The 144,179-nt window shown below is 37.8% G+C and overlaps 4 protein-coding genes across 13 annotated transcripts; 2 read left to right on the top strand and 2 right to left on the bottom strand.

The window, feature by feature from the left end:
- Positions 1-56,455: 56,455 nt before the first annotated feature.
- LOC114309574 (uncharacterized) lies at positions 56,456-63,188 on the bottom strand. Of its 5 annotated transcripts, XR_014333708.1 has the most exons (6): positions 63,076-63,145; positions 62,873-62,954; positions 59,703-59,887; positions 59,525-59,593; positions 59,357-59,424; positions 56,456-56,846 (listed from the first exon to the last, which is right to left on the bottom strand). XR_014333708.1 is itself a non-coding variant. In XM_082875720.1 (5 exons), the coding sequence occupies exons 2-5, from the start codon at positions 59,730-59,732 to the stop codon at positions 56,715-56,717; spliced, it is 300 nt and encodes a 99-aa protein (XP_082731846.1). In that variant the 5' UTR covers positions 59,733-59,887; positions 63,076-63,179; the 3' UTR covers positions 56,626-56,714. The 5 variants fall into 5 exon arrangements, 4 of the variants coding, with proteins under 4 accessions (XP_082731846.1, XP_082731848.1, XP_082731847.1 ...); XM_082875720.1 differs by lacking the exon at positions 62,873-62,954 and having other exon boundaries at positions 56,626-56,846; positions 59,357-59,425; positions 63,076-63,179; XM_082875722.1 differs by lacking the exon at positions 62,873-62,954 and having other exon boundaries at positions 56,626-56,846; positions 59,357-59,425; positions 59,828-59,887; positions 63,076-63,167.
- Positions 63,189-64,818: 1,630 nt separating this feature from the next.
- Positions 64,819-75,637, top strand: LOC114306077 (sodium/hydrogen exchanger 1). Of its 3 annotated transcripts, none has more exons than XM_028251241.2 (15): positions 64,819-64,934; positions 69,190-69,505; positions 69,610-69,728; positions 70,442-70,539; positions 71,340-71,399; positions 71,503-71,549; positions 71,645-71,839; positions 71,946-71,992; positions 72,861-72,927; positions 73,078-73,178; positions 73,309-73,410; positions 73,558-73,696; positions 73,783-73,845; positions 74,214-74,297; positions 74,966-75,637. In XM_028251241.2, exons 2-15 carry the CDS (start codon positions 69,332-69,334, stop codon positions 75,293-75,295), a joined length of 1,626 nt encoding a protein of 541 aa, XP_028107042.1. In that variant the 5' UTR covers positions 64,819-64,934; positions 69,190-69,331; the 3' UTR covers positions 75,296-75,637. The 3 variants fall into 3 exon arrangements, with proteins under 3 accessions (XP_028107042.1, XP_028107041.1, XP_028107044.1); XM_028251240.2 differs by lacking the exon at positions 64,819-64,934 and adding an exon at positions 68,493-68,828; XM_028251243.2 differs by lacking the exons at positions 64,819-64,934; positions 74,214-74,297 and adding an exon at positions 68,504-68,828.
- A 2,208-nt stretch (positions 75,638-77,845) lies between these two features.
- Positions 77,846-81,573, top strand: LOC114306078 (acyl carrier protein 1, chloroplastic). The gene is made up of 4 exons (XM_082875733.1): positions 77,846-78,598; positions 79,689-79,799; positions 80,577-80,699; positions 81,196-81,573. Exons 1-4 carry the CDS (start codon positions 78,533-78,535, stop codon positions 81,319-81,321), a joined length of 426 nt encoding a protein of 141 aa, XP_082731859.1. The 5' UTR covers positions 77,846-78,532; the 3' UTR covers positions 81,322-81,573.
- Positions 81,574-85,084: 3,511 nt separating this feature from the next.
- LOC114306075 (serine/threonine-protein kinase RUNKEL) lies at positions 85,085-97,196 on the bottom strand. Of its 4 annotated transcripts, XR_014333712.1 has the most exons (13): positions 96,817-97,195; positions 96,558-96,647; positions 95,478-95,530; positions 95,269-95,344; positions 94,211-94,272; positions 94,037-94,115; positions 93,894-93,953; positions 92,079-93,728; positions 91,078-91,944; positions 89,509-90,634; positions 89,343-89,430; positions 85,320-85,687; positions 85,085-85,157 (listed from the first exon to the last, which is right to left on the bottom strand). XR_014333712.1 is itself a non-coding variant. In XM_028251237.2 (11 exons), exons 1-10 carry the CDS (start codon positions 96,862-96,864, stop codon positions 89,519-89,521), a joined length of 4,101 nt encoding a protein of 1,366 aa, XP_028107038.2. In that variant the 5' UTR covers positions 96,865-97,195; the 3' UTR covers positions 89,214-89,430; positions 89,509-89,518. The 4 variants fall into 4 exon arrangements, 2 of the variants coding, with proteins under 2 accessions (XP_028107038.2, XP_028107039.2); XR_003644552.2 differs by having other exon boundaries at positions 85,085-85,687; positions 96,817-97,196; XM_028251237.2 differs by lacking the exons at positions 85,085-85,157; positions 85,320-85,687 and having other exon boundaries at positions 89,214-89,430.
- Between the last annotated feature and the right edge of the window lie 46,983 nt (positions 97,197-144,179).

Genomic DNA, 144,179 nt, shown 5'->3' with positions numbered 1-144,179 from the left:
TATAGAATAGCAATCAACGCAAGGGCAAAAATGTAAGAAACTAGACTTGTAACCAGTTCTAATGACGCTGATTTCATATTTTTCGGATTTATACCCAAAGAGAACAACACTTCCGAAATTACTATGTAACATAAGTTTTCTGGACAGATTTGAATGCACCAGTTTTCCGGACAAATTTGAATGCACCATGATATTCACAAACATTGGTGGCCAAGTACTCCTACCTAACCCACGTTTCACTCACAAGATCCACCGTTATTTTAAAGTTTATTTCAAAAGTTGATATTGTAAATGTTTCTCAAAATATTACAAATTGAATATTCAAAAGTTATTTTAAAATAATTCCAAATGACAACAAAAATTCAAATAGTCATATTTTTCAATGAAATACAAATAGTTGGTCGTCACAACGATGATGCATAGCTAAGTGAAACACATCATTGCCTAGATAAGCTTCATTTTTTATTACAGTGACAATTCAGATAGTCACATGGCAACAGTGAATTCACTGATTTACCTTACAGTGAGCATGCCCTTATTTTGTCCGTATATGCAGATGGATTGTCAAGTCATGTGACTTGGTGCACAGGCTTTGGTTTTCTCGATTTTTTGCTCGATTTTTTGATTACAGTGACAACTCATCTCTTAATGATATATGTGAGATTCTCAATTCAGAAAGTCACATGGCAACAGTGAATTCACTGATTTACCTTACAGTAAGCATGTCCTTATTTTGTCCGTATATGCAGATGGATTGTCAAGTCATGTGACTTGGTGCACAGGTTTGCTCGATTTTTTGATTACAGTGACAACTCATCTCTTATTGATATATGTGAGATTCTCAATTCATAAAGTCACATGGCAACAGTGAATTCACTGATTTACCTTACAGTGAACGTGCCCTTATTTTGTCCGTATATGCAGATGGATTGTCAAGTCACGTGACTTGGTGCACAGGCTTTGGTTTTCTCGATTTTTTGATCAATTTTTTTATTACAGTGACAACTCATCTCTTATTGATATATGTGGGATTCTCAATTCAAAAAGTCGCATGGCAACAGTGAATTCACTTATTTACCTTACAGTGAGCATGCCCTTATTTTGTCGGTATATGCAAATGGATTGTCAAGTCACGTGACTTGGTACATAGTATTTGCTTTACTCTGTCTTTTTATTCTAGTGACAACTCAAACCTTGCTCGTATATGTGGGATTGTCATGCAGAGGCATCTTTCTAAAGCCGTTCATAACCAACTATATAAACGACTAAAGGTGAAGACTACAACTCATTTTGCCCTACGAAATTATCATTCATTTGTTTTAAAAAATTAGCATGGCTACATGGTTCATGGGAGGAAGTGGGAATCGCAGAGGTGGTAGGAACTTGCAAATGGGTGACAGTTCACGACGAGGAGGGGGAAGGGGAAGTGGTGATACTGAAGATAAAACACCATTTACTTTGTTAGATGCCTCTTGTGCTTATCATGATAGGTTTGGGAAGCGACATTTTGTCAGGCCCAAGTACTATCGAGATCCATGTGGTTTGGTGGAGGATTTATCAAATAATCAAACAGGATATGGTTTAGCAAACGCTAGGCTTCTGAAGTGGCCCGCACGATTTATAGAGCGAGTGCAAATGGAAAAATTATGTCGGAAAAATCGACTGAAGGTGCCAAAAGCACATTCTGTTGAGATCCAAAAGGAAGATCCTGATAATGTTGACCGAATATGTGAAAGACTACAACGTGAGATTTCTCAAATGCGCCGTAGGTTAGCCCACGATATGCAGCTACACATAGTTAAAAAGGATGCCCAGAAGAACAGAACAGAGCCAAATGTTGCAGCTATCAAGGGTATCATGGAGGATCCTGAACTTATCTCTGACGCTGAGCTTTCGGATTATTCAAACTTTGAGCCACCTGCCGATTTAACGCGAATTAGGTGTTAATGTCTACACTTCGGCAATATAACAACTTGCATTAATATGTAATGTTTGTGTTAGACTGAGTGTTTCCATAATGAGTTTGTCAAATTGTCTGCCTAATATTTGTCTGTCTAACTGTTATGTTTATGTATTGTGTGTTCAGTTCAGGGTGTCTAGGATGTATGTATTGTGTGTTCAGTTCATGGTGTCCAGAATGTATTTTTGTGGGAGACTTATGTCTGTACTACCTATGTAACTGAAAACTGTTACATTTGCAACTTCAGTTATGTTGTTTTCATGCCTGTATGAGTATTTAGTAAATTAGTGACTTCTTATATTATGTATTAAGTTTTATTACAAAAATGTTGACAAAATTTATTTTAGGAGAAATACACATTCTCTTAACTTGTTCATCTTCTCAATCGTGAGAAACCAATAATGTAACCATTATTCATTGAATAAAACAAATAACGTTCTCATCCTTACAAAAAACTACACTACCAATAGCACTTTCTTGATTTTAAAAAAAAAAAAATTATGTTAAAAGCGTGGTTTTCTTAATTAAAAGCGTGATTTCTAATAGCGCTTTCAATGTTCATCAAATTTTCGGCCCCAAACAGTGAAAACATGTTTTGTAATAGCGTTTTAGCCTAATTTGAGATTTTCGTCCAAACTAAGCTTAGTTTGGGAATTAAGATGATAAATTGGCTTAATATGGGAAAAGTCCCGAAATATAGTGCACATTAAAAAAATAAATAAATATTTAAAACATAAAATATTTATTCCCACTCTAGGGTGGGTTTCGTAAACACTTTGAAATTTTGGAAATTTTTGAAAAGTGATTTTGGAATTTTTTTTTTCAAAAAATTTGAACTACAAAAAATTTTAAAAAAAATTTCTTAAAAATTATATCTTGAGATACAAACCAAACAAGCCCTAGGTTTCAGTTTTCTGAATTAAATTTTTTGAAAACTGAGTTTTTTGTTTTTAGTGAATATTTTTAAAATTTTAAGCATTTTTTTTTTTACTTTTTTAGATGCATTTTACTTAGATGTGTTTAAAAAGTAAAATATTTGTAAAAAAATATTTTCAAAAATTAATATATACACAAAAATATGAAAAATGTACTAAATTGTCATTTTTTTTTGTTTGTTTGTATTTTTGGTATTTAGTGTATTTATGCTAGGTATGTTTAAAAACTTAAAATTCAACAAAAACAAAAAAATATGAAAAATAAGAAAATAGAATTTTCTAAAAAATGTTTTAGAAAACTCAAAGCAAGCATTACGTTTTAATTTTTATTTTTATTTGCGCTGTAATTTTCTAAAGAAACCCATCTTTGAATGCATTGAAATTGTTGCTCTCTTACTCATCTTTTAATTCCCAAGTCCAACCTTCCCACATGAGAAAAAATAATTAAAAAAAAAAATTTCTAAAACCATTTTTTATTAAAAATATTTTTGGTCAAAAAATATTTATGTTGAAAATATAAATTAAAAAAAATTATTGTAAAAACAACTTTTCTAAAACCGTTTTTTATTAAAAATATTTTTGGTAAAAAAGTATTTAAGTTGAAAATATAAATTAAAAAAAATTAAAAATTAATGTAAAACCGGTTTTACCAAAACCGTTTTCTAAAACGACTTTTCTAACACCGTTTTTTATTAAAAATATTTTTGGTCAAAAAATATTTAAGTTGAAAATATAAATTAAAAAAAACTTAAAAATTAATGTAAAACCGGTTTTACCAAAACCGTTTTTAATTAATTTGGAATTAATTAAAAAATTAATTAAAACCGACTTTTCTAAAGTCATTTTTTACGTTCAAATTTTATTATTATTTTAATCACAAAACACGACTTTTTGAAAGTCATTTTTTAAAAAACGGCATTTCTAAAATCGTTTTACCCTATTATGAGAATAAAAATAAAAACATACCTTAAAGTGAGACTAAAATTTTGAAAACGGTATAGGCAGGAAAGTCAGCCATGTTTTTGTGCGTGCAGCTACTTCGAGCCGTCTCACATGCTGTGCTACAAATTGAAATGAAATAATAATAATAAAGTTTATAATTATTCTTTATCAAAATTAAATGGTTCTAATTACACCTTATAGATCAGGGCTGCCTTGAGTTTTCGGGGGCTTAAAGTGAAATAATTTTTCAGGGGCTATTTAGATATTTATAAAAGATAAAAATAAAAATCACTCTGTTTCGTTTAGAATTTTCAAAAATAATTATTTGAGTTTGCAATTCGTATTTTTTTATATATTTTTTGTATTTGGCAACTTTTTTTTTAGGTTTTTTTATAAAAAAAAAATACAAATATTATAGTTTGTAAGTGTATCTAAATTAGATATATCTACAAAATAAATAAATAAAATTGCGTAGAATATTTTAAAAAACCACTAAAAAACACATAATTAGACCATAAAAAAAGAAGAAGAAAAAAATAGGCCTCATGGACATATTCATATATTTTATATTTTATTTTTTTAATTGGGCTAACAACTAACACTTATAAATATTTTTTAATTGGGCATTTTATCAATTGGGCCAAATACGCATTTTAAAATGGCCTAAATTAATTAAACAAAATTTGGCCATTTTGAATTTTTGATATAGTACAAGATAATGAATTTGGGAGCTTTTTTTTTAACATATTTTTTGGAGCCCTAGACACAAGCCTCAATATCCTTAGTCCAGAGCCCGCCCTGTTATAGATTTTTTTATTATATTATATTTTATTTTATAATGCCTAGTATAAATGTAATGACAATGTAAATACAAAAATTTGGCCATCTCCATTCTCAAATAGCCACTTTTATAAATTTAGACGTGAAATCTTATATTTATCTAATTCTTTTGTTTAAAAATCTAATTTATTCTACTGATATTAGTCAAAATATAAATTTTGTGATGGGATCATGAGCCGTCAACTCATCAAATTTTAAATGAGTTAAGTAAAGATGTGAACGTGTTAGGATGGATAAGGCTTCGCTTGGGAACTTTTTTTTTTTTTTTTTTTTAAGTTAAAAAGTTATTAAATTAGTTAAAAAATTAATAATTCATATTAAAAAGTCAAAGATTCTGACCCTGTTTAGTATAGTTGTTAAAATAACTTATAGATTATAGCATAACAGATTATAAATTATGACTTTAATCAAAAGTTGTTAATCTGTTTGGTGTAACTGTTGGATTATAGATTTAAGTTGCTGAGTAGTGTTTGTTAAATAAGCTGTGAAATAGCTTTTTTAGTTATTTTTTATTTTTTGTTTGTTTACATTTCTCATAAAAAATAATAATAATAATCTATAGTCCATTTGAGTCTTTTTCTATTTTTAAAAAAATAAAAAATAAAAAAATTTAAGAGTATAACCATAAATTAACATGTCCACAGCAGAAGCTGATAATCAGAAGTAAGGGTGTTGACTACACATTTTGTGCTAGCCAGTGACAATTCGACGCGTGGCAAAGTGAGGGTAATATGGGGAGACCAGGTAGGTCTTCAATACTGATCATACACGTGGCAATTAATATTGGTTGTTATAAGATCTGAGTAATAGCGGATCAACAAAGAGACGTACAGTGACGTGGCTTCAACGGTTGCTCACATTCAAATTCGAATATAAGGAGGAAGCCTAACTGCAAGTGAAGGCGTAGTGGAGCTACTTATAAGGTGGCATGATCAGCGATTACGGAGGAGCAGTTCGACGGTTTGAAGTACAATTCGATGGTTATCTTCGGAAAGTATAAATAGCAGGAAGGACTTCAGAGAAGAGGACGAAGAAAAGATCTAAAGAATTACTTTACATATTCCAATGTTATTTCCTATCCTTTCTATTTCTGTACTTTAAGTTCCTGCGCTGCACTTCATTTGTAGGAGTAATTTTCGAGTATATTGCCGCTGTAATTCTCTACGGAATTAAGATCATTGTAAGTTTTTCATACTAATGAAATGCTTCAGTTTATTTAACTGTTCTTATGCTCAAATTCTCTAAAGTCAAATTACTAGTAAGCCACCAGTAAAAGTCCTCTTTATTGAGGACGAAAGAACCATAACACAATCGTCTGAATAATTGTTTGGCAATTACAATTTTGTAATGACTGATTGATCCCTGCTGGCACGCTCATAATTACAAAAGTAACCTTCGAAAGCCAAAAAGCCAACATATATTTTTGGCACGCCCAGTGGGACCCTTTAAAAAATGGCTAGACGTAGGAGACAAGGAGAAAATGAACGTTTGGAAGAAGGCGTGGAAGGAGAGGTGGAGACATCCAATCCAGAGGATAATGTGATAACACATCCTGTGGAGACTCCTATCCTATCGGAACCCATGGTCGAACAGACCAATACTTCAGAGCAAATACCATTTGTTCGTAATAGTGGACGAGACCAAGGAATTGGACCATCCAGTGTCCCATCTACTCAGCCAGTCAATCCGTGGGGCGGCTTGGTAGATGCCATGGGACAGCAATTAATAAACACAATGGAAAGATGGGCAGTATCCTTTTTGGAGCGAATGAATAACCACCAACCAACGAATGTAAGACACATAGAGGAGGTGAATGTCCCTCAGCAAATATTGGCTAGAGACAAACAGCCTATGCAAGCTAATGGACATTCTAATGGTCAAACCAGTAATCAGATTCATGAAAGATTACCACCTCAGTCTTGGTACGAACCCATTTCGAGGCTTGTAGCAGGCCAGAATGTCTCAATGTTCAACAGTGAAGCCATGCAAATTGGTGGATCTGGCCCGGTACAAGAGAATGGCATAAGAATGATTCCAAATCCCACATTCGAAGCCATACCTGGCACCAGGGGGTACAATAATCCCTTATTCGAATTTATACCCGGGGGGTTGGAAGGTTTTCTTACAAGTGGAAGGGATACAATACCTGTTCCAGCACCTTTTGTGGGTCCTTTCGCAGGACAGGCTCAAAGGGATTATCTACACCCCCAACAGTACCCTCTACCACAGGGACAGCCAGTCCCAAATGTACCACCTTATGGACCAAGAGGACCACAAGCACAAGTTTGTCCACCAAATCCTGTGTTTGTTCCCCCAGTGGTGGTTCAGCAGGCGCAAAATATGGTCCCTAGGGACCAGATCACTGAGATAGTTAGGGAGTTGTGTGGACCAATGGCTCGGGGGGTCCAGACCCCTGTGTATAGAAAACCATACCCAGAATGGGTCGATAGGGTACATGAATATCCAAGAGGTTTCAGGATACCAGATTTTGTCCTCTTTCATGGGAATGGAAACCAATCAACAGTAGAACATATTGCTAGGTTTGCCGCTCAATGTAGTGAATTTACCAATCATGACTATATAAAGTTAAGACTATTCTCAAATTCTCTACCTTGAAGAGCATTTGTATGGTATATTAACCTTCCACCTGGCTCCATCCAGACTTGACAGCAAATGGAAGAGGCATTTCATGCCCTATTCTTCCAATCAGAGCCAGAAGTTTCCATGGCAGACTTGGTCAGATTGAGTCAAAGGCCTGAAGAGAAGGCTACTCAGTTTATTTCCAGATTTAAGAGGGCTCGAAATAAATATAGAGTAATCTTGCCAGAAACTGAATTTATAAGATTGGCCCAAAATGGCCTAGAGTTCAGGCTTCGAAAGAAGTTTGATTCAACAGAATTTAGAGATTTAGTGGAACTGACTTATAAAGTATCTAAATATGAAGCATTACTAGAAGAGGAACAGGATCGAAATAATACATCATATAGGACATACTACAAAGATCCTAATTATGAGATTGATGCAGCAGAGATTGTGGGAAAATAGCCTATGATCTGTGAAGCGTTAATTCATAAAGATACGACAATTGACCAGCAGTTTAAAAAGAAAGATCTCCACAGGAAATATTCTTTCGATTTAACTAAGGCAGATGACATTTTTGATCATTTGTTTGCGGCCAACTTCCTTAAATTACCAAAAGGTGTTAAAATTCCATCTCTTGATGAACTTAAAGGAAAAATATATTGTAAATGGCATAATTCTTGGTCTCACTTGACTAAAAACTGTGTTGTTTTTCGAGACAGGATCCAAGAACAAATTCGGAAAGGGAGTTTGAAGTTCCCAGCCAAAGCTGAAAAAACCATGGGGATCGATAGCAATCCATTTCCAGAAATTGGAGAGGTGGCAGCCAATGTCATTATGTCAGACTTTCAGAACCTATCTTTGAAAGAATTTGAGGAAGTCAATGTACAGATGCATGTGGCCAACCAGACAGCAACCAAAAAAGACCTTAGAAGTCCACCAGCTATGGGACGAGATTTCTCACATCAGAGGGAAGACTCTGATGAAGAAGCACTGGATGATGACTCCCTAGAGGCATCCGTAATACAACGAATGTGTCCCAGGTGCAGACTGAGTTATAAGTGGTTGAAAGGCCTTCCGGTCGATGGGAAGCAGTATTACAGGGATGTGCAGAGGCATCCCAAACCAACCAATGCTTATAATAAAAGGCCGTATCCGGCTAATGTTAGGCGACAACCATTAGTGGTTGAACCTGCAGTTGAGAGAATGCATGCTTAAGGCAAGAGGCCCTTATATGAGTCCAGATCACCTAACTATTACAGGTTGGAGAGTAGTCAATCTGAAAGAAGGCTGGAGAAGAGTTCAGGTTTTGGGATCAAAACCAGGAATTGGCCCCTTGGCCCAGCTTCACGAAGGACAGAAAATGATCACCATCATCGAGAACCTGAATTAGGCTCAAAGCTTGGAGACAGGGCCAAACAGTTGTCTTCACAGCCAGCCTCGAAGGTGACCTCGAAAGAAGAAAGAGGTAGTTCAACGTCTGGGTCAGTAAGTTCGTGGGTACCTGGAGTCCTAGATTGGTTTGTGATGCAAAACAAACATAAGGAAATGCCTACCCAAAGGAATTTTGGAAATCAAAGTAGGATAGTTAAGCCTCCTTTGGTGGCCCCCAACAACTGGGTATTGCTGAAACACTCAAGAACGAGGGAACCAGATATGGTCCCCGTTATTTCCAGATCACAAAGAAGGAAAATTCAGCGTAGGTACACCCAATACCAGAGAGACCTGAAAGAAAGTGGAGAGAGTTCTTCAATGATCCAGACTGGAGAAAAGAAGAATCGAAAGTCAGACCATAATTCAAAGCCAGTTTCACAAAACGAGGTGGATCGCAGCAGAGAACAGTTGGCCAAGGTTCATTCTGAACTGATGATCAGAGAGAAGGAAAGTCTAGCAGGGTTGGAGAAAGCTCTGATGGAGAGTGGTAGCGAAACGGAAGAAGATATTGGCGTAAGTCAGAAGAAAGAAATGGTGGAAGAAGAAATGTTCGAAGCTTTCATGGCTGAGCAAACATTTCTGATTGGAAAACCAGCTGAGGAAAATCATTCGAAGGGACCTGTTACCAATGAAATACCAGAATGCATCATGCAGGATGTTTCTGAGGTAATTGACCAAGGTGACCAAGAGGCGAAACAGGTACAGCCAGCCATCCAGTTTGGCTCGTTTCCCCCAGTATCAGTGAACATGGTACCCATACTACCACAGGAATTCCAAGCTGGAGATGAGAATCAAGAGGGGCAGGAAGCTGATCCAATTCCGATCCCTAGTGAAGATTCACAAGCGAGTATGGTACAAGATAATTTCGAAATGGTCACCCCAATGGAAGCTGAATATGAAAGCGAGGAAGTGGTAAGCATTAATCTCTCGTATCCATTCGAGTATCCCTCGAATTCCATGACGCAGCATGTTAAGCCTTTGTACATTAAGGCCTTCTTCGATGGGGTTCAGTTAAACCGAGTCTTGGTGGATAATGGAGCGGCTGTGAACTTATTACCGAAATCCTCCTTGAAGAAATTAGGGAAGAGGAATCCTAGGTTGATCCCAACCAATATAACCATCGCTGGTTTTGCTGGAGACAAGCAGATGGCGCAGGGAATTCTACCCATCAACCTAAGTGTGGGAACCAAGGACTGCATGACGGCGTTTTTCGTCATCGACAGCAATGCGAAGTACAATGCTTCACTTGGTAGAGATTGGATCCACACTAATAAATGTGTGCCTTCCTCTTTGCATCAGAAAATGATAATAGCTCTAGGCAATGGGAAGACGGAGGAAATTAATGCAGATCCTCAACCTTTCATAGCCTGTGCAAATTTCGCAGAAGCCAAGTTGTATATTGATGGCGTGGCACCGCTCAGTATACTGATGGAATTCGATGGCTCAGCCGAAGTAACGGCTGATAAGGAAGTAGCACACCTGAAGCAATTAGTCCAGGAGAGTACTGGTGAAGAACTAGTGGTTAAAGATGACAATGATGCCTGCTTATAGGCAGCAAGATGAAGCACCAGAAGCCAGGTCTTTGGCTTTAATCAAGTTTTCAATATTGGATATAAAGTCAATAGTCCAGAAAGTTCGAGAGTAGGAGAAAGAAGTCATGACGATTGGCTGCAAGCAGGAGCAGCAACAAGCCAGAGTTTTGACCCTTGATAAATACTGTGCATTGGACATAGAAACAAAAGTCCAAGAAATACAGGAAGAAGAAACCTTGTGGACAGATTTTGTCTATGAGGAGGAGAATAAAGAGGGGGAATCAAAGAGCCTGGAAGCAGAACACAGTAAGAAGATTTCTGCGAAGTCAGAGAAGATCAAAGAAGGAGTTCCAGTAAGTACTCAGATACAAGACCCCTTAGAAGAAATAAATTTAGGGGAAGATTCTGTACAACAACCCATTTATATAAGTGCTTGGTTGAGTTCTCTTGATAGGGACCAGTTATTGGTTATTCTGAGAAGATATAAAGATTGTTTTGCATGGTCATACAATGAACTACCAGGATTGGATAGGTCATTAGTGGAACATAGGCTTCCCATGAAGCCTAACTTCAAGCCATACAAACAAAAACCAAGAAGAATGGGTTCATAAGTGATCCAGAAAGTCAAGGAAGAAATTCTTAGACTACTCAAGGCAGGCTTTATCAGAACAGCCAGGTATGTTGAGTGGCTATCTAATATTGTACCTGTAGTCAAGAAAAATGGCAAAATGATAGTATGCATTGATTTTAGAAACTTAAATCTGGCAACTCCAAAAGATGAATATCCTATGCCTATAGTAGATCTGTTGGTGGATAGCTCAGCAGGACATCACATTTTATCAATGATGGATGGACACTCAGGCTATAACCAAATCTGCATTGCGGAGGAAGATGTTCACAAGACAGCATTTAGATGCCCTGGGAATATTGGGACCTTCGAATGGGTTAAAATGCCGTTTGGCCTGAAGAATACTGGGGCCACATATCAGAGGGCTATGAACACTATCTTTCATGACCTCATTGGTGGGTATTTAGAATGTTATATTGACGACATTGTGGTTAAATCCCAATCCATGGAGGAACATTTGTTTCGCCTAGAGACAGCCTTTGAAAGAATGAGAAGGTTCAAATTGAAGCTTAATCCTCTTAAGTGTGCTTTTGGCGTATCATCTGGAAACTTCTTGGGCTATGTAGTACACAAGAAAGGAATACAAATCGACCAAAATAAAGCCAAAGCCATCATTGAAGCCAGACCTCCATCGAGTAAGAAAGAATTACAAAAGTTCCCTGGTCAGGTTAATTTTCTTCGAAGATTCATTTCTAACACTGCAGGGAAAACTAAAATTTTTTCTTCTTTATTAAGGCTGAAGGATGAAGAAGAATTTGTGTGGACAACGAAGCATCAAAGTGCTTTCGATGGAATCAAAGCCTACTTGGCCAACCCTCCAGTACTGATGCCACCAAATGGCGTTAAGCCTTTGAAGTTGTACATAGCCACAGCAGAAGATTCATTGGGAGCTTTCTTGGCCCAAGACAATGAGGAAGGCAAGGAGCAAGCTGTTTATTACCTTAGTAGGTTTTTAAATTCTTGCGAATGTAAATATTCAGCTGTAGAAAAGTTTTGTCTTGCATTGTATTTTGCTGTAATAAAATTAAGATATTACCTTTTGCCTACAACTGTCTTGGTAATTGCAACCACAGATTTGGTTAAATACATGTTATCTAGACCTATGTTGAGGGGAAGAATTGGCAAATGGGTATTAGCCCTGTCAGAATTTCACTTAGAATATGTGCCCCAAAGAGCAGTGAAAGGACAAGTTTTAGCCAATTTTTTGGCAGACCATCCATCTCAAACAGAGAGTCAAGAAATAATGGAACTCAGTATGGCTAGTGTCGAGCCATGGCAAATGTGGTTCGATGGATCGAAAGCCAATGGCCTAATTGGAATTGGTATAGTAATCAAGTCACCACAAGGAATTGAAACCACGCATGGTTTCAGAATAGATGAAACTGCTTGTTCTAATAATCAAGCTGAATATGAAGCTTTGATAGTAGGATTGGAAATTCTTATTGGATTACAAGTACATGCAGTCGACATATTTGGAGATTCCCAATTGGTCGTTAACCAAGTAAAAGGGATTTTCAAGTGTCAAAGTATAAGTATGCTACCATATTATGTCGTCGCATTACATTTGCTCTCTCAATCTGAAATAGTAAATGTAACTTATGTCCCGAGATTCTTGAATAATAGAGCTAACGATGTGGCGCAGAAAGCTTCGAATTTCAAGAGTAAAGATGGTACCCATTGGGATGTAAGCCAAACGACATACCAAAAACCTATACCTCCTTTAAGTAAGAGGAACATGGTCTTGGAAATCAATTATAATGATCTGCAGGAACAGGATTGGAGACATCCAATAATGCAATACTTGGCTGGCCCATCCTCGAAAGCCAGCAGAAGAGTTAAATTGCAATCTGTGCAATATATCATATACAACAATGATCTCTACAAAAGAGGGAGAGATGGTCTATTGTTAGAATGTTTAGGGCCAAAAGAAGCATTAATAGCTATGGCTGAAGTTCACGAAGGTATCTGTGGTGCACATCAGCCTGGTGTAAAAATGAGATGGCTGCTTCGAAAACATTCCTATTATTGGCCGACTATCCTTAAAGATTACTGAGAGGGAGATTTATGATCTGGATTGGGCCGTGGAATTGGGCCGGACAGATTTGGGCCGGACAGAGTTGTGCCGGACAGATTTAGGCCGGACAGCGTTGTGTCGGACAGATTTGGGCCGGACAGAGTTGTGCCGGACAGATTTGGGCCGGACAGAGTTGTGCCAGACAGATTTGGGCTGAACAGGTGTTGGGCCAAGTTGTGTGGCCCAGCCTTGAAGGAAGCTGCTCGGTTAAGGCAGCGCGAGGATTGACCGAGCTGCAAGGATCCGCGGTTACCTTGCCGGTCAGGTGAAAGGTCCAGCGCTAGGAAAGGCAAGGTTGGACCGAGGTACCTTTTTGCTCGGCAGGAAGGTCGACCGCAGACAAGCGTGAGTTGTCCCGAGCTCGGCTTTGCCGAGATGCCGCCGAGTCCGGTCCTCATCTGAGCTTAGCTGTTGGAGTACTTGGGCTTGAAGCGCAGCATGGCAGACGATGGCCGAGATGGTACTGCCCGGCTGCCGAGCTCCTAGGAGAATGGGCAGGCAGTTGGGTTAGGTGGTGCTCAGCAAGGTTTATGCTGACAGATGGGATAGTAGTGCCACGTGTTGAGAGGATACTGGGAGTAGATTTGGGGCACAGAAGGTATATAAACACGTCTGCGCCCCCCATACGCAGACAGATGAACATTTGGTGAGACATACACTAAACACTAAACACTCTCCCTTCTCTCTATCTATCCCCTGTGTGTGTTCTAACTTGATCGTCGGAGGGGTTTTCCGGCCACACACCGCCGGGTAGCTCACCGCTATTGTGCTTGCAGGTGATCGGACAGAAACGGAGCTTGGAAGAAAGGAGTACGGGCTTGCCGGAATATTTGCTCCCCGTACAATTGGCGCCGTCTGTGGGAAGCTTGACAGATAAAACCTTGTCTTCCAGGCTCATCTGATCGCCGTCCATGGTGAACAAAGACGAGATTCCATTGTCCGCCATCGATGGAGCTACCCCGGAGTTCACCCGACGGAGAGAAGGACATCCTGTCATCCTTCCAATGGCGAACTTGGATACGTTCACTGGAGGACACTCAGGAGACGCGCGGGATAAGCGCAGAAGAAGTTATGGTCATTCACGAAGTCCAGACGGTCATCGGCAGCGGAGAGAATCACATGCCCGACGTCTGGAACACAAGTTGAGGGACCAAGACGCTGTCATCCGACGAATGGCAGCGGAGATGGAGGAGTTGAAGCGGCATGTCAAGGGGAAGGGTGTAGATGGAGTGGTAGACCACAGAGAGTGCATCCCATCCCGCCGTTCAGAGAAGTCCAGCGCGCAAGATAGCACTTACCAGCCCTCACGTCCGGTGACGACGTCGAGATATTCCTATTCCGCTCGTTCAGAGGACTTGCGGGCAGTCTTTAAGGAACAGGCTCGCCGGCGGGAGGCTCAAAGGGTGCCGGCGTTCCAGCGGCTATCCTACAGGGTTCATGCCAGCGAGGAGGCCGGAATGCCCCCATCCCGCCTAGCGAAGCCACTCCTTGTAGATACAAACTTGACGAGGCTGAGCGCCACCCCTTTCTCCCTGGAGATAGAAACAACACCGCTTCCCGCGGGCTTCCACCAGCCAAAGTTCACGCTTTATGACGGAAAGACCGATCCGTATATGCATGTAAGCCACTTCCGACAGGTCATGGCCGGACGTAGGCGAAATGACGCTCTTATGTGCCTGATCTTCCCGTCGAGTTTAGGCGAGCTGGGCTTGAAGTGGTTCGAGAGGTTGCCAGAAGGGAGTATACAACAGTGGAATCAGTTGGCCGAAGCCTTTGTGACGCGTTTCAAAACCAACACCAAAATGCCAAAGGAAGTTGACCACCTTCTCAGTGTCAGGATGGAACCGAGCGACACTCTCAAGGCGTACAACTCCAGGTACTGGGATACCTACAATGAGATCCTAGATTGCCCAGTCAACCTGGCAATCACCCAATATAAGCGCGGTCTCCCGCTCGGACATAGGCTGAGGGATTCGCTTACAATGAGCCAGCAGACATCCATGTGGCACCTAATGCAGCGCATCAATGAGCACATTCGAGTAGAGGATGATGCAGCGACGTCCACCGCGGAGACAACCTCGATGGCAACGGGCAAGTGGGCGACTGGGTTTTAAGGAAGGTCATGGGCAACGCACTAGTACCGGGTGAAGGCAAGCTAGGGGCAAACTAGGAAGAGCCTTACAAGATAACCGGGCAAGGGGCATACCATTTAGAGGATTTGGATGGCAAAGGCGTACCCCGGCCATGGAATGCGGCCTTGTGTAATTTTTTGAGGGACTTGTTTCCCCTACACTTCTGAATGCAAATACTCTTTTTGTCAATGTAATAGAAGTCAATTACTTTTGCTGAAGAGCTTTGTTGTGTCCGAAATAATAGTGGATGAGGGGCCTACTCTTCTGTCCCAACCGAGATGGTTTACTCCGGTTGGAAGACTTGGTGTTTTGTCCAACTTCAAATTCCCAACCGAGATGGTTTACTCCGGTTGGAAGAGTTGGCGTTTTGTCCAACTTCGAATTCCCAACCGAGATGGATTACTCCGGTTGGAAGAGTTGGCGTTTTGTCCAACTTCGAATTCCCAACCGAGATGGTTTACTCCGGTTGGAAGAGTTGGCGTTTTGTCCAACTTCGGATTCCCAACCGAGATGGTTTACTCCGGTGGGAAGAGTTGGCGTTTTGTCTAACTCCGAATTCCCAACCGAGATGGTTTACTCCGGTCGGAAGAGTTGGCGTTTTGTCCAACTTCGAATTCCCAACCGAGATGGTTTACTCCGGTTGGAAGAGTTGGCGTTTTGTCCAACTTCGAATTCCCAACCGAGATGGTTTACTCCGGTTGGAAGAGTTGGTGTTTTGTCCAACTTCGGATTCCCAACCGAGATGCTTTACTCCGGTTGGAAGAGTTGGCGTTTTGTCCAACTTCGGATTCCCAACCGAGATGCTTTACTCCGGTTGGAAGAGTTGGCGTTTTGTCCAACTTCGGATTCCCAACCGAGATGGTTTACTCCGGTTGGAAGAGTTGGCGTTTTGTCCAACTTCGGATTCCCAACCGAGATGGTTTACTCCGGTTGGAAGAGTTGGCGTTTTGTCCAACTTCGGATTCCCAACCGAGATGGTTTACTCCGGTTGGAAGAGTTGGCGTTTTGTCCAACTTCGGATTCCCAACCGAGATGGTTTACTCCGATTGGAAGAGTTGGCGTTTTGTCCAACTTCGGATTCCCAACCGAGATGGTTTACTCCGGTTGGAAGAGTTGGCGTTTTGTCCAACTTCGGATTCCCAACCGAGATGGTTTACTCCGGTTGGAAGAGTTGGCGTTTTGTCCAACTTCGGATTCCCAACCGAGATGGTTTACTCCGGTTGGAAGAGTTGGCGTTTTGTCCAACTTCGGATTCCCAACCGAGATGGTTTACTCCGGTTGGAAGAGTTGGCGTTTTGTCCAACTTCAGATTCCCAACCGAGATGGTTTACTCCGGTTGGAAGAGTTGGCGTTTTGTCCAACTTCGGATTCCCAACCGAGATGGTTTACTCCGGTTGGAAGAGTTGGCGTTTTGTCCAACTTCGGATTCCCAACCGAGATGGTTTACTCCGGTTGGAAGAGTTGGCGTTTTGTCCAACTTCGAATTCCCAACCGAGATGGTTTACTCCGGTTGGAAGAGTTGGCGTTTTGTCCAACTTCGGATTCCCAACCGAGATGGTTTACTCCGGTTGGAAGAGTTGGCGTTTTGTCCAACTTCGGATTCCCAACCGAGATGGTTTACTCCGGTTGGAAGAGTTGGTGTTTTGTCCAACTTCGGATTCCCAACCGAGATGGTTTACTCCGGTTGGAAGAGTTGGTGTTTTGTCCAACTTCGCATTCCCAACCGAGATGGTTTACTCCGGTTGGAAGAGTTGGTGTTTTGTCCAACTTCGCATTCCCAACCGAGATGGTTTACTCCGGTTGGAAGAGTTGGTGTTTTGTCCAACTTCGAATTCCCAACCGAGATGGTTTACTCCGGTTGGAAGAGTTGGTGTTTTGTCCAACTTCGGATTCCCAACCGAGATGATTTACTCTGGTTGGAAGAGTTGGCGTTTTGTCCAACTTCGGATTCCCATCCGAGATGGTTTACTCCGGTTGGAAGAGTTGATGATTTGCTCAACTGCGAGGTTCCAGCCGAGATGTTTTACTCCGGCTGAAGAGTTGATGATTTGCTCAACTGCGAGGTTCCAGCCGAGATGTCTTACTCCGGCTGAAGAGTTGATGATTTGCTCAACTGCGAGGTTCCAGCCGAGATGTTTTACTCCGGCTGAAGAGTTGATGATTTGCTCAACTGCGAGGTTCCAGCCGAGATGTTTTACTCCGGCTGAAGAGTTGATGATTTGCTCAACTGCGAGGTTCCAACCGAGATGTCTTACTCTGGCTGAAGAGTTGATGATTTATTTAACTCCGAAGTTTCAGCCGAGCTAATGTTGCTCGCCAAGAAGGAAGTCACGGAGCGGATGTTGCTCGCCTTCTTTGGAGTTCCTTGGCCGAGCTGCTCTTGTCTGCCAAGAAAGAAGTAGCGGAGCGGACCTTGCTCGCCTTCTTTGGAGTTCCTTGGCCGAGCTGTTCTTGTCTGCCAAGAAAGAAGTGGCGGAGCGGACCTTGCTCGCCTTCTTTGGAGTCCCTTGGCCGAGCTGTTCTTGTCTGCCAAGAAAGAAGTGGCGGAGCGGACCTTGCTCGCCTTCCTTGGAGTTCCTTGCCGAGCTGATGTTGCTCGCCGAGAAGGAGGTCGCGGAGCGGACCTTGCTCGCCTTCTTTAGAGTTCCTTGCCGAGCTAATGTTGCTCGCCAAGAAGGAAGTCGCGGAGCGGACCTTGCTCGCCTTCCTTGGAGTTCCTTGCCGAGCAGATGTAGCTCGCCGAGAAGGAAGTCGCGGAGCGGACCTTGCTCACCTTCCTTGGAGTTCCTTGCCGAGCTGATGTTGCTCGCCAAGAAGGAAGTCGCGGAGTGGACCTTGCTCGCCTTCCTTGGAGTTCCTTGCCGAGCTGATGTTGCTCGCCAAGAAGGAAGTCGTGGAGCGAACCTTGCTCGCCTTCTTAGTGCGGTCACCGTCTTGCAGACTAAGAACCGAGGAAGAGTTACCCCGGTCAGATAGGTAATCCCAGTCACGCTTGAGCGGACGGAATTAAGGGGCAATTGAGAGGGAGATTTATGATCTGGATTGGGCCGTGGAATTGGGCCGGACAGATTTGGGCCAGACAGAGTTGTGCCGGACAGATTTGGGCCGGACAGCGTTGTGTCGGACAGATTTGGGCCGGACAGAGTTGTGCCGGACAGATTTGGGCCGGACAGAGTTGTGCCAGACAGATTTGGGCCGAACAGGTGTTGGGCCAAGTTGTGTGGCCCAGCCTTGAAGGAAGCTGCTCGGTTAAGGCAGCGCGAGGATTGACCGAGCTGCAAGGATCCGCGGTTACGAAGCCGGTCAGGTGAAAGGTCCAGCGCTAGGAAAGGCAAGGTTGGACCGAGGTACCTTTTTGCTCGGCAGGAAGGTCGACCGCAGACAAGCGTGAGTTGTCCCGAGCTCGGCTTTGCCGAGATGCCGCCGAGTCCGGTCCTCATCTGAGCTTAGCTGTTGGAGTACTTGGGCTTGAAGCGCAGCATGGCAGACGATGGCCGAGATGGTACTGCCCGGCTGCCGAGCTCCTAGGAGAATGGGCAGGCAGTTGGGTTAGGTGGTGCTCAGCAAGGTTTATGCTGACAGATGGGATAGTAGTGCCACGTGTTGAGAGGATACTGGGAGTAGATTTGGGGCGCAGAAGGTATATAAACACGTTTGCGCCCCCCATACGCAGACAGATGAACATTTGGTGAGACATACACTAAACACTAAACACTCTCCCTTCTCTCTATCTATCCCCTGTGTGTGTTCTAACTTGATCGTCGGAGGGGTTTTCCGGCCACACACCGCCGGGTAGCTCACCGCTATTGTGCTTGCAGGTGATCGGACAGAAACGGAGCTTGGAAGAAAGGAGTACGGGCTTGCCGGAATATTTGCTCCCCGTACAATTACATAGAATATGCAAAGGGCTGCCAGGCATGTCAAAAGCATGGTACAATAAGGCATGTGCCCATAACTGATCTACATGCAGTAGTAAAGCCTTGGCCATTTAGAGGATGGGCCATGGATATGATGGGGAAAATACACCCTCCCTCTTCGAAGCATCATTGTTTTATTTTGGTGGCTACTGATTATTTCACCAAATGGGTCGAAGTCAAACCATATAAAGCTGTAGATCAGACGGAGGTTATTGGGTTCATTAAAGATTTGATCCATAGATTTGGCATCCCACAAACGATAACGGTCGATAATGGGACTGTTTTTGATGGGAAAATGGTAAAGTCTTTTGTGGCTGAGTTCGAGATTAGCCTTGTGAATTCCACTCCATATTACGCACAAGCCAATGGTCAAGCTGAGTCATCTAACAAGTCCTTAAAAAGGGAATACAAAAGGTTGTGGAAGATAATCCGAGAGATTGGCACAACTTATTGTTAGATGTATTGTGGGCTTATAGAACTTCCCCAAGGTCAATCACAAGAGTCACTCCTTATGCCTTAGTTTATGGGCATGATGCAGTGTTACCAGTGGAGATCAATGTTAAATCCTTAAGGGTAAGATGCCAAGACCAGTTGGATCCTGAGCAGTACTATCAAAGTATGTGCTTGGAATTAGAAGATATAGATGAAGCTAGAATTTTGGCATTAAATAGCATTTTCTTTCAGAAGAAGAAAACAGCCAAAAATTATAACAAGAAAGTCAAACACATTGGCTTCGATAAATGTGATTTGGTGTGGAAGACAATACTCCCAATAGGGATTAGAAGCCATAGATTTGGCAAATGGTCACCTAACTGGGAAGGACCATATCAAATTCATAGAGTTTTGCCTTTTGGGGCATACTATTTGAAAGATTTGAGTGGTTATGTGCATCACAAAAAGATTAATGACAGATATTTAAAACCTTATTTTCCAACTATTTGGGAAACACAGGGAGTAAAATAAACACTGAGTACAAGAACATAAAATAGTAAACAAGGAAATGTTTTATAAAGAGTCAAGTATATTGTGCCACAAGTTGGCCCAAAAATCATTACAATGTTTTAGCTGTTTTTGTACAACATATTTCCTATTGGTAAACGACGAAAACAGTTGAATAGCTGCAGCCATGTTTTTCTTTTGATCAGCCAATCCTTGATTGGTGATTTGCAGTTTGAGGTCAGTTCGGAGTAAGGCTTGATTCACTGCAGAAAGCTCCTCTTCGAGTTGAGCTTTCCTCTCCAGCAGTTGAGTTCGGAAGTGAGAGGCAGAGGAGTGTTGTTCCTTAAGCGTCGATACTTCAGTATGCACTTGAGAAACAAAACTTTGATCTCTGACCAATTTCTCATCTGCGGCCTTGGCAGCATGACAGATGCTGATGTAAAAATCGATGGTAGCTGCCGCCTGGGATAGGTGGTTAGAGACATCCATACTAGACTGCTCAGCAAATTTGCAGCATTGAAGAAACCCGTTTTTAATTATAGGCCTTTGTAGAGCCTTGAAGGGAATCCTCGAGAAAGAAATTAGCAGGTCTAGACAGGTGTCCAAGTCTATCGAAGGCACAGAAGGTTGGCTGCTGGAGGAAGGAGAGCTCTCAAAAATTTCCAGCAAAGAATCAGCTAAAACTAATGGCTCAGCCTCCTCATCGAATGTCGGAGAAGTAGAAGTGATGTCAAAAAGACTAGCTAATCTTGCTTCAAAAATATCAATCTCATCAGTAGACATGAGGGGAGCAGAGAGAGTTGCCATGGGAGACACAGAAGATTGCATAGCAATAGGAGAAATGGGTGGAGTATCTTTGATGGTCTCCATGGTCCTAGTCACCAATGAATCAAGAGAATGAGGGCTGGAGCTAGGTAAAGGTGGTAAGTCACAAATTGGAGAGCTGTCAGCACCCATCAAAGACAAGGTAGCACTTGGAGTCTCCTTGGAAGGAGAGAGAGGAGCAAGACTCGGTAAAGAAGTAAATTGAGGAAAGTCAAGAGTCAAGTAAGAAAGATAGGGAGCCAAACCAAGAGGAAAAGGTACAGGAATGCTTGGCCTCAGGAAAAGTGTAGAAAATGTAGACCCTAAAAATGGAAGTATGGTCTGAGTAGTCCCTACATCCTGCATCTGATCTACCTCGAATGAAACTAAGAGAGGTCTCATCGGAAAGATGAACTCAGAAGTTGCCGCTGCAAGAGGAAGAAATGTAAGGCAATGTTAAACCTCAATACCAAAGGCTAACAGAGGAAAAAATCACAGAAGCATAAAATTACCTGCTCCAGAAGTATCGACGATAATGGGGGAACTGTGAAGGGTGTAATCTCTGGCAGTCTATTGCCTTCTTACAGTTTCCCTTTGTAGTATGTCAGCAGCAGCAGGTTCATCTCTCAGAAACTGTTGCTGCCGTCTCTTCTCAGCTCTCTCAAAGACAATCATGGCTTTAGGATGTTCTTGCTCTATTGTCTTGACGGCTGCTTCATGGATGGTATCTTCGACTGAGATAGGAGCGGAAGCAGACATCTTTTTTCTCTTCTCTATGGCTTTGGCGATTGTCTCAAAATCAGAGTCTTCGACCATATCGGAAGGAGAGACAGTCACATTTCTTTTCCTTTTCCTCTGTATTGGCAGGGTCTGCTCTTTCTCAATTTCTTTCTCAACTTTTCCCTCAAGTTCTTCAAGCTACGATCTAGATTCCAAAGAGATGAATTCATCTTCTGACTCTCTGGCAGTTACCGAGTCGGATGAAAAGACGATCGCCTTCTTCTTTCTTTTCAAAAATAACTCTTCCTCTTCATCTAATTCTTCATTTTCTTTCCCTTGAATATTGGATGTTCCCTTCTCGAGTTCAAAGAGGCTCATTTTCTTTTGTGATTGACCACCTCCACAAAAGAAGAATTAAAGATAAGGCAAAATGCATTATGAAAGACAAAAGGAGAAGAGACAAGGGTATACCTTTCTTCGAGGCAGCCCGAGTGACTCTGGGAGGAATTGAAGCAGCAGGAGCAGCATGTGCTAATTCTGAAACAGTGGAAGAAGTGACCTCCCCAGTTTCTTTGGGCTTGATCACATCTAACACTGTTAGTAGGCTTAAAGGTGGAATGGCCAAATAAATCTCCATGTTAGTCACCCACCAGTTTTGGTACCTCTTCAACACGGTACCTTGAGGAATGAAAGGGGTGTATTCAAAGGTGGCTAAGTCATCTACAAATTTCAAAGTTGCCTCTTCTAGCCTGGATTTCCTAACTTTCAAATCCCTTCTGGTAAGGCTGAGATTTGTATTGCTACAGAGAGGTATTGGGACTCCTTGTGTGAGGCCAAATTGTCTAGCAAACTGAGCTGGACAGTAAGGTTCGGCAATGCATTTGTAGGCCTTCGGGTTCAAAGTCCCGATGAATAACTCTCTGGGAATCAGAATGGAAGCCCATATATCCTTGTGAATAAGTGAAGTACAGGACTGGTCACTTAGAAAATTCCTCAACCAAGATGGACCAATGGAAGGTTCGAAGGGACGAAAGCGGTAAGTAGGAAGGGAGGCTAGAAGCTGGTGAAAGAAAGAGAAGTAAAAAGCAAAGGTAGAAGGGTAAAGTGAAGCATTGGCTATCCTTATGCCATGAGTAAGAGGGTTTGGCTCGAAAAATTTAAGGCATTTGGATTGTAATTCAGTAAAATAGGCAAAAAGCCAAAACTGAAGGATCCAGAATGGCCCCCCTTGATTAGCATCTAAGGGTTTCTCACAAAAAAGGGAGCAGACTCTATATACGTGCCCTAGAACATGTGGGGCCAAGGCCACCTTTTTCTGTAAAACAAAGGCTTTGGCAAGAGGGGCAAATTCAGGCATAATTCTCTGAGAGGAAGTGCAAAAAAGGAATTTACAAAGCCAATACAATAAGAAAGAAAAAAATTCCCTATCAGTCACAGGGCCCTGTCTTTTATTCTCAGCCCTAGCGAAATCACTATAAGATGAGTTAAGGGAGGGGAGAGAGAAAGGGACTGCTAAATCAGGATAATCTGGTCCAAAAGGAGTGCCAATATGAGATAGTCCCAGTAAATGGCAAATATCAAGAACAGTAGGGGCCATCATCCCACATCTAAATTGGAAAAAGTTAAAGACAAGATTCCAAAAACATAGGGCAGCGGGAACAAGGAAAGGGTCCTCTGAAATAGTTACCCTAGACAGTCTGAGAGCATCGAGAAGGCAGAGTTCTTGAAGGTCCAGGGTCCTAGCAGGAATAACCTGATCATACCATTCTTGCCACTCTGGTCTCACCGTGGGCCAGCATCGGTGGGGGCGATTTATCCTCCAGTTCCTCCAGTCAAGACCACCTTCATAGAGAAGACATTGGTTTTCTAGTCGGGGATACAGGGCTGGGAGTTCAGTGAGGACCTCTTTGAAAATGGGCCCAAGCACATAGTCTGATTGCACATGGCGACGAGGGACAAAGATGCGTCCATCAATAGCGCTCTTCTCCCCAGCTTTGTACTTTTCGCATTCTGCATCAATAATCCTCTTCAGGGCCACAGATGGGCTCATACGCTCTACGACTGATACTGAAGGAGAATCCATTGACGGTATGCTTTTCTTCGGGAAAGGAAGTAGAGAGAAGTCGGCGATCGGTAATAAGAGAGGTTTGTGCGATTAGAAGAGCAGGTGATTTCAGAACACAAAACAAAAGGATTTTTAAAGCCCTCGTATTTGAAAATATATTACATGAGTTGTTAAGTATTAAAAGTACGAATACAAAAACTTCCTTCAACATTGATGCTTTTGGAGGGAAAACAAAGCCTAGTTGTTAAGGCTAGCTTCGAAGTAAGATATTTTGCTTCGAAGCCGAGTCAAACGGCTTCGAAACAGAGAAGCCAGCTTCGAAGTGGGTTGCCCTACCCAAAATATAAAAATACTCGAGTATTTATTTCACTAAAAAGAGGTTAAAGACCTGTTTTTAGGTTTTTAAACAAAGGTAATGTCCTTCGAAGCAAAACTTGAGATTCTTCAAGGATGGGATTTGGTGTTCGAAACATTAAAAGCAATAATGACAATGACTAGATGTTGACTATGGTCAAAACAGGCTTTAAGTGTAAGATTGCTAGATTCGAAGCACTGTTTCCAATTGAAAATCAGCCAAAACTTTATTCCACAAATTGGAAAGGTTTACAATTGGCTCATTTAGTGTTTCATTTAAAACAATTAAGTCCAGATTCAAAGGATGAAATTGTTCGAGGTTCGAAGCTCTGAGTTGACTTTTAAAACACAAGTAAAAATACAAGTAAAGACAGGGTCAAACAAAGACAAATGAAGAGGAATTTTTGTTTATATTAAGATCAGAGCGATTACATCAGCTGACCCTATCTCGGTATGAACTCGAGCTCATAAAAATAAGGAATGGAATAAATAACAAGATCATGAAATTTAGTCCAACAATGATCAATGAACTTTTGTTCTTTCCTTATTCTATCTTCTAAATTTTCTAGCATTGGCTGCATAAGTTGATGTGCTCTCACTTCATAGTAGAGCTCTTCAGCCTTTATTTCGAAGGCCACCTCTCTTAATCCTTGTTCCAATTCATCAATGTCTAAGTCATCCCAATACGCAGAATCTTTATTCTTGAAATCATTGAATTCTTCAATAAAGTTCTCTGCTTCGTACTGAGTATGAATTCGAAGGGACGAAAGTTGGTCTAAAGATTGTGTAGTAGCCACAGAATTGCGATGCCAGTGAAGAAGCAATGGAAGTTGGTCCAGAAACATATGAAGTTCTGCCTGAGCAAGGGGATTAAGGACATGGCCCCTAGTCATGATGTCACAAGCCCATCGAAGGTTCTTGAGAGGAACTTCGTCCTCGAGAACATTAAAGGGCAAGTGAGAGAAGGCTGCAAGCAGAAGTTGAGCCTGTTTCCGCTCAGCTGCGGTAGGAGAAGGCAGAGGTTTATAAGGTGGAAAGACATTCTCCGTGGATAGGGCAATCTTCAGTTTCTCTGTCCAGGAAAGAATTGGTAGGGGAGAATCAATTTCGGGAGACGAAGAAGAAGGTGTGGACGCTTCTGTTTTCGAGGATGATACGGGAGCAGAAGGAACAAAGGCATTAATATAATCAAGCCAGTCAGAAGAACAGATCTTCGCCTTCTGGGCTAAGAATGATGGGTTATACCCTTGTGCTTCTTCTGGGCGAGGAGCAGAGTGCACTATCTTTGTAGGCATGGAAGATGTATACCATGCTACAAGAAGATTCTCCTCCAGACTATGCCGATGGTCAATGGGCATATAAGGATAAACAACTGAACTTCGAGCATAGGAAGGAAACTCTAAAGGGTCAGTGAACTCAACAAAATGGTGGTTGATTCGCTTCTTTAAATCATAAGTCTCAGGTACTGACCAGCTTGTCCAGTCAGAATCTCCAAAAGAGGAAGAAGTTGCAGCTTTATCCCATACAGAAATTTGCGAAGAAGAGTTGCTCAAATCCATATTTGCAATTTTACGAATCAGAGGTTTGAGAGCAGATTGTTCGAACTGTAAAGGTAGGTCAGAGGGGAAAATTCTTATGTCTTTGTTTGTAGCCTTCTGAATCGAAGGATTAAGAGCAATGTGTTCGTAATCCAAAGGTCGGTAATTTGCAAAGGGGTCCATGACCTGAATATAGAAAGGTGGGTAAAGGTGGCTAATAAATGCATGCTTTCGATGAGGGATAGCATCGACATATGACTCTTCGTATGCTTCATCATTAGAGGAAAGAATTAATTTGGCCATGAAATGTATCAGTCTGTTCGAATAATAAGACAGTGAAAGTACTTAAAGGATCAAGACGAGAGTATTAATACAGATGGTGTGTGACAGTTGCATTTCTGGGAATATGCAAAACTCATGCACATTCTAAGACGTGGGAAAAGGGACTCTGATCCACTAATATCACCAAGTCTTGGGTATATTAGTGCGGGGGGTAATGTTGGCTACACATTTTGTGCTAGCCAGTGACAATTCGACGCGTGGCAAAGTGAGGGTAATATGGGGAGACCAGGTAGGTCTTCGATCCTGATCATACACGTGGCAATTAATATTGGTTGTTATAAGATCTGAGTAGTAGCGAATCAACAAAGAGACATACAATGACGTGGCTTCAACGGTTGCTCACATTCAAATTCGAATATAAGGGGGAAGCCTAACTACAAGTGAAGGCGTAGTGAAGCTACTTATAAGGTGGCATGATCAGCGATTACGGAGGAGCAGTTCGACGGTTTGAAGTACAATTCGATAGTTATCTTCGGAAAGTATAAATAGCATGAAGGACTTCAGAGAAGAGGACGAAAAAAATATCTAAAGAATTACTTTACATATTCCAGTGTTATTTCCTGTCCTTTCTATTTCTGTACTTTAAGTTCCTGCGCTGCACTTCATTTGTAGGAGTAGTTTTCGAGTATATTGCCGCTGTAATTCTCTACGGAACTAAGATCATTGTAGGTTTTTCATACTAATGAAATGCTTCAGTTTATTTAACTGTTCTTATGCTCAAATTCTCTGAAGTCAAATTACTAGTAAGCCACCAGTAAAAGTCCTCTTTATTGAGGCCGAAAGAACCATAACACAATCCTCTGAATAATTGTTTGGCAATTACAATTTTGTAAGGACTAATTGATCCTTGCTGGCACGCTCATAATTACAAAAGTAACCTTCGAAAGTCAAAAAACCAACAAAGGGGTGAGCAGCTTTTCAGAATCAGTGTTTTTTGAGTTAAAATAAACTGTTAGAATCAGAAGCTGTTTGAAATAAGTTTAACCAAACAGTCCAAAATAACTTTTTCAAAGCTAAAACCCATAAATTGACTCTGAAATACTGAAACAAACACCCCCTCTATTTTCTCTCTACTTTTTTGCATTTCTTTTCGTAAAAAGTTAAAAAGTCATCCCAAACATACTAGCTTTTTTTAGTTCATATTTTAGTCAAATAGCCAAAAAATTACTAAATTAGTATGTTCCAAAAAAAAGCCTAAGAGTCATTTTCAATTATGCGTACAAATGAAATAAAAAAATTATAAATAACTCTTTTCTATTTTGATCTTAATATTAATAGTTGTCTTACCCTACTTTATCTATAATTTGAGATAAGAGAAACATATAAAAGGAAACAAATTATGATTGAATTTCTTTGAGAAATTTAGTCAAACAATTGGCAAGCAATAATAAAAAATTTAGTCAAACAATTGACAAGCAATAATAAATTTAGAGAGAATATAATATAAAAAATAATGAAAGTACAAATATTTATTGCATAGATTTATGCATCGATCACTTGAACTTTTTATCATTTTAAAATTATTCTGTCTACTCTCAACTTTTTTTTTAAAATTCTCCATAAATTCATAAGCGACTACAAAATTATAAAAAAAATATTGATTCAAACAATATTTGTAAATTATTTCAATCCATCTTTTTTTTTTAAAAATTCTCCATAAATTCATAAGCAACTACAAAATTATAAAAAAATATTGATTCAAACAATATTTGTAAATTATTTCAATCCATCTGTACATTTCTATGTCTTAACCTTCATCCCCTTCGACACCCTCTAAACCCAGCAATCCTATTTCTTCCAACCCAACTTCGACTTTAGGCTTAACATTGATATTGGAACATTTAAGGCACCGTTTGGAAAGAAGGTTTCTAAATTTTTTTAGCTATTTTAGTAAAAAAAAACAAAATAGGTCATTTTAGTCACAACAAACAAAACATCACATCCAACGCATAATCATTACACTCTTCTCTCATAAAAAAAATCAAAAAAGTCAAAAAGTCAAAAAACCTTTCCCAAACCAAGTTTTTTAGCCCAGGCTAAAGTAGTCAAAAAAGCCAAAAAGTCAACCCACTTCTCAAACGGAGGCTAAGATGTTTTTGATATTGTTTAAATTTTTATTTCGTTTTTTGAAAATATAAAACTAAAAATTATTACATAAAATTTGTTTGACAAATTATTTTTAAAAAACTATTTACAGGATGTTTTATCGAATTTTCCAACTATTTCATAATTGTTTTCGCATTAAAGTGCCCTTAACCTCGTGGACACCACCCTTCAATGTGAGGCTATATGGTATGGGCAATTTGCCAAAGAAGGGGTAGGCATGAAACGATGGCCCAAAATTAATGACAAATACACTACAAGTGGCCCAACATTACATTCAAAATTTTCAAGCTTGGCCTAGGTGACCAATATCCACAAATTGAAGCCTACTTCGGCCTGTCATCCTCTATTATGAATAGTGTTATAAAACAAAGGACAATTACGTGTCAATCATATGTGGTGAATTTAAATATCTATAAATTATTTTAATGTAACAATAAGTCTTAAAATGTTTGTGTTGCCTCCAACACTTTTTGAGAATATTAATAAGGTGGTGTTTGGCAAGAAGGTTTGGGTGGGTTAGGGACTAAAATAACCACAAAAAATAAAATAGGTTATTTTAGTCACAAAAAACAAAATATCAAATCCAACCCATAATCATTACAATCTTCTCTAAAAAAAAATTCAAAAAAGCCAAAAAAATCAAAAAACCCTCCCAAACCAGACTAAAATAGCCAAAAAACTAAAAAGCCAAAAAGCCAAAAAGCCAACCCACTTCCCAAACGGAGGCTAAGTGAAAAAAAAAAGATTTGTAGAAAAATAAGTTTGATTAATAAAATTAGTTCATGAGTCTCCTTCAAATAAAAAGACAATTACTGTCCAGCTCTATAAAATATAGGGAAGTTATTAGGATTTTAAATATCGATTATTTTGTACTATCAACTGTTATGAAAAGAGATTTTGACTTTTTGTTAATATTATTTTTTAAAATATATTTTTTTAAGGTTTCTAATATTAATATTTTATAAAATATATAAAGGATATACAATATTTTCACATAGAAAATTTGGCATTGAGAGTTTTGCTTTGACACAGAGAAATTTCTCTGATTTCACATAAAAATTTCGAAATTTCTCTAATATAATCACTGAAAAATTTCATCGCGAGATCTTAACTAATAATAGAAAATAAAAACATATTGAAGCTCTCCTGCTGCCCAAAGTTTGAGAGGGGTGTTTCAATAAGTTTTTCTAACCGATATTAGTTGATATTCTCTAATATTGACTGATATATTATCTTATTAACATATAGTTTAATATCATTATTTAAAATAAGAAAGTGTTGCTAATACCCTAAATAGTGGTTGGAACAGCGTAGAACAATTTATATATTGTTTTTTAATCATAAATTTGAGTAGATATTTTAAAATAAAAATATATTTTATTTATATATATATTTTTTCTCTTTCTTTTTAAAATTTCAAGCTAAAATTATGCTGTAAACACAATCTTAAAGTGAATGGCAAATTATCTACACCTCCTTTGAGATTTAACAAAATTACAGATTTTCCTATGAGGTTTCAAAAATTACATCCTGCTCCATCACAATTAACTCTGTTAACGGATATCATAAATTGACTAAAATGCCCTTTTGACAAATAAGGGCAAATTACCCACACCCCTTGCGGTTTAACTAGATTACAGATTTCCCTTCGAGGTTTAGCTAAATTATCATTTTTAAATAAATTATGAAATGCAAAATTAAAATGGAAAAACACTTATCACACTACAAAAAATTAAGGTTTTAGGGACCAAAATTTAGAGACAAAATTACTTTTAGGGGATCAAATATTTGTGTTGCGAAAAGTGTCGTTATTATATTTTAGCAACGAAAATTGAACATTAGTGATTAATTATTATCTTTTTGGTATCAAATTTTTTGTCTCAAAAAATAAACCATTTTGAGACTAAATTATTTTGTCCCTAGAAATCTATATATTATAGACATTTTCAAAATTTTATTGTTAAAAGCCTTATTTTGACTTTTCAGGATGACCTTTTACCAACTATTCTTACGACGATAGAAATTAGTCTCTAAATGTCTTTTACAACAAAATTTTTAATTTTAAAGATAAAAAAAATTAGTTTATAAAACTCTTATATGTTGTAGTGTCATATGGTGAAAATATCATAAAATTAACAAATAATTAAAATATGTTTGATTTGATTTTTAGAAATTTATTTTTAACTTAAAAAAAATTTAAAATTAAGTTGGTTAAGAAATAAGAAATAAAAAATTATTATTAGTTTTATATAATTTCATATTTTGAGTGGTTATAAATAACTTTTACAAATTAAATACATATTTTCATATTTATTTTTATTTAATTAGTTTTTTTTATTTTGATTTTTTTTCTAAATAACAAATCAAACATGGTTCAAAATTTTATTTTATTTTTTTTCAATCTAACATAATTCTTTTGTAAATTTTGTTAATTTATCAATGAAATTTCAACAAAAATAATATCATGTATCAATTTATGACGTTAACTAACTATTCTTAAAGTTTAGATAACGGTCAGAGTTAAATTATTATGTAAATATAAATATTAGAGAGTAAAATGTAATTTTAGAATCTTAAACAAAAAATTATAATTTAATTAAATCTCTGTCGGTGATCCATATCTATACTATATATTAAGTAAAATGAGGTTTTTAACCCCAACCCTTGTGGGAGCTCCAATCTTCTAATTTAAATTTTTTGATTTTTTTATTTTAAAAAAAAAATCTTAACATTTATTAACTTCTCCCATCTCTCAAATCTTATCCTCATAATAACACTTTAATGCATTAAAAATAAGTATAAAAAAAATTCTTTGAAATCCAACACATGAATTCGTTGAAAAGTCCCAACAAATATTATTATTAGCCTTATTTGGTAGAGCTGTGGGAAAGTGCTTATACCTTATAACTATGAACATAAGCTGATTTTTGACTTATAAATTAAGTCTCTCATACCCCACTCAAAGAATAAGTTGATTTATGATTTACAAAAAGCTATAAGTTGTATTGTTAAGCTAAACCAAACATATCAAAATAGTTTAAATTAAGCTGAAAACTGAAATAAGCTGAAATTAAGCTGTACCAAACATGGCCATTATCCCTCATAATAACACTTTAATGCATTAACCACAAGCATAAAAAAAAATTATTGAAAAGTTCAACACATATGATTATTATCAAAATATTAAACTTTAATATATATAATAAATAAAAAAAGACATTTAATTCCTTGAAAAGTCCAACAAATATGATTATTATCAAAATATTAAACTTTAATATAATATAAAAAAAGAAGACATTTAAAAAAAAAAAAAAAAGAGATTTAAAAATCGCAATCTATACTATATATTAAGTAAAATAGAGTTTTTAATCCCAAGTCTTGTCAATCTCCCAATCTAAATTTCTTGATTTTTTTTATTTAAAAAAAAAACTTAACATTTATTAATTAACTTCTCTCAACCCCCAAGTCTTACCCTCATAATAATATTTTAATGCATTAAGAACAAGCATAAATTTTTTTTTTGAAATTCAACACATATGAATTCCTTGAAAAGTCCCAACACATATGATTATTATCCCTCATAATAATACTTTAATGCATCCTAAGAACAAGTATAAAAAAAATTTCTTGAAAAGTCCAACACATATGATTATTATCAAAATATTAAACTTTAATATAATATAATAAAAAAAACATTTAATTCTTTGAAAAGTCCAACACATATGATTATTATCAAAATATTAAACTTTAATATAATATAAAAAAGGAAAAAGAGAAGATATTAAAAAAAAAAGACATTTAAAAATCACAATTTACATATATAAATAATTGTAAATATATTAAGAAAAAGGGGATTTCTAAACCCCAAACCTTGTGGGAGCTCCAATCTCTCAATCTTAATTTTATTAATTTTTAATTTAAAAAAAAAATCTTAGCATTTATTGATTTTAGTCAAAATCTCCTGATCAACATTTATTACCTTTTTCAATCCACATACCTACATTTATTGATTTGGTCAAAATCCCTGATTAGCATTTAAAGTCCTCTCATACAAATAATTATAGATACAGTCCGTGCATAGTTACTGCAGTAGTTTTTTTAATTTTTCCCATACACTATGATTAGTGATAACATTATTAAATTATTTTTATAAAAATCTTTAAAAATATAATTTATATATTAAAAAAATTAAAATAAATATAAATATTTATAATTATTCTGTGCACAGCACGAATGATAGAATAGTTTATCCTAAAGTGAAAGGCTTGATGAGTGGTGTATACAGTTCGTGCAAGCCAAACGTAGTGCGGTGAGACAAAAGTGAAATCCAACTCGGAATTTTCAGATGTGCTTGTCTTGAGTCATGGAATCAAAAGCCCAGCACAGAATTCAATTCCATACAAGAACTTCAATTTGAGTTGGGTTTGCTTGAGAAATTTATGAACGAATTTAAAAGATATAAAATTTATGTCAATTTTATTAATATTTTATTTACTTTTTACTTACTATTTTTAAATATTTTTTAAATCTCTTAACAAAAAGGAGAGAAAAAGTAAATCCCTCCTCGTTTTAAAAAAAAAAAAAAAAAATGGTCCCTCCAACGAGAACAAGCAAACAATCAATTGAAAAGGGGACCATCAGAAGCACACGCGTCATTGCGTGGCCTCGTACACCATCATAAGCTCCTCCACTCTCCACTCTGCACTCTCCACTCCGCTGTTTTATTAGCACCTACTTTTGTGTTTGGTTAAAGTTAAACCAGCGCTAATCATGTACCCCTCTCCGCAAATAATAGGCAGGAATTGTTTGGAATGCCATAAATTAATGTATTTTTTATTTTTTTAGATTAAAAAATAGGAAAAAAAATATAAATGTTTGGATTAATTTTTTGATTTTGTACAAAAAAATGTGTATTAAAATATTGTATACAATTATAAAATTACGAAATTGCCCTTGCTTTGTTGACACTGCGTAGCAGTATTGCGTAGTGCACTGGTGCTATTTGGTGTAGCTGTTAAAACAGTTTATATATTATAATTTAACAAATTATAGATTATGACTTTAATCAGGAGCTGTTAATCAGTTTGGTATAGCTGTTGGATTATAAATTTAAGTTGTTGGGTAATGTTTGTTAAATAAGTTGTGAAATAGTTCTTTCAATTAACTTTTATTTTTTATTATTCACTATTTGTTTACATTTCTTATAAAAAATAATAATAATATTTTATAATCTATTTGGGTTTTTTTTTCTATTTTTAAAAAAATAAAAAATAAAAAAAATTAAGAATATAATCGTAAATTAATATGTCCACAGCAGAAACTGATAATCAGAAGTAAAGGGTGAGCAATTTCTTAGAATCAACTTTTTTGACTTAAAATAAATTGTTAGAATAAAAAACTGTTTGAAATAAGTTTAATCAAACAGTCCAAAGTAACTTTTTAAAAGTCAGAAGTCATAAGTTGACTCAAAAAAATCCCACCAAGCACCCCCCGCTTTCTGTCACTTTTCAAAATTTTTTTTTTATTTTTTTTATATCACATCAATGGCTACAAGTGTGCCACATTGAAAATTTTGTTAGAATGTGTGATTGCACAGTTTGTGCAACGCTGTTTTGTTTTGTTTTTTTTTTTTTTTTTAATTGATAGATTTCCCGTCAAAAAGAGGTAAATAGTATGAATTTTTTTACTTTTTTAACGACTTTTTGACTTTTTTAATTTTTTTTAAGGATACCAAACTTTGCTTAATTCTTGCCAATAAACATTCCTAAAACATATTCAACCTTGATTATTAAACAATATTACAAAACACTCCTCGCCATCCTATACTTTTTAGGGTAATAATTCGGTATTTATAGGGTATACACACGTGATATTATATAAGGTTTTAATTGATAGAAAGGGATATGAATCTACAATTTATGTTGAAAATAGAGAAATAATATGAAACTAAATAATTGATAATTGACTTGAAATATGACAGCTAAGGGATTGTTTGGGATATTCTAAAAAAGTACAATTTTTAATTTTTTATGAAATATGAGTTGAATTTGAAGTGATATGATAGAGAAACGATGTGAAATAAAATGATGTGACTTAAATAAGATAGTAATTTTTTGACTTTTTAACTTAAAAAAAAAAAGTCAAATCTATCCTTAATATTTTAAAATTATCAAATAATTTTCTTATTAGTGATGCTAGGGCCCAGTGGGACACCCAGCACCGCCAGTAGGTAAAAATATATATATTTTTTTTCTTTTTCTTCCAAACACCCAATGCCACGTGGAGGGGGTCACTGGAGACCGATTTTACTAGGGTCTGCCGCATTTTTCTTTTCTTATTTTTTACTAGCGGGTGGCACACACGATGTGTGTGCAATTTAAATAAGTAGGAATAAAAAAAAATAATAATGAAATTAATAATATAATGTGTACTTAGCTTAAGTGGTATGAGTCCTCGTACTTAAACCCATGGTCATGGGTTCAAGCCTTACCCATCTCTTTGTTTAACTTTTTTTAAAAAAATAAAAAATACTGCCACATAGTATGAAGAGAATAAAGTTTCAGAACACCATAAGAGTTTGTGTTCACTTTATAATAGTATAAATAAATAGATAGATAGATATAGCAAAAAGTTAAAACGGTAATGATGGCTTTGCTCGCCACCAAATGGTCGAAGAGTGCTCTTCTCATGGCCCAAAGCCTAAAATTTAGAACATCCGTACCATATTCACACTTAAAAAATACTTTAAAGTATGAAATTGCAAGAGACATTCATTAAAGTTTTCAATAATGAATATGTTAATGGCCGTACGATGATAAGTGACCATCCATGCAACAAAGACAGTGGCAATTTGGCAAACCACATGTTGTTGGTGGTGCTTTCATGCTTCCAAATTTCGTGTGATGCATCATGTCCCTCGTGTCAAAGCGTGTTTTTTTCTTTTTCCAAAGCTTTTGAAGTCAAAAAAAAAAAATACAAATTTAAGACTATATAATATAAAAAATATATTATTATATTAAAATTAAAATTTATGTATAAAATATTAATTATTTATAATAAAATATTTGTATATCATGTAAACTGTTAATGTGTCATTTTCAGTTTAATTTTATATATAAATTAGTTTTGGAAGGAAATTTACAAAAATTTAAAATATGAAATATTATTATATATAAATTAATTCACCTTTTTTAAATTATGAAAGATACTGTGCATAGAATTTTGATATTATATATTTTAATTTAGACAGCTAGATTTGATTCTTAAAAACTTTGGAAAAAGATTGAGGCCTCAAATTTTTGGCTCAAATTTGGCTCGAATTTCCTTTTTTTTTTTTTTTTTTTTGCTGGGTTGATGCTTTGCTTGTTATTATTATTATTATTTTTATTTATTTTTTTTTGTAATGTATTAGCCCAGAAAAAAAAATAAAATAAAATTGCATTTGAGGCAATTTCGAGCCTCAATTTCGAGGCCTCAATCACAGCTCAAAAACTTTTTTCTTACTTTCGTATGGCTAGATTTGATTATCAACTATTTTTTTTTTTTCCCCTTCATTCGATTTAAGGTTTTGTTTAATTGTTCAAATTAAATGTAAAAAAATTAGAGAGAATATATAATACTTAAAAATATATGACATAAGGATTGTTGGGAATTAATCAAGTTGTCTAAACTGGATCATCAATATTCTATCCACTAGTCTTTGGCCTTTTTTATTCTTCATTATTTTTGGTCTTTTTCAAGTTGGCCTTTTTTGTCTTTTTTTTTCTTCATTATTTTTTGTCTTTTTTTTTCTTCATTATTTTTTGTCTTTTTTTTTAACACGTACCGACGTATGTGTCATTTTCAAGTTTTTATTTTATTTTTTTTATTTTTGGGAAAAAATAACAGAAACACTCATTGTACTATTTTTTTTTTCAAAAAAAAAAAAATGGAAGTGTTATTTGTGTAAAAAAATAAATAAATAAAATTTTATCAAAACAAATTTGGAAAAACGTCTTGTCAAAATTCAAAAGTCTTTTCTATCAACTTCTTCCCGGCCGACAGAAAAATATATAATAATAATAATAATAATAATAATAATAAATGTCACTGTGAACTGAACTTGCTAGAATTTGGAGCACTTGTGGAGGACCATGTCGTTGACAAACTAAATATATTTATGTATTGAGGGTTCGATTGAGATTTGATTTTTTAAATTATTTTATGATTTTTGACTTTTATATGAAATAAAAAAAAATATACATATTTAAGATAATTTTGTGGGGAAATCACTTATCAGTGGAGCAAAAAAAATTTACAAAAAGGTGAAAAAATTTATAATTATAATTATTAATATTTATAAACTTTATGACTTTTTTGTAAATATATTTTCTAACTTCTATTGATTGTTCCTAACGTTTTTTAGTCCCTATCTTTTTCTTAGTTTTATTATTAAAAAAAATGTGAATGACTAATGTATATAATTGATTTTTTTTTTTTTTGTGCAACTCTTTGATTTTTTAATATTAATATTGTTTTACTTTTTAATTGTTTTAACATAAAAATCAAGTTCAAGTCTAAAACCATATATTTCATTGTGAGCTTGAGATGCTAAATCTTAGGTCTTTATTTAGCCACCAATCAACACAATAAATTAATTATCTTAAGTATTGATTCAGTTTACATTATTTCATAAAGGAAACCCTTCATTTAACTATGAAAAAATAATAAAGTTTCAAAAAAAAAAAAAAAAAACTGTGAAAAAATAATAAGGTTTAAATTCACTTGTATCTTTGAGAGGGTAATTTATATTTATAAATTGGGCCGAGCTGGGTAATGGGCCACAATACGAGGGGGGCAGAGTAAAAAGGCCTTGAAGATTAATCCGGTCCCAGAGCCCTGAAGATAGTCCGGTCCCAGACGACCTTAAAGTTAATCTGGACCCAGAAAGCTTATTGTTATCTCGGTCCAGGAGAGCACTACGGATAGCTCGGTCGCCAGGATGCCATACTCAGAGTTAGTCTGGTCACGGTATAGCGCAACTAGCTCTATCGAACCTAGTTAATGGTTAGCACGGACTTAACAATACTATGGTCAGCATTGGGAAAACTGTGGTAGCAGTGAATGGAAGAACCGAAGTGGAGTTATCTCGGTCTAGTCTGCGGCTTAGCATAGCTATGCTTACCTCGGTCATATTGGAGTCCGACCATGGAAAAATCATCTCACTTGGTTTAAGTAGTGAGGGGGGTGTTGAAGGACAAACATTATCTTTCAGGAGTGTGAATCCAAGGAGGACTCTACATGGAGGAGTAAGAGTCCTACTAGGATTGTGCCACACGGAACCTATAAAAGCTCACAAACATCACCTATGAAGAGGTAACACACAACTTTGATTCCCAAACACACAGAGCTTTTTGTCTTTGTCTATTTTGTTGACTTAGGCATCGGAGAGGTATCCGGTACACACCCGCCAGTTAGCTCACGTTTGTGTTTTCAAGGAGTAAAGCGACGACGTACGGAGAAGCGCAGACTTGATCAACAGGATTATAAGGAAAGAATATTTCGTGCCCGTACAATTGGCGCCGTCTGTGGGAAGATCAGACTAGAACAAAACCTCTTGATTAAGCTTTTCCTCTTTAGAAGCGATGGCGCACAACGAAAATTTGCTGCAGTCCGCCATCGACGGACAAACACCAGAGGGGGGTGCAAGGCGCGAAGGCCTACCTTCTATCCCTCTCATAGCGGACTTGGAGCCACAACGACAAAATCCCAAGAGGGATGCAAGGGGGAGGAGACAGACTAACAGCCCCCGTCACTTTCGTTCACGAAGTCCTGACAGACAAAGGCGGAGAATTGATCCTCAAGTTCTGGAGGACCGCGTGAAGGAGCAAGATGAATTAATAAGGAAGATGGCGGCGGACATGGAGGCCATGAAGCGCCAGATCAAGGGAAAAAGGGTGGCGACAGGAGAGGGGCACAAAGGCAATGTGCCTCCTCGCCACTCAAAAGATCGTCGTAGGCATACCAAGACATCGCAAACAGAGAGTAGAAGCCTCAGGACGAGCGACACTCAATCAAGGACTTCCACAACTCGTTACTCCAGGTCTGAGAGAACGAGATCATTAAGGTCTTACACAGAAAGAAGTACCTATCGGCCCTCACACATGCACCATACATCATCCAGGCAAACAAAGTTGCCTAGATCGTCCGACTTACGGACTGTGCTTGAAGAAAGGGCGCGACAGAAGGAGGATGCTAGGGCATGGGACCCGCACAAAGTTTAAGCCCTTCGGCGGTTGGCTCCTTGAACGTATGGAAGCATCGAGGTTAGAATGCCAGTACCACACATTGCATATGAACCAACAGATAAAGCGTTGGCATGACTACATAGCTCGCCGTTCGTTCCGGCGATTGAGAACGCATCATTACCCTCAGGCTTCATCCAGCCTAAATTTACTACATACGAAGGGAAGACAGACCCTTACATGCACCTAAGCCACTTCCGCCAGGTTATGGCGGTATATCAACGAAACGAGGCTTTGATGTGTATCCTCTTCCCATCAAGCCTTGGTGACCTAGGCTTGACTTGGTTCGAAAAGCTTTTAGAAGACAGCATAGCCTCCTGGGCTTAATTGGCAGAGGCATTCGTAACAAGGTTCAAAACAAACACTAAAACCCCGGTGGAAATTGATCAACTGCTCTCCATCGACATGGGCGAAAAAAAGTCATTAAAATCCTACAATAGCTGCTACTGGGAGACCTTCAACCAGATTGGGAACCGCCCTACCAATCTCGCTATCGCAGAATACAAAAGCGGCCTTCCATTCGGGAACAGACTAAGGGACTCAATCACTATGACACCGCCTCTCATGATGGAGGCCTTAATGGAGAGAGTGCACCAACACATTCGGATAGAAGAAGATGGCGCCCGTGCTAAGGCAAAGTCTAGCACGACCGTAGTACCAGATAAAAAGACCGCGACAAAGGTCAACGCGGTAGAACGTCCGAACAAAAACGGACGAGGCAGGCGGGACAACGGAGAAGACCAGGATAAAAGATGGTTGAGAGTCCGCACTGCCATTACCACGGTATTCAAAAAAGCCAATCTACCGGATTCTAAGCAAGATACGCGATGAACCTTTTGTCAGATGGCCTGCCAAGCTAGACGAGGCTCAGAAGGACTACGACGAAAGATCGCGATGCACCTTCCACAAAGAAAAGGGGCACCGCACTGAAAATTGTATGCCATTGAAACAACTTCTGGAGGAGTTGGTGGCAGCCGGTCACCTAGATAAATACATTGAAGAAGGGACGCAACCAGCCTCCCAGGACCACAATAACCCCAATGGAATGCCAATTGACGCCCCACCTCAAGGTGTGATCAATGTGATACATGGAGTATTCGAACCTGAGCGTGTATGCGAACTCAGAGGATCGATAAAGAAAGCTGAGCACTTAAGAGAAGTACTAAGCGCTCAACCTACCATAAAAAATGGGAGAACAGACCCTAAGAATGTCATCTCATTTTCAGACAGACACTTGGAAAGAATATATTGCACTCACAACGATGCACTGGTCGTCACCCTTCGCATCAAGGATTACGACGTCAAGCGAATTTTGATAGACCAAGGTAGCTCGTGTGAGATAATGTACTACGACACCTTCAAACAATTGAAATTGGAGGACAAAGACTTGGCACCAGCTGTGTCCCTCCTGATCGGATTCAACTCAATGCCAGAGTGGCTAGTCGGCAAGATCATCCTTCCAGTCAGGGCAGGAAGCGTGACAAAACAAGTGGAGTTTTGGGTATTGAAGGTCCCTTCCATTTACAACATAATCTTGGGAAGAACATGGCTGCATGCCATGTGAGCAGTAGCTTCATCCTAACATCAAGTAATGCGATTCCCCAACGAAGTCGGGATAATTGAAGAGGTCTTTGGAGACCAAATTATATCCAAGCAGTGCTTCATCACGGTTAATGGCAGCCGTGCTGCCAAGGGATATGTTCATTCGGTGGAAGAACCTGAGAGCAATGAACTGTTCGCAGATGTCGGCAAAGTAGCTGGTCAAAAAGCGGTAGAAGACTTGGCAGAGGTAAGAATAGATGAAAAGAACCCGGATAAGTTCTTTTTGCTCGGTTCGTTGTTGTCTAACACTAAGAGATTAGAGGTCTTGAAATTCTTGACCTCTAACATTGAAGTGTTCGCCTGGACACCCTACGACATGACAGGCATTAATCCAAACTTCATCTGTCACCAACTCAATGTCCATCCATCCGCCAGACCAATCATTCAGCGCACTCGCAAATCGGCACTCCACCACGCCGAGATAGTGGCGGAAGAAGTGGAAAATCTGCTAGAGGCATGAGCTATCAGAGAGGTGCACTACCCCAGATGGATTTCCAACACAATCGTGGTACCAAAGAAGAATGGAAAATGGCATATCTGCGTCGACTATAAGACAGTCAACAAAGCATGCCCTAAGGACAGCTTCTCCCTACCACGGATAGATCAATTGGTAGACCTAACGGTGGGGCACAACCAGCTTAGCTTTCTGGATGCGTACAGAGGCTACCATCAGATCGCCATATACGAACCAGACCATGAGGTCACGTCATTTACAACTCCAAGAGGACTGTATTGCTACAAGGTCATGCCCTTTGGCCTAAAGAATGCAGGGGCAACATTTCAACGGATGGTCACCAAGATGTTTGAACCATTGTTAAGCAAACAATGGAAGCTTACATCGACGACATGGTGGTCAAGAGCAAGGATAAGAATGACCATCTAAGGGACCCAGGTGAGATGTTCTAGATTCTGAAGAAACACAAGTTGCGCCTTAATGCATCTAAGTGCGCGTTCGGTGTAGGATCTGGCAAATTCCTAGGCTTCTTGGTGACCAACCGGGGTATAGAGGCAAACCCCTCCCAGATCAAAGCTATTCAGGATCTGGAGAGGCCTAACTTAGTAAAGGAAGTGCAGCATCTTACCGGTATGACAGCTGCATTCAACCAATTCATTAGCCGGTCGTCAGACAGACTACGACCATTTTTTCAAGCATTAAAAGCCAAGTTCGAGTAGGACGAAGAATGCGACCGTGCTCTAGAAAACTTGAAAGAATACATGTCTTCTCCACCACTGCTTGTCACCCCAATACCTGGAGAAGAACTCTTCCTGTACCTGATGGTCTCTCAGCACGCAGTCAGCGCAGTATTGGTCCGTGCAGAAGGAATCCAACATCTGCCCATCTATTATGTCAGCAAGACATTGCTGGGCACCGAAACGAGGTACTTGCCACTGGAAAAACTGGCATTGGCCTTAATGATGGCCTCAAGGAAGCTGTCGCCCTGCTTTCACGCCCACACCATAGTCGTCCTCACAGCTTTCCCATTAAAAGCATTGTTTGAGAGGGCGAACTTTTCTGGGTGAATCTTGATGTGGGCAGTAGAGTTGGGACAATTCGACATCAAGTTCCAGCCCAGAACTGCGATAAAAGCCCAAGCTTTGGCAGACTTTGTCGCAGAATTTATCCCGGGAAGTCATCATATCTGCCCAGTCGACCTGACTAACACAAACAAACTAGGGATGGAAGTTGACGCTGGAATAGTACAATCCCTGGTACAGGATACTCAGTCGGACCCCAAGACAGACCAGAGTAAAGAGAGCAAGGCAGAAGCAAACCATGCTACACCAAGCCTAGACTCACCAACAAATAAAGACTTGGTTCAATTAGACAGCGAATGGCAGACAACCAGTATGGACCTTGAAGAAAACACCAGCAACATCCTTGACCCCACGGCATCATCTGATCCCTCCATTTGCTGGAAATTGTTCGTTGGAGAGATGTGGAAGCTCTTTGTGAACGGAGCATCCAACTGGCATGGTGCTAGACTTGGCATAGTCCTCATCTCACCAGACGGCCTGGTTGTGGAGCAAGCAATCAACCTTGGCTTCCCAGCATCAAACAACGAAATGGAGTATGAAGCACTTCTTGCAGGACTCAAATCAGCATTCTACATGAAGGCCACCGAACTAATGGTCTATAGTGACTCACAGCTGGTGGTAAACCAAATTTCTGGCGACTATGAAGCAAAGGATGACAGGATGGCCAAGTACCAAGAATTGGTTAGATCAGAGATCAAGAAATTTGAAGTAGTAAGGATAGAACAGATTGGCAGGAAGGAAAACAGCAGAGCAGACGAACTAGCAGGCTTTGCGTCAATGGAAGATACATCAATCCCTCACCCACTACTAATTGACTACCTACCGAGACCAAGCATTGAGGACCCAGAAGTAGAAGAGGTGTGTTGTGCCGAATTAGGCCCCTCGTGGATAGATCCCATCATACTGTTCTTAAAAGACGACGTCTTACCGGAAGAAAAGAAAGAAGCCAACAAAATTAGAGCAAAGTCGCAGTGATTTTGGCTCTTCCCATCTATGGCATTGTACAAAAAGTTATTCTCAGGACCTTATCTAAAGTGTGTCCACCCCAGCAAAGTAGAAGCATTATTGTTCGAAATACATGAAGGGGTGTGCGGAAGCCACCAAGGAGGAAGATCGTTAGCTTACAGAGCCATTTCACAAGAGTACTGGTGGCCATACATGTAGGCAGACTCGGAGAAGTATGTGAAGAAGTGCGAGAAATGTCAGAAGTTCGTACACTAAATACATCAGCTGGCCAGAGAACTCCTACTATTGACCAGCCCATGGCCCTTTGCAATATGGGGCTTGGATATAGTAGGACCACTTCCAACAGCACCTGGAAACAGGAAGTTCTTTCTAGTAGCAACAGACTACTTCATAAAGTGGGTGGAAGCAGAAGCACTAGTATCAATAAAAGAGAAAGATGTGAAGAAGTTTGTCTGGCAGAATATCATCACACAGTTCGGCATACCTAAGGCACTAATATCGGACAATGGCACTCCGTTCGACGGTAAAATTTTTAGAGGCTTTTGTGAGGAGTACAAGATAGAGTTCTACAATTCTACACCGGCATATCCCCAAGCCAACGGCCAGGCAGAAGCATCAAACAAGGTCGTCATGGACGGATTGAAGAAAAGGTTAGAAAAAGCAAAAGGCAAACAGGCTGAGGAACTTCCTCATGTTTTATGGGCTTACCGCACCACACCTCGACGATCAACAGAAGAAACACCATTCTCCTTAACTTATGGCATGGAAGCAGTAATCCCACTAGAAGTTGGCCTTTCCACAATTCGAAGAGAAAATTTTGATCTAGACTTAAATGGCGAAGCCATAGCATTGGAGCTCGACCTTGCAGAAGAAAGAAGAGAAAGAGCACTGGTTCACATCGCCTCATACCAACAAGAGTTATCCAGGAAATACAACAAAACAGTACATCAAAGGTAATTCAAGATCGAAAATTGGGTACTGCGCAAAGTGATGGGAAACACCATGGTTCTGGGAGATGGCAAGTTAGGGCCCAATTGGGAAGGACCTTACAAAGTGGTTGGATTAGCAGGCAAGGGGGCATATCACTTAGAAGATGAGGACGGCAAAGCAATTCCCAGGCCATGGAACACTACCAATCTCAAACTATTTTATTTTTAGCTTTTCTTCAAAATACTTGTAATTTTTCTTTTCCCCAATAAAGCAAGTAGTTTTCTTTTCAGCATCAGTGTTTTTATTCTGTAAAAGTTGTTTTAGTAGGATAAGGGCATTGAAATAATGGTCGGCTGAAAAAACCAACACCCTTCCTAAGCCTAGGATAAGGATCCAGGCTGCAGGACGTTTGGTCGAAATAACCAAACACTTTACTTTAGGTTGGCCGGAAAAACCAATCTAAAGGTTGGTTGGAAAAACCAACACCCTTCCTAAGCCCAGGATAAGGATCCAGGCTGCAGGACGTTTAGTTGAAATAATCAAACACTTTACTTTAGGTAGGCTGGAAAAACCAATCTAAAGGTTGGCTAGAAAAACCAACACCCTCCTAAGCCCAGGATAAGGATCCAGGCTACAAGACGTTTGGTCGGAATAACCAAACACTTTACTTTAGATTGGCCAGAAAAACCAATCTAAAGGTTGGCTGGAAAAACCAACACCCTCCTAAGCCCAGGATAAGGATCCAGGCTGCAGGACGTTTGGTCGGAATAACCAAACACTTTACTCTGGGTTGGCTGGAAAAAACCAATCTAGAGGTTGGTTGGATTAAACTAACTCTTAGTACTCTTCAGTCGAAACAAGGATATCGGCTAAAGAGTGGTTGGCTGGATTAAACCAACTCTTGGTACTCTTTAGCCGAAGTAATGACATCGGCTAAAGAGTGGTTGGCTGGACTAAACCAACTCTTCGTAATCTTCAGCCGAAGTAAGGATATCGGCTAAGGAGTAGGTTGGCTGGATTAAACCAACTCTTAGTACTCTACTCTTCAACCGAAGTAAGGATATCGGCTATAGAGTGGTTGGCTGGATTAAACCAACTCTTAGTACTCTTCAACCGATGTAAGGATATCGGCTAAAGAGTGGCTGGCTGGATTAAACCAACTCTTAGTACTCTACTTTTCAACCGATGTAAGGATTTTCGGCTAAAGAGTGGTTGGCAGGATTAAGCCTACTCTTAATACTCTTCAGCCGAAGTAGGGATATCGGCTAAAGAGTGGTTGGCTGGAAAAACCAACACTTATTGTTCTTTAGCCCAGATAAGAATCAAGGCTAAAGAGGTTGGTAGGTATGACCAGGGTAAAGTATCTCGGTCGGGAAATATTGTGTTTCATTCAAATTGTAGTAAGAAGGCAAGCACAAACAGGAAAGTAAACCAAGATAACAGTTGGAGCAAATGCTGACTTCATTAAATTAAAAAGCAAGTACAAAGAGTGAGGCCTCAGCCCGGTTACAATTTGTTTCCAAAAAGAAGAAAAATACAAAGTCAGTTAAACAGATCATCAAGGTCGGCGTCAATATCAACTCGGAGCCCGGTTTCATTCGGCAGAACGGTCTAGGTTGGAAGAACGGTTTCAGTGGGCAGCTCGTTGATCAGGTCTTCCACCATTGGCTCCAACCGAACTGACTGATCGACAGGATCACTAACAGCCGGGGTATCTTTGGGCACGGTTTCTTCCTCATCATCTGAATCCTTAAGAAATTGTTGCTGAAGGGCAGCAGCGTATTCCGTCATAGAACTCAGAATAAAGTATGTAGGAGCGTCGAAGACCTCGGTCTCTGGACCGTGACCGAGCTTGTCACGACCCAAACCCGGCCCTATGGGTTTAGCACCGTAACCGGCCAGTAATCCGAGATTACCGAAGGCCTGCAGAACAGTAGAACAGTAAAACAGAGTACAGGGCCTGGCGGAAGCCAAAACAGTAAATAAACAATGTCCAATGAGCTGTGACAGTCTGTATGCAAAAAGACTTTCATACATATTTACATAATCAGTACAGAACAGTATGCACAAAATGTACAATCATTCAGACTAGGGACTCAACCCTTTACATCACAGTACAGTAAGCATTCGGTCTATACAAAATAGTAAGACAGTACAGAAGGGGAAATTGAAAAACACCCCTAAGCCTTAACATGATAGGCTCGGAACCTCGCAGTGAGACACATAGGCTGGCTTGACAAAACTGGAGTAACCCTGACGCTCCTAGCCGCGGTCTGGCGCCTGTACACCTACATATATATATGAGCAGTGAGCTAAAGCCCAGTGAATAACATAATGCGTAAAGAGGTTAAGAATGAATGTCCTTACAGTAATGAAAACAGTTCATTAAATCAGTATTTCAGTCGTTCAGTCAGTACAGTCATATGTGGTACATCCATTAGCATAACAGCACAGTAAACAGTAGGTCTTAAAAGACCGAGCAGTAAATGATGGCCATCAGTCAGTAACAGTAGTGGTTCCAACAAGGGAACCGACAGAGATCTCTGTAACAGTAACAGTAAACAGTAGGTGCTAAGGATGCCACAATACAGTTCAGAATATAGGACATACATTCATTCAATTAACAGTATTCAATTCAGAAACAGTACAGTTCAGTTGTTCAGAAAATAATCATTTTTGAACATATCTTTACACAATCGTTACTCACAGAGTTTGGGCTACAGTATGCTAGAGCGTGCCTCCCCAGTCGCCAACCCTGCACAGTTAACAGATTGAACACACTAAGCTACACAGCTGGGAAAGATAATAACTTAATCCCTAATTTGTCTCGGTGTGTTCTACATCTATATTCTCAATAAGATGTCTTAAACTAGGCCTAAGAATGCCTAGAATGGGATGAGGATGCAAAGATGTACTCAAAAAGCAATTTCAGAAGTTTTCAGAAAAACAGAGTCCCGCTCGAGCGCGGTTTTCCCCGCTCGAGCGGTCATGCAACAAAGGTACACGCTGGAGCGTCAACTTTCCCGCTCGAGCGTACTGTAAAAGTATTGGATGGGTGAAATCTCTGCTCGACGGATGCTCGACGCCCGCTCGATCGTGAGACACATGCCTCCGCTCGAGCTCCCAATACTCCGCTCGAGCAGACTGTAAAACAGTGCGGAGAAAATACTGGATGCTCGGATTCCACGCTCGAGCGGAAGTGCAAAATCTGGAAAACCCAGATTGCACCTCCAAGCCAAAAACCAAGTTTTAACAACTCAAAACTCGACCTCTTGGGCTGAATTTCCAGAAAACATTTGTAAACACATAGTTAAACATGATTCAAAACTCAACTTTGAGAAATCAAAGCCCAAGGGTGTTTAATTCAAACCCAATTTCAAACCATTTTTCAAGAACAAGATGAACATGCAAACATGCATGAATTCAAATCATTTTGAAGCTTCAATTTGATGCTCTAAGGAGCCAATTGATCCAAAAACAAGATGAAAACATGGACTATTACAAAATTATGGACATGCATGTACCATTTTATCATGAAATCAACTCACAACTCAACAATTCGAACATGCATGCATGAAGTATGCTCTATATCAACATGTATGAACTAATCCATGGCTCAATTCTCAATTTTGACAAGAATCATGCAAGAACAAGATAAACAAGAGGGTAATTACTCTACCTTAGGTCTCCAATACAAGATTAGGAGCTCAAATAAGCAATCTACACTTCAATTCTCCAAGCAATTCAAGATGAATTCACTCTAACTCCCTATTTCTCTCTCTCTAGTCGGTGATGTGCTCAAAAGAAATGGCTGAGCATATGTTCATATCAAGTATAAGGCTCAAATGTGTGTGAGATAGAGGTCCACTAAGGGTTAGTTTGGTAATTAAGTCCAAAACTTACAATCCATCAATATTTAATCTAATTTAATCATACCTAATCAGTTTTCAAATAAATTTATCATAAAGTCACATTAATTATGAGGATCATAAAACATCAATCAATTGCTGGTTTGGCCGCCGATAAAGCCTTCAATTAGCAGTTTAAACATAAACGTGAACAGATCAAGTAAACAATCGAACATATATAATACACTCAGTCAATTCAGTTCCAGTTTTCAGTCAGTCAGTTCAGTACTTTAATCAGTTCAATTATCAGTCATAATCAGTTCAGTTTGACGGTAATCAATGTTTATCAGTAAGCAGTGATGAGGGTTATTACAGAGCTGCCCTCCAACCGCACTTGAAGAAGAGATCCTTGGCAGCTTCACATTGTTTAATGTAAGTCGCCTCCCCCTCTTTGAAACCCCGGAGTTCGGCGTCATCAGCATCCTTCTTCAGCTGCTCTATCTCGGCGTTTTTCTTGCCCTCAAGTTTAGCAAGTTCGCGCAGATATTTATCTTTGATAACGACTGCAGCCTTTTGTTTTTCTGCTTCAGCCGAGCTGACAAGTCCGGTCAGACGACCATTCTCGGATTTTAGCTCTGCAATTTACTGCCTGGCTTGTTCTAGCTCAGTAGTTTTTTCTATTACTTCGGCCAGCGCTTGCCTTGTAGTCTTACGGAGTTCAAGCACTCGCTTATGAGCGATGTGACTCTTCTGCATGGCTTGCTAAAAGAGGGGGACTTGAAATTAAACAGAGATAAAAATAGTGCAAATCAGAAAGGTTAAACAGAAACAACTACTTACGAGCACCATGGATTTGGTGGCCGAGCGGATGGTCTTTAGCTCGGTCAAATTTTTGTGATACTCCATGTCTGCTGAAAGGCAAACACTCCTGGCAAGGTTGAATGCCATCATGTGATCCTTCTCAGCGACCACTAAGTCAGTATCCTGGATATCTCGGTTCTGGAAAGTCATTTTTGGAGCCCACTTGGAGGAGCTAGCCCGGTCAGAACGCTTCGGCTGAGGGCTCGGTGGAGGGCTTGGTGGAATGATGGTTTCATCTTCATCAGCAATGCGTTGCTCGGTTTGGGTAGTCTGGGCGCGCTTGCTTAGACGTGATGAAGAGGGTTGTTGAGATGGAAGGGCCACTGCTGTTTCCTGAGTCTGGTTTTGTGGCGGTACTTCGACTCGGTGGGTTTCAGTTAAGAGGGCCCTTACTCTGTTCCTTTTCGCCATTTCTTCTTCTTCGGTAGTACGAACTAGGTTAATTTGTGGCAAGTTGGGGTCCGGTTCAGGAGAGGCTTCCAGTAAGAAGTCTATTATTCTGGCTTTTCATCGACTGTTGTATCTGTACGTCGGTTCAAAATTCAGTAACTTGGCCTAACTTCTTTCAGGGTATCGTAGTGTGGTGCGAAGTGTGTTTAGATTGGGGTAACTGTATAGTGATTTAAGGTGGGCCGAATCTGCATAAAGAAGATAACTGTCAGTTCGGTTAAGGAATAGAATACCGAAATAAAGAAGAACATGCAATAGAGTCGAGATAATTATACCGGTGGTCCCTTTATTCCAGTTTATTCGGTCACCAGGAATCTGGGCTTCTTGGTCTTCGAAGTACCCAGAAACCCAGAAGAAATCATCGTCGTTTAAATCTTTATCTGGGGTATCTTTGATTCTTTTTTCTCGGCGGCGTCGTATTCTTAAATAATAAACCCAGTCGTCTTCTTTTGATCCAATGGAGTATTGATGAAAGAGCTCGGCTAGGCTGAGGTTAAGGCCAGCCCGGTGGTTTAATGCGGCAATGCCGTTTATTATACGGTAAGAATTGGCGGATAGTTGGGTAGGGCAGAGTTTGGTTTGCCTAAGGAATTCGCAGAGAAGGGGCTGTACAAGAAAACGCAGACCGCACTCTACGATTGAAATAACGTTAAAGGGGACAAAACCATGTTTTCCCCAGAGGACGGTGTCTAGCTCGGCCAGTGAAAGGTGGACATCATCAGGGATTTGGTAGTCCTTGCGAAATTCAGCCATTGCACCAGGGGAGTTAACTAAAAACTTATACTTTCCCATTTGTGGTTTAAGTTATGAATAAATAATACGTGGGTGTTAGCCCGGTCGGAGAATGGTGTTGAGTAGCTCGGTTGAGCGCTCAAAGGAGTGCCTGGGCAACCTAAGTCTGCAAAGTGAAAAACAGAGGTATTAAGCACAGATCGTGGGACCGTGCTAAAAGAAACACAAGCAAGATAAATGAAGTCCTAGCTCGGCTATGTGAAGTGCTTCGTGTCTTAAGCTCAGGTTTGGGCAAGGGGTCTTTTAACTCGGTTTTAGCAAGGGATTTGTTAGTTCGACTGAGCCTCTAGGGACAGCATTCTTAGTTCGGTCAGAGCTAAGAAGGCTGGTTTAGCCCTAAGTTGTAGCTCGGTCGTGGTTTAGACTTTCAGGCATACTATTGCGCAAACCTAGTACGGATCGATAGCTCGCCTAAATCAAATGAAGCAAAAGGTGGTTTGACTTGGTGAAACTACTAGTTCAGCATGAAGTGCTAGTCCGGTTGATAGCCTGGCTAGATTAACATCCACTACAAACAACTTCCTAGTTCGGTTATTTTATGATTTTGGATCAAAACTAGTGTTTCTCATATTATTTCTTGAATCCAAGTGGTTCTATTACTAAATGTTTGCAGAAAACACAGAGCTAAGCAGAAAATGGAAGCAGATAGTGTGTTTTGAAAAACATGTAACGTATTGCAAAGAGGGTGCGAAATCAACCAAAAGGAGTTAGAATGTTGAGTTACTTACCAGATTACGGCAGAAAAATCGAAGATGGAAGCAACGACAGTGAAGAACATAAACTCAGCGAGCTCAGGGGTTGAAGAAGTAGAAGCACAAAGAGAGAGAATGAAGGAGATGAATAGTGTAGTGGTAGATTCAAAATGAAAAAGTTTGTTTTGTGTAGAAGGAAGGACAAAAAGGACGGGACTGTTCAAATTTCGCGAGATACGAAGACGGCGTGACGGCTGCCTTCAACCAATGAGAACATGCCACGTGTCCTTAGAATGAGAAGCAATTCAGTTGTTGTGATTGAATAGATGTTTTTGACCGGACAGGTAGAGCTGACATGAATTTAGTTCGGCTGAAAAGGCTAAAAGAGTTTTTAACTCGGTCGTTAGACTAGAATTTTTGGTTCGGTTGGTAAAACAGGTAATCCCTATCATGCTACGCAGATGGAATTAAGGGGCAATTGAGAGGGTAATTTATATTTATAAATTGGGCCGAGCTGGGTAATGGGCCGTTATGGGCCACAATACGGGGGAGGGAGAGTAAAAAGGCCTTAAAGATTAGTTCGGTCCCGGAGCTTTGAAGATAGTCCGGTCCCAGACGGCCTTAAAGTTAATCTGGACCCAGAAAGCTTATTGTTATCTCGGTCCAGGGGAGCACTACGGATAGCTCGGTCGCCAGGATGCCACACTCAGAGTTAGTCCGGTCACGGTATAGCGCAGCTAGCTCTGTCGGACCTAGCTAATGGTTAGCACGGACTTAACAATACTATGGTCAGCATTGGGAAAACCGTGGTAGCAGTGAATGGAAGAACCGAAGTAGAGTTATCTTGGTCTAGTCTGCGGCTTAGCATAGCTATGCTTACCTCGATCATATTGGAGTCCGACCATGGAAAAACCATCTCACATGGTTTAAGCAGTGAGGGGAGTGTTGAACGATAAGCATTATCTTTCAGGAGTGTGAATCCAATGAGGACTCTACATGGAGGAGTAAGAGTCCTACTAGGATTGTGCCACACGGAACCTATAAAAGCTCACAAACATCACCTATGGAGAGGTAACACACAACTTTGATTCCCAAACACACAGAGCTTTTTGTCTTTGTCTATTTTGCTGACTTAGGCATCGGAGAGGTATCCAGCACACACCCGCCGGCTAGCTCACGTTTGTGTTTTTAGGGAGTAAAGCGACGACATACGGAGGAGCGCAAACTTGATCAACAGGATTATACGGGAAGAATATTTCGTGCCCGTACATATCTCTATTTTATTTATCATATATATATATATATATATTAAATTGGATGGAGAGTGAGAATTGTTGAAAAATTGGGTTTTATATGGCTTTTTTTGGGCCATCTTTGAGCTCAAAATTGAGTGGGCCCCGAACATCTTTTGGGACAGGTCCAAAGAGATGACGTGTTCCTTACCGCGTGGCAAGTCACGTGGTGAAGACGGTTTGTCAAAACCATTTATGAGTGAATGACAAGTTGACGTCGTTTTCGGGTTCGTGGAATAGGAAATTTAAGGTAGTAAATGTGGGTTTCCTTGAAATGGGTTGTCCCATATTGAAACTTTAGGAGAGTTTTTTTGTGTATTTAAGCTCTATACTACAACACTTGGGTTGGGCCCCACAGGACACCCCAAGTTTGTAGAAGGGAAGAGTTATGGACATATAGAACCTTGGCTAAAAACCACCACACGGACGCCGCCGTCCGATCGAGCCGGGCGCGGGTGTGGGGGTCGGGTTGGTTCTAATATTAATTTTTTGGACAAAATTTTATTTAAATTTTTTTCAATTTCAATTTGAAATTTCAATTCAAATTTTTGTTTTCCTAAAGTTGTTCCTCTTCCAAAATTGTTCCAACAATTTTAAAATAAACTGTTTCAACAGTTTAAAACTGTTCCAAGACGCAGCAGACAGATTCAGTTATATAACTACTCTGAATCTATTTGAATTTCAAAATAGTATCTGTTGACACTAGTTTGCACCTGTTCAGTCCAAACAGTACCTGTTCAGTCCAAACAGTACTTGTTCGGGGCTGTGAATTTTGCCTATAAATGCAGATCATTCCAGCAGTGTTGTGGATGAAAAAATAGTCTGAAATTTCAGTTTTTGCTGTCCTAAATTTTGCTCCGAGTTGCATTATTCTTCATCTTAGTTTTAGAATTAAATAAAGAGAGTATAGAACATAGGTTTGGTTCACCGTACAAATTTGTTTGAAGTGCTACTACAAATTTGTGAAGATCATTGTATCTTGGGAGATAGACACCACTCAACCGTAAGCACTGTAGCGGGGCGAATCTATTTTAAGAACAGAGTGTCACACACTCGACTTAATCATTTATTTTTTATTTGGTTGGATAAAATAAATTCTGTAATTTATTAATTTTATTTATTTATTTCAGTTTCAATTTATTTTATTTATACAGAAGATTGTTCCAATAAGAATAATCGATACGTAATATCCTAATGAGATACATGAATTACGAGTTAGTGGCTAATTCACTTGTATCTAATTGAAAATTTGAAATTCATAATAATGTGTTAATTAATAGTCTCAAGACACTCGTTAACATAAATAAAAAAAGGTAGAGATTTTAAAAAAGTACCCATACAAGTGGTTTTTTGAAATTAAGCATGATGTTCAAATGAAGTCACCCTAGGATAATCATATGAAATTTCTTCTAATTCTACATCTTTTCTTTTTCACATGTGTTTCCAAGTAAACCATATGATGAGTGACCCCCCCTCCCTTTTCTTTTTTTTTTTTTTTTTTTTTTTTTTGCAATGCAATAAAAATAGAACTACCAACCATACCACTTTATAAAGAGATGGGTGGTTGTTAATTAAGATTTGTCACATAAAGGATAACATTCACGCTAAAGTGAATCTTTATTGATAAAATAAAATGTGGTCAAACAATTTTTGTGGCCCAATTTAAAATGTACATGTAAATAAGTAAAGAGTGACATGCATTAATTTTTTTAATTTTTGTGGGTGTATGAAGAAATATTGACAATTAAAATTTTAGTGATATATCTTGCATTTTGATTATAGAGCACACCCACAATCAGACTATTAATGGGACAAATTAATGAAGTTGAAAGTGCAACAATAAATATATATAAAAAAATGCAACAATAATTTAATCATTGTAATTATTGTTTTCACATTTAATATATTGGGTGCTCTTTATTTTTATTTATTTTTTTATAAAAAATATAGATTGCAAATAGGAAAACTAATTACAAATTAATAAAATGCAACGGAGTGTCTTAGACTTATAATTAGTTTATCCATTTTCTCATCTATCTAATTTTTCTCATATTTTTTTTGACATTATGTTTGAATATCGGAATTGTCAAGTAAAATAATTTCCCATTTGTTTTTTATTTATTTTTAAATGCAAAAAACTCAATTGGTGAAAGAATTTTATTTTATATTTTTTAAAGCAACCAACTTTCTGGATAAATACCCAAAAAAATATATTATTCGTAATATTTTCTTTTAATATCAAACAATATTAAGTGTTTCTAATTTATTAGTAGGATTCTCTGAGAGGCTCCTTATATAAGGAAATTGCTGCAATAACCCTTAAAATATAGTTAGCCTCCGTTTGGGAAGTGGGTTGGCTTTTTCACTTTTTTTTGACTATTTTAGCCTGGGCTGAAAAGCTTGATTTGGGAATGATTTTTTGATTTTTTGACTTTTTTGACTTTTTTTGTGAGAAAAGAGTGTAATGATTATGGGTTAGATGTGCTATTTTATTTTTTGTGGCTAAAATAGCCTATTTTGTCTTTTGTGACTAAAATAGTCAAAAAAACCTTAAATAACTCTTCCCAAACGGACCCTTAGCCACCATTGTATACTACTTAAAAATATAATTATTATTTTTTAGGGATTTTTATTGATAAATCCCATTTAGAAGTGTTTTAACCTAAAAAGTCCATAAATAAATTTATTAACCCATTTAGTCCAATGTATGTATAGTTTTATTCCATAAAGTCATTTTTCTTGATTTACACTTTTTTTTTAGACTCTTATGCCCTTTATATTTAATTTTGTTACCCTTACAAATATTTTTTGAACGGTTAGCAATTTTATAATGTAAATATTCATATTTTAACATTTACATTGGTAAGAATGTAAAATTGGCCTGTGGCCCGTGAGCGGTCCGAAGATCGCCCCCGGGTCGGGACGGGCCTAGTCTGTTAACAATGTGAATATTCACATTGACATGTTAACGTTCACATTGATAGAAGTGTAAAATTGGCCCTCAGCCCGTGGACGGCCCGAAACCCGCCAGTAACCCGTGGGCTGCCCGGGGCGGGCCCGGCCCTACCTGGTCCATTGACAATGTGAATATTCACATTAACATATTAACATTCACGTTGATAGGAGTGTAAAATTGACCCGCGGCCTGTAGGCGGCCCGAAACCTGCCCGCGGGTCGGCCCGATTGACATGTTAACATTCACATTGATAAGAATATAAAATTGGCCCGCGGCTCGTGGGCGGCCCGAAGCTGGCCCGTTGCCCGGGGCGGAGCGGGCTGTAAATATGCATATTTTAACATTCACATTGGTATGAATGTAAAATTGACCTGTGGCCCGTGGGCGGTCCGAAGCTTGCCCCTATGCCGGGGCGGGCCCGGTCCGTTGGCAATATGAATATTCACATTGACATGTTAACATTTACATTGATAGAAGTGTAAAATTGGCCCGTGGGCTGCCCGGGGCGGCCCGGCCCGGCCCGTTGACAATGTGAATATTCACATTAACATATTAACATTCACGTTGATAGGAGTGTAAAATTGACCCGCGGCCTGTAAGCGACTCAAAACCCGCCTGCGGGCCCGGCTCGGCCCGGTCCGTTTACAATGTGAATATTTACATTGACATGTTAACATTCACATTAATATGAGTGTAAAATTGGCCCGCGGCCCGTGGGTGGCCCGAAACCCGCCCGCGGGCCCAGCCCGACCTGTTTATAATATGAATATTCACATTGACATGTTAACATTCACATTAATATAAGTATAAAATTGGCCCACGGCCCGAAGCCCGCCCGTTGCCCGGGGCGAGGCGGGCTGTAAATATTCATATTTTAACATTCACATTAGTAAGAATGTAAAATTGACCCGTGGCTCGTGGGCGGTCCGAAGCTCCCTCCGGGCGGGGGAGGGCCCGGTCCGTTGACAATGTGAATATTCACATTGACATGTTAACATTTACATTGATAGAAGTGTAAAATTGGCCCGCGGCCCGTGAGCGGCCCAAAACCCGCCCGCGGCTCATGGGCTGCCCAGGTCGGGCTCGACCCGGCCTGGCCCGTTGACAATGTGAATATTCACATTATCATATTAACATTCACGTTGATAGGAGTGTAAAATTAACCCGCGGCCCGTAGACAGCCCGAAACCCGCCCGTGGGCCCGGCCCGGCTCGGCCGGTTTACAATGTGAATATTCACATTGACATGTTAACATTAACATTGATAGGAATGTAAAATTGGCCCGCGGCCTGGATCGGGTTCGACCTGTTGACAATGTGAATATTTACATTGACATGTTAATATTCACATTGATAGGAGTGTAAAATTGGCCCGCGGCCCGTGAGCCACCCGAAGCCCTCTCGCGGCCCAGGGCAAGCTCGTTTGGGCTCGGGCTCGGGCCCGAGCCTAGCTCGATAACTTGGGCTAGGACTTGGGCCATCACTTTGAAGCTCGGCCCGCATAAGGCCCATTTAAGGCTCGGCCCGAGGCACGGTGTCTTTTTTGTGGAAAATAATAAAATTTTGGGAGAAAAAATTTAAAAAAATGGCGAGGCTCACCCAAGCCAAAGTCTAAGCCCAAGCCCTTTGGCTCGACCCACCGGGGCACTCAAAGCCTGAATACCTTTGTGCTAGGGCTAGGGCCTAGGCCTAATTTTTTGGCCTGTGGGCCGGCCCGGCCCAAATTTTAGCAAGCACCCACGAGGCTTTATATGGGTTGGCCCCGGCCCGAGCTGGGCCGAGCCCTTACTCATTGATGATATGAACATTCACATTGACGGTGTGAACATTGACAGTGTGACACTACAACAAAAAACACTTTTAGCGACCTGTTTTTTAGTCACCAAAAGTGTAATTTTAGTTGCTGAAAGTATCCGCGACATGAACAAAATTGGTCGCTGAAGCCCTGTCACTAAGTGCTTTGGCGACCAAATCAATTTTGGTTGCCTTTATAAATAAATTGGCGACCAAATATTTCCGTCGCCAAAAGACTAAAATTTCGTCGCCATAAATTAACATTTAGTCTCCAAAAGTAGCCTTCAACTAATGACATGTTAAGTTTCAGCGACATATAAATGCGTCGCTAAAAATATCTTTCAGTGACTAAAAGAATTGGTTGTTGAATGTTAACACTTTTGGCGACCAATCAAGTTTTGGGTCGCTAAAAAAATTGACACATACTTTCAGCAACATAAATAAAATGTCACCAAAAGTAAATTTACAACTAAAAAAATCTGTCACCAAAAATTCATTATTTATAATTTTTTTTAACAATTTCCCTGTTCAATAAATAATTCATAAACCTATAAACATAAGCAAAATGTAATTCAAATTAACACACTTATGCAAAGCATCCAAAATATAAACTTAATTCAAAAGTAGTACCATATTAAATATAAACCGCATATCAAATCCAAAACATCCAATTTAAGTACAACTCTCTTACAATCCCAAACTTGAAACATGTAATGCCCAAAAACCTTCTAAACTTGCAAATTCATAACAAAAAACCTATGACAAAATATATCCAAAAATTCAAAATGTAATCCTTTGATGCTCCTTGAACTTTATGCTCCCCGAACTATATTTCATCCATTGCCAATTTGTCAAACATGTGAAAAAAACTTCAAACATGTAATTCCAAAAAACTTTCCAAGCTTGCAAATTCATAACAAAAACCTATGACAAAATATATCCAAAAATTCAAAATGTAATCCTTTGATGCTCCCCGAACTATATTCCATCCATTGCCACCAATCTGTCAAACATATGAAAAAAAAAATTATAATGTTAAAATGTTAATAATAAAGGTCTTGGTCTAAAAACATTGGTTTCACATTATAGATGAACAAATAGAGAGCAAATTTTCCTACGGTGAATTACAAAATTTCAACATACCAAAATCAAAAAGTAACACATGATTCACTAGTTAAACTTGCATATATTCCCAGACTCTACAAATGGATCGAAGAGTATGTTAATTGCTCTGTCATCAAAGAACATCTGCCACCCAGAGAGAAACTACTCATCTTCGCCAAAACATATTTTCAACAAAAATAAAAATATGCAGTTTTGAATTGCAGACCGGTTTTCTTTTCTATGTACTACTAGTTCTTTTGTTCTGTGTTGCGAATTAATTGAAGTACTTTAAATTTCTATGTATAAGGAGCTAGTTATTGCTCTTGTTTCATTTCAAATAAAAAGTGATATTTTTGTATACAAGCTGTGAAAGAGTAATGGTGTGCATTAGAAATAGAGTAATGATATAGAAACATAAAAAATAAAAATAAAAAGTTAAACAGAATTTGTATATGGAAGTGCATTAGCCACAAAATCTTGATAAAGAATGGCAGTTGAGTCAGGATTGCACAAAACAATGAATAAACAAAGAATTTTCTACACGAAAAAAAAAAGAATAAATAAAGAACGACTCGGAAAAGGATCTGTGCAGAAGGAAGTGTCATGTATCAGTACACCACCTCTTCCCCCACATTTTTAGCTTAATTAATTCAAGTTCAACCATGAAGAAGGGTTGTGACCATTGTGTGGCTCGTAATCAAATGTGAGGGAGAGAACCAGTGGTGCCGTTGTCACCTTGTCTAGGTTAATTAGTTCTAACTGCCTCAGCCATCCTTGAGTCTTGATCTTGAAGTCTTACCTACTCAAAATTGGGCCGGTTTGGTTGTTTTTGTTCAAACTTGGCTTGAAAACTTAACGAGCTTGAAATTGTGTTCAACCTTGGTTTGTTTACATAAAGAATCGATTTCAAATGAATTTTTAACAAGCCAAACACGAGTCGAGCTCGAGTAGGTTGATTTGTTTAACTGCCCTATCTACTAGAGCTGGAAGAATTTCGAAGGGCTACGGCATATTCAAGGTCAATACGTTGTTGTATCCCTATGAATATTTCTTTTTCTAACCAAACAATTACTAGTACACCTATTGTGATTCCTAACCCTTGATTTACTGTTGACGTGAAATATTTTTCAATGTTTTAAGTTACATGGCTGTGTCGTTCTCACATTACAGGGGAAAATCTGAGAAACTAAGGATCAAAGGTTGCATGAAGAATTGATAATTCCCACTGCCAAACTATTTGTATGATCTTCTGCAATTCCACACAAATCCTAGATAACAGGGAGGAGGCACAATTTAAACCACATAATCTGAGATTACATATGGTAAACTATTTTTAGTACTATTCTCTACAAATAAACTCAAGATCATGTTGTTACAAAATGTTAAATAATTTAACCGTCAAAAGAACAATAATGGAGTTGTTGACAATGAAACTAATGTCAGCAGGACATAAATCATTTATCCTCATTTTGCTAAGTTCAACGAATTTGCATTATATTTGTAAACCAGTCCAGTAGTTTGGATCTGATGTGGCCGTGAGGCAGGGCCAGCGAGATTGGTCTTCATTTGGACAGTCATAAATTAATGGATGTATTTTCTTGATACCTTTGATTTACCATATGCTTGTGGCCTAGCCTATTGAGCTGCGAGGAATGTAATTTTAAATTGGGCTAGGCTTGTGTTCTCTCTTATTTGAGATATGTGTGCCCTTTGGGGTTGGTTTGGGTACCCAAGGGTACGTGTACCATTGTCCAATTTTTCCTTTTTGGTAATAAATGCTTACTTTACCAAAAGATAAGCCATTTACTGAAAAATAAATAAATAATAATAAAAATAAAAAACAAGTGAAATTTGATGAAACCTAAGAAGTATGGACACGGACACAGACACAACACATGGAGGACACGTGCAAAATAAAGTCTAAAGGAGAAGAATATAAACAAATTTAGATTATTTTTGTTTTATCATTGAATTTCAAGTTATTTCATTTAAACTTGTAATGTGTTTCATGTGTATCTAAGTATTCAGAAGTGTTCGCCGAGTGTCGTGCCATGTCGGCATCGGACACAACATGTTACTTTCTTAGAAATATCCATGCTTCTTAGGATGAAACAGTGACAAAAATTCACTCTTGAGATTTGGTTACACCTTACCCCTATGAAAATTGGATCTCAGGTTCACTTCAACTCGCAATTTACTCAGATCCCAGGAAAATAAAAGGAAAATGCTCAGACTATACAGAAATGCTTATTTGGACCATAATGGTTAAAGTCAAACTTTGTCAAAAAACTAACATTAGTAGTTAAAAAGCTTGCATGGAGCATAAATATGTACACTACGTTATACTTATTTTACGAAAATGATGTCATGGAATTTATCATAAAGCTAATGTTGGAACCGAGAACATACTTCCTCATCTGGATTTACAGGACTGCCAGTTTCTCCAGTTACAGCCTTGGAAGGATCATCAGGCATTCCTTGCATATACCACAGATCAGGTAACAAACTACAACCTTGTCTATTCATTGATGACAATTTCATTGTAATGAACCAAAATAAATAAATAAATTATCATACAGGATTATCCAGGTTTCCGTAGAAATTTTCTCCTTCAATGATTGAAGGCTTAATATCCATGGGTGTTTCCTACAAATCCCAAACAAAACCTTTGGGTAAATCAAACATCACCACCATCATTATTATTATTATCATGTCTGGCAATGACCAATTAATATTTGGTCATAATTCAACTCACCATGAACTGAAAAAAGAAGATACGAGTCATAGAACCACAAGAAGATTTTAAATCAGGCTGCCAAAAGGGGAAATAATTGACCTTCCAATAATAAGGTGTTACAGTTGTCTTCACACAAAACGTACCGGTTCTATTTGGTCCAAACAAAGATCCCTCCCTCCCTTGCTCAGATCTCTCAGAGTTCCCTGCCCATTCAACAATATGGTGAAATAAAACAAGAAACCACCGCAAAGGACAAAAGAAAAAGGAAGCCATGATTTGTACGATTTAATAACAAGAATAAAACTCAATCCAAAGCCAAACTCAGAACATGTAGATACCAGGATTTTGGGGAGAAACATTTCTCTCAATAATAACAGAATAATCACCATCAACAACAATTTCAGTCACCTAATGTTACCCAACACATTTATTAATTTTTTTACATAATTTCCGTCAAATGAAAACAAGATTTCACAAAAACCATCATATTCATCATTTACAAACAGGGAATTTGCAGATAGTGATGCCCTGGTGAACATTTTTTTAATTAATTTTGTTATATGCCTCTACTAATGGCCCCGTTTTTAGCAGGATATGACAAGCATGGAGTAGATTCAACAGTAATAAATCATGTGCAGCTTGTCAAAGATTTGAGAAATTCGAATTCAACTCAATTACCTAAACGAGCTGAGGTTAAAGATTTAAGAAATTCAAATTCAACTCAATTACCTAAAGGTGCTGAGGTCAAGGACAAACTAGAGCTTTGAAAAACAATTAAACTTGAATTAATATACACTTTCACAGAGAGAGAGAAGATTACAAGCATAATATTAAAAAAATGATGATATCATTAACAATTTTCATATATCAAGTACCGAGAGAGAGAGAGAGAGAGAGAGAGAGAGAGTTGTTACCAATTGCTACAGTGGCAAAATAAGTTAATTTAGCCTAATACATGGATCCTAATATATCCTAGGTCACAAATTTATCAACAAGTAAATAAATGACATTAGACCAAACTCCAAGAAAGAAGAGGAAAAGCCAGTGCATGTTCAATAGATCTCTAAAATTCAGATTGAAACATGGACGTGAATGGGGAGAAAAAATCCATCCAAAGGGAGAAAAAAAAAAAAAAAAACAAAAAAAAAAGAACACAGAACAAAAAGAATCAATCCACAAACAACACTTCAATGGGGAGAAAAAATGAATCAACTAAACCGATTCTTTTCTATTTCATTTTCCTTTTTTCTGTTCTTTTTCAAAAAACTTCTAAATGCAGCAAAAATAGGCCAAAAACAGCACCAAAAACAACACCGAAACAGCCCAAAAACAACCCCAAAACAGCCAGAATAGCAGCAGCATAGGGCAGAAAAAAAAACAGTAAGTGGAGAACTACAGCAGCACTGCAGCAGCACAGAACAGAAAAGAAAAAAAAAATCAATAAGAGTAAAACTGTAGCAGCACAAAGCAGAAAGAAAAAAAAATTCAGTAAGTGTAGAACTATAAAAATATGAAAAAGTCTTTCATTCTTCAGGCTATTCTTTCAGGTTGAGTTTGGCAAATGCTTTTTTAGTATCTTTAAAACTTAATTCCCAAACGGGCACAACTTTTTTGGCTAAAAAACCAGTGCTATTTAAGCCATTGCCAAACAAAGTAAATAAAAAAAATTGAAACAGAGCTTAGTTATATATTTCTAGCCTCATATCATCTAGGTGATCTCAACCCAATATGAAAAACTCAGTACAGATCAAAGCTATGGCTCAACTAACTCAGATGTGACAATTAGAAAGTTAGACATTCATCATTTGAGTTCAACAACCAATATCACTTCCAAAAGGTGCATATAATTGTCACTGATAAATCTAACATAGCCTATTGTTTATATTTTGCTCTTACATAAAATAATATTAACTGATCTAATGGTCTGTGTGTGTGTGTGTTGGGGGGGGGATAATAGATGCCAATCTCAGTTATGTGTTCATGACCTGATCAAAACCAAAATAATGGTAGAGAATCAGATGTTAAAATAAGCTTAAATATCTTCTTTACGCTAATTATCTTTAATTTGATTTAATTTTTCATCATAAAAATTTCAAACTTTTTAACGATCACTGTCATTGTCCATGCAGGCTAACACGTTTATGATCGATCAACACACTTATCTCATGCAGAAATAGTCCCCAAGAACAAATGCAAAACAGGATATTCCCAAATGCCAAGAAACTGATGTTTCATAGAATAAATACTTTATCATGATGCTCAATAGTAAATGGAATCACCAAGCCAAGGTGGAACAAATTTAGTGGCAACCATAACATATTCTCGAAGGTTCTATTTCTTTTTTTTTTGCTTAGAGCAGGGAAAAAAAAATCAATTAGTGTAGAACTGCAGCCACATTATTTCTTTTTCTAAGTGTAGAACTGCAGCACAGACCAGAACAACAGCCACATTTTTTTTTCTTCTTCTAAATTTGTAGAACTGTTGCACCAAATAATTTTCTTCTAGAAGTGATAAAATTTCATGCAATCAATAAGTGTAACCAATTAAAAGATAGAAGAAAAAAAATGTACTCCAGATGTTTAGCTCTAGGCTTCAACTTGGGCAGTGTAGAAAATTGAACACTTCTCAAAACATGTTATATATGTTTATTTATTAATGCTTGAACTAATTAAAACAACAACAACAACAAACAAACATGAGATGATTACAATTATTATTGGAGAAGCTCTTCACCACATATCAGTCCCAAAATCAGTCCCAAAATTAGTCCTAAAATCAGAATATCAGTCCCAAAAAAAATTCAAAATCAGAATATCAGACCTAAAATCAGAATATCAGTCCCAAAAATAGTCCTAAAATCAGAATATCAGTCCCAAAAATCAATAAAAATTGATCAAATTTACTGCATCAAAACAAAGAAATTCAATCATCCCAGAACAAAAGTGGGAAAACAAAACAAACCCAGAACCGAAAATTCAATAATCAATGCATTCACACGAAACCCATTAAAATTTTCAATAAACCCATGTCGATATGAGCAATCAAAATCAACCCATAGATCGATAAAACACAAAAACACGAATTAAATAATTTATATATATATACATTCAGTGTGTATATGCACGTAAGAGATCTCAAAGTGAGGAAAATCTGAGATTTATTATGGGAATTGCTCGATCGAGACATACCCGATTGGAATATCAGAATATCGGTCCCAAAAATAGTCCCAAAATCAGAATATCAGTCCCAATATCAGTGCTGTGTTGTGTTCTTCCATGCCGAACAAGAGAATCAAATTGAAGACAAACAAGAAAAATTGGAAGAGGAGACTGTAAGAGAGGGAGAGGGAGAGGGAGAGGGAGAGAGAGACGAAGAAGAAGAGAAGACATACCTGTGCGTGTCTTCTGTTGTGCCGCTTGAGGTTGTGAAGTGAGAGAATGAGATGAATATTAGGTCAATCCTTGTGTATTCACCTAAAAGGGCCAGTCAACTGTTGAACATAAAAAATAAAAATTAAAAAACAGTTTCAAAACTACGTCGTTTTGACCCTCAATTTATTGGCGACGAAAATTATTAAGTTGCTATAAATATCGTTTATCTTTTCGCGACTATTTTAATTCTGTCGCCAAAAATTTACAATTGGCGACCAAAAATTTCGTCGCTAAATGTTAATTTGGTCACGAAAACATATTTAGTGCTCCCGCGCAAAAAATTAAGTTGGCGCCAAACGTTTTTAGCGACCAATTGAGATATTGGTCGCCAATAGTTTATTTTTTGGTGACCAACAAGTATATTGTCGCCAAAAATATACAATTGGCGACAAATTTCAATTTGGTTGCTAAAAAACGTCGCCAAAAATGCTTTTTGTTGTAGTGTGAACATTTACATTGACGATGTGAACATTCACATTAGGGGTATTTTGATAATTATGTCACCTATAGGATGTGAACATTCACATTAGGAGTATTTTGGTAATTATGTCACCCATAGGACTTATTGAAACATAAGAAAATAATGTAGACGAAATGAAACATAAGTAGATGAAAAGGGTATTTTGGTATTCTTATCTCAAATAGGAACATTCACATTGACGGTGTGAACATTTACACTGACAGTGTGAACATTCACATTAACGATGTGAATATTCACATTAGAGGTATTTTGGTAATTATGTCACCCATTGGATTTATTGAAATATAAGAAAATAATGTGGACTAAGTGGAATATAAGTAGATGAAAAGGGTATTTTGGTCTTCTTACCTCAAATAGGAACATTCACATTGACGGTGTGAACATTCACATTGACGATGTGAACATTCACATTCACATTAGGGGTATTTTGGTAATTATGTCACCCATAGGACTTATTGAAACATAAGAAAATAATGTGGACTAAATAGAACATAACTAGATGAAAAGAGTATTTTGGTCTTCTTATCTCAAATAGGACCTAATGGAATAGTAAAAAAGAATATCGGTTGGATGGAATAAAACTCTTAGAAAAAATATTTATCAAAAAAACTCCCTATTTTTTATAATCACGTCTAAATATTAAAAAAATACATATTTACGTAAAATATAAAAATAATAAATTATTCAATGATATTAGAAATTCGGACTATACCCTAATTCACTTGTTATTGGTTAATATAGTATGATTAATATTTTTGTATCTATATTCTAGAAGACATGGCATTGTTTGGTTTGTCTCTTAAGAGACAAATTTTTAAAAAAAATTTAAAAAATTTGTTTGGTTGAAAATTTTTGATTTTTTTTTTCAAAATCATTTTTATCTTCACTATATATCAATCGATCACCTTTTTTCTTTTATTTCTCTTTCTCTTGTTGTAACAATTTAGATTTTTAATTATTCTGTAAAATTTATATTAATATTATTTAATCACAATTAAGAAAATATACGATTTATTTTTTATTATTATTTATAATTTTGTAAAATAATATAATTATTAAAAATTTAAGGGTCACAGTATAATTAAACTAAGTTAAGCTTATCCATTGAATAGGTTAAAGATAAGCTTGAACTAATTTCGTATCGATGGAAATGCAACACGTGGCAACTTGGTGGCTTGGGCCACGGCTATCTCTCTATAAAAGAGAGAATTTGTTGGGGGTGAAAGAAAAAGGGAATGAAAGGAATGAGGGAAAATGAAGCGAAGAAAAGAGAAAGAAAATAATGGAAGTGCAGAGAACTTTAACAATGGAAAGTAAGTGTGAGGTGTTAAAGTTAAGGTGAGTTATATTATAATTTGTATCATTATAATATATTTTATATATATTTTGATTTATCATATTTATTTTATATAAGTTATGTTTTATAAAGTATTATAAATTATATTAATATTCCAATTACGTGGATTATTTTCTGAACCCTATTTGTTAAAATAAAACTCATGGATATGTTTGTTTATATTTTAAAGAATATTTGACTATAACTTTATAAATAACTATGTTTTGTAAGTGCCACCACGGGAGTCCCACGCTTTGGGAGACTTAAATAACTATTGATTTCTGTTTAGTCACTTTGTGACCCTATATTGTCATGAATCTAGTGACCTCTGTTCTTTGCGGAGATAAGTGCTACATTATTGTGGGAGCCACTTCTATAATCCGTACGAGTCACCTCTTGAATCCGTACCTCTGTTCTGACTGTCACTCCTGTGACCCCTGTTCTGTTCTGTTCGGTACCCTGGTTATGGTTATTTATTTACATAATCTCAGTTTTGCTATTTAAATGAATATTTGTTTAGACTAAGTTATCTTAAATATTTTAGTTACATAACTATCCATGGTTATTTTGTGTCCCTTATACTATTGGCATAATATTTCTCACTCTGCCACGTGCTTATAGCTGTTTACCAATTTTCAGGAAACAGTGCAATTCAGAAATAGCTTTTGGAAAGTCTTAGATGCGAGATTGCGGAATAGACACACACAACACTTTTATGGATATGTTTATATGTAAATATCGACTTTTTTGGTCAATAAATTTTGTAATAAAAATACAAACTCCAATGATTATTTTGGTACCCTCACTTGAATATTACTTCCGCTCATGTTTATTAATTTGTTTAAGAATTGGCCGGAGGTAACTTCAGTTACTGACCCATCACAATATTTAACCCTTGGATATGGGGAGCGGATCGTGACACTTATAACATCCTCAGCCGACCTCCTAAATAATTTTGCCACCTATTTTAGGGGGTTGAAACTCCCTTATACTATCCTATCATCTCTCTTATAAAGCCATCATAAATTAATATTTGTTACAGTGACTCTTTATCTGTAGAGTCACCATAACTCTCCTATATATATATATATAGATATATTTGTTTTGCCTTGCTTTGTTTAGAGACTATCGTACATATTTATGATTTTTTTAATTTATAATTAAAAATTATATTTTAATATAATAGAGAAAAAGTAGAGAGTTTGTTGAGAAAAGTAAATGAAAAAGTGATTTCTAAAATAGGAAATGAATTTTTTAATAAAATTTTAGAGTAAAATATAAGTAAGTTGATAAGGATACTCTTACATCCTACGCATCAATAATCATTTTTTCTCTCATACCCATTTATTTAATTACAAGAAAAAAAATTCATCACAAACTCTAAAATTATTTTCAAAACTATTATACTGTATAATTTTTCTTGCTCAACATTTATTAATAAGAACAATGATTGAGACCCTTACTCCCACAAGACCCCCCTAAATTTGGACCACTCGTGATGTGAATCCTACACATATATGAGTAGGCCCTCACATATACATCGAGGGCCAAAATTACTTTGGGAGTGTGGGAGTCATCTCCAAAATGGGTCCCAAACATTTCCCTATTAATAATCAAATAATATAAAAAGGCATTACAATTTTAATAAATATTTTATTGATTCCGTCCCAAAATAGTAGTTACTTATTTTACTTTTTATTGTCTCAAAATATTAGTCCATTTTCAAAAATCAAGCACAAAAACAACATAAATTTCTTATTTTGCCATTCTTTTAAATTCATTAACATAAAAAATACAATTATGACATTGATATTCTTAAAAAAATATACTATCAAAAGTAATTTTGAAAAATCAAAATTTAAAAAATGTAATAATTATACGATAAAAAATAAATAAATTTCCTAAAATGGCTTATTATTTTATGACGGAAGGAGTACATATTTTTGTGAAATTTTGGAAAAAATTCTCTACAAACAAATTTTTAAGAGTTATCAAACTAAACAAATTTAAAAAAAAAAATCTCAAAATTTTGTTTAGTTACCTACTTTCCAAAATCACTCTATCTCTCATACGAGAAATGTTACAATGAGGTGCATATGATATGTTTTTCATAACTTTTTACAAAATTTCATAATTTAAACCCAAAATGTCATAATTTTTTCACTATAAAAGTCATAATTTTTTTTCACTGAAAAATGTGATAACAAAATCTTAAAGTATCATAACAAAAATCATAAAATGTCATAACATTATCATTTCTAACTTTAGGGTATACCTCATAAATTTTCTATTTATAACTTTACTACAAAATGTCATAACACACATCACAAACAATCATAACGTTCATCACAAACAATCATAACGTTCATCATAAAAAATCATAACTTTTTTACAATATACATCATTTGAAAGGGTGCACATTGTAAATTTCTCCCTCTCATACACATCAAATCAATTGCTTTTTTTTAAAACTCTCTCATCAAAACAATTTTCCAAAACTATTTCTAAAAAAAAACAAACCAAACAAATTTTCGTACTTTTTATCTCAAAAATTACTCTACAAACACACACAAAAAACGAATAACTAATAAAAGTCAATACCGACAAAAAAAAAGAAGAAAAGAATAATGTTATATCCATCAATTTAGTATACCAATTGATGATGTAACATAATTTAAGAAGTTTTTAATATTTGTAATGTAATTAATAAGTGGGGTCAATAATAATATCATAACTAGTGTTTATACACTATTTAATACACTAATTGGTGCATGTACTACCACCGAAAAAAAACACAACCTCCACAACTCCACTTACTTATGATTAGTTCAAAAAGAAAATGAAAAAACAAAAATACATGATTAATCCACATCATTTTGAAATTATGGGATCCCCAACTTTGACGTCCCATAGACTCTACTATTTCAATAAAAAGTAAATTAAAGAACTACAGATTTTGCTCGAGAACCACCAAATACTTCTCAAAATATGAGTGTTTATTAATTTTTTATTGTCACAAAATATTATTCTCTTTTTAAAAATTAATTATTAAAATAATAAAATTTCTCTTTTATCTTTTTAAATTTTTTTTTTATCAACGTTAATACTTTTAAAATGTAGTAATTATATTAATAATAATTTTAAAAATTAATATTTTTAAAATGTTATATTGCTAAAAAAAGTTAAATTTCCAAAAGCACTAATAATATTTTAAAAAATGATATTACATGTACTAATTAGTATACTAACTAGCGTATCAATACTAATTATGACATTATTATTAAGCTTACTCATTATACTAATTATAAATATAAAAAAATATCTTAAATTATGTCATATATTAATTTATGTCATATCATCAATTAATATACTAATTAATATATTAATTAGTGTATAAGCATTATTCTATTTTGGAAGGTGGGGAATAATAAACTAGGCAGGACTACTCTACACCGGAATCAACCATCAGAATCGTACAACACACTATCGACGGTCAAGATCACTTGAACATATTCAAACTCCAAACTCTCCCAATCTCTCTCTACAACTCGCAAACTATTAATTCGCTTTCGCGGCCCCCTTCTCCCCCAGTCTATTCTCTCTCTCTGTCTCTCTCTACAGGCGACACCTTTCTCTCTACAAATATCATTGGCGCACGTACGGTACCAGTAGCACCCTACCTCTCTCAATTTCTCTGTTTCTCGGGTTCGTTTCTGCGATTTATTCAACAAAATTCACTACAAGTTTTCTTCAATTCGAGTTTTGTTTGATCGCAAAAAGCAATTTTTCGAGAGCGTGAACAATTTCGAATTTGATCTACGAGTTCGAGATCTACTTGGAGATCACATTGCCGATTCCTATTCGCATTCTCGCTCTCTTTGTTTCTGAATCTTCAGGTGAGCTATTCACTCAGTTCTACATAGGTGTATATGTATGTATTATGTATAGTCCTGTTTATATCTGTGTTTTTAATTGAACTTCAGAGAACGATTGAGGTGTGGAAATCTGGTTGAACCTAATCACTCACCTTTTTTTATTTGCGTATGGTTTGATTTGTGAGAAATTCTGAGTTTGTGTTTGTTTAAAATTTATGTTTATAAATAACTAGTATGCATGTATGTGTGTGTAATTGGAGTTTGAGCAAAGATTAAACTCTGTAAATCTGGTGGTACTAGCTCACTCACTCAGCTTCTATGAAAGTACAAACTTGTTAAATCCATTGATTCGAAATGGTACACTGTTGGTTTTGTTTTGCAGAGTTTGTTTGGTTTGTGAGAGCTTACATAGTCACTGGACTGAAATTCAGAAGTTGAAAATTTGATTTTGGTTTGTTGGAAGCCAAGGGTTTGCTGATTTTGATTGATCTGGTGCACTGTTGTGATCGGTTGAGTGGGCTAAGATGGGAGTTGGCTTAGTTTCTATATTGGCGAAGATGAATAGATTATCTACATCTGATCACACTGAGGTAGTCTCGATAAACTTATTCGTAGCGCTTCTTCTCGCGTGTATTGTGATTGGACATCTGTTGGAGGAGAACCGGTGGATGAACGAGTCTATTACAGCCCTCATAATAGTGAGTTTATGTATAAACTGATGTATCAATCCTTGCCTGCACATATTTGTGGTTTATGGTGGCTTAAGATCGACAGAATTTGACTTTATGTTGGTTGATGACAGGGCCTATGCACTGGAATTGTTATCTTACTAACCAGTGGAGGAAAAAATTCACATCTTTTGGTGTTCAGTGAAGATCTTTTTTTCATATATCTTCTTCCACCGATCATTTTCAATGCCGGGTATGTTTTGCATTTTCATCAATATCTTCTTTCTATGGCAAAATTGGATGTGACTTTTTGTGGTAGTTTTCCATTAAATAAACCGCACAAAATTTTGTTATTGTTTTGAGTCGGTGTGCACATCCACACTCACACAAGTCACATAGGTCATGCTATGTAGTGTTTGGAAGTTAATTGAAACCTTACTGTCAATTGTTCACGTGTCTGAGTTTGATAATACATTGTTGTTTCTAAATCAGGTATGATGAATTTTGATGTTGAATTAACTTCAATTTGCTTAGTGCTACATCTATATTGCATATAGAGGTACTGTACAGTAATGTAAAATAAAAAGTCAATTATGCAATTTGTTGTAATAATTATTTGCCTAAAAAGAGACTGTAAACTATCTGCAATATCCAACATGATAACACCTGAAAAGTCGGTTCTCATTTGAGTTATCTCTCTCTCCTTTTCTTGTCATCTTTGACACTAGAATTGGTGCTACATTTTTTACACAAATACTATGTATGTCAGGATGTTTTCAACGGGATATTTTATGAAGTTAGTTCAACTACTTTTTAGTAGCCCATTGTCCTCTAGTGTTTTTACTGCTTTTAATAACATGGTATTCTTGTTTTGCGGCACCTATGTTTATTGACTGCTATTGCAAGTGCACCTTTGTTAATGACTTCAATCTTTTTGTTTGCCTTTGGCTGAATGTTATTCATCAGGTTTCAAGTAAAGAAGAAGCAGTTTTTTCGAAACTTCATGACTATCATGCTATTTGGTGCGATTGGTACTCTGATATCCTTTGCCATCATCTCCTTTGGTATGTTCTTGTATCTGCAATCATTTCCTCTTGTTTCTGTGTCTGTGTAGAAAAAGAAAAAAAGCTTATAAGTGCATAATTATTTGATGAAATATCCATTGGGCAAGAAAATGTCTCATCTGAAGAGGACTGCTGCATCTCAGACAGTAAATGTTCCAATTATTAACCATGCTAAGGGCAAGATGCTGTACTAGCAACCTCTTGAATCCTATGATTGTGCTCATAGTTGCATTCCTTAATTCTAATTGCACTATTGAAAGAGCAGTGGGTGGCAATATTTTTGGTGCAGATGTAAGTGAACAAACCATTTATTTGGTGATGAATCTTAGTTAAACTCATGGATGCTTCTAATTCTTCCATGTGCCCTGTTTATACATTTCTTGCATGTACGGTGGGTAATGACCTCAATAACCTACCCATCTCATTATTATATACTATAGATGGGAGACTGGAGGAGTTTCAAGGAAGCGAGTTGCATACAAAAGTAAATAACTTGGTGCACTGAGTTGATAACTAGAAGAGTTCACTTGGTTTTTCCTTGTCAGGATGACATGGATTAGTGGATGTCATTTTCTCATTAGATCTGTTTGCACACACAAATGAATCTATGAGACTTCTTGCACTGGTACTACATTTCAACATGTTCTGTCATTATCAGAACAGAGAAAAGGAAATGGGGCTTATGCAAAATTCTTGTGATATCAAAGTCTAATTATCCAGTACTAACTGTGTTTGGGTTCATTAGTGCTGAATGCAGGCTGTACTATTGCTCATATTTTTCTCTTTAATTTTTCCCGCAGGTGCTATGAGATTCTTTAACAAAATGAATATTGGTTCTCTCGATGTAGGAGATTACCTGGGTACCTCCCTTTCTATTTCCCTAATGCTTCTTGTGCTCTCTGTTACTCATGCAACTCATGCAACTTATACTCATGTTCTCTCATTTTGCTCAATTGTTTGCAGCAATTGGAGCAATCTTTTCTGCAACAGATTCTGTTTGCACCTTGCAGGTACAGCTACCCTTTTTTGACGCTGTGGTCATGTTGTCTCAATCGAAAACACTTCCCACAACACAATGTATCCCACATTCCCACTTGTGTTGCAGGTGCTTAATCAGGATGAGACGCCTCTACTGTACAGTCTAGTTTTTGGGGAAGGGGTTGTGAATGATGCCACATCAGTGGTGCTTTTCAATGCAATCCAGAGCTTTGACCTATCTCATATCAACTCAAGCACAATTTTGCAGTTAGTCGGCAGTTTCTTATATTTATTTGCCACGAGCACCATACTGGGAGTCGTAGTGAGTACCGGCCGCCCCCCCCCCCCCCCCCTCTCTTGTGTGTGTATGTATGCATGTGTTTACTTCTGGTCTTATGTCTCTGACATTTTTGTTTCTACTTGTGCAGGCTGGATTGCTTAGTGCATTCATCATCAAAAAGCTTTATTTTGGGAGGTTTGTAAATAGGTTTCATACTGCTAAATTTGCGTTATGTTATCATCACCTAATCGACCACAAAATGCAGTGCCTGATATTTGTTTTGGGAGTTTGTAGTTTAAAACAGATACAGTCTGTCAATGGGGGCCATAGGAATGGTGCAGTTGCAGGCAGGGACGAAACTAGGAGAAGACTATGGGAGGCTATGGCCCTCCTGTTTCTTTGAAATTATTGTTTGCCATTGAATTTTGAAAATATATATATATATATATATATCATTTTATACATAAAATAGCCCCTTAGTATAAAAAAAAAAATGTCATTCTTCTTCCATCTTGAATTCTCTTTCTATTTTACACCAAAAAAACTTCTTCATCTTATTAGAAATTGTTTCTGTGGTATTTAAATTTTTTTTATGCATATATAATTTATATATATCATATTATATTATACATACATGTATGTTTTGTGTATATGGTGAAAAAAATTATTTTCTTTTGGCCCCTCTGATAATGAAATCCTGGTTCCGTTCCTGGTTGCAGGTGATTAAAAGCTTCCTTTGTCTCTGCTTCTGCACCTGATTTGTTGTTACGCCTTTAGTAGCATATGATTGTGGTCCTGATGGCTGCTACATTTGTGGGTGTGCGGAGAGAGAGAGAGAGAGAGAGAGAGAGAGAGAGAGAGAGAGAGAGAGAGAGAGAGAGAGAGAGAGAGAGAGAGATTCTTATTTATCCATAAGTAGCTTATGGAAAGAGAATCTGTTTGATTCTTTCTTTTTTATCCGTAAGTAGCTTATGGAAAGAGAAGTGGTATGAGAGGATCAAGTACAAGAATTTTCAATTATTCATTGAGGAAAACTATTTATACTTTTTATTACAAACTGCAGGCACTCTACTGATCGTGAGGTTGCTCTTATGATGCTCATGGCTTACCTCTCATATATGCTGGCTGAAGTATGATTTCCCACAACTTATAGACACCTCATTTGCTATTTCTTTCTTCTTTTGTGACTTTGTCTTATCCTGAACACGCATACAAATTTTGGAGTCATGCAATTTCAGCATCTTAGCCCTGGAATTTTAATAGCCTAATTTGTTTTGCAGTTATTCTATTTAAGTGCCATTCTCACAGTTTTCTTTTGCGGGATTGTGATGTCCCATTACACCTGGCATAATGTCACCGAGAGTTCAAGAATCACTACCAAGTATGTTTGATGTCCAAATAAGTTATTGCCAGCCCCTGAAACAAATTATTTTTTCCTTTTCTGTTTTGGCAGAATGCTGGTCAATATTTAATGGTACTAATACTATAGTTGTCTGTAAACATGTTTTCAGGCATGCTTTTGCGACATTGTCATTTGTTTGTGAGATATTTATCTTTCTTTATGTTGGCATGGATGCCTTGGACATGGAAAAGTGGAGATTTGTAAATGGAAGGTATGGTTCATACGTCAACATAAAACTAGTATCAGTCACACATTTGTCTAGGATTGTCAATACAAGTGAAATGTCACATACTATATCTATGATTGCATGGTTGAATGTCTGATTAAAAATGCCACTTTTTTTTTTCTTTTCTCACAGCCCTGGAACATCAGTTGGAGTGAGCTCAATACTATTGGGACTGATTTTGGTTGGAAGAGCAGCCTTTGTTTTCCCATTATCATTTATAGCTAATCTGACCAGGAAGTCTCCACACGAGAAAATTGACATAAAGCAGCAAGTATAAGCTCATCATTCTGGCTCCATGTTTCTGATGCCCTTAAATTAATTGGTACATTCACCATTATTTTTCCCACTATTTTTCAGTTTACGATTTGGTGGGCTGGTCTTATGAGAGGTGCTGTTTCTATGGCTCTTGCTTATAATCAGGTAACTGATTCAGCATTGTCCTTATGAATATACATTTGCACATGTGTGTACATTTAGTTTATCAGCATCTATAGGTGGTTATCTGTGACTTGTTCATGCGGAAAAATTATTGGTTGGTCCTAGGGCACCATGTGGCCATGCCCCAGGCCAATCACAAACCCCCATGCCCCCTCATGTTCCCCAATCACCCAATACAAAATTGTGGACCATATCCCCTCCACCAATCACAATGCATGTGGAGCGCCACGTGGCGCAGCCCATTGACCAACCAATAACTTCTTGTTCATGCCTGCCCCTGCAAAGCAGGGTTTTGATATCATGTTCTGATATGGATATATGTAATGCCATCTTAATTTTCATGCAAGCAGTTTACAAGGGCAGGTCATACCCAATTACGCATGAATGCAATCATGATCACCAGCACCATCACAGTTGTTCTTTGCAGCACAGTGGTAAGATATCTTAGACTTTCTAGTGACAGTGAAATCAACCTGTACAGTGTAGCAGTCTGCCTGGAGAGAGAGACTTGACCTTGAGGACAAGCCGTGCTAAAAAGTGTCCCTATAGCTTTTCAAAAGCTTACTGAACATTTCCAAAATATTTCCAATATACCTTGTTTGGGAAGCCAAAATTTGGCTTTTTTTTTGGGGCTAAAATCCATAAAAACACAAAATATGCTAAAATAGTCAATAAGACAAAATGTCACATCAAACCCATCATCATTTCAGTTTTTCTATCACAAACCTCACATTCAATTACAAAAAAAATTCAATCCTCTTCCTAAACACAAATATTTTTACATAGTAAAATAGCCAAAAACTAAATAGCTAACTTCCCAAATGAGGCCATAGTTTGATGGAGCTTCTAAAATGTGACCATGATTCTTCGGAACTTGTCTCAACTGCTAAAATAAGTGTCCACAGAAATGCTTCAGCATTGAGTTTCCTTGAGATTCACAGTTGAATGGAATGTAAAGTAGTGCCATATTTGAGATGATTTAGCCCGGACTTTTCTAAAAAGATGGGAGAGCTAAAAACATCACATCCCGTCAAAGTTTATTTCTTTTGTCAAACATCAAGAGGCCGTCTAATATCTTTTTAACTCTTATGTGCATTTCCAGGTTTTTGGATTGATGACTAAACCTTTGGTGAGAATCTTGCTGCCTTCACCAAAGCACTTGAACGGAATGCTGTCCTCTGAACCGACATCTCCTAAATCCTTCACTATGCCACTCCTGACCAACGGGCACGATTCAGAAGCTGATCTGGGTACACATAACATTCCTCGCCCTACCAGCTTGCGGATGCTTCTAGCCACCCCTTCCAATACCGTGCACTACTATTGGCGAAAATTCGATAATGCTGTCATGCGTCCTGCTTTTGGTGGACGGGGTTTTGTACCCTTTGTTGCTGGTTCGCCGATTGAGCAAAGCGTGCATCAATTGCAATGAGAGCAGAAATGAGAATGCAGAACTAATTCATCGGCATTTTTGTAAATTATGTGATCGGCTGTTGATTTGAGGTTTGTTGTTTGCTAATTATCTATGTGCTTTTCAGTGTGGGGTGTGTAGGGTGCCTTAGTTCTAATAGGCTGCTTATAATTTATTGATTATTGTGGTTTGTGGTTTGGAATTCAATTTTCTCGAGGATCAGTCATTGATCCAACCATGAGCTTGTCGTCTCCCTGACTGCCCTAAAACCGTAACTTTGTGTCATTTTGTCATCTACTCTCCAACTTGTGTATATTGGTTTTGACGTTAAATATTGGATGAAATTGTCATGTTTCCTGGCTTTATGGATTGCACTTGTGTTACATAAATCATGGATTGATGATTTTTCATTGTCGGACCGAGTTTTACCTACTCGTCCAAAACCAATTAGTGTTAGAAATGACTTATGGTTTTATGATATGAAAAAAAACTTTTGTTACATAAAATTTATATGGGCCTATTTTTAGAAGGGAGTGGCATTGTGTACCCTTGTAATTTCTCTCTCGCAATGGCACTCCACTTGTTAACAGATTTCCCTGAGTTTTTATTTCCTGCTCTAGTATAGGTTTCAAAATTTACAAGTTCAAGGGAAAATGGTAAGTTTCATTTAATTGTCTCGGCTCATGGGCCGGCCCAAGCCTGCCATTTTGGTCATTCTAGGCTCAGGCCCTTGCAGGTTGGGTTTGGGCTTACATTCTTAAGACCGATTCAAGGGCCCAACAAAAGCCCAATCCTAGCCCCAGGGTCTTGGTCTGTGCTTGAGCCAGGCCGTTTGGAAATTTATCAAATTGGGCCGACTTTTCATGCCTTCTAGACCATATGAAAGTGTTGTGTGAAGTCTAATCCACCCACTTGTATTGACATTTTTGTGTTTGTTGTTGTGCAATATGATGAGTTAGGCCATCCAAATTGGTTGAGGTTTGGAATGACGCACAATTTCGTATGAAAATTATTAAGCAGCCTGTTTTTTTTTGTCTTTTTTTTTTTTTTGTTCTTATTTTTATTTATTTTTGGCTTTTGCCTCGTCAACCTCCCCTGTTTGGTTAGCCCAACTAACTTGCCTTATAAAAGATATCAATGCCAATAGCATTGGTTCTTGTATAAATAATATCAATAAATAAAATTTTCTACTTTGTCACAAATGTTTGGTTAATTGTTTTTTTGGTAGTTGGAATACACCCACACAGGAACAAGAACAAAAACAAAAACAAAAACAAAAAAAAAAAATGACAAAATTCACTTCTTACAATGATTAATGGGATCATATGTCCTTCGAAAATAACTCTTCACATAAATATGAAATTGTTGAAATTTTATGTTTAACTCTCTTAAAAATTGATGAGATAGAGCTTAGTTATATGTTTATTGTTATTTATGGTGGAATTTTCAATTTTAGTGAGAGAGAACCTTGTAGGGCCAAATTTGTGAGGCGGAAATAAAAAATGAAAATTAGAGTTGAACATGACAAAGACAAGTTTTTCATGAATAGAGATGGTGGGCAAGGTTCAACGCCATTGATCAACAAAGAGAGAGAGACGCAGTCTTCTATCCCCTCAACATCTAATGCCTTTGATGTCCTTGGTGATATGGACGAGTTAGGAAATGGAGATTCAAGTCAAGAGTTGAGAAATAGAGGGAGTCCATCTCCAAGTGATCCTAATTATGGAGAGACTTCAAAAGAGGATGACAGAAGAAAACTTAAAGCGAAATTTCATGACTTGAAGAATGTTAGAAGGAAATTCTGAATCCTTGTTTTGTTGGGAATGTTGTGCTTGTTTTCTATAAGCTCAGTTTGTTTTTTGATGGAGTAGTTTATTTTGTTTATTTTTGTGCTCCCATCAAAAGCTGTGTGTTGAACTTCATTGTATATTTTTCTTTTTTGGTTATAATATGACTTACTTATAAAAAAAAAAAAGTTTTTCATGAATAAATATTCAAAGCAAAAACTACAACATGGTAAGTTTTTATTTGATATAACTAAGTTTTAACAGGCTTTTTTTAATCATGAAAATATTATACAAGCTTTGGGGATAATTTCAAGGGAGTAGGAAGGGAAATCTCACCATTGCTCCACCCTTTGAGATTTGAAACTAGAGGATAAATGAATAAACTATTATTTTAAATTTTAAATTATAAAAATTTTCTTATTATTTGATGGTTTATATCTTAATCGTAGCTCTACTAAATTCATCTTCAAATTTTTTTTTCAAAATTTTAAATAATTTAAAACTAGGCATTAAAGTTCTAAATTTCCAATTTTGTCAGCCTCTGTTTGGGATTGGCTTTTTTGGGCTTTTTTGGCTAAAATAGCCACAAAAAACAAAATAGGCTATTTTAGCCACAAAAAACAAAACATCAAATCCAACCCATAATCATTACAATCCTCTCTCACAAAAAAAGCCAAAAAAGCCAAAAAGTCAAAAAGCCCTTCCCAAACCAGGCTAAAATAGCCCAGGCTAAAATAGCCAAAAAGCCAAAAAGCCAAAAAGCCAACCCACTTCCCAAACAGAGGCTCAATCATTTTTTTACTGAAGATTAAATTGAATGTACAATTTTATTTTTATTTTTATTTTTTTTTATCAAACCACCTTTTAATAATTATATGAAGAAAAGAAGAGAATTGATAATTCAAAACAAAATCAAAATGAAATGACAAATGTCTCATGAAAATTCTGCATGTCCCACACTTGTTTGTTTTTTCTTCACCATGCATTCATTACATATGCAGAAATCATTACCAAACATCCCCTTGGTAACAAGTTTTATATTTAGTTTAAATTTTGAATTTATTTTTTAAAAAAATTTAGATTAATTTTATGAAAAAAATATAATAAAATCAAATTCATTTTTTTTTAATGTTTATTTTTATAAACTTAATTTATATTTGTTTTTTAAAAAATTCAAACAGCTGATTCTGAAATTGAAACAAGATTTTAGGATAAAGCAAATGTCAGACATTACGCTGTCCCCTCCCAGTCTCTCCGTATCACCGCAACCAAACACCCTGATTTCGATGTAAACAAAGCCAAACAGGCCAAAACGAAGTACTATATAAATACTAGTCTCTCTCTCTCTCTGTCTGTCTCTCCGTATCACACTCTTCGTGCTCTCCGCCTCTCTCTCTTCTCTCTCTCTGTCCTCATTTTCTTCGATCACAGCTTCAGATCTCTCTCTCAACCATTACATTCATCTCCATCAATGGCTTTTGTTGCTGGATCTTCGATGTCAACGACCTCCTTTTCATGCTCATTCAAGCAAAACCAGGTAATTTCTCTAAGATCTTCACTCTATCAACTCTCGATTTCAATTTTTTTCACTCTCTATTCGCATTCGTTGTTTGGAAATTAATGTTGTTACACGCATTCATTTACATTTCTGTTATATTACTTGCGATATATATATATATATATGTTTATTGATTGTATGATTTTTATTTTCGTTGATTGTTAACCTAATCTCGTGTTTTTATTTGATTTGGTAATAGATTATGCTAATCATTGTGTGGTTCTCGTTTTCGACTTTCACGATCTTTAGCTCTTTATCCATTTTTCAGGATTGATTTCGATTTTTGTGACGAAGTTAAAATGTTATTTGCAAGGATGTTTGTTATCAGCACTGTGTAGCTCCTTTGATGATAACTAAAAAAAAATAAAATTAAAAAAAATAAAATTGCAATTTCTAGTGTTGCTATTTCATTTCATAAAATGATAATATTTAAAAAACAATATTTTTGTTGTAATTTATGTAACTTTGATCTGTGGTTTCAAGGGAAATATTGGGTATGTTTGGTTTGTATTTGGGAGATGAGTTTTAGAAAAAAAATTTAAAAAAATTGTTTGGTTTGAGTTTTTTTCAAAAAATTTTCAAAATCACTTTCTCTTTCTTTCATATCAATCAATCACTTTTTCTCTCTCCTTTCTCATTCTCAATCACTTTTTCTCTCACACACATCTACTCAAATTCTCTCAAAATATCAAATCATCCCAAACTCCCAAAAAAACATCTCTCCCAAAATATACAACCAAACAAATAAAAAAAATTTTAAACTCTCTCCTCAAATTTTTTTTCAAAAACAACTTTTTCAAAAACAAACCAAGCCCATTTATTCCGTGTTTTGTGCGCGTTGCGTGCATGTGCTTGTGCATAGGGAAAATAAAATTGGTTTATTACACCAAACCACCTCAACTCAAAATGAGGGGTGAGGTGATGTTCACTGATAGTTTAGGGGTCTTGATGTAATCAACCAAAAAAAATTGAAATTCTATTTCATTGATTTGTTTTTTTTTTTTTGTTGTCTTTTTGTGTTTTCTTTGTTTTTTTGGGTTTACTCAGATTTTGTTTTTGGATTGAGCAGGCGCCCACCAAGATTTCTAGTCTGAATTCAGTTTCGCTGTCAATCAACGGAAAATGCTTCCCATCTCTTAGGTTGCGCCCAGTGACGCATCGATTTCGGATTTCGTGTGCGGTATGTTTCTCTAATTGCAATATCACCCAATGTAGGCGTAAAAGCTTGTTTTCTATGTAAATTAATGGTTCTTATCTGTCTTTGCAATCCACATTCTCAACTGATTTCAAAGTCAATTTGCACAGTAAGCATAAACTCAGCAAATAAAGTTTGTGTGATGCACAATTTATGACATTGTTAAGATATTTATGTGGCACAAACATGGTTGCGGCATGAAGTACTGTTAACCTTCATCATTTCCATATGTTACTAATATGCATTCATTCATTTTCTTGGAGAACATGTTGTGTGGTGTAGTGATAAGCAATGCATCCGTCTAATATTCCATGCGAAATAAAATGGGGATCAATTTATCATTATTGGCAATCACTTGTTTTAGATTGATTGCTTAGACATGTATAGTTTTATGGGAATGCCAAAATTGTTGTTTGTTGAGTGATGCTGTGCCTTTGTAATTTGGAACAGCCACAAGGTGGTTCGGTATACATTACGTCTGTCTCTGTAGATTGTTTGACGTAAAGGGGAATGTTATTCATGCCATGTAAAAAGTTCAAGCTTTAAAGAGTTTACCAGCACTAGTACATAATGTGTGGCATCCACGCTGCATAAAAACTTCAGTCCTGGTATTGGGGATGTCGTTTTGTATTCATTGCATCATCTTGATACTTTCTTAATAATATCTGTTTATTTATTAAAAAATAAATAAAAACTTCAGTCCTGGTATACATGTGTGTATACATATATGATATATGATATGCTGCTGATTTGTTTGAACAGGCCAAACCAGAGACAGTAGACAAAGTGTGTGAAATAGTGAGGAAACAGCTGGCACTACCAGCTGGGACTGCAGTCACTGGAGACTCAAAGTTCGCAACACTTGGAGCTGACTCTCTTGACACGGTATCGAATTTGTTCCCATGAAATATCATCTGATGAACTGATTTCTTGTTAAATGTTGTGATGATAATATACTACTTATTTCGCTCTAGTTAATACTTTGATGTCTATGTTTGTACATCTTTCTTTCGGTATTAAATTAAACCTAGATAATTGTCTTCCTTTAAGAAGTATCTTATGAAAAAAAATTCATGAAATCATTATATCAGCTTAGAAATAATTTCTAAAGTCCCCGCCCCCCTTTCACTGTAAACAATGTAACAATTTTGTGCTTCACTAACACCTATTTCTAAAGGGTCTTAAATCTGCCTCACTTAAATCAACAGTAAGTCTTCAAGCAAAAAAGAAGGAATCCCAATCTATCCTTTGGATCAATCCACCTTGTGAATATCTGTTGTCATTGTTGGCTTACTCTCTCCCTCTGCCTGTTAATATAGTTGTCTTCTAAAATGATTTTCTTGATCATTATAATCGATAAAGACTTCGCTTTCATATTCAGGTGGAGATTGTGATGGGACTGGAGGAGGAATTTGGGATCAGCGTGGAAGAAGAAAGTGCCCAGAATATTGCGACTGTTCAAGATGCAGCAGACCTGATCGACAAGCTCATTGAAAAGAAGGCTTAATTACTTTAAAGGAAAGTTCTTTTTTTCCTTTCTCATTTCACCAAGACCTTGGCAATCTTTTTTACTTTAATGCTGCTTATGTGTGCTTGTTAGATTTAATTTAAAAGGGCTTTCTATGTTTTCTTTGTTTTTGTTTCGTCAAAAAATACTCAGTTTGCTTCGTTTTGTTTTATTAGACTTATTTTAGAAATGTATTAGAACTTTAATAAACCTCTTTTTACTTATTTATATAGTTCTATTGGTTCCTAGACACTCCTAACTGAAGTTGAGATTGATGGAAAGATTTCTTGAAAACCATAGTTGGCAAACCCATTGTTCCATTCATTTAGGCTGTGTTTGGATTAATCCTGTTTCGGTGTTATGGATTATTATAATTTCTACACAAGGTGTAAATGAATCCATGTATGCTGTATCTGAACTTTGTGGCTCTAGTTGGATCATGTATTTGTGAGCCAATTTTTGCAGAGTAAGCAAAAAAAATAAAAAGATTATGGTTATGTCAAGTGCGTGCAGTTTATAAAGATTGCTTATAATATTTTTTATTTTTAAATTTTTTAAAGTTTGTATTAAATTATTTGGTACAATTGTGGCTTATAAGGTGGAAATAATTAAAATAAATTTTAAAAATCTGATTATTGAGAAATTGAGGAATAAGTGTCTTTAACTTATGTTTTTCTGCACTGCGTCATTTGGCAAGTGATTGTTTTAGCCTAAAAATCAAAGAGTTATTAAAAAAATTAAAAAGTCAACAACTTATATCAAAAAGTTAAATATTCTTTTTTCTTTCAATTTTTTGCACATCTTTTCGTAAAAAATTTAAAGTTATCTCAAACATATTATTTTTTTTATCTCATTTTTTAGTCAAAAAAGTTACTAAAATAACTTCTTCCCAAACGAGGGTAGGCAATGAAGTAAAGATGTTCAATGGTGGTGTTTGGTAACATTTACGTTTTCAAGTTATATTTACAAAAATTTTAAAAACTCAAATAAAAATTTGTTTGGTAAATTTTTTATTTATAAATAAATGGTCTCAATTTATAAATTTGACCAAAAAATGTAAACTCAAAAAATGTATTTTCGTTTTGAGTTTTTAATTTTTTTTTTTACCACCCAATACTAGCCGTCATCTGCCATCATTTTCTACCACCGTCTTTCATCACCGCTGCCGCCACCACCACCACCCATCCCCCACTACCATTTGCCGCCACCACCACCACCCATCCCCCACCACCATTTGCCGCCACCACTCATCACCCACCTGCCACCCACTTGCCGCCACCACCCACCCCCTGCCACCACCCACCACTCGCCACCACCCGCCACCGTCACCTACCTCCACCCACCATCCACCTACCATCACCATCCATTCACCTGTCACCGCTTTCCACCACCGTCTTTTGCCGTCACCATCCGCCACTTGCCATCACTTTTTACTACCGTCTTCCGCCACCACCACCCACTTGCCACCACTTTCCATCACCGTCTTCTGCCACTATCACCCACCACCTGCCACCATCTTCTACCACCATCGCCCACCACCCGCCATCATTTTCCACTACCGTCTTCCGCTGCCACCACTCGTCACCACCCGCCACTACTTGTCATTTCTCACACTTTTTTATATTTTTAAATTTTTTTAAACATTTTATCTAAACCAAATATTTTTGTAATTTATGTTTTTTTAAAAATAAACAAAAACTAATTTATAAAATTTTTGTAAATATAAACTGAAAACGTAAACGTTACCCAACAGGCCTTTTGTGTTTGGTTGTCAAATAAAAATGTTTTTGGATATCTGAAATCTTATAAAGAAACATGACATGTGAAACCATATTGCTATGAATGAAGTCCTTAAAAAACAATTAGGGTTTGAGCGGGATTAGATTCCAAATCTATTTTCATTAAATTTTTGGTCTCACAATTAAGGCTAGCTTAAGTATCAAAATTCTTCCAAGGAAAAGGCAATCTTATGGCCACGTGCCACAGACATCAACAGTCCCGGACAAGGCAGGTTTCCATATATTATTGGATTTAAAATATGTTTCAAATTAAATTTATTTATTTTTTAATCAATCTCGAACATGTTTTAATCAAACTACTAATGAGACGAGATTATAATATAGTTTTTTATAATGCATGAGTTTATATAATATAGTTTTTTATAATACATGAGTTTATATAATATAATTTTTTATAATATATACAAATTTATGAAGCTAATTAATAGATTGTTTGAGTTTGATTTGCAAACTTAATAGATTTTAACATGTCTTCAAATGTAACCTATTTGCTTAACAAGTCAAATATTATTTCAACTTCACTAACTTAGTTTGTTTTACCATCTTAATTCCAATTCATGAAAATAGATGATCATTGATGCTAAAAGAGTTGCATCATACTAGAAAACATCCAATTAAAGATGTCTTGTGACACTTTGTAAACGGCTAATTTTAAATTTTGATGGAGACATAGAGTTCATGATAGAAATGAAAAGAGACCTAATCCAAACAAGACAGCTAATTTTGGAGTAAGATGATGACATTTAGCACTTATTTAAAATAACCTAAATAAGTGAAACTTTTGTCTTTTTACGAAAAGATGTGCAGAAAAGTAGAGAAGGGATGTGATAAAAAAAAATAAAAAGATAAAAAAAAGTTGCCAAACTTGGCCTAAACAAAATAATTTTGTTTACTTACATAGAAATGAGCCACCCATGTGCCCACTTGTCCCTCAGAGTTGCTTCCAGCTAAGACAAGGGAAATACAGCAAACACTTTCGCATCTAATTTTTTTTTTTTTAGTTAACTTTGAATAAAAACTAAAATCCTACAGTCAAGTTTTTTGGTTTTTGGAACATTAATTTGAAGTTAAGAAGATTTGAACTATTACCCTCCTAAAATGTAGGTTTTTTTTGCTAAGGGTGTGATTTGGATTGGTTCGACCAAAACAACTTGAATTCAACTCATATTTTTTAGAAGTTGAACAACATATTTTTTAATTTACTATGGTTTCAATAAAGATACTAAGCAACTTGAAACCCAAATTATATATAAATATATTAAATATTACATATACATTGCCAAAAACAAAAAAATGTGAGCAATTTGGATCTTACCCGAATTTAATTTATTACGCTCAGGTCATTTTTTAGCAAACAAGTTAAAGTTGCAAGTTGGACTTTAGCAACTCTAACAACCTCTCATCTCACCTAAATTGTACCCCTAGTTCTGGCCGGCTGAACTAATCCCAGTTAGTTCCCACAGACAAGTTTTAAGCATACAAAGGAAGCACTATATTTTTAGACTAATGCTTCTCAATATATTTACAATAATTCTAAGTATTCAGAATACTTATTCAAAATTCTGTCCTAAATCAAAGTCTTAATTTGGTGTCATGTGGGTCATACCAAAATTAAACTTTAGTCCATAAATTTCATTATTAAGATACTTTTTTTAGTTAAATAATATTGTTGTAATCAAATTTTATCCAGAATACTTCTTCAAAATTCTACCCCAAATCAAAGTTGGTGTCAAGTGGGTCATGTCAAAAACAAATTTGGTCCATAAATTTCATTATTGAGACACCTTTTTTAGGTATATAATATTGTTGTAATCAAATTTGAATATCAAATTTTTAATAATGTCGTCAATGCATATGCACATTAAATCAATGTATTGATGGCAAAATCATATTCAAAATTTGATAGCCAAATTTGATCACCATTCTGACTCTTGAACACAATAGAACACAACTAACCAAAGTAGTGAAAACAACAGTCAACCGTAACAATCAATCTAAATTCTCAAGAAAGGTACTACTCAACTCTCAACTAGAACACTTATGCTGTGTTTGGTTGGGAGATTTGGGGAGGAATTTGAAAAGGGAAAGGGAAAAGGTGTGTGAAACTAGGTGAAATATAGGCATGTTTTATTCACATATCACTTACTTTTTCTATTTTCCTTTCCAAATTTCTCTCTAAATCCCCCGACCAAACAAAACATTAGACAGCATGAATTGTCATATACACTTTGAACAAAGCAAATTCAACATCAACTAAAAGTGGGAACTTACAACAATCAATTGAATTTTCCAACCTCACATTGCAAGAGCCTGCGCTAATCAAAACAACATCAAGCCCACCAAAACTGAGAAATTCACAAACCGAAACAAATCCAAACAGGCTCCAGTGGAGGTCAGTTTATTCGACCTGGATGGGGAAACCAGAGCAGAATCAGGGCCCAAACCGAGTGTTTCATCCGGGTTTGGAGGGCTCGGGTTGGAAGGAATGGTGGGGATGGAAGACCCGGTCGGAGAAGGCAATTCACCACCGGGAGAAGGCAGGAGAGGAGAAATATCAGGTGACAACTCTGTGAATGGAGATGAGAGTGGTGGATTAGGCAACAATGCAGGAGCTGCTGAAATAGTAGCAATAGTAGTAGCAATGGGTGGTGTGTTTTGTAGCTTTTTAGAAGAAGAAAAAGAGAGTGAAGGAGAGGCCATGAAAGCCATTATTATGAGTGGTGGTGCTAGGAGAAACCAAAAAGATGCCATCCAATGATCAAAAATGATGATGCAAATCAAACCAACACAATACTATACTTCTTGGAGAGTGCAATAAATGTGTAATCAGCACATATAAGAAGAGAGAAATTTGTGGGGTTTGTTTTTTTTATGGAAGTCATGATTAAGGCAATCAAAAAGTTATGACGACAAATTCTGCTACGAACACATAAATTGCTCACAAAATTGAACACAAATAGACAATATTTATTAAGGGCAAATTACAAACACCTCCCTCGAGGTTTGGTGAAAATACAGATTCTTCCATGAGGTTTGAGAAATTACATCCTACCCCTTGAGGTTTATATTTTCATAACAAATTACCCTCTAAAGTTTTTATTTTCATACAGATTCTCCCCGAATTTTTCCTAATTTGTTATAAAAATTTGACCCTCAGGAAGCAATTTGTAATTTCTCAAACCTCAGGGAGAAATCTGTATTTTTATCAAAACTTGAGGGGTGTTTGTAATTTACCCTTTTATTAATAAAGTCTAATTTTTATAAAAAAAAATTCATCTGTTCATATGCATTTTGTGTCTAATTTTGTAATTAATTTATGTGTGTGTAGACATTCTACGACTATAGATTTGAGATGGGTAGGGTATAGTGCCACGTGGATGATGGTCATTGGACAGGGATGGGAAGATACAGGTTGGCTTTGTTTGCGTAAAGAGACAGAGGTCGGTAGGTGGCAGTTTTGTTTCTATGTGTTTGTTAAGTTGCAGGGGATTCCTTTGCTCGTGATTTCTAAAGTCCAAATTTGCCCTGGTTGCATGGGCATGCAAGAGAGAAAACTAGGCGTAAAATGGTCTTTAATGATTTTTACCAGTGTGATCAAAATAATTGCCCCCGTAGATCACGGGATTTCCCAAAAATCAACCAACCGGAGCAAGTACTTAAACAAGTGAGGTGAAAGGGTGAAGACATTATCAAAGGTTATAAATAAATAAATAATCCAACTAATCCAACCCACCCCACACTTTCCCACCAAAAAAGTATCATCATGTCCTAGGATGCCTGAAAGCTTTGTCCAAAATTGTACAAGAAAAACAATGTAGCAGTCACATTAATATGTTGGTCCCACTCTTATTATTTAACATTTTTTTTTTTCTTTTTCTTTTTTTCTTTTAAGGGTAAATTACCCTTCCACCCTTAAAGTATGAACTATTTCTCACTTTGGTCCTTACAAAAAAAAATCTCCCATTTTGGTCACTACTATTTGTCATTTCCCAATTTAGTCCAATTATCAACTCTTGCCAATTTGGGAATTTCAAAATTAAGTTTCTCACTTCAATCACAAAAAAAAAAAAAAAAAAAAAATCAATTTTTCCACTTTGGTACCTGAATAAATTAAAATTTTCTATGTTGTCCCATAAATCCAAACCTAACTCAAAAATCAATTTTATATCAAACGAACAAAAATGAAAAATTACAATACGTATACATCATTTGAGAAGCAAAGTAATTGTGAATCGAAGTGTCAAGGCTAGTGGAGGAGATTAAGTAGTAGGTTAGAAGGGAGGTGACCAATTGTGAAACTGAGGTGATGTGAGGGGGTGGCCAGTTGTAGGAATGAGGTGAAAAGGTGCACAAAGGACCATGAAAAATGGGAGAGAAGGGGTTTGAGTGTTTTTTTTTTTTTTTTGATAACTGAGTATTCAAGTCAATTTATACGTATTTTAACTAATCTCGGAGCCCTAAGTTTAATGACTAGACAAATCTTCAATAGCCCAGTGATTTGGAATGCTTGGCCTTCGTAATATTCGAACGAGCGATCTCTTGGGTGATAAGTCATTTGGTTACATTCTCATCCCATTAAGCCAAACTCTTTGGGATTAGGTGTTATGACACAATATTTTAATATATGATATGACAAGTTGTAAATAGCATTTTTTTTTTTTGTCTTTTTTTTAGTTAAAATCGTCTCTGCACGTAATATGCATTTTTTTATGTGATGTCATTTTCAAAAATTTTATTTTTGTTTTAGTGCTTTCAAAAACAAAAACAATAAAATAATATATAAAAAAGGTCAACCCACAAAGTTCAGGGAGAAACGTGTGTGAGGGTTGCAGCGTAGTACATTTTCTTCTACTCGTGGATCCATCTACCTGGCAATAATCTTTTGGAAGAGCAGTCTAGACACTATAAACTAATGCAATTCCATTTAAATTTCACTAGCATATAAACTGGAGCGAGAGACGCCTCATGGTTATGTCTAGGAACTATTCTCAGCCAATCAAAAACTACAATACACACTCCTTTGTCTCTTATCTACTTAAGAAACATAAGTTAACATGTTTTCACTATAAAATTTTAGCTACATGATTAATTATAAACACCACATAAATAATGTCACATGATACTCTAAACCTGTCCATGGTTACATCACTTAACCTGTGAAGGTGCATTTTTTAAAAATATTTTGTGCTTTCTTCTTTTCCTCTTTTGGTTAGTTCGTTGTTTCATATTTAGTTTAAGGCCTCGTTTGGGAACAGACTTTTTTAGTAACTTTTTAGCTTTTCGACTAAAATGTGATATAAAAAAAACTAATATGTTTGGGATGACTTTTTAGATTTTTATGAAAAGATATGCAAAAAGTAGAGAGAAAAGAGAATTTTTGACTTTTTGGTATGAGTTGTTGGCTTTTTGATTTTTCTAGTGACTTTTTGACTAAAATAACCACTTGTCAAACGAGGCCTAAGGATATTTTTGTACTTCTATTAGATTGTTGTCCTAGGACTTTTCTTTATTTTTGATTAGCATGAATCAACTATGTAATCATAATGTCAAGGTTAATATAATACAAATTTCCCTTCTCTCAAATTAACATGGTATCAGAGTTAGGTTGGAAGAAATTTTAAATTTGAGTCTTTTCTTTTATATTTGTTCCACATTCACATTTTACTTCTCTCTATATATGTCTATTTGTATACTTAGGATGGTTTTGTTAACTTTTTAGATGAATGGTATTAGTAGGACAGACATGGGTGCTTCTAATTGGATTCATGTCTCGTGAATCCCAGAGTACCATTTTTGGTAATCTGAGTTCCTTGTGGCTTTTCATAGCCTAGACCTCTGGGTTGAAACTCAAATCCATTAAACTTTTACTCATCACTGGGTCTAAGGAGCAGTTGTACGCAATCTTACTCACATGCAGAGTAGCAGAGAAGCTATTTCCATGATTTAATCCATGGCGCTCAAATTGCAATAGAGTAACCTTACAGTAATTGTCATATTATTTTTATATATAATATTTTATATATGATAAAAGAAATGAGTAAGAAACATGCCCAGGCATCAGAGTTGATATAATGAACACAATGTGCCAAGTAATTTTCAAAAATATTACTCAATTGAACAATTAACGATGGCACAAGTATACATAAATTATACAAAGACAGGCCAACCAAAGCTGATAGTGTGGTAGTATTCAAGAGGAAATAAAGGAAAAAATTAGCTCACCTCAATATAATGCTTGTTGACCCCTCATCTGAATTTGAAAAAAATGAGGCGTCTACCTTTAGAAAAGCCAATCAACTTCCCCAAATCCCTGCAAAAAGGTTATCTACTTCTAATTAAAAAAATAAAAATCAAATACAAAAAGGGGAAGAATAAACCGACAAACAACCTCTTCAACATCAAATGCAACGAGGCAGCCTCTGTAACTCCAATGCCACTCTGAAAGCAGCATCAGAAACACCCGGTATGCTTGAGCTTTTGAGCTCAGAAACAATCACTTCGGTTCTTGAAATTTCTGGTTTGGGTATCGACAATATCATTGCCTGTGACAGATACTGTCGACAGGAAAAACCAAGAGCATGCAACATCCGCTGCACCACTAAGTGAGGGATGCCCCGACGCCCAGATTCAAGAATCACACTGACTTTGGGAAGATTAGTCAGAAAACCCGTGGTAGCTTCCCTTGGAGCTGTCCTGAGCAACAAAATTATGCATTCAGAAGCTATATCTGCAATACTTGCCTCCCGGGACTTACTCATCTCCAAAAAGACACCAACGTTGCTACCAAAGTCCATTATATCTCTTATGCATTGCTGCTGATCAACTACACCACCCCCCTCAGAAAACCCATCACCTAAGAGAGATGGTTCTCTTGCATAGATGAAACCTTTCCTATTGTTTATGGAACGTAGAAGGAAAGCCCTACACAAACCAAGTGTTGGTTCGATAAAATCTTCCATTTCCTTCGCATGCACAAACTCCAAAAGGTTTCCAATCCTCCTGACTACTTTTAATTGAGAGAGGATCTTGCTTTCCAACTCGGGAGCAGATGCCAGTGCCAGACAGAGCATGACGTTGTTTACATTTGCAGTTGAGAGATCACCAAGAAGAAATTCGAAGCACTGTGAAATTATCTTCAAATGTAGAATGTCTGGAATTTTTATGTAATTAAATTCGATGAGCATCACAAGAAGCTTCTGAGCATACATGGGAATGGGATCTTCATCCTCAATCAAGGCGGGGTACAGAGGGAGGAAATGAGTATTGGATATGGACTTCAAAGCCAGTGATTGTTCCTCGTCTTCTGTTGGTTCGTTTAGAAAAATAACCATCACATCAAACATAATTTTCAGGCACAAGAACCTGGCGTCCCCATCTTTGTTTCCCTTGTAAACAACAGCCAGACTGGGCAAAATTTCACGAATAAAAATGTTGGGGCTCTCAAGAATAACTGAGGGCTCCTCCGTAATGGACTCGAGAACTCGTAACAGGGTTATTTGAAAGTCATCCCTGCCCTGAAATGCAATGAAAAATGATGCGCATAAAATGTTTCCCAAATCAATCTAAAAATATACTATCATAGACTAATCTCCTCTGATTAAAAAGAAGTTGATCTAGAAAGATCTAGAATTTGATCAGAATGGAAAAGGTTTCTCAAGATTAATGTATTGCTTAAAAACTATCACATTGACATATAAATGCATATATTTATGCCCTTTAACAAATTAAGCATGCAAACCAAACCCTGGTTGGCCAATTATAGGAAACAATTGTATATGGCGGACATCCCCCATTCCCCATTGTCACCTAGCTACCAGACTATAGAGTCCTTTGGCAAAATCTACCATTATTACTAATTATAATTTCTTGAGGATCTCTTAGATAGAAGAAATATGAGATTACCATATCAAAATTTATAGGTTGCATGCAACATAAAATCTGCGTTGCAGTTTCATACCTGAAAAGGTGACTCGGCAAGTTTGATTAGATTTGCCAACTGCTGCAGGACCTGATTAGTTACCACCCTGCGCTTAAAAGAGGAGCTTACAAGAATCTGATAAATAACAGGAAACAAATGAAAGTTGGTCTTTGGAGTGGCTCGACTGTTAAGAGCAGCAATATGCCCCGGGCGTCTCCCTCCCATCATCTGCTGAATGTCTCCAGTTATAGCTTCCAGCAAACCTGGTATGGTGGATGCCACAACATGGACAAATGCATCTAAACACTGTTGAATGTAGCTGTCCTTCTCCTTCGCCAACCTGTCCACTGCTGATAGTAATTTCGCATTGCAAAAGAAATGTGGAAGCCATCTCTTCCCGTGCTTACAAAGTAGAGCCACAAAAACAAGTGCCTTTCCCCTCAAGACTTCACTTCCCTGCTCAATAAGTGCTACAAGACATGGGACAAGATTCTTCTCTTCCACCAAGGGAAGATGTCGTCCAATGTTTGTAAACATATGGCTCCCAATCATAGCCATATTCAGAAGGTTTAGACAGATTTGCTGCTCACGTGGACTGCCCTTGACAAAGGCTGATACAGTGTCCCTGAATGGAAGTTTATCCATAACCTGTTGAATGCTAGGAAGATTAAAACGAACCAGTCGTACCAAACAAGACCCAGCGGTGAGCCTCATGCTCTCCTGTTTCCCTGCAGCCCTAAATATATAGCAAAGGTTAGTAATCACATCCTGGCTGGTGAAACGAGCAGCCCAGTAACCTCCTTGACTGCAGATGTTCTCAATTGTCCTCAGCGCATAGAGTTGAGTGACATCATCCTCTCCTTTCCGTAAAATTGATGACACCAATGAAATCAGTGGATTTGAAACCTGCCCAAATGAATCAAAATATATTTACAAGGAAAAATTAATCTAGATAAAGAGCGTATGCAAAAACAAATCAACTTTTCTCTATCGTTATATTTCTCATGAAATATGGAGTGGCAATAAGGTAGGAAGCTAACCTGCCAGCCTGATGAAAACCGGCTGTCCTTAGACGGTGATTCAGGAGGATTGTTGTCCTTATTATGCTCATTTTGAGTGGATATATAAAACAGCAACTCACCCAAAGCAGCCATAGAGAACCTCCTCACTTTTTCTTGCTTGTCTCTGAGACCATCAGTTAGAGAACCTAAAATTCCTGAATTTGCCAGTTCATCATCAATAAAAGTAGAATGCCGTATCAGTAAGCCAATCAGTGAAGCAAGTTGAACACGTAAAGCTGAAGCCTTAGACTGTCGCAGCATTTTGACAACCACCAGCATTATTGACCCATTGGTCAAGATATTGGCAGCGTCAGCATTACTGCTTAACATCTCAAGGTATCTGATTAGATTCTGCTTCTCACCAATGGCAGTATTCCCATTTAAGATTGTTATAATCCTATTATTGAATGTGTCCACCTGATCCTTAGGCATCTTCAAATAATCCGTTGCTGGCAATGCATCAATGGGAAGAGAAGGAATTGACATTTTATCAGCCTTCCTACTGGGCATCACAGGTCTGACTGAGAGGTCTGATGGATGCCAAAGCACCTGCGTGAGGTCATTAGATGATTTTGAAGTATCAGAGTCGACGGCATACTCTGAACCTTCTTTAACCCTTTTGAGTTGAGGGCTAACAGTGGGTGGAGTAGGACCCATTTCATTGTGTTCTGAAGATAAATCCAGGTCAGGTGCTCTTGTGTCATCTGAGACAGGAGTATTAATCATAGGTGATGCATCCAATTGGTTAGTGTTATTGTTATTGTCCATCTGTTCTAATTTTCCCTCATGCTGATTTTGAGTTGACATTTTTTCTTCAGGACAAGTCGGATTATCAGATCCATCAGGATCATCATTTGTCTCATCCTCCGTGTTCTCATTAAAATCAAGTTCCATATCAGTGTTTTCAATTTTCACTTCGGCATCATTTTCAGAGCCATTTGGCAATGGCCTCCTGTAGTTCTCCTTCTCATTTTCTCTCTGTAAGTTTGACTTTGCTATCCTTGAGAGCCTTAGAAGATTCACATCCCTAGTATTGCTTGAAGGATCTTTCTGCTTCTCCTCAACTACTTTGCCTGAAGCCTTCATTTGAATCTTCCGGCCACTAGATACACCCTTAACCGGTGTGACATAACCTCTTGATCCCACAATGCAATTCTCATCCTGTTTGGGACCTCCTTTTGAATCTTTTTCACGATATTTAGGTGGGGTTTTGTTTTGGGGAGGGTTGTCACTATTGCGTTCTGAGAGATATGGTTTAGACAAAAGCTCTATCATATCAGTGAAAGCAGGCTGAGGAGGTAAAGGCAATGGAGTAAATTTTGTTCTCCAAAAAGCATGTTCACAGAACTCAGTCCACTGTATTCTTTCAGCTGGATCTTTTATCAGGAGAGAATTGATTAGATTGACAAAGGGACGGCTGGGAGTCCCTGGAAGGGATGGAGTTGGGTCTGAAAGGATTGATTTTACCAGCCGAGTGAACTCTTTTCCTATGAAGGGTGGGTTCCCAGCATAGCACTCATATAGCACACAACCAAGGGCCCACAAATCAGATGCATAAGAATGGACGCCTCCATCCTGAAACAACTCAGGAGCCATGTAAAAGGGAGTTCCACGTTTTGCTTGTGGCAGCTGAATAAATGGAGGAATAGAATAAATGAATTAGTAAATAAAATTCCAGTACAAATTTTTTTATTAAAAAAATAATATATATATACTCCATAGTCCAAATCTTAATGAGTCATACAAATTAAATCAGTAGCATGCATCAAAAGTTGTAATGTAAGAGAAACCTACTAAGGAAGAAGGAGTTTTAGATATATCACTCAATTTTCTTGACAATCCAAAATCACATAGCTGCAATGCACAGATGTGGAGGAGGTTATGAACACATATAGCAGAGTTATTGACAACATAGAAAACTTGGAGTACAAAAATACCTTTGTACGTCCATTTTCATCTAATAAGATGTTTGAAGGTTTCAAGTCACAGTAAATGATTCCCTTCGAGTGCAAAAACCTGCAATAATGCCATTGCGGACCATAGTTCAAAGGATATGACTTAAACTAAACCAATTCCACAAAGGAAAGTTGTAGGTTAAAGTTTTTTCTTACTGCAAAGCTTTGACAAGATCGTGAGCAAAATCATGTATTGACTCTTCTGGAAGCTTCTTATCCTGCAACTCAGTCATTAAGTTATTTTTACAGTTGTCAGTGTCCATCAGATATTTTAGTTCATCAAATCAAGGGTGATGAAAAGTTGAAGCAGACACCATCATCTCAATTATGTCCTATTTTATGACATAAGTATCATAAAATTCTAAAATGATGTTATAACACAAAGAGCAACACATGCTGCACTTGCATGAAAAAATGAAATAATTTTTCCCATAGGATAATAAGATTTGTTATATGTAGTGCCACCTTAACACACGGGAGCAACAGACAAAAGAGACATGAAAAAAGCTGTAAGCCACTCTTATTCTCCAAATTCAAACACAACTTGTAAGGTATCAACAAAAACTATTTCGAGTTTTCCCCATAATTTTTTTTTTTTTTTTTTTGATAAATAAGTTTTCCACAGAAATCACCTCATGTCACCCATTTTACCACCTTTTAAGCTCTAATTAGTGTTGTTAGAAGGAAGAAAAAAAAACTGTGAGTCCAAACTACAGACATATGTGAAACTTAATTAACAAAACATCCTAACTGAATAGATTAGAAGTGGAATTGATATAGCATGAAAACTAAAATTAAGCTAATCCATTAGCATCATTGTACAACATGATCCACTACAGGCCACTCCAATTTTTCCTCTTCACCGTGTAACACACACACCAATGTTCTTCTCCACAACACGTGACTTTTTTGGGGTTTTTAAGCATGATATATGGGTTCAAGTATGAGGGCAGCCACTATGTGCACAAAATTCCAAATGCTGAGTTTATCCTCTCAAGTGGCTGGACCACCAACAGGTAATGAACTTTTGGAGATTCTGGTATCAAATAGATCGTATCTCTGTCAATGACCAACAACAGACACTCATATTCCTGTTATCTAGTGGCTTAACTAGTTTTTAATCTGAGTTTGTATTTGTATATGTAAAATCTACACCAATTAAAACCACATTCATGGATTAAAATAATTTCACAAAAAAACAAAGTAATTGATACCTGCTGTAGTAATGACATGAGGTCTCCTCCAACACAATATTCCAAAACCAACCACAAATGAGCAGAAGTTTCATACCTAATAATCAATAAAAACCCAAATAGTCACAGTACATACAATCTTAGATTAATCCTCAAATAAAATGCCAACTTCTAGACGACCTACGCAATTGATGAAGAATTAAATGTTTCAGAAGAGTAGGAGGCCATACCAGGAATAGAATTTTAGAACATTTGGGTGATCTAAAGAGTGAAGAATTTTAACCTGCAGAAAAAACCAAGAAATAAAATATCACCAAAGCATGGATGAGAAAAGCTACAAGCACTCCTATTACTGCATAAGTTCGTCATACAAAGATAAGAATTAAAACTGGCCATTGTAATGCCATACTAATAGGTCATAAGAATTAAAACAACAGTTAAGTAAGAGTTTGTTATTCCATACCAAAAATCTTGAACAAATTTGGCAAGAGTGTGAATGGGCATACTCTGTTGTCTTGCGAGGCTTACTTGACAAGCAAAAATTCCTAATTTTCAATGATTATGATGCTAAATACACACAACTCTACTTTAGTAACAAGCTATCCAATCCACCAAAAAATTACTTCAACCAACTTTAAATGCATAAATGTCAAATGTGTACTTTCAATTCCACTTACCCCCTCCTTGGGCCTTGTTTTAAACATCACATTATTAAGGTTCACAAAATATGTCCAGTTGACAACATTGATCAAATGAATCAAACAAATATCATAGTACCTTTATATTATTCTCATTTTTTTAAAAAGGTCTTGGTTAAAATTCATTATGTAAACTTCTTCGCTACTCTAATCAAACATATAAATTTCATTTTATGCAGGAGAGCCAAACCATTTTAAGCAATAGAACCACACACATAATGTGGAAGTGCCAAAGTTCAAAGAAATTCAACCTTCTTTTAAACCTATTAACTGGATATCATGCCTAAAATTAAAAACTACTTTTACACTGCTCCAAATTAAAAATATTTTAGAGCTTATACTAGTTTGATGCATGCACCCCTACTTGTACACGTAAAGAGAATAATTACATATTGGTTGTCCAATGCAGATTGGCAATATATATATATATAGTTCAAAAACTTTGTATCCATAATAAAAAGGACCAAACAGCTTCAAATTTTCCATAAACACGTCAATTTCAATATAAATCAACTAACTATTAACCCACAAACCAATTTGAGAAACATAATTAAGTCACCTAATTATTATAAAAAAATAAATAAATAAATAAATAAAAGGATTCAGGCTTACTTCTTGAAGAACCTTGCTCTTCTGTGATTTATCGACACTCTTAATTGCAAAATACTCTATAGTCTTCTTCTTCCTCCCCTTGTATACAGTCTATACATCCGAAGAATAGGATATAGTCAGCCAATTATGTGTATATACATGTACATTACCGAGTTAAGTTGAACATATACGTATAACCAAGCAAATTTGAGTACAAGTAGTGAATATTTGAAGATGCGATTCAGAAGCAAACTCGAATCAAATCTAAAAAGAGAGTTACCGAGAATTTGCCACGGCCGATAGCTTCATAGATGTGGTAGTGGTTCATGATAGCCGTCTGCGAAATTCTAGGGTTTCGAGTGTGAAATAGAGACTGAAGAGAGAGAGAGAGAGAGAGAGAGAGAGAGAGAGAGAGAGTCGCGGATCGGAGATAAATGTGAGGTCAATTACTTTTGGAACTAGTGATTGAGATGGCTTTGGATCTGCGTTTCTAGTGAGAGAAAGCTTTGCTGACTGAAAAATGGAGGAAGATAGTAGAGAGATGGTTGTGGGCGGGAAGGTAAGCGTAATTGAAAATCAAATCTGAAAAATAGAAACACGCATTAGTGTTAAGGAACATCCGTAGCCAAACAGTAGGGACGGCAAGAAGCCGAAATTTTTTGAGATTAGGCTTCGTTCGCCTATTTAAAATTTTTAATCAAAAACTGAAAACGCAAAAAAAAAAAAAAAAAAAAAAAAAAAAAAAGAAGGGCCGTAGCGTTAATAAAAAAATATTTATAAAAATATTTAAAAATGTTATAAATATTAATAATTAATATCTAATTTTTTATTAATATGTAATAATTTTTCAAAAATATATATTAATAGTACTTTTTAAAAAAAATTATTATAAATTGTCATATCACTCCATTTACTTTTTGTATATATTTTCATAAAAAATTACTCATCTTTTTAATTTTGTCCGCCAATTCCACCCCTAATAATATAGAATTAAGGGGCTAATGATGAGAGAAGAGAGAATGAGCCCGCTTCACGTGGCTGTTACTCATATCATTGAGGGAACAAAATTAAGGAATGTAGGAGAATTAGACTATTCGTAAAAAGTTAATTTAAATACTTAATTTCCAAACAGGACTTTAATTGCGTTAAAACTATTTAATTATTAATGAATATTATTTTAATTCATTCATCTTTGAATTTGTATATATTGAATTACGAAAATCATATAAATACATATTTTTTAGAAATTGTTTAAAAATGATAAAAATAATATATTTTTTTAGTTAAAAACGTCAAAATATACAAGTTAATAGATAATGAAATAAAATTATATTTATTAATAATTGAGGGGTCTTGGTGTAATTGATCCAATTCTGTAGATACTTTCGAAGTTTTCATTCAACTTTTTTTGGGAATTCCACTTTCCTAAATTTATGAATTGTAAATGATTATATATATATATATTTATGGGCGACTGAAGGTTAAAATTTTTGGTCAATTAAACCCTTATTAAGCCTCCGTTTGGGAAGTGGGTTAGTTTTTTGGCTTTTTGGCTTTTTGGTTATTTTAGTTTGAGCTATTTTAGCCTGATTTGGGAAGGGCTTTTTGGCTTTTTGGCTTTTTTGACTTTTTTTGTGAGAGAGGATTGTAATGATTATGGGTTGGATTTGATATTTTATTTTTTGTGGCTAAAATAGCCTATTTTGTTTTTTATGACTATTTTAGCCAAAAAAGCCTGGGCTTTTCTTTCCCAAACAGAGGCTTATGGGTAATAAATTTTAGAATGAGCATACATCTTTTATGGCACATATAGCTTGTGTTTGGCAAGTGGGTTTGCAAGTTTTTTTGGCTATTTTAGCCATAAAAAATAAAATAGACTATTTTAGCCATAACAAACAAAGAATCACATCCAACTCATAATCATTACATTTTTCTCTCACAAAAAAACTCAAAAAAGTCAAAAAGTCCTTCCCAAACCAAGCTTTTAAACCCAGGCTAAAATAGCCAAAAAAGTCAAAAAGCTAAAAAGTCAACCCACTTCCCAAACGGAGGTATATAATTATATTAAATTTATTACCAGGATCAGTTAAATACTCATTAACAACAAATAAATAAATAAATGCTTTTAGCAGGTATTTTTGATAATTGTGTATTAATCAATATACTAACAGATGATATGACATAATTTTAAAAGTTTTGAGTATTTATAATTTATATAATGTGTGAGATTAATAATAATATCGTAACGCTAGTTAGTTAGTAACTAGCGTCATAACACTAATTAATATACTAATTCATACATGTAACGCTACTGAATATTTTTTAATGTTGTAATGTAGATATAAATTTTTCGTTAAAAAAATGTAGATATAAAATTTTGCGCATCATCATCTTGTAAGTTTACTTTCTTAATGCTTTATCAAACTAAAAACCACATCTAATATGAAATTAATTGCCCGGGACTTTAATAAATAAAATAAATAAATAAATTGACAAAAAAGTGCTTGGCTGTGGGTCATGTACTATAAAACATTTTTTATGATGAAATTATTTATTTTTATTTCAAGAAAACAATTTTTTTTTTTAAAGGAGAAATAATCCATCAATGGATGGTGGGAAATTTTTTTTTACAATTAATGATAGAATTTACAATTTTTAATTATTAAAGTTATAAATTTTTCCTTTAGTATGTAATTATTTGTAAAAGACCCACCTGATTTGCAATATTTAGTATCAATATTAAAATTAAAAAAAATTAGCTTAAGGTCCCTTTTCCATTTTTAGTAATGGAAAAGATCCACAATATTATTTTATAATATATAAGGTCTCTCAACCTTACACCTATATATCACAGAAAAATTTGACTCTCTCAAATCAAGTCTCATTTCTCTCTCTCTCTTCCCTCAAAATCTCACTTGATCGAATCCCCAAATCTCTATTCCGAAAACGAATCGGAATCCAAACCCAAATTCAAATCCAAATCCAAAGTCAGAGTCGAAATTGCATAGTTCATCAACATCACGTAATTCTCTTTCTGAATTTGCAAATTCATCAACTCTGGTGACGCAATCTGATTGTAGTGCCCTAGATTGTTCAACTCCGGTTGGTTTCGCCGGAGAAGAAGCAACTTTTTTGGCAAGTAATTGACGAATTCAACCCTACTACTACCACCACTCTATTTTTGCTTCAACTTCGGCCTTCAATTCCTTCTCGTGCACTTCAACACAGCGAGGAAGAAATTTATGGTAATGAGATTTTAGTGCCAGATGGGCAAAGACATTGCATATTGTACTGCAATTTCTGGTGATGAGATTTGAGTAACAAGTTATAAGCCCGTGGACCATCCCCGAGTTGTTTAAGGGCTTGAACAGTTGAACGAAGCTCAACACTACAAGTAGAAGGCTGGCAAACAGCCCCTGCAAGTTGATCAGCTAATCTTTGTCTTCGTTTTGTGATAATAATCTTCAATGATAAGAGTGTAGACGGAGTCAATGTTTTAGTGGTGAATTCTCTGGGTAACATTAATGTTCTAGACCCAGTTGCAGTTAGAATCAAGTAAAGTAGGTATCTGGTTTGTTAAAATTTTTCTGGTTGTTCAAATTTCTTTGGTAGGTGTCTGGTTTGTTCAAATTCATCTGGTTGTTCAAATTTCATTGGTAGATGTCTGGTTTGATTTATACTTTTCAACTCCAAATTGATTATTCTTATTGCATTTATGGTTCTGACTTTGAATTTTCTCTGCATTAGCGATTTTTTCAACAAAATCGAAATTTCTCTCTCTAGAGCCAATGTATGAACCATGGAACAGAGTTTGCTTGAGGTTTATGATTTTCAACCAGAAAAGATTGTGAGGAGGAATTTTTGTGGATTGGAGAAGGGGATTTTCTTCAGTTTGAGTGATTTTCTCTGGGTTGAAAAGGGATTTTCTTTGGATTTAAGTGAATTTCTTTGGGTTTAAAGGGGATTTTCTCTGGGCTTGGGTGAATTTCTCTGGGGTGGATGGGAGATTTTCTTTGGTTTTGAAGAATTTCTCTGGATTTATGTAAATTTCTCTGGGTTTGAGTTCTGGAATTTTCTTTCACTGCAGCAAGGGTTTTGCTCTTAACTTTTAAAGGATCAATTTTACAGGATTTCCACAAAAGAAGAGCTCTCAAGGTATTGTGATTATCCAACTATCTCTCACTTACCCTCTTGTTATTACCCAGTTATATCTTTAATTTTCTTTCAATGGACTGTTTGGATTTTGAGAAAATCATAGTTTCTCTAAGAAGAGAATTTCTCTGGGATGGATCCAGAATTTCTCTAGGATCGAATTTTCCCTAGATTGATGTTGAGGGATCTTAGATATTATGAAAATATTAGATGTCCTTTATGCTATAAAATCTTAATGTCAGGGACCTTAAAAAAAATGAATATTTACCATTAAATCACATCTCATGAACAACTATACCAATCAGTCCCATTTTTGAAATGGTGATCGGATGAGTCCTACTAATGGAGAGGTTTAGATCTATGTGATCCTATTTTCCAAGTTTCGCAGTTAGTCATGGTCATTTATACCCTTTATTATTTGATTGGGTCTATTTTAAAGAGATCACCTTTATTTTTGGTAAGTTACATGTTACAGTCATACACATTTCCACCATTGACTGTTAGGGTTTTGGGTTTTTGGGGTGGGGCGGTGCTGTGTGGTCCATGTGACACCGCATTAAGGGTAGCATTTTCGATCGTTCATTTCGCCGTTGTTATGCAGGTATGTATTCTTTCTTTTTTTAATAACACAGAGTTGTTTTGCTTTATTGGTAATATCAGCCTTTGTTATGGGATTGTTTGTGTCCATGTCATTGTGGGTTAAATGTGGGTTTTGGGTTTTGGGGGAGGGATAGCGCTACGTGGTTTGTGTGACGTCGTAGTAACGGTACCATTTTCAGTCATTCACTTAGTCCCTGTTATGCAGGTATGAGTGGGGGTGAGTGTATTTGATTGGTATTTCGAGACACATATCATCGCCTCGGTTTGCGTGCCCGCGTGCACGTATTTCGAGACACATATCATCGCCTCGGTTTGCGTGCCCGCGTGCACGTATTTCGAGACACATATCATCCTCTCGGTTTGCGTGCCTGCATGCACGTATTCCGAGGCATCTCATTTTTCACAGCATAGTGCATACTAGGTTGTATCTTAGATTGCATTCTGCTATTTTCTCGGTTTACATACCCGTGTGCACGCATTTCGGGGCATCTCATTTTCCATAGCATTGTGTATGTTAGGATTACATCTTAGTTACATTTCATGCATATCATGCATATTGCATCGTGTTCGGAATAGGAGTTAGCCTGGATACGGGAAACGAGGTACATTTCGTACTCCGAGTGACGGAATGTGTCTCAATTCCCCCAGTCACCGACACTCCGGATTATCCATGATGGAGTTAGGTTTTAGCTGTAGTTTCATGTGCATTCATCCTATATTGAGTTGTGCATTTCGACTCCTCGGCCATCATGCCTCGGTATGCGTGATTGGTGGCACGAGGATCGAGACATGCATATATCTGTGCAAATACATTGTTATGCCCCTTTCCTGCTCTCTGTTGCAGCAAAACGAAGAATCAGCAACCTTTCGGGGCCTAGCACACATTTCAAGAACAGGTGTAAACAGAGGCTAATTGGGGCATTCCGGTGGATTTCCGCGCAAGACAACCCGGACATGCATCATCCATCAGAAGCAAGGCAGTCCCTGGCTTGCACGCCAGTTTTATTTGCTTTCTTAGTTAATTCATTAATTAATTAGAACTTTGTAATATTCTTTTATTCGGACTGTAATATTTGGACTGTAATATTCTTTTATTCGGGACTGTATATTTATTTGGACCCTTTGCGCGAGGGCATAACTGTAATAAGTGTGCGTGAGTGTGATGTATGTCTTCCAACCCCACGTCTTTCTTCCCTTTTATTCATCTGCTTATGATGGTTAGATTAGGGCATATTTAAATTAGCATACAGTATGACAGCATGTTTGCATCATTCATCTGTATCGCATGCACCGGGCTCGGCGCACCATACTAACTGCATTGTACTTTCAATTCAAAGTTGAATACATGATAGTCGTAGCATTTCATATGCCATGTTTAGAATAGCCGAGCCTGTTATAGTTGCATTTTGCATGTGTTGCATTAGGCATTTCTGTATACTTAGGATCATGCATGATTTCTAATGTAGTTTCTATTTTGGCTTGGAGTACTCGGTAAGCTTTATGCTTTAGCATCCTTGCATGCGTGTGAGTGCTGCCATGAATAGCATGTTTACCATGAGGCTATGTGCTTATCTGATATAACTGCCTGAATGCCTGTGGGTGAAGGTTGGGTTATCTGAATTGGAATAAATCATCAAATGTTTTAAAGCCTACCTGCGGGTAGCAAACCATTTTCAAAAACAAGCATGAAATGTTTTGTTCCAATTTGGGCGACCCGGTCTATACTTGTATGCTGTGCGCATCACATAGTAACCTAGGCTAATAAACCGGAATAAGAACTCATAATGTCTTTCAAAAATTGATATCATGGTTAGTAGAGGCCGGTCTATGACCGGGCGAGCGGGGGTGCTCACGAAGTGACCTTCCCCAATCGTACCCAAGTTCCCGAGCCGAGGCAACTTTGGTGATGACGGACACGTGGCCTTTTGGCACCGAGTCAGGGTTTCCTAAATTTCCCAAAATAAAATATTTAGGTGGCGACTCTGTATCTGGCAAAGCAGTCCATGTTTGGCACTACTTTTTCAAAAATCAGTTTCTCAAAACGATTTGCCGGATTTGGACTCTTTGGTTCAGATTAGGAACCGTGACATTCAAGAGTCCGAGCTGTAGTGACCCCAAATGAACAGAACGGGAGCTAACCCTCCCGGGGCGTTCGGGGGACGTCTACAGTTTCTGGCGACTCTGCTGGGGATTTAGAGAACTTGACTCGAACTCATGATATCTGTTTTTGACTACACTTGTGTGTTTCTTTGCATTGCATTTGCATTGGTGCGCCTAGGACACCGTATTTGCCATCTGCTATTCCTGAACGGTTTGCCGGAGGCTTGTCTTGTCAAGGCATGACCATAAGGCTGACCGGTTGTGGGCTCTGCCAGTATGGGAACACAAACCCCGGTTTTACCGGGGCACCCTCTTTGACCATTCGACCTAGTGCATATTCAGGATCCATAGTGACCATTCCAAACTAGGACAGGTTGCTTACCCGTTTATAGGTTGTTTAAAGCCGCTGTGTGCGTAATGAAACCCTAGCTCCTGACAAAATAGGACAGGGAAACCTTACCCTAACATAGGGGTGTTTTGGCTCTCACTTATCTGTTATGTGCTTTAGAGTGCGTCTCTACAGGAATGCATGTATCAGTGTATGAGTTCGGGCGTCAGGCCTGCGGGCACCAGTTTGCGAATTTTGGGCATCATGCCTGCGGGCATTACTATCAGTATTTGGGAGTCAGCTTTACCTGTGGGTATCAGACTCAGATTTGGGGCAGAATTTTGGGGCAGAATTCAGTAGAGGGCACACTCATTCAACTATGCTCGTATCTGTTCAGGTGAAATCAGGCTGAGGTGCTGTCTGTTTTCTCTTTTGCTAGGTAGTCTTGGAACTATCGCTTCAGAAGGCTCCGATATCCCCCGAGGTTCATCGAACTTGTGCTGATAGACTTTGTCAGGTCAGAGATTCAGTTCAGGGGTAATCAGTGTTCTTTCGCTGAGGCAAGGTAAAGAAAAGCCGGTCAGGGCTCATCTGTTCATCTAATCCGTCAGTCGCAAGTCACATCACCTTTGTTCAGACTCAGCAGGCCGTGATGGCACAAGGTTCGGAAGAGTTTGCGGCCATGACAACAGCGCTAAGTCAGGGAACTGCCATGCAGGCTGAGACCAGTATTGAAACGCAGCGCCCATCTGGGGCATCTGCCTCACATCCAGCTTTGGGACCCCAGCCGAACTTTGACCCAATTCCGCCAGTTGAAGATTTGCAGTGTCTAAATCCTCGAGAAGGGTCGACTCAAGCTCAGGTGCTCAGACCCCTGGTGCAGCCTAATGAGAGAACTCAACCCTTTCATGTTGATGAGTTCAATCCGACTGCAGTGAAAATTGCAAACCTTGAGAAGCAATTCAAAAAGGCACAGGGCCTTAACTACATTCCTGGCATCGAGGATGGACACACCGAGGCTTCCATCCGGCTCCCAGACAGATTCAAAATGCCATATATCGACCGTTTCGACGGGTCTGGAGATCCAATGGTACATATCCGAGTTTTCTTAGATGTCCTGAAGCCGATGGGTCTGACTAAGCCACAGAAACTCTCTTTGTATGGAAGAACCCTGTCGGGTGTGGCAGCCACTTGGTATACCAAATTGGAGGATACAGTGAAGCAAAACTGGGAAGAACTGGCTGAGGCCTTTGTCGATCAGTATTCCTACAATACCCAAGTTGAAATGACCATCCAAGAGCTTGAAGCAACTTGCCAAAACCCAACAGAGCCTTTTGTGGAATTCATTGCAAGGTGGAGAGCAAAAGCAGCGCAAATGACAGATCGTCGCCCTTCTGAGAAGGATCAAGTGCAGATGATGGTCCGAAACCTCGAGCATGATATGTTGCAAAAGTTGATAGTCGCTCCACTATTCACTTTCAAAAATTTGCATGAACTGGGGGTTCAAGTCGAGAATGCGTTCAACAACGGGATCATTCCCAGGGCAAGGGAACTGACAAGGAAGGTGATTTCAAGGAGTACCAACGCTGGTAGCAGCGCTATTCCCAAACCCACCGAAATCAATACAGTCGCCACAGCCGACCCTTTTGCCAAACCAAGCCCACAAACAGCTGGCCCAGCCCGAGCTCAGGGTAGAACTTTCACCCCCCTCTATATGAGCCTGACTAGCACACTAAAAGCCTTGATGGAAAAAGGGCATCTCAAACCCCTCGATCCTCAACCTCTTCCCAACCCACTCCCAGCCAGGCATAACCCCTCAAAGTACTGTGTGTACCATCAGCAGCGCGGTCATGGCACCGACCGTTGCTACCGCCTTCGTCATGAGATCCAAAATCTCATCGACAACCGGACGATAGCTCCACCTTCGGACCCCAATGACCAAACATCTCCTGCCTACCTCAATCACATCCACATACTGCCATCCACCTTTGACCCCAGCATATACATCACCCCGGTCCATCTACCCAAGCCTGAGGTGTTTATCCCAAAGAGCATGGACTTATGCATGATGGGTGCACCTGAACCTTAACCATCTCAAACCCGTGAACCCACTACTTCTGAGTTGATGGGAATGATTAAAGATCTTCAAAAAACCATGACGGATCTGGCCTCTGGGACATTGGCTTCATCATCGACCACACCATATACCGGGAACTTCGTGTCAAGGGACTCCCCGATGTTGGGACGGGCTGCATTCGAGGAAAGCCAATCCCTTGGCGGAATGGAGGTGAGTGGGAGGAACAAGATAGCGGCGGACATGGATCCCAATGAACATCTTCTGTTGGCTGTTGAGGCTTTGAAAGCCGAGGGGCTGAACAAAGAGCAAGTCCTCGCAGTTGTTGCAAAAGCTGTGGATGACACTTTCGCTACTCAGGTTGGAGGCAGTCCGAATCAGAAGGAACATCGGGGGAAGGGCTATCATACCAGAGACGATCCTGTTATCTCTAATCCTCCACTCGGAAGAGATCAGCAAACCAGGCCAGCACCTGCCAATCCCTTTGCTGGTGCGCCCAGTAAAAATCCACAAGCCTTGAAGTACCAACCCCGAGGTCGGAGGGTCTTCCATGCCCTCTATATGCCTTTGTCCAAAGCTCTCCAAATCCTTGTTGGACAAGGCCATCTCAAACCCCTTGAGCCTCGGCCTCTCCCGAACCCTCTTCCGGCTACACATGATACTACCCAGTACTGCGCGTACCATCAACAAACTGGCCATACTACCAACGCCTGCTTCCGTCTTCGTCATGAAGTACAGGATCTATTTGACAATGGAGTCATCCCCGCACCAGGTCCTGCAAAGTCTATCAGCACTTGATCAGTGAACTTGTAGGGGATAATGTGATGTGATCGAGGGATGAACCACCTGCGGGCGGCGTTCAGTTTATTTCAGATATGGTGTATGGCAGGCACTGTTTTGAGCACTTGTGAATGCTGGTCTTTGTACTGTCTGACTTGGATATTGGGTCAGTTTTTTTGTTGTTTTGTACAGAGTCAGTCTTTTCTTACTGAGTCAGTAGGGTCTGTCTTGTTGTATCGAGTCAGTCCTGTTGTACAGAAGTCGGATGATTCCGGGGGTGTTACCTCGAATATCATTATTTTGTTTTGCGTTTGTCTTTTCGCTTCCTTGTGAGTCTGTTTCTGCCTTGGAGCCAGTTGTACCAACAGATTTGAATGAAACAGCAGTAATTTTTGCACTTCTATGTTCGCTTCTACCATGCGCCAATTGTACCAGAAAGTTTGAATGAACTGGCAGTACATTCCACCTGCTCTCTTCTGCACCCCATAATCATTGCATTGACCTAAGTTTTTCAAAACTTTTTGAACACTGCGGTGAAAACGAAGAGGAAGGAATTCCTCGGGATTTGCAAAACTTTGACCATTTGAGAGAAAGAGAGGCATGCTAAGCCCTTAATGAATGAAATCATGCTTGTTAGCGTGAGTACTGAGAAGGACCCTGGCTTGATCCAGACTGGTTTCACACTACCTTCAGCGCGAGCGATTTGTCGCTTTCTTAAAAACTTTCAAAAACAAAATGTTTTGCGCGGTCTTGCGAAGACCTGTGTGGAATCGCTCTTGAGATTGTGCAGCCTAGGATCGCTCTCAGCCTCGAGACTCAACCCCTTCGCTTCCAAACCTTGAACTTGAAATCAGAAGGTTCGACGGTCAACTACGATGTGAGGCCTGTGTGGCTAGATTTGAAGCAGCCCTCGAACAAGAGGCACCAAAGTCAGGTCAAGAAGATCAGATCTCATCAGAAGAAGCTTACAAAGCAAAGCAGCAGCCATTCTCCTGGATTCAGATGACTCCAGGACCTCAAAACCATTTGGCATGGACTTGTTATACTTTTACCCTTGAGAGGCTCGCTGGGCCGAAAACCCGGAAGGGCGACCCAAGCAAAAGTTAGAGCAAGAGAAAAATACAAAAAAAAAAGAAGAAGCAAAAAATGCAAAAAGAAAAAAAAAAGAACAAAAAAGAAAGATGCAAAAAAAAGAACGAAAAAATCAAAAAAGGAAAAAGAAATGAAAAGAATTGAAAAGAAAAGAAGAACAAAGCTCGCAAGGTCGAAAACCCGCAACGGGCGCCTTGGCAAAAGTTAGAGCCTAAAAAGGAGAGGTTAATACCCGAGTGTACCTTAACCCCGAACTACGTGAGGCTTGATTCCCATCTTTGGGATACGTAGGCAACTTCATTCTGAAGTCCAGCCGTAAAACACTTCAAACTCAATCATGGCCATGTAATGGTTCTGATAATCTTTGCCTTCTCTATATCTGAGAGTCTGGTTGCGTGCGTCGCTCTGAGGACTGACTACAATACACTACGGTGCCATTCAGACAAGGGGCAACTTTCCGTTGCCATTCAATGCACCGCGGTGTCCTTCAAACAAGGGGCAACTTTCCGTTGCCATTCAATGCGCTGCGGTGCTATCCAAACAAGGGGCAACTTTCCGTTGCCATTCAGAACGCCGCGGTGCCATTTCAAACAAGGGGCAACATTCCATTGCCATGCAGTGTCCTTCAGACAAGGGGCAATTTTCCATTGCCATGGATCCGAGGTTGCGCATCTCAAGAGTAAGTCCCGTGCTCGTTGAGCAGTGGTCGTTTGCGAAAATAGTTTTTGAGAATTTTTACTGAGGTTAACTAATCTTCTCGAAAAGTATTCCATTTTCAAAACTGGACCATTTCTTGGACCCCAAAAAGGGAAAATTTTCAGTGCTCATAGCCTGACTTGCATGATTTCAAATCAAAAATTGAACAAGTATGTTAATCTAACTCTCGTTTTGGTCAAAATTTTTTTAGGAGAAAACTAAAACACAAAAATGGTTAAAATGATGAACTAGGGGCACAGTTGAGTCAGGCTTCCTGTCTTCCTCCTGTTGTCAACTTACTTACCAGAAAGGGCATTCTACTTGTTGGAAAGGGCACCGTATTCGCCAGAAAAGGGCACAACAAAGGGCAGAAAGCCCTCACATCCTCCAAGCAACGAGGTATCAAGACAAGTGCGAAGCACGAACTAGAATGAGGCAAGATATTCCACTCCCTCATCTGGACAGATCTTATCACGTCTAAACTCCCCAGCAAAGCATCATCAACTGATGTTAACTACAGACTTGCTACACACCCAGTTGTAGTACAATCTTTTCGTAGGAGGAATTCACTAGCTGTGAGTGGAAGAAAGAGAATCTAGCAGAATGCTAGGGGCACGAGCCTACAATTTCCTGTTTATCCATCAACCACCCAGGGGAGGGATGAAAAATGAGAGATTGAAGAATAGAGAGACGTGCGATGAGAGGAAAAGTGAGAAGAGGGCTTTTTCAGAAAAACGGAGCTTGAGGGCCGAGTGATGTGAGAACCACAAATGAGAAAGGGTGGGAAACATTACCCGGTGAAACAGGCTCCATGTGCGCATTTGAGTCTTGTGTTTTATTTTGTCTATCTCGATTCTTGTTTTGAGTCGTTTCGAGTGTTAGCCGATGTGTTTAGGTTGTTTACCTTTTGTTTTCCGTTGTTGAGTCATAGGGCACTGTGTTCAGTCGCAGACTCAATACCCGGTTAAGAACTCATTTCTTAAACTTCAAAAATCAAATCGTTTTGTGCTCAGAGTGTTGTGTCATTCTCCATATTTGTACAAAACAAGATTTGTTCTTTCTTAAAGCCGCAGGGTTCAACCCAGGTCATGCAAGAACAGTAAAACAAGGACCTATTTGAAGCTATATGGGTTCCAGACTACAAAGCAAAAGAAAATAGGGCAAATTTTGAGCATCTGAGTCTGTTTCACCTTCTTCAGACTCCGTGATTGTGCTCCGGATGTACCTTTTCAGGCCTTGCCAGTGCCCCGAAGAATGAGTGTGCCTCTACTCCAAGCTTAAGCATGCTTCCAGTCAGAATGGCAATTAAAGCAGCGGCAGCAGATGTTACCTCTCGCCAATATGAACAGGGTGTGCCCCTTTGAGCTAAGTGTGTTGCAAAGTCTTCTAAGAGGTAAATCAGAGGCATCAGAGTACATATTTGATACTCCTCAACTACATAGAATGTGAATTTTCATATACACTATTGTTGCATGCGTGCCACACATCGTTATGATTCATGCATAGAATATGCTTGCTCTCGATTCTGCATAGAATTTGCTTTCAATATTGCATAGAATATGCTCCTATTTCTTGCATAGAAAATGCTCATATCTTTTGCATAGAAAATGCACTCTTCCATACTTGCATAGAAAATGCACCTCATTTGCATAGAACATGCATTCACTCGCACTATCTTGTGCACTTACACTTTGTATCTCATCAGCACTGTCTTGTGCATCTTATGGTTGTATCTCACTCGCACTGTCTTGTGCATTTCAAATCAATCGCGCTGTTTAGCGTATCGCACTGTTTAGTGCATTTCAATCGCGCTGTTTAGCGTATCGCATTGTTTAGTGCATTTAAATCGCGCTGTTTAGCGCATCGCACTGTTTAGTGCATTTAAATCGCACTGTTTAGTGCATTTCAATCGCGCTGTTTAGCGTATCGCACTGTCTAGTGCATTTCAAAATCAATCACGCCATTTTGGGCATCGCACTGTTTAGTGCATTTCAATCGCGCTGTTTAGCGTATCGCACTGTTAGTGCATTTCAATCGCACTGTTTAGCGTATCGCACTGTCTAGTGCATTTCAAAATCAATCGCGCGGTTTAGCATATCGCACTGTTAGTGCATTTCAATCGCGCTGTTTAGCGTATCGCACTATCTTGCGCATCTCACCTGTACTTGTTAGTGCATTGAATCGCGCTATCTTGCGCACCTTATTGGTATCGCACTATTTTGTGCATTCACCTTGTTCGTACTGTTTTGTACGCCTTTAGCATCGCACTATTTTGTGCATCTGTTTAGCACTGTTTTGTGCATTCACTCACCGGCACTGCGTGTGTCGAACTTTCGGAATCACATTAAATATATGTTGTTAGCATATTGTGCTCGTTGAGTTTCTCTCTTTTGCAGGCACGATATTGTATGTACGGTTCAATTGAGGCTGGTGCGACCAGACGAATCGCGCAGGTATCGTATCTTCTCCGTGTGAGACATGGCGGGGATTGAATAATCCTCCGCATTCTTAACTGCATGAAATGTAGTTGTTGCTTTGCATTCTTGCTTAAAACTGTTGCATCTATTTGCGAATACTTGCTTCATTACAGCTTGCTGCATTTGCATGATCATTGGGTTACCTTCGGCTTCTTGCATATCATTTGCATTTTGCCCCCTACCTGCGGGCACATCTCTGTTTACCTTGTATGTTTGTCTAAGTCTTCGGCCTTGTCAAAAATGGGTCGTCTCTGGGCTTTGACATTCACTCCCGTCACTTGTGACTTCCGAGTTCTGTCAAAGAGGGGCAACTGTAGACACCCCATTTTTGACCGACCTTAAGACTCAGACGTCACCGATTGAGCGCTTGGTGATGTTGCATAATGTGCTTGTTCAGAAGTTTCAGAGTCGCGGCCGTGAGCCCTGCCTCCGGACTTCCGAACCCTCTTCTGTGCCTTGTCTCAGTTTGCGAACCAGACCCAGTTTTCTCTGTTTCTTTTCCTGAGGGAAGGGAGAGGTCCCGTAGACCATCTCTCGATGTCCGTAGGCTACATTTGGTGGCCGTAGGCCATTTTGCCCATTTCGGAGTCCGGTTCCCGGTTTTCGGAGCCGTCAGGCTGTGTGCCTCGGTTCGGGACCGCTTAACCATCTCCTATTGCTCTGATTTTTGGCATACATCTTATTTGCTCCCTGTTGAGGGACACTGGGGTCTGAGAAACCCACTTCGTGGCCGAACGCCACTTTCGGTGTTTAACGGGCAGTTTTCGGGGCCCCGAACTGCGTGTTTTGGCCCCCGAACATTCGTTTTGCATCGGTTTTCGTTCATTTTTGGCAGGTACCTCTGTTTTATCACCAGGAAGGTCACTGGAGGGTGGGAGGCTAGTAATTGTTGCAGCAACCAGTTATCTCTCCTCCGGAGCCTCCCGGCGCCCGTTTTTCCAACTTCCGGGCTAATGTTGAACACCCTAGGGGTAGTGTTGCCAACTTTCAACCACATAACTGTGATCTACACACCTTGGAGGACCCAAAAATGTCATGGCCGGCCATTAATTGTTATTTCCATTTTTGCCCCTCCTCTTCCGGGCCAATGTTGAACACCTTGGGCCCACTTTCTTGAACTTTGAACCACATATCTGTGATGTACACACTTGGGAGGACCCTAAAAGTTTATGGCCGGCCATTACTTTTTCTTTCCATTTTTGCCCCTCCTCTTCAAATGCAATGTTGAACACCCTGGAGTCACTGTTGCCAACCCCAAACCACATATATGTGATCTACACACATGAGAGGACACCAAAAGTTGGTGGGAGGCTAGTAATTTTGCCGAAAAGCCAACTTCTTTTTGGTCAAAAGTGTTTCAGCATGAATCCGGGAAGGAGAAAAAGCTGCGCGGCTTCACCGAAACGGGCATAACTCTTTGCACAAGAGGAATTAAGATATGAGGCCACCACCATTGGAAAGCTTACTTCCGGGGCTTCATTTTGCACTCAATAATCTCCCAAGTCCAAGTCCGGGGGGGAGAGATGTGGTTGGTTGAAGTCCGCTTGGACTGAATCTGCGCGGCTTCACGGAAAGGGGCATAACTTTTTCTACAGGAGGAATTTTAATGCAAGGTTTGCGCCATTGGAAAGCTAACTTCTGGGGCTTCATTCTAGGGGGTGACCGGCCATTTTTTCTGGCCGGCCGGCCGTTTTTTTCTTTGACCTAGCCGGCCGGCTATGTTAAGTGGCCGGCCGGCCATCTGCAACAAAAGTGATAGGCCGGCCTGCTTCTTCAGGTTGAGTGCATTCCAGCTGTGCCTTGGTTTTCTCCCAAAAATATCTACATCCGGGGGGACCCTTTTGGGGTAATTTTGCTCTCCTTTATGCCCCACCTTTACACCCTCCTTTTGGTCCATATAACCAGCTGCCAACATGCATTAGAGGGGTTAGAAAAACTCTCCTTCAAGCTTCCATAGCCAACTCCATCTTCTTCCTTCTCAATTCTTCAAAAAACCCTAAGCCCCTAACCATCATTCCTTCTACACCACCAAGCTCTACCACCACCATCTCATTTCCAGCAACAAGGAAGGATTCTTGAAGGCTAAAGAAGCTGCAAATCCATCCAAGAAGCAACAAAAGTTTGAATCTTCAAGGGTAAGTAACACTTTTACCCTTTTGACCCTTTTTCTTGATCTATTTCTAAGCCCCATTTGCTTTTTGTTTCAAGCTCCGGCCCTAACTGAAAAGGGCCCTCTTTTGAGCTCATCTTCACTTTTCATGAAGGGCTCAACCCTGTTTGAGTCCTCCATAATACACTTGCTTCATTGATCCTCTTATGTGTCATGATTTTGCATGCTATTTTTGGCCCATGAGCAATCTGTTTTTGAGCATGTTATAAACTGATATGAGGCTTATTTTGAGCCCCTCTTCAACATTGGAGAAGGGCTCAACATTGTTTGGTGTCTCCATGTGTCACTTGTAGTTATATCCCTTATTTGGCCCTATGTTTGCATAAATTGGCAACCCTCTTTGCTTCTGTTTTTGGACCTTGGTCCGAACTGAAAGTGGTCTTATTTTGGCCTATACTTCATGTTTCATTCACACTTTTTTTCTGTTTGGTGAATATTTTGTATACTTCATGTTATAGCCATTGTTGAGCCTTATTTTGCATCACATTTCTATCATGTTTGTATACTGATTTTGAGGCTGCCATATACTGTGAATGTTCATATTTTTGGTCCATCTTCAGTGTTGTAGAAGGAAATTTTTCAGTTTGGGTTTTTCTTATATCACTTGCTTCATTACCCCTCTTTTGGCCCCTATTCTTGGATGCCATTTTTGCCATACCTATTCTTGCTGTTTGGCCACGTTTATAACTGTGAAAGTGCATCTTTTGGGACTGTCTAGCTTCTGGCTTTGCATTGAATGTCCATATTGTGCATGTTTGGCATAGCTATAGGCCATTTCGGGTGCCTAAATTCGCATTTCGGGACAATTCCATGCATTTCGTATCATTTCGCCTCATTTCGGGACTGTTTTCCCCCATATTTTAGTGCTGAAATTCCATTAGAATGATTGCTATCCATTCCATGTCATTTTATCGCATTCCGTCATTGCCTCGGTTTGCGTGCCCGTGTGCACGCATTTCGAGGCACTCCATTTTTATCCGCAGGCATCCTATGTGAGTGTGGCTGAGGCTCACTCATGTTGGTATAAGCCCATTTGTCATTTCCATGTCATTTCATTGCATTCCGTCATTGCCTCGGTTTGCGTGCCCGTGTGCACGCATTTCGAGGCACTCCATTTTTATCCGCAGGCATCCTATGTGAGTGTGGCTGAGGCTCACTCATGTTGGTATAAGCCCATTTGTCATTTTCATGTCATTTCATCGCATTCCGTCATCGCCTCGGTTTGCGTGCCCGTGTGCACGCATTTCGAGGCACTCCATTTTTATCCGCAGGCATCCTATGTGAGTGTGGCTGAGGCTCACTCATGTTGGTATAAGCCCATTTGTCATTTCCATGTCATTTCATCACATTCCGCCATCGCCTCGATTTGCGTGCCCGTGTGCACGCACTTCGAAGCATCTCATTTTCATGTCGTTCGCATTGTTTCTATCATCGCCTCGGTTTGCGTGTCCGCGTGCACGTATTTCAAGACACATATCATCGCCTCAGTTTGCGTGCCCGCGTGCACGTATTTCGAGACACATATCATCGCCTCGGTTTGCGTGCCCGCGTGCACGTATTTCGAGACACATATCATCGCCTCGGTTTGCGTGCCTGCGTGCACGTATTTTGAGACATATATCATCGCCTCGATTTGCGTGCCCGCGTGCACGTATTCCGAGGCATCTCATTTTTCACAGCATAGTGCATACTAGGTTGTATCTTAGATTGCATTCTGCCATTTTCTCGGTTTACATGCCCGTGTGCACGCATTTCGGGGCATCTCATTTTCCATAGCATTGTGTATGTTAGGATTACATCTTAGTTACATTTCATGCATATCATGCATATTGCATCGTGTTCGGAATAGGAGTTAGCCTGGACACGGGAACCGAGGTACATTTCGTACTCCGAGTGACGGAATGTGTCTCAATTCCCCCAATCACCGACACTCCGGATTATCCATGATGGAGTTAGGTTTTAGCTGTAGTTTCATGTGCATTCATCCTATATTGAGTTGTGCATTTCGACTCCTCGGTCATCATGCCTCGGTATGCGTGATTGGTGGCACGAGGATCGAGACATGCATATATCTGTGCAAATACATTGCTATGCCCCTTTCCTGCTCTCTGTTGCAGCAAAACGAAGAATCAGCAACCTTTCGGGGCCTAGCACGCATTTCAAGAACAGGTGTAAACAGAGGCTAATTAGGGCATTCCGGTGGATTTCCGCGCAAGACAACCCGGACATGCATCATCCATCAGAAGCAAGGCAGTCCCTGGCTTGCACGCCAGTTTTATTTGCTTTCTTAGTTAATTCATTAATTAATTAGAACTTTGTAATATTCTTTTATTCGGACTGTAATATTTGGACTGTAATATTCTTTTATTCGGGACTGTATATTTATTTGGACCCTTTGCGCGAGGGCATAACTGTAATAAGTGTGCGTGAGTGTGATGTATGTCTTCCAACCCCACGTCTTTCTTCCCTTTTATTCATCTGCTTATGATGGTTAGATTAGGGCATATTTAAATTAGCATACAGTATGACAGCATGTTTGCATCATTCATCTGTATCGCATGCACCGGGCTCGGCGCACCATACTAACTGCATTGTACTTTCAATTCAAAGTTGAATACATGATAGTCGTAGCATTTCATATGCCATGTTTAGAATAGCCGAGCCTGTTATAGTTGCATTTTGCATGTGTTGCATTAGGCATTTCTGTATACTTAGGATCATGCATGATTTCTAATGTAGTTTCTATTTTGGCTTGGAGTACTCGGTAAGCTTTATGCTTTAGCATCCTTGCATGCGTGTGAGTGCTGCCATGAATAGCATGTTTACCATGAGGCTATGTGCTTATCTGATATAACTGCCTGAATGCCTGTGGGTGAAGGTTGGGTTATCTGAATTGGAATAAATCATCAAATGTTTTAAAGCCTACCTGCGGGTAGCAAACCATTTTCAAAAACAAGCATGAAATGTTTTGTTCCAATTTGGGCGACCCGGTCTATACTTGTATGCTGTGTGCATCACATAGTAACCTAGGCTAATAAACCGGAATAAGAACTCACAATGTCTTTCAAAAATTGATATCATGGTTAGTAGAGGCCGGTCTATGACCGGGCGAGCGGGGGTGCTCACGAAGTGACCTTCCCCAATCGTACCCAAGTTCCCGAGCCGAGGCAACTTTGGTGATGACGGACACGTGACCTTTTGGCACCGAGTCAGGGTTTCCTAAATTTCCCAAAATAAAATATTTAGGTGACGACTCTGTATCTGGCAAAGCAGTCCATGTTTGGCACTACTTTTTCAAAAATTAGTTTCTCAAAACGATTTGCCGGATTTGGACTCTTTGGTTCTGATTAGGAACCGTGACATTCAAGAGTCCGAGCTGTAGTGACCCCAAATGAACAGAACGGGAGCTAACCCTCCCGGGGCGTTCGGGGGACGTCTACAGGGATGTACGCCACCTTCCAATAACTCAAATAGTAGACAGTATCTAGACTCAAATTATGCGACAAAGGGCCAAACGTCGGCGCAAGGCAGAATCGTGGCATGGTGTTGTCTGCCCGAAGATGGAAGCTCGTTTGGTTAAAGCGTACAACAAAGGCAGATCATGGCTTGTGAGCCAATCGAACGATGAGGTTTATGAGATTCACTCTTTCCCATCTGTCATAATTAATGCTGGGAGACATACATGCTCATGTTTCCAGTAGCAAATGAAAGGTTTCCCTTGCGCTCATGCAGTTATTAACATTCGTAACAGTGGCAAAGACCTTTACACTTTTGTTGATTTGCAGTACCATGTGGCAAAGTACTGATGTTTGTATGCACACAACATTATCTCAATTCCAACCGTTGAGAAACCACCATTTAACGTGGATGATTTCGTCATACAACCACCGATTGTCAAAAGACCACCGGGCAGACCCAAGAAAAAACGGATGTTTTCCAGGGGGGAACAAGTTTATCAAATTCGGTGTAGTCGGTGCCAACGTATGGGGAACCATAATAGGAAGACGTGCAAGGAACCAATCTAGCATTCAAGTCAGCCATAAAGTTTCAAAATATTTGTTTGCTACTTTCAATTTCTTTTAGTTTAAATAAGGGAATGTACCAAACACACCCATGCAGACATGTGTGATTATTACATACATCGTACTGCTCAATTTTAATTCCCATTTTAACATTTCTAACTTTCCATGTTTCCATTAAAGCTAATTCTACCATTTAACATGGTTTTTTATACGTTCACAAGTTTCTACATTTTTTCGCTAGCAATTTTGCAAACTGTTATACAACGACACTGGTGCAACTTTTGGACTGTTCTGCATACCCATCCTGCCAATAATATCCGCAACCCACATTACCACAATCCAACACTGTATTGTCGAATGTTCTATGACTTACGACACCACTAGACCCGTTCCATTAGCACTTGCACCAACATTCATCCAAAATTCACTTGATGTCATGCTCCATAAATTTCTTGTGTCTTTTGACTTATAATTTTGTCCAAAGGGAATATATACAACGTGCTCATTGAATTGTTACAACAAACTGAAACAATATTTTCCTATTCAACATTGTTTATTCCATTTTCATCAAGATGTAAGTGTCACACACCGATAATTACACACTACCGAAATAAGGTGCGTTTACGATCCCAACAAAAAAATACAGCATGTACTATTACGTATAACTGAATACAACGTTAACAAACCAAAAACTAAACAAAATGAACGACCTTCCAATTCAAAACAAATACAACCACGACATATTGTTCATAGTTGGTTATAAACAAAATTCAACCATAATACAAAACAATTCAACTACATTCTTTAATTCCACGCACCAGGTTATTAACAAAACCCTTGACCATGTTTGTACGTAACACGCTACAGTTGGTTCATTGCAAAGACCGGGTCACGTCACACTAGTGCACGTACTGCCTCATGATAGCACAAACAATTATCTCATAATCAAGTCTGCGTACAAAACCATTATGTGCAATAAGTTACATGTCAAAACAATTAACATTCTACATAAATCGGATTGCAACAACAATACAACATAGGGTTACTTACATGTCTGCTTTCTGCTGTAGACACTATGCGACAACTTCTAGGGGCTGGCTGAAATCTACTTCATTCCCTACCTCATCCATTCCAAACACACATAACGATTTCCTCATCACGTTGGACACCCGTTCCTTCTGCCACACATTTTACAAATCCAAAAACAAAAGCCGTTAAACCAACAAAAAAAAAATTATGACTTAACCACCCCACGCAACACCTTATCATCAAAATGTGTGCTGATTTTTACCAGCATTAGAGCTTCATTGTAATACACGCCTGTATGCACTGAACGTTGCCTCATCGGGTTGAAATGCTTCAAACTACCGTCATCCGTATCATAAACGACAAACACCCAGTGTGCATCACGACATATGGGGAAATAAATGTATCTGCATGTGCTTCCCTCCATGACGTTTCTTGTCATATACCTCCCCATTGTACGGACGTCGTTGTTTTACACGATGTCCTACCACACATATGCCATCCATGTCACAACAAATACAGACACACAACAAACAGACATCCATCGTCCACCCCAAACTTACCAGGCAAATGCTACTGAAGAAATATGACTTGTCCGTTGTCTCATCATTTGCATACATTTTATACTGCTCAGTTTTAAGCACCTCCGAATAAGTATCGATCACCTAACATGCACCAAAACCAATTTCACCGTATTAAAAACATATACAAAATAGTAACCAACGGCCGCCATATTTTAACTTATACACACATGCAAAACCAAACCAACCAAAAACAAAACAAATAAAACAACAAAACTTCCATTGCCACAAATAGAACTTTGCTTAACAAAGGCATTCACATTGGTGAAATACATTGACACTTCATTTGTACTGTCCCCCCAAATGACGATCTTACACAATAACACAGGCCAAACACATCAATCCGCCTATGTTTACACAAAGGAAAATGTATTAAAATACGTACCCGTCTCTGTGACGCTCATACGCAGTTGTGATCTTTGTCTTTTCTTCAATTGTCATCATTTTCCAAACACCCAAACGATTGTTTATACCAAATCCGGACCACTTTTTCCGAGGTAACACAACTGCATCCACATCTATAATATTATCTTCAACAACACATTTCTCTTCCCCTCCGATATTGCCTATAACCGAGCCCCTTATTGTCCCACGCCCAGCTGATAATAGGTACTCAAACTAAGGTAGCTTCCACTATTTCCTCACTTTATTTGTAATGTTACGCAAGTAAAACTTCTGCACACCAATCCCTGGAGCAGCCTGCTGTAACATGCTCAGAGGGGACTCGTGCGCGTTAAACAGTTTGGACTCCCAAGTTCTCTTTGATCTAGTCTCACGAGTTCAATATGAAACATAGATAAAAGTCCAGATTTGGCAACTTGTAGAAAATCCATTTTATTGAAAAACCTTTTGTCAAAAATGGACTGCGTCATCAGATCTCAGAGTCGCCACCCAATATTTATTTTGAAAAAATTAGGAAACTCATGACTCGTGCTAAGGCCGCTGTTCGTCGTAACCAAAGATGCTTGGCTCGGAACCTTAGGTATGAAAGGGGAAGGTCAATAATAAGCACCCTCATTCACCCAATCGAAGATCGCCCTCTACTAAACTATGATATGAATTTTATTTGCTTTATATGTTCATATTTCAATTATTTAATAAATCCTAAAATTTGCTATGTGAAGCATACAAGTATAGACTATGTCATTTATTTTGGAATAATTTGATTTCATGTAGTTTTGAAAGAGTTTTGGAGATGTACAACCCAAATAAATTGAGTTTACAAGCATAAAAATCAACATTATTCCAAATTAAGTGACACAACCTCTATCCATTGGCATTCATAAAGTTATATGCAAATAGCCCCATGGTAGAATGTTAAACATAGAAAGAAAAACACACACAAATGGGATGCTAAAGCATAAACACTTACATGTTTGACGACCCGCGAACAAGTTACAAAACAAAGTTAATAAAATATGCATCCTAATGCAACTCACTCATGAGATGCAACTAAAAATTCGGCTTCTAAGATATGACATGTGAAGAATCTCAAGAACATGAGGTAGCGCACATAATCACATAGGAATTGATTAAATCCACAAATGCAAAATTAGCCGAATCAAGATGCATGAAACATGGATGCAAAGCATGAATATAATGAAAGACAAAATATGATGCATATTCACAGATAAAGAAAGCAAGTAAAAGAACATGATAGAAAGAAGAGGGGTGAAAAATTATTACAACACTTTGAATAAATTATTATTACAAACCAAATAAGAGAGAGAGAGAGAGAAGGGAATATTACAGCAAAATAAAAATCTCACAAACTCTCAAAATAAAAAAATAATAATAATAAAAATAAAGAAACTTCTATGCTTTAGGGATTGCCAGAAAATATTCTGCTTGACGTGAGAAGACTGCCCCGTTTTGCCTGGGGAAACTTATTTTGCGGGAGCACTATTCATCCCGGGGCACTATTCATTCACGAAAGTACTATTCACCATGATAATTACTATTTACCCTTTTTGATCGTTATTCATCTTATCGGGCATTTTTTATTCGCAGTTACTATTCACCGCCGGAGGTTACTATTTATCAAGTGGGGTAAATTATTTAAAATAATAAATTACAACAGTTTATATACAATCTCATGACCCGCTCCCTGTACTTAAGGGTTAAGCATCGTTATGGTTAGTAACTGAGGTTACCTTCGGCCAATTCTTAAACAAATTAATAAGCGCGAGCGGAAATAATATTTAAGTGAGAGTACCAAAATAATCATTGGAACTTCTATTTTTATTACAAAATTTATTGACCCAAAAGGCCAATATTTACATATAAAAAAATCATAAAAGTGTTTTGTGTGTCTATTCCGCAACTCTGCATCTAAGACTTTCCAAAAGTTATTTTTGAATTGCATTGTTTTCTGAAAATTGGTAAACAGCTATAAGCATATGGCAGAGTGAGAAATATTATGCCAAGAGTATAAAAGACACAAAATAACCATGGATAGTTATGTAGCTAAAATATTTAAGATAATTTGTCTGAACAAATAATTATGTAAGTAGCAAAACTGAGATTATGTAAATAAATAATCATAACCACAGTACCGAACAAGACATAGCAGAACAGAGGTCACAGAAGTGACAGTCAAAACAGAGGTACAGATCCAAGAGGTAGTTCGTACGGATTATAAAGGTGGCTTCCACAATAGTGTAGCACTTATCTCTGCACAGAACAGAGGTCAATGGATCATTGACAACAGAGGGCCACAAAGTGACCAAACAGAGGCCAATGATTATTTAAGTCCCCCAAGGCATGAGACTCCCGTGGTGGTACTTACAAAATATAATTGTTTATAAAGTTATAGTCAAATATTCTTTAAAATATAAACAAACATATCTATGGGTTTCATTTTAAGCAAATAGGATTTAGAAAATATCCCATGTAATTGAAATATTTATAAAACATAACTGTACGGGGAGCAAATATTCCGCGAAACCTGTACTCCTTTCGTCAAAGCTCTTTGTCTATTCGATCGACCTGCAAGCACAACGGCGGTGAGCTACTCGGCGGTGTGTGGCCGGAAAACCCCTCCGATGGTCAAGTTAGCACACACACTCAGAGAGAGAGAGAGGAAGAGAGAGATAAATCACAATGAGTGTTTCTTACCAAAATGATGTTCCATGCCCAGCATGGAGGGCGCAGTCACGCTTATATACTTTATGCGCTCAACTCTGCACCCATTAGTCTCTTGACACGTGGAGCTGCTCTCCCATCTGTCAGCACAAATCCAGCGAACACCACCTAACCAAACCGCCAGACAACATTAGCGAGAACTCGCTAGCCCGGCGGCATCTCCTCGGCCTTCCACGACCATGCTGCGTAACGAGTCCGAGTGCTCCACTCGCCGAGCTCCTTCACAGCCAAGCTCGGTAGCATTTCGGCAAAACCGAGTTCAAGACAGGTCGAGCCAGCGAACAAAAAGACTTTCCCGCCGAGCTACACGTGCGAACCATGGAACCCGGGTTGGCAGGCGGTCATCTCGACCAAGTAAGCTCGGTCCAAACACGGGACCTCGACCTTAGGCCTGGGCCTCGACTGAGCAAGACCAGCTCCAGGGAAGTCCCAGTTAGCTCGGCCTAAACAGGGGGCCTGAGCCTCGACCGAGCAAAAGCCACTCTGGTCAGGCCCAACTTAGCTCGGCCGAAACATGTTCGGCCCTATCGTGTCCGGCTTCTACCACGGCCCAAAGCCAGATTATAAATCTCCCTCTCAATTGCCCTTAATTTCGTCCGCGCAAGCGTGACTGGGATTACCTGATCCGACCGGGGTAGATTCTTCCTCGATTCTTAGTTCTCAAAACATTAACCGCGCTAATCCCTAAGCTCAGTTTCGCGATCTGCTCGGTCGGCGCCCCAACTCGCCTTATTATCTCTTCAATACTGACGCTGCCGTCAATTAGGACACGCGTCGATCATTTATTGGCCTCGAGCAGCCAACCCAAACGTCTCTTCACATTCAAAATTTTGGTGGTTCTTTGCTCCTATAAACACGCCATGTCCCCCTTTCATTTTCTTCTTACTGTCTCTCCTCCATTATAGACGAACCAAAGCAGAAGTGCCCCTCCTTTCTACCAAACACCCTCCTGGCCCTGGACTGACTTCGCGCTCGAAGATTCGACTGTCGTCCTCACTCTGGCAAGTCCTTCGAATCACTTCGTTGCTATTTTGTTTGATATTTCACATTCTAGGGTACAAAAGCCATAGGTTTTAGGATATATCCCTCCAAAAATCTCTTCTACCCCTGCTCTCTTTGCTGTTCTTCAACTCTAGTGATAAACACACGAAGATCTGGAGTGGACCGGGCTCCAGATCTTCTTTTGATCCCAAGATACACCTAAACTAAGCAAATTGTGTGTTTGCAAAAACTCTTGTAGGAACCGAGGCAGGCAGAATACTTGACTGCTCGATCGGGCTAGCATCTAGTCCGCTTGAGCGGTCGAGCTTCTAGATTTACCTTCGTAACCAAGGTGGTCTGGCAGTTCATCTGACTGAGCTAAAGTCAAGCTCGTTTTGCACGATCGCGCTCTCGCTTACACTTAAACTTCCTTTTCATTACAGAGTCCAAGGGGACTGCAGACCAATACTGAGGCTCTCTAAGACCGAGCAACCTTCAACCAAGAAATTTTCCAAACCAACACAGCTGTGCTAAAACCAGCCGGCTACACATGGGGCGCTACCGCTTCCTGGTTGACACGCTAGTCGCACTAGCCACGTTCCGGGAAGAATACGGTGTCCCCGCCGACGTATATCTAAAGCTCGGTGCCGAGGACACAACCCCTTGGGGCAGACTAGACTAGTGCCCTTTCATCGTGCTTTCCATTATCGAAGGCGGCCTACGCTTCCCGGTCAACCCTTTAATGTGCGAGTTCCCGAGGCGCACCGGGCTAGCACCAACCCAAGTTTCAACCAACACTTATAGGATAATTAACGGGATAGCCGAGGTGAACAACCGGCTAGGCCTAAGCCTAGGACTAGCCGAGATACTTCGCCAGTACACCTTAGGGCATACCGGCAATGGTCTCAACTACTATTTAAAAATCAGACTGGGCAAGGAGAAAATAGTGACCAGTACCCCGGACAAAGACATGCATGACGACGACTTTTTTTGGGTGTCCGGTAATTATGAAACAGCTGACGTGCCGAACTGGTGTATCAGCAAGAACTTCAGTTCAACATGTAAGTCGTGCTAATTGCTCGGTCAAATTACTTTCTTTCTATATTCTGTACTTAATATCTTTTCTTCTTCTCATCTCTTCAGCAATCGAAGCTTTGTAAGCTAACTACCATTATCCCAACGAAGCAGCCATCAGAACCGTGCTTCGGTACCCTAACCGGGACTGCCACGACCTTCTTGGTTACGTGCCGACCTACAGATACTCCGCTCTCCGCCGAAGTAGAGTGACCGACTTCCTCCGAGCGCCGTCCCCACCTCCTAACCCAACACTACCAGACGTGCCCTTTATCTGGTTAACCGAAGCAGAGGAGATGGCAAAACGAAGCCGCATAAAAAATCTCATCACCGCCACATCCACCGAGCTACGAAGCATCTCTTCCCATGCAACTGCTGCCGGTCAAACAAGCGGGACCGTGGTTGCATTGGCGTCACCTGCAGCTGTGCAGGCAAGCAAGGAAAGCCGTTGAGTTGGGAAAAGGCCTCGCACCGTCGATTCTTTAGCCGAGCTTGTTGCGGAGCTGAACACCGAGCAACCAACGGTCATAACCGAGCCAACACCCCCTTGGAAGCCTTAATTGAAGCACCGGAGAAAAGAGATCCCGGCCAGTTCTTCGGTCAAAGGGGATAAAGAGCATCTCCTTGCTTTCGACCTAACCAAAGCCCTCCTTCTGCCGAGCGGCGGTGAGCTACTCGTACTCCTTTCGTCCAAGCTCCTTGTCTATTCGATCGACCTGCGAGCACAACGGTGGTGAGCTACCTGGCGGTGTGTGGCCGAAAAACCCCTCCGACGGTCAAGTTAGCACACACACTCAGGGAGAGAGAGAGAGGAAGAGAGAGATAAATCACAATGAGTGTTTCTTACCAACATGATGTTCCATGCCCAGCATGGGGGGGCACAGTCACGCTTATATACTTTATGCGCTCAACTCTGCACCCATTGGTTTTTTGACAAGTGGAGCTGCTCTCTTATCTGTCAGTACAAATCCAGCGAACACAACCTAACCAAACCGCCAGACAACATTAGCGGGAACTCGACAGCCCGGCGACATCTCCTCGACCTTCCACGACCGTGCTGCATAACGAGTCTGAGTGCTCCACTCGCCGAGCTCCTTCACAGCCGAGCTCGGTAGTATTTCGGTAGAACCGAGTTCAAGACAGGTTGAGCCGGCGAACAAAAGGCCTTTCCCACCGAGCTACACGTGCGAACAATGGAACTCGGGTTGGCAGGCGGTCATCTCGGCCAAGTAAGCTCGGTCCAAACACTGGACCTCGACCTCGACCTCGACCTCGGGCCTGGGCCTCGACCGAGCAAGACCAGCTCCAGGGAAGTCCTAGTTAGCTCGGCTTAAACAGGGGACCTGAGCCTCGACCGAGCAAAACCCACTCTGGTCAGGCCCAACTTAGCTCGGTCCTATCGTGTCCGGCTTCTACCATGGCCCAAAGCCAAATTATAAATCTCCCTCTCAATAACTTATATTAATATAACTAATAAAACATAACTTGTATAAAATAAATATGGTAAGTCAAAATATACGTAAAATATATTATGGTAACTCAAGGTATAATATAACTCACCTTAACTTTAATACATCGCTCTTTCTTTCCACTATCAAAGACCTTCTTGGCTTCCATTATTTTTTTTCTTCATTTTCTTCATTTCTTTCCCTTCTCATTCCTTTATTTTTTTTCCTTCCTTTCTTTCTTTCTTTCTTTCTTTCCTTTCCGTACAGATCACCTCCTTCCTATTTATAAGGAGGTAAGAACATTATCAGCGTGAATCTCCCACAAATTCGATTAGATTTATACTTATATTTAATAAATATTTAAGATAGTTACACTCTGGCCGAGTTTTTTTATATAATTATATAAATTAATTAATTCCTAATTAAATTACACTCTATCGTATACTAATAGAAAATTAATTATTTATTTTACTGTCACACCCATTATTATTATTATTATTATTATTTATTTACTCTTAATTTTATATTTATCTATTTACTATCTTTAACTTTAATTTGGCCCAACTAGTATTATAATTCCATATTTGATAATCCAACACCAGATTATATTTATATATTCATTTATTATTATTTATTTATACTTTGACCCCTAAATTTTTTTTACTAATTATATTATTTTACAAAATTACACATAATAATACAAAATAAATCGTATATTTTCCTAACTGTGATTTCGTATAAATTTTACAGAATAATTAAAAATCTGAGTTGTTACAATCTTCCCTTATTTTAAAATTTCGTCCTCAAAATTTGTCATATGTGTAAATTATCTGCTGCGCACTCTGATAAATATATATTAGATGATTAATCTGATAGAAAATATTACCTCAAAAAAACTTTACCAAAAATAATTCATTATCTAGTTGTCAACAGGGCCAAAATGAGAAACAATTGATGACTTTAAAAACTTTTCATTAGTTTTATTTTCGAAAAAAAAATAAAAAAATAAAAAATGATAACACAATCAAACAAGCAACTGCAAGTGAAATGTCAGAATCATATGCAAGAGTTAAAGGAATTTGAAATGAACTCCCATTTCTTTTATCCGTGAACTCTCTACTGATGGAAAATAATTTCAAAATTAGTATTTTTAAAATCTGAACTCACTTTTAAAAAGTCGAAATAATAATTTTTTTTTTGAATACTGAATTGAAAATTATATGTATTTAATTATATTATAATTTGGGTGGGTGCTTTAGCCCGGCATCCTTTGTTTCTCTTCCTTTTTTTGCTATAACAAATATAAATTATATCTATTATCCTTCACAAATAAGGCACAATATATATATATATATATATATAATTATAATATAATTAAATCGACTAACAAAATATAATATTTAAGTACTAATTACCCGCTATCATATTTTTTAAATGTGTGTGTGTCCTATGCTCCAATGGTGATTTATTTATTTTTTCATAAACTATTGCTCTGATACTATTTGTCACGACCCACTTCCTATACCCAATGGTTAAGTATCGTGATGGCCAGTAACTGAGGTTACCTCTAGCCAATTCTTAAACAAATTAATAAGCGCGAGCGGAAATAATATTAAAGTTAGGGTACCAAAATAATCATTGGAGCTTCTATTTTTATTACAAAATTTATTAACCCAAAATGCCAATATTTTCATATAAAAATATCATAAAAGTGTTGTGTGTGTTTATTCCGCAGCTCTGCGTCTAAGACTTTCCAAAAGTTATTTCTGAATTGCATTGTTTCCTGAAAATTGGTAAACAGCTACAAGTACATGGCAGAGTGAGAAATATTATGCCAAGAGTATAAGGGACACAAAATAACCATGGATAGTTATGTAGCTAAAATATTTAAGATAATTTAGTCTAAACAAATAATTCTTCAAGTAGCAAAATCGAGATTATGTAAACAAATAACCATAACCACGGTACCGAACAAAATAAAACAGAACAGAGGTCACAGAAGTGACAATCAGAACAGAGGTACGGATTTAAGAGATGGCTCGTACGGATTATAGAGGTGGCTCCCACAATAATGTAGCACTTATCTCCGCACAGCACTTTGCTCCATACAGAACAGAGGTCAATAGATCCTTGACAACAGAGGGCCACAAAGTGACCAAACAGAGGCCAATGGTTAAGTTCCCCAAGGCATGGGACTCCCGTGGTGGTACTTACAAAACATAATTGTTTATAAGGTTATAGTCAAATATTCTTTAAAATATAAACAAATAGATCAATGGGTTTCATTTGAGCAAATAGGGTTTAGAAAATAACCCACGTAATTGAAATATTTATAAAACATAACTTATATTAATATAACTAATAAAACATAATTTGTATAAAATAAATATGGTAAGTCAAAACATACGTAAAATATATTATGGTAACTCAAGGTATAATATAACTCACTTTAACTTTAATACATCACTCTTTCTTTCCATTATCAAAAACCTTTTTGGCTTCCATTATTTTTTTATTCCATTTCTTCGTTTCTTTCCCTCCTTTCTTTCTTTCCCTTTCTTTCTTTCTTTCCTTTCCGCACAGATCACCTCCTCTCTATTTATAAGGAGGTAAGAACGTTATCAGCACGAATCTCCCTCACATTCGATTAGATTTATATTTATCTTTAATAAATATTTAAGATAATTACACTCTGGTCCAATTTTTTTATATAATTATATAAATTAATTAATTCCTAATTAAATTACACTCTATCGTATACTAATAGAAAATTAATTATTTATTTTACTACCGCACCCATTATTATTATTATTATTTATTTATTTATTTATTTACTCTTACTTTTATATTTATTCATTTACTATCTTTAACTTTAATTTGGCCCAACTAGTATTATAATTCCATATTTGATAATCTAATACTAAATTATATTTATATATTCATTTATTATTATTTATTTATACTTTGACCCCTAAATTTTTTTACTAATTATATTATTTTACAAAATTACACATAATGATATAAAATAAATCGTATATTTTTCTAACTATGATTTAGTATAAATTTTACAGAATAATTAAAAATTTGGGTTGTTACATACAATATTTAAATTATAGGAGATAGTTGGGCGGTGCAGCCTTCCCGTTAAAGTAGTAAAACAGGTATATAAAAAAAAAAAAATTTACAACAGATATGTGGGTGGCCGTTAAAGCAGTAAAACAGTTATGAAAAGTAGTAAATAAAGTATTTAAACAAATTATATCACATTTTTAAATGAAATGAAAGTTTGCGAAAACTCACCTTTTGGGGAAATGATGAATTTTCTGATTCACAAACTTTCTTTTGATTACCTTCAAGTTTGTGTAATGTGTTCTCAATTCTCAGTCCAAAATTTGGAATTACAACTTTAGTGGTTGGTTTTTGAATGGTGTATTGATGAAATGGAATAAAAGTTTGGTTCAGAAAAATAAAATATCTAAGAAAATATTTTATTTTCCCTTTCTCTCTAAAAACAACTAATTTTCCTTCTTTCTGATTATTTTTCTCTCAAACTGTTTCGTACCACTTCATTTTTCTCTCTAATTAGCCCCTCCTCTTTTTCTTGCTGAGCCTCACCCTCTTTGTCCTTATATAAACAAAAAAAGTATAATATAATAATATAAAGATTATAATATAGATATTATATAAAGATATCTTATATATATGTTATGCTAATAGCTTTGGATGTCGGCAGCCGATGGCTGACCGACATCAAAACAATTTTTTATTATGTTTATTTTATAATATATATATATATATATATAATACAATATATAAAATATCGAAAATATATAATTGATACCAAAATACTAAACATATAATATAATAATATAATTTTTTATTATTTTATTATATATATATAATATATATAATTTATACCAATTTATATAAAAACACAAAAAATATGAACAAACACATAAAATTATGTAAAATTACAAAAATACTAAACTAATGAAATATTTAGTATTTTAAAACAATTTGGCTATAATGGTGAAGGTTGGGATTAAAATTTAAATTTCAACTCTCTTACTGAGAATTCTGTGAGAAACACATTCTAATTGTCATCATCGGGTAATCAAAAGAAAGCGCCCAAGTCTTAAGGCTGGTCAAAATGGGGTGTCTACAGTTGCCCTTCTTTGACAGAGCTCGAAGTCATTTCATGACGTGAGTGAATATCAAAGCCTGAAGACAACCCTTTTGACAAGGCCGTAAGACTTGGGCGAACAAACAAATGTGCAAATGCAAGTGGTTGAACCAGAAGGTTGCCTACGTATTCCATTGCAAGGAATCAAACCAGCGTAGTTCAGGGGCAAGACGCTGATGATATGTAGGAAGATTTTGAGAACTGGACTTATACCCTACGCGAAGCCGATTATTTTTGAAAACTTATGATCATGCAATGAACAATGTGATACCATGTATGAAAAGCTTAAATCAAAACAAAAAGCAAGCCATGTCTCACATGGAAAGAAGTAAGAATAACAAGACGGTGCAACCAATCAGAAACATCTTCTCGCGTTGAATACGGAAAGAGAGAGAAGACCTCAACCAAGAGAAATCAACAACCTAATGCGTCTCACGCGAAATGAGGAAAGATGGTGTGAATATCAGGCGTACTTGATGTTTTTAACCGAGTAAATCAACAACCTAATGCGTCTTATACGAAAGAAGGAATGATGGTGTAAACACCAGGCGCACCTGATGTTTTTAATCGAGTAGAACAATAACCTAACGTGTCTCACACGAAATGAGGAAGGATGGTGTAAACATCAGGCACACAGGATGTTTTTAACCAAGTAAAACAACAACCTAACGCATTTCATGCGAAAGAAGGAATGAGGGTGTAAACATTAGGCACACCTGATGTTTTTAACCGAGTAAATCAATAACCTAACGCATCTCACGCGAAATGAGAAAAAGGTGAACAGATCCAAACGCGTCTCATGCAAGAGAAGAAATAGTGAACGAATCCAAATGCATCTCACGCGAGAGAAGAAATAGTGAACAAATCCAATGTGTCTCATGCGAGAGGAGAAATAGTGTACAAATTCAAACGCGTCTCACGCGATAGAAGAAATAGTGGTGTAGCCTACAGATGTTCCTAGCCGTATTTTATACGGAAAGGGAGAAAATTCCACGTGAAAGGAGCAAAGGTGGTGTAACCAACAGGCGCACCTGACCGTATCTCATACGGAAAGGGGGGAGGTTTTAACCGAGGAGAAAAACAATTGTGAAACCAACAGGCATTCCTCAACGTATTTCAGACGGAGAGAGGGAATGTTTTAACCAAGGAGAACAATAATGGTATAACCAACAAGCGTATCTCAACGTATTTCTTACGGAGAAAGGGAATATTTTAACCAGGGAAACTTCTCATTCTAACACGTCTCACATGAAAGGAGCAAAAGTAAATTCGAAGTCCAAAAGCATCTCACGCAAGTAGAAGAAAGTATGGTAGAACGACAAGGGGTAACCTCTACATGTAGAAGCCACTGATGCCGCTTTTCTTTCTGATCATATTCACAACTTTCCCTATTCTTCAACGGGGTGACAGACTAGGTTGATTTAGTATCCAGAATTGAGTCGTATATATGTTACCTCAAACTATGGGGCTACCATACAGATTTCAAGCTAGGGATACACCCCTGAGTATTTAAACTAGACTTTAGTCTCAGAAATTCCAAACCTTTGCGTTCTATGCATTGCCATTTGAACTCTAGTTTCCACTGTCGCAGTTGGTCTCCCAAGAACTCATTGCAAACACAGGCAAGTGGCTATACCAGACCATTACCTGAAGTTGTTCGGGCACGACAAACACCAAAGGAATTGTACCTCTAAAGGATTTAAGGTCTCAAAGACCCAGAGAGTGCACAAGTCAGTGCGATACAAAGCATGCGCAAGGTAGCGTGATACAAGGGATGCTGCGATGCGCAAGATAGCACGATTGAATTGAAATGCACTAAACAGTGCAATGCGCAAGATAACGTGATTGAATTGAAATGCACTAGACAGTGTGATGCGCTAGACAACATGAATTGAATTGAGATTGTGCGGTAGATGCTCAAAGTGAGATTATTATGCGATAGATGCACATAGTGAAATTATTGTGCGATAGATACACGGAGTGAGATTATTGTGCGATAGATGCACAGAGTGAACAAGTGAACAAAATTAATACAACGACAACGCATGTTCCATGCAAGATAGATAACCGATGCATGATGTTAATTGAAAGCATGTTCTATGCCAAAGACAAAATGCAAAATTGAAAGTATGTTCTCTACAAGATACAAGAGCATATTCTATGCACAACTGAAAGCATACTCTATGCAAAATTGAAAGTATATTCTATGCTAAATTGCAAGCATATTCTATGTATGAAACATGAATGATGCAAGACATGCGTGCAACATAGCAGGTATAGTACACAAATGCGTATGTATATATAGAAATACATACATACATACAGACATATATGAACAAATACGGACAAAATACTCATATATGTACATATAGCATACACATTTGGGAAATATTCCATTACTGATAAGGAATATTCTGTTTACGGACGTCAGCGTGCATATGTCGTTACTGAGACGGAATATTTTGTTGGTTGATGTCATCGTGCGTAAGCAAAACACGTAAAAAGGAAAGAAAACACGAATGTAAGGATATAGGGTTTCGAACCCCCAATCTCTAGCTTAGGTCTCCGAGTCCTCAACAATTGAGCCACGCCACTCTTGTGACAAAATATTCAAACAAATATATATATAGGTATATGAGATATATATATATATATATATATATAAAAAACCAAAACAATACAAAAAAACACTTGTTGTAGGATTTAAACCCCTGACCTCGGGCTCAACCTTTCAGTCCTCAACCATTGAGCTGAACCACTGAATCTAAGCCACTTTTGTGACCATACATCTTGTGACCAAATATTCAAACAAATATATATAATACATAGATGTACAATATACTCATATATATACATATACCACGCTTCCGCCTCTCTCTCTGTTTTTGTCTCACTCTCTCTTCTTTCATCTTCTTCAAGCGTCGTATCTGGCACGCGATTTCAACAATCACGGTGCCTGACCGACAGGCTATCCAATCCTGCCTCGATTGTCAATGATCGTCTCAGCCTTTCTCTCTCTTTATTTTTTTCTTTGCTCTCTTCTTAAGTTGAGGCCTGTGAGAGAGAGAAAGGCAGAGCGAAAGCCTACAAACTTTCTCTGTCACCACTTTGGAACCTCTTTCATTTACATTACTCTCCTCTACCATGGCTTATTCACATGGTTCTCTCACTTTTTTTCCAAACCTGAATGAGTTCACGATAGAGATGACTGATTCTGACTCCCCTGAACCTCAACCACGGGCTCCTCCTCCTTCATCTGTTTCCAACTTTTCAGCGATGTCAGTTGAACAAATAACGGCGACACAGTCTGACATCGAAGCAAACTCGTATACGCTGAGGTCATGTGTGGAGACCGTGACTGCGGTCTCCAACTTGTCCTATCGACTGCAGGGCATGACATGTGAGGTACATCAGTTAAATGTACAACTCTCCATCCTCCAACGTATGTACAAAGATGCTCGAGTAGAAATGAGTGCATTAAAAAAGCAAAACAAAGAGTTGAAATGACAGGCCACCTCCGTGGCTCGATTCGAAGTTTCTTCACACAACCAATTTGATGGCCAGCGAGGAATAATCTCCTTCGAAAGCTTTGCCAAGGCTGAGGCAGAGTCTACAAGAGCTTCGAAGGAGCAAAGATGAAGTGAGGCAGCTGATGGTAAAGTCAGGCAATGAAGCTGTGTGCAAATGAAGCCGGTTGTAATCTTCGTCGCCAGGCTGCTGCTAGAGAAGAAGAAAAAGATCCCTCTCTCTTTCTCTTTTTGTTTTTTTGTTGCTTTTGTTTTTTTTTTTTCCTTTCATTTTCTTTTATTTTTGTATATATGTTTGGTTTGTTCAACTCTCTTTTTCTTTTTCTTTTTTTGCAACTCTTTTTTTTCTTTTTTTTTGGTCTCTGTAATCGGGGATGTCATCCTATGACTTTAATAAAATCTGTTTCCTTTTTTGCACATGATTGGCGTGACTGACATATCACTTTGAGTTTGAAAACCATTTTAATTGAATTTGAGAATGATTGAGTTTTGAACTATGAATTGGACATTGATTCTATACTGTCCCATACTGACCTAAATCAAAGAATGACTTAACGAAAGAAAAATGAAGCAAAACGATCCAAACACACTTATATACACCGACTGGTATGAAAGGAACTTAAAAAAATAAGACTTTGAAACACAACCATTGAGCCTAAGTGATTCTGCAGTTTGTCATGATGGATTGAAATTGATATGGTGGGCCGACCAAAAGGTTGGAATCGAACCTCGCCGGATGAATAGCAACTTCTAGCGGTGAATAGTTGGCTCGAGCTGTGGGAAGACAGAATCTCTGACTCGACTATGCCCCTAGTTCATTACCTTGACTTTTTTCTCTTGATATTATTTTGTAAAAATGTTTTGATCAACATGAGTTAGATTAACATACTTATTTCATTTTCTATTTTGAAATCATGTAAGTTAAGCTGTGAGCACTGAAAATTTTCCCTTTTTAAGTCCAAAGAATGGTCTGGTTTTGCAAAAATAGAACAATTTTCGAGAAAAAAATAGTCAGTTTCATTCAAAATAATCAAAACCTATTTTTGCAAATGGCCACTATCCAACCAACATGGAATCAACGATTGGGGTGCATAGCCCCAAGCCAGATAATCAATGGTGATAACCGAACCGAGCCGAATGAAGCCGAGCAGAACTGGACCGAACCGAACCGAACTGAATCGAACCATTGAACCGAGCAGAACGAAGACAAATCAAGCAAAGGCAGATAGGATAGCCAAGTCGACTAAGGATACACCAATCAAACATAGACGAGATGAATGAGTTGAAAAATTATTAGGGCTGAACTTCAAGATGAAGCTACTTACGTATCCCAAAGATAGGAATCAGGCCATACGTAGTTTCGGCTAAGGTTCACTCTAGTATTGACACTCTCCTTTTGTGCTCTAACTTTTTGCCAAAGCCGCCCTTTTGAGTTTTCAACCTTGTGAGTTTTTCATTTTTCATTTTTTTTCCCTATTTTTTTCATCTTTTTCATTTTTTTTCTATATTTTTTTGTTTTTCTACTCTAACTTTTGTCTAGGTCGCCCTCCCGGGTTTTCAACCCAGTGAACCTCTTAAGGGTTACTTTCATTTTAGTTTGTCCCTGTTGATTGGGTGTGAGATCTCTAGACCATTTATAAGAATGACTGCTACACTTGACCAGTTGATATGATGATGTAGGAACTAGGCTAATTGGGTCTGAATTTGTCCCCAGTGTTGCCTTTAGTGTAGTGGATAGGAACTCGACTATCCTTCAATAATAAAACTCATTTTCTCGTATTCTGGGATTTAACTTCTTTTCTGGTCTTCATTAGCTTGAGAAACAATCCAGTTTTAAATCTTTGATCACATCCAACCTTATTGCCCCTAGTTCAAGGGCTGTCTCAAATCTAAATCACATTATTGCTCATAGTTCAAGGGCTGATTCCAATATGAATCACATCATTGCCTCTAGTTCAAGGGCTGCCTCCATTTGAATCACATCATTGCCCATTGTTCAAAGGTTGCCTCCATTTGAATCACATCATTGCCCCTAGTTCAAGGGCTATTTCCAATCTGAATCACATCATTGCTCCTAGTTCAAGGGTTGCCTCCATTTCGGCTATGCAAGCCTCACACTTTGGTTGATCATTGAATATTTTGAATCACAGTTTGAAAGCTAAGGAGGTCGGACCTCAAGTTAAGAGGGATCCTATGCTGTATAATCTCAAGATCAATTCCAGGCATGTCTTCGTAGGACTACGCAAAAATAGTTTTTGAACTCTTTTCACAAAATGACTAATCACTCGTACTCTTACGAAGACAAGATAAAACCAATTTGGACCAAGCTAGGATCCTTCTCAGTAACCACATTAACAGAAATGATTTTATTCATCAAAGGCTTAGCACACCTCCCTTCATTTCAGTTGATCAAAATTTACAAATCCCTCAAAATTTCTTCCGTTTCATTTTTATCAGAGTTTCTAAAAAAAGTTTTGAAATTTTTGGTCAATGCAATGAATTAAAAGCACAGAGAAATAGGCAGACTCTATGGCACTTTTATTAAACAGAAACTACGACTCAGCGATGACAGCAGACTCAAAAGAAAATGACCAAAAAAAAGACCTAGACAAGACAGAAATGTCTAGGTTAGCACTTTCAAAATCAACAGACTGTGACTCACTAGAATGACTCGAGCTTGATCTTAACTCTACAAGCTTGGTGGAATCAAACTTAGACTCAATACTCAATTCCGAACTCATAATACAACCATTCTCAAATTGCCAGTCAAAGTGTGGGCCATCCACATTATTCAAAATAAAGCCCGTGCAATCAACAGGTGATCACTCCCTAATTACAGAAACAAAACAGAACTTCTAATTATGCCCTCATTAAAAACACACTGAACCCCACAAATTGAAATTCCTGAACCACTCATTCGATTTTGAGAACCCTTGTATAGATCTAATACATTACACATAACACATAACAGGAAAGAGAACAAACACCCCTATGGGGGGTAGGGTTATCCTGTCCTATGCTTTTGAAATGATCTAGGGTTCACTATTTAAATAAGCAGTATCATACATCCTAGAAATAGGAGAGCGTCCTGTCCTAATTTTGAAATATACTATAGCTCGCTATATGTACAAGGTTGCCTTTACTTTAGGGGTTAAAGTCAATGTGACATTACCAAAGAGTCCTTCGGGCCATAACTAATGAAGATCTGTAGGAAATCAGAAGAGTCAACATAACTTTTTTTCAAAGTCTGAGAACTTTCAGATCTCAAAAGGTTATAACACAAGGCCTCCAAAATAATGTAGAGATAGGTGTAGTGTCACAAAAAGTGTGCATGTGCTCCCACCACAGCATATGAACTTTAAGTGCACTAATGCATGCAATGCAATAAACATATAATTCAAAATAAAAGTTATATCATGGAGTTCGAGTCAAGGTTTCATAAAATCTTCAGCAGAGTTGCCAGAAACTATAACATTCCCGGGGGGACCCGTGCGCGTTAAACAGTTCGGACTCTTGAGATCTCTTTGATCTAGTCTCACGAGTGTAATGTGAAACATAGATGAAAGTCCAGATTTGACAACTCGTAAAAAATCCATTTTATTGCAAAACCTTTTGTCAGAAATAGACTGCGTCATCAGATCTCAGAGTCACCACCTAATATTTATTTTGAAAAAATTAGGAAACCCATGACTCGTGCCAAGGCCACTGTTCGTCGTAACCAAAGATATTTGGCTCGGAACCTTAGGTATGAAAGGGGAAGGTCAATAATGAGCACCCTCATTCACTCGATCGAAAATCGGCCTCTACTAAACCATGATATGAATTTTATTTACTTTATATGTTCATATTTCAATTATTTAATAAATCCTAAAATTTACTATGTGAAGCATACAAGTATAGATTATGTCATTTATTTTGGAATAATTTGATTTCATGTAGTTTTGAAAGAGTTTTGGAGATGTACAACCCAAATAAATTGAGTTTACAAGCATAAAAATCAACACTATTCCAAATTAAGCGACACAACCTCCATCCACTGGCATTCATAGAGTTATATCACGTAAGCAAATAGCCTCATGGTAGAATGCTAAACATAGTAAGAAAAACACACACAAATGGGATGCTAAAGCATAAACACTTATATGTTTGACGACCCGCGAACAAGCTACAAAACAAAGTTAGTAAAATATGTACCCTAATGCAATTCACTCATGAGATGCAACTAAAGATTCGGCTTCTAAGATATGACATGTGAACAATCTCAAGAACATGAGGTAGCGCACATAATCACATAGGAATTGATTAAATCCACAAATGCAAAATTAGCCAAATCAAGATGCATGAAACATGGATGCAAAGCATGGAAATAATGAAAGATGAAATATAATGCATATTCACAGATAAAGAAAGCAAGAAAAAGAATGGGATAGAAAGACGCGGAGCGGGGAATTATTACAACACTTTGAATAAATTATTACAAACCAAATAAGAGAGAGAGAGAAGGGAATATTACAACAAAATAAAAACCTCACAAACTCTCAAAATAAAAAAATAATAATAATAAAAATAAAGGAACTTCTATGCTTTGGGGATTGCCAGAAAATATTCTGCTTGACGTGGGAAGACTGCTCTGTTCTGTTTGGAGAAACTTATTTTGCGGGAGCACTATTCATCCTGGGGCACTATTCATTGCCGACAGTACCATTCACCACGATAATTACTATTTACCATTTTTTATCATTATTCATCTTAACGAGCATTGTTCGTTCGCAGTTACTATTCACTACCGGAGGTACTATTCATCGTTGGGATTACTATTCACTGCCAGAGGTACTATTCACCGTCGGAGGTTACTATTTATCTAGTGGGGTAAATTATTTAAAGTAATAAATTACAATAGTTTATATACAATATTTAAATTACAACAGATATATGGGTGGTGCAACCTTCTCGTTAAAGCAGTAAAACAGTTATATAAAAAAAAAGTAATTTATAACAGATATGTGGGTGATGTAACCTTCCCGTTAAAATAGTAAAACAATTATGAAAAGCAGTAAATGAAGTATTTAAACAAATTATATCACATTTTTAAATGAAATGAAAGTTTGCGAACACTCATATCTTTTGGGGAAATGATGAATTTTCTGATTCACAAACTTTCTTTTGATTACCTTCAAGTCTGTGTAATGTGTTCTCAATTCTCAGTCTAAATTTTGGAATTACAGCTTTAGTGGTTGGTTTTTGAATGGTGTATTGATGAAATGGAAATAAAATTTTGGTTTAGAAAAAGAAAATATCTAAGAAAATATTTTATTTTCCCTATCTCTGTAAAAATAACTAATTTTCCTTATTTTTGATTCTTTTTCTCTCAAACTCTCTCGCACCACTTCATTTTTCTCTCTGATTAGCCCCCCATTTTTTTCTTGCTGAGCCTCTCCCTCTTTGTCCTTATATAAACAAAAAAGTATAATATAATAATATAAAAATTATAATATAGATATTATATAAAGATATCTTATATATATGTTATGTTGATAGCTTTGGATGTCGCAGTCGAGGGCTGACCGACATCAAAACAATTTTTTATTACGTTTCTTTTACAATATATAAAATATCCAAAATATATAATTAATACCAAAATACTAAACATATAATATAATAATATTAAACATATAATAGAATAATATAACTTTTTATTATTTTATTTTATATATATATATATATATATGTAATATAATTTATACCAATTTATATAAAAACACCAAAAATATGAACAAACATATAAAATTATGCAAAATACTAAACTAATGACATATTTAGTATTTTAAAACAATTTGGCTATAATGGTGAAGGTTGAGATTAAAGTTCAAATTTCATCTCTCTTACTGAGGATTCTGTGAGAAACACATTATAATTATCATCATCGGGTAATAAAAAAAAACGCCTAAGTCTTAGGGCCGGTCAAAATGGGGTGTCTACACCTGCAACACATCTGCTACCATTTCGGTTTTGGAATCATACAGCTTCAAATCGCTTGGCCATGCACATGCACCATCATCTCATCCATCCCCAAATTCAAATCACTTTGCCCACACCCTCTAATTGTACGTAACGGTGTCACGTTGTAAAAACCTTCACCTCACATCTCGCTATTACCTATACTAACCCCATGAATTTCATAATCAACTTCCACCATATGAAATACTTGGGTCACATCATGAACATCATGATTTGCCAATTGGTCGTCAAGAACCGCATTTTGTTTATGCAATTCCATGTTCTTCTTCTTCAACTTCTCCACCTCTTTGTCCTTCATTTTCAGAACACACCCAAACCTACCTACTATATGAACTATGTGCTTCTCATTTTCTCTCTTCAACCTAGATGCTTCAACTTCAAGCATTGCAATCTTATTGTCCTTTAATTTGTTATCATTTTCCAGGGATGCCATTGCATTGCGTGCTTGTTCAGAAATGGCATCTTCCACGACGTCACACCTTGCAACGTCAATGGGGCCATGCACTCCACTACTGGGTACGTCATCGTCACAACTAGGAGGATGCTGGACATTGTCCTTAATGCGATCACCATGCTCTTCGTTGCTTCCCCTTTTTGCCTCCACACTAGCCATTTCATGATCACTCATCTTAATTTTTTGATTACCCTCTTCAACAAAACTATCATTATCTCCTTCCTTGTCCAGAAGCCCGTCAACAGTATCAGTCACGTCTCTCCCAACCACTTTAATGTCTAATCCCATCAGATCTCGTTTATACTCGAACGATCTCAACCCGTCGACCTTTACCTAATCAAATAAAATAAAAATTTAAATGTCACAGTTGTATGGCCATTAACAACAAACAACCATTGCAGAGATAACACACAACTGAGCAGAAACAAAATACCTGAAAATTGACAGGCCTAGACAAATCCACCTATTGACAACTATTAAGCAATTCTCCAATGTCCCACTTCAAAAACCTGGGAAATATGTGCTCGTTTTTTGGTTGTACTATATTCAAATGCTCACAAAGCCAAAACTGCGTGACAAGCAACAAATATTATATAAGCTAGTCCAACCATTTGCAAAATTTAAAAACACATGAACCACGGAAAAAAAAACACAACATAACAACCAATGCCATACGAATCATACCAGCAGTACAACCACGTATGAAGTCACCCTACTAGGCGTTCGATGGAACTCTTTTATTGATCCCATCAATGTTGTTAGTATCGCGCCAGTCCAGTCATACAATCAGAATGTAGTGAGGTCGTTGATGTAGCAAACAAATGCCTCGCTGATTGTTTCCCCCATGTTGGAAAAAAAATAGTATGCTACACATTTACAAAGCTAACAACTTCGCCGTGTCTTCTTTATCCTGCCTTGTGTGATCCCTAGCTGCCTCTAAGAACAAAGTCTTCACCAATTTCGACGTTACTCACAAAATGCCACGCGCCCTTTGTTGAACAAAATCTGACACTGGTTGCTGATCGGGTGACAGATCAATTCGCCTCTTCCCGCATTGTAATCCAAATGGTAACCTTACGTCACAGCTCCCAAGCTTCACACTTGACCCACCAATGTTGAACGCATTTTCCCCGGATTGTATGCGTTTATAATTTTAAATATGAGCTCGTCATACTTTCTAAGTTCGTTGTGATTCAGGTTATTCACATGTATTGCATCGATCATGATCCAAAATGGCTTCCTTTTCAATTGTCGTAAATGTCCCTCCCTCAACTTTGCTGAGTTGACAAGCTTAACAATCCAAGCTATGTTAGATCAGAAGTTTAGCCTCGTTTTATGTTGACGTTGCCCACTGGCAACTACCTTTCCTACATTACGGCCCACCCTATGTGTGACAACTTTAGCCTGTTTAAAGAGTATACGGCCTTGCGTTTTCACCCCAAGTTTGTTTGAATCTGAACCAATACCCTTTTCAGCTTGGTTTTTTTCACATGAACAAGTCCATGGACTTGTTTCCTTACGAGTACCCGAAACAAGAACAACATAGCCTTTTCAGTTTAAATGCAATTTCCAACATAAAAAAGCAAACTTAAAATTGTACATGTCGCACCTACACCGTGTGACAACTAGCCAAATTAATACATTCCATAAAAACATACACAACAATACACATCGCATTCCTCCCCCAATTTTTCCAACAGCCAACACCCAAATTAAATAAGATGTACACACGTGTATTCACAACACCACCCATACACCCCACAAATCACATACGAAACGTCGTTACCAAACAACAAGTTCTTGTTTGTGTAAGTACATGTTATGCATATTCACTATAGTGCCAACACGAAACATGTCATAACGTCTCAGACGAATTTCAATTTTACGTCACTCATATACAACGTCCATCACACGTCCGTCACATATGCAGGCTTCACGCTTACAAAAAAAACACCAGCCACTCTCCACCAAAAAAATAAAAAAAACCAGCCAACACCCACATTTACTACGTTGCGCATTTTTTTTTTCCCAATCCTACCCGTATTGCACACACACCAAGCTTATCTTCGTGTGTGTACATTGTTTGTAGAGTCATTATAAGACCATCTCTCAACATGTCACACTAGCCCTCCCTAACATTCAACATGCACACAAAATCATAAACCATTCGACATCATAACCACTGCATATAACACACACACTACATATCAAACAAACCCAAATTCCTACCCCTAGCCCCTTACCACACACACAACACAACACCAATTCACCCAAACCATTTACAACAATCATCATACATTACAAAATTCCACACCAACTAGCAACAAATAAAGTAAAAAAAATGGACCCTAAACATCATAACCAACTGAAAACACAAACACTCCGCAAATTGGACCCCACACTACAAATTCTTCTGACAACACATGTACATCCAAACCCTACACTAACAAATAAAGTCAGAAAATAGGACCCCAAACATCAAAAGCAACTGACAACATACACACTCCGAAAAATGGGACCCCAAACTACAAAAACAAATGGCAACACATAATCTCTGGAAATGGGTCCTCACATATCCATCTAATAAACCAAAATCAGTAGCAGGGTCTTGTCACATACCTTTTTCACCCATTGATTCAGTCCACAGGGTTAATCATTGACACAATAAGGCTTTTGATTCATCGTCTTCCTCCCACCCGCCTCTGAATTGTGACGACGTAATCAACAAAACGATGCACGGTTTCAACGTGACAATCTCGCACCTTCAGCATATTTCAATCATCTGCCCAAATCACGCACAAAATCGCAATTAAAATTTTTTCAAAACGTGAAATTAGGGTTTCACACAAAGCAGTAAACCTCCCATAACAAAATGATGATGAGTCGTGGTTCTAGGTTTCGGGTATTGTGATTTGATGGCGTCGGGTCAGATTTTGTGACACGCTAAACCTGCACCACTAAGGCAAAAACCACAAAAAGGCTTTAGTGTGCTCCCTCACTATGTGCCATCCACAACGTGTTACGTGCTTAGACCCATCCAACCATACAGCATGTGCACAACACCCCCTATGTACGTAAATTATGTATGGCACACGTGCGATTCCGAAACCACACCAATCCATCTGCAACTCATACGTTAACCGTCATAATGATGGCAAATACGTCATTTTAAAAACAAAAGAACCAAACAGATCATTAAAAAACAAATGGGACTAATTGGAAAAAAGTACAACTTTTAAGATTTATTGATAAATTTCCCCCCAAAAAAAATCCCCTTAAAAGTATTCAAAATTTAATATAATGAAAAATAATACATTTTTTTAATATCATAATCAAACACACTTTGAGACTAGTGGGATGAATGATTTAGCATATAGCACTATAGGTGATAAATTATAAGATAACAGATATGATAAATGATTGGATTCGTTTGTGATGTGAGTTAGTTTTTTGGTTTTTTTGTTATTTTAACTTGGGGTTAAAAAGTCTCGTTTGGAATAGGGTTTTTGATTTTTTTGACTTTTGTGGAAGGCAAAAATAAATAATTGTGATTTAAATGTAACATTTTGTCTTATTTAACTAAAAAACTTATTTTGGGTTCGTTTGAAATGTGGGTTGACTTTTTAATTTTTTAGTTATTTTAGTCTGTGGCTAAAAAGTTTCGTTTCGAATAGGTTTTTTGACTTTTATGAGATAACAAAATGAAATGATTATGGTTTGGATGCGACATTTTGTCTTATTGGGCTAAAAAACATTTCTTAAAAAAAAAAATATTTTAGCAAAAAAACCTTATTTTAGTTTATGCTAAACGAAGATTTTGTCTTTTTGTAACTATTTTAGTCAAAAATGCTCATTTAAACTTATGTTAAACGAAGGCATAATGAGTAAAATATTGCGAGAGATGGTTTTACAATATTATTTCGTTTCAAATAGATTTTTATTTGATTTTCACTCCAATGCCCGAAACAATAAATACTTCGGTCATGGGTGTCAGAATTGACATTCTGACAATTAAGTCAGATTCTGGATGAAAGGAGACAAGTTATATATTTAGAGAATGAAGTAAGTTTGGGTGAATGCGCATACCTCTCTTATTCTATTCATCCTCCTTATATAAATACTTTGTGTAGATATTTCTTTATGTAAATTGAGATTTTTATCATTATTACAAGGGCAAATTACATATACACCCCTCCAGGTTTGGTTAAATTACAGATACCCCTGAGGTTTCGGAAATTACATCCCGCCCCCTGAGGTTTGTATTTTCATAACAATTTACCCCCTGAGGTTTATATTTCATAACAAATTACCCCCTAATTTCTTATGCAAATATAGCATTCAGGGGGGAATTCGTAATTTCTCAAACCTCAGGGGGGTATCTGTAATTTTGTCAAACCTGGAGGGGTGTATATGTAATTTGCCCTTATTACAATATCAGAACCCATATCCCTATTATATATCTAGAAAATGATAACTTGGGCCCACTTCGATTAGGATAGTCTGTTGAGCTGACATTTTTAGTCGACATGAATGCTCTTTGATTGTCGACAATTACTTATCAATGTATCACCTAATCAGCGCATAGATTACTTGGCGTCATATCTCTAATATAGTGGGCCTGGTTAAGTATGGACTTAATCGGACCATTAGTGATGGACTTATGTTCTGTTTGCCAAATGTATAATTTTAATACTCGACTCCCATAAATATCATATT

Source organism: Camellia sinensis, chromosome 6 (genome assembly GCF_055761805.1).
Source record: "Camellia sinensis isolate YWXY chromosome 6, ASM5576180v1, whole genome shotgun sequence".
Classification (NCBI taxonomy): domain Eukaryota; kingdom Viridiplantae; phylum Streptophyta; class Magnoliopsida; order Ericales; family Theaceae; genus Camellia; species Camellia sinensis.
The sequence above is the reverse complement of the archived record's forward strand: the minus strand, read 5'-3'. Positions and strand labels throughout refer to the sequence as shown.

What these genes read in the sequence shown, in the direction of transcription:
- LOC114309574 (XM_082875720.1), bottom strand. Translation starts at nt 59,732, where the DNA reads ATGACTCGTATCTTCTTTTTTCAGTTCATG. An exon ending in ACGGAAACCTGGATAATCCT is followed by an intron (nt 59,426 to 59,524) that starts GTATGATAATTT and finishes TGGTATATGCAA; the next exon opens with GGAATGCCTGATGATCCTTC. An exon ending in CTGTAAATCCAGATGAGGAA is followed by an intron (nt 56,847 to 59,356) that starts GTATGTTCTCGG and finishes TATGTTTGACAG; the next exon opens with ATTGGTGGCAATGGATGGAA.
- LOC114306077 (XM_028251241.2), top strand. Translation starts at nt 69,332, where the DNA reads ATGGGAGTTGGCTTAGTTTCTATATTGGCGAAGATGAATAGATTATCT. An exon ending in TCTCATATATGCTGGCTGAA is followed by an intron (nt 72,928 to 73,077) that starts GTATGATTTCCC and finishes TTTGTTTTGCAG; the next exon opens with TTATTCTATTTAAGTGCCAT. An exon ending in AAATTGACATAAAGCAGCAA is followed by an intron (nt 73,697 to 73,782) that starts GTATAAGCTCAT and finishes ACTATTTTTCAG; the next exon opens with TTTACGATTTGGTGGGCTGG.
- LOC114306078 (XM_082875733.1), top strand. Translation starts at nt 78,533, where the DNA reads ATGGCTTTTGTTGCTGGATCTTCGATGTCAACGACCTCCTTTTCATGC. An exon ending in GCTCATTCAAGCAAAACCAG is followed by an intron (nt 78,599 to 79,688) that starts GTAATTTCTCTA and finishes TGGATTGAGCAG; the next exon opens with GCGCCCACCAAGATTTCTAG. An exon ending in GAGCTGACTCTCTTGACACG is followed by an intron (nt 80,700 to 81,195) that starts GTATCGAATTTG and finishes TTTCATATTCAG; the next exon opens with GTGGAGATTGTGATGGGACT.
- LOC114306075 (XM_028251237.2), bottom strand. Translation starts at nt 96,864, where the DNA reads ATGAACCACTACCACATCTATGAAGCTATCGGCCGTGGCAAATTCTCG. An exon ending in TCGGCCGTGGCAAATTCTCG is followed by an intron (nt 96,648 to 96,816) that starts GTAACTCTCTTT and finishes TCGGATGTATAG; the next exon opens with ACTGTATACAAGGGGAGGAA. An exon ending in GGTTTTCATCAGGCTGGCAG is followed by an intron (nt 91,945 to 92,078) that starts GTTAGCTTCCTA and finishes TCATTTGGGCAG; the next exon opens with GTTTCAAATCCACTGATTTC.